Genomic DNA, 144,179 nt, shown 5'->3' on the forward strand with positions numbered 1-144,179 from the left:
ATTCATGGAAAATTTTCAGTAAATCTTGATTCATAAGTGTTCCATTTGTATGTTTTGGTTATCCTTGTGAAATAAACAACAATATGTGTCAATTACAACACAGCAGGTACTGTGGTTATAATTTTACTCTCCCTACTTCTTTGACTACATCACAGGTTTTCAGTGGCCAATCAACCACCAAATAAATAGGAGTAGATTCAACTTACTTACCTGACATTGTCATACTTTGCAAAGTAATTTGAACCATCATGACCTTTCTCTGGTTAACTGCAAAATGAGAGCATTTCTTAATCAACAAGATACCGCTAATGACCCCTTATATCTAACAACACTAAGAGCTCCCAAGGGCACAGACTTGAAAAGTCCACAAGACACAAACCTGGCATCTTTTTGTTCCTTCAAATTTCCATCAGCTAGTGGGAGATTATCTATCTTCTGGTGCTTGTGATCCATTTCCAGCGATGTTTCTCCTCAGTTGTCAATGCCTGCCATGAAGTTCTCTGCAGGAATAATGAGATAAGGGTCCAAAGGACATTGAGGTACCCACTTCCACGACTGGTTTTCCCTAATTATATTTCAGCTAATTTGATTATCTCTGCCTCTAGAATATAGGATTTTGACGTAGTAAACAAAAATTGATTGCAGAATTGGGAATGTCACTTTTCCACAATGATTTTTTTTTCTATCAGTGTGCCTGAGAAGATGCGTTCAAATACTCTATCAGAGCTATGAGTGAGCATCTTGTAAATAATTGGTTTAATTGCTAAAGAAGGGGAGGAAATAACAAGGAGCCTGCCCTTCTTGAGAGCCTGTGTACAATGCTTGCCTCACCAATCGTCTCATATGAAGTTAGTGGTTGAAAAACATTTAAAATTTTCATTATGAGAGCCCAAATACAGAGAAATATTTCCAAGTTGTTTATTTTTTTCAATCCCCCATCAAAAAATACTTGATACAAAGCTCACCATGATATTGCTTGAAATAATCTCACCTCAGCTTCTCACTCTTTTGAGTCCATTTTTTTTTTTTTTGCAAGGGGTGAGAACCTTCTGAAGCATCCACACAAGTCTTTTTCTTAATGTGGGATAGTCCTTATAAACCTCTTTCTTTTCTCAACTTCCCGACATCAGTAGGAATTGTAGTGGTGCTACAGCAGAGAATGATTTTGCCCCCAAGAGATTTGGTTGCAGTCCTATTAGGTTTTCACCCCTCATCTCCCTTGATGAGTTTCCTAATTCTCCTCTCTTCTCACCACACAAAACATGAATACTCATTCATATCATTAGGATAGTGATAAGGTGACATTAATTCCCAATATGAAAATATGATTCCAAGAACTTTTTCTCATTTGTTTCTGTGCTTTGTTTTTCTAAGGGATGCAGGTGGGACCATAGGCAATGCTGAGCCTACATTCTCAAGAGCAGGGATGTGGGATGCAGACAGGAAATTCACAAGCTTATAAGCAGGGTTTGCAGGCCAGGACTTAAATGGGATTGGCTTTGTCCAAAAGGAGATTGGACATTGCTGGATAAAATACTGGCCCTGTGTCAATAAGCACATGCATTTCATGGGTAGTTGATATTTTAAATCCTAGAAATACAAGGAGTTCCCATTGTGGCTCAGCAGAAATGAACCCAATGAGTATCCACGAGCATGTGGGTTTGATCCCTGGCCTCCATCAGTGAAATAATGATCTGGTGTTGCCTTGAGCTATGCTGTAGGTCACAGAAACAGCTTGTATACCACATTGAGTGGCTCTGCATAGGCCTGCTGCTGCAGGTCTGATTTGACTCCTATTCTGGAACTTCCATATGTGGCAGGTCTGGCCCTAAAAAGAAAAATAAATAAAAGACCAAAAGAAAAAAAAAAACACCACCCAGATCTCTGGGATATTTAGTACTTTATGTTCTTGTCCCTTATTTCTGTCCTTAACCCCACTAAGCTCAAACACTCAATACTATATCCTGGCTCATCCATTTCCATTTCATCCAAAGAGCCTGCAGATTTTGGGTCCCTGTGCCATTTTATTTTGGGTTGGACCAAAATGCACATTTCAGTCTCTATTCCAAGTTCTCATCCTCTCAAGAATTTCCCATTACTAATAGCCTAATCTGTTGCCATTTTTGGCTAGTGTTGCCAGATAAATGCTGATTCTATGGGAAAGTTAAATTTCAGATAAATAGGGAAAGAACTTGCAGGAAAGATATATCCAAAATGTTGCATAGGACAGAGTTCAGGCTAAATGCAGGCACTGTGTACGGAAAATGAAAAATTCAAATGGAGCTGGACACTTACTATTTTTATTGCCTGGCTTTGACCACCCTGTTTTTCAGCACTTTGAATTTCAAGAGAATGCAGAAACTCCCATAATAAAATTTAGTCCAGAAATAAAGCAGCCATGATATCAGTATGAAGACAACAACTTTACATATACTCAGATATATAAGAACATATTTGAATTTTCTATTTTTCTTTTTTTTTATTTTCCCACTGACAGCAAGGGGGTCAGGTTATCCTTACATGTATACATTACAATTACAGTTTTTCCCCCACCCTTTCTTCTGTTGCAACATGAGTATCTAGACAAAGTTCTCAATGCTACTCAGCAGGATCTCCTTGTAAATCTATTCTAAGTTGTGTCTGATAAGCCCAAGCTCCCGATCCCTCCCACTCCCTCCCTTCCCATCAGGCAGCCACAAGTCTTTTCTCCAAGTCCATGATTTTCTTTTCTGAGGAGATGTTCATTTGTGCTGGATATTAGATTCCAGTTATAAGTGATATCATATGGTATTTGTCTTTGTCTTTCTGGCTCATTTCACTCAGTAGGAGAGTCTCTAGTTCCATCCATGTTGCTGCAAATGGCATTATGTCATTCCTTTTTATGGCTGAGTAGTATTCCATTGTGTATATATACCACCTCTTCTGAATCCAATCATCTGTCGATGGACATTTGGGTTGTTTCCACATCCCGGCTATTGTGAATAGTGCTGCAATGAATATGCGGATGCACGTGTCTCTTTTAAGTGGAGTTTTATCCGGATAGATGCCCAAGAGTGGGACTGCGGGGTCATATGGAAGGTCTATGTATAGATTTCTAAGGTATCTCCGAACTGTTCTCCATAGTGGCTGTACTAGTTGACATTCCCACCAAAAGTGCAGGAGGGTTCCTTTTTCTCCACAGCCCCTCCAGAACTTGTTATTTGTGGATTTATTAATGATGGCCCTTCTGACTGGTGTGAGGTGGTATCTCATGGTAGTTTTGATTTGCATTTCTCTTATGATCAGCGATGTTGAGCATTTTTTCATGTGTTTGTTGGCCATCTGTATATCTTCTTTGGAGAAATGTCTATTCAGGTCTTTTGCCCATTTTTCCATTGATTGAATGGTTTTTTTGCTGTTGGGGTGTATAAGTTGCTTATATATTCTAGAGATTAAGCCCTTGTGAGTTGCATCATTTGAAACTATTTTCTCCCATTCCTAAAGTTGTCTTTTTGTTTTCTTTTGGGTTTCCTTTGCTGTGCAAAAGCTTTTCAGTTTGATGAGGTCCCATGGGTTTATTTTTACTCTAGATTCTATTGCTTTGTGAGACTGACCTGAGAAAATATTCATAATGTTGATGTCAGAGAGTGTTTTGCCTATGTTTTCTTCTAGGAGTTTGATGGTGTCCTGTTGTATATTTAAGTCTTTCAGCCATTTTGAGTTTAGAAGGAATACTCCTAAAGACATTCTATGATGCCACCATCACCCTCATTCCAAAACCAGACAGAGATACCACCAAAAAAGAAAACTATCGCCCAATATCATTGATGAATATAGATGCAAAAATTCTCAACAAAATCTTAGCCAACCGAATCCAACAACATAACAAAAAAATTATACACCATGACCACGTTGAGTTCATCCCAGGTTCACAAGGATGGTCCAACATACACAAATCCATCAGCATCATACACCACATTAACAAAAAAAAAGTCAAAAATCATATGATCATCTCAATAGACAGAAAAAGCATTTGACAAAGTCCAACATCCATTCATGATTAAGACCCTCGCCAAAGTGGGTATAGAGGGAACATTCCTGAACATAACCAAAGCCATTTATGAGAAACCCACAGCAAATATAATACTCAATGGGGAAAAGCTGAAAGCCTTCTCACTCAAATCTGGAATAAGACAGGGATGCCCACGCTCACCACTGCTCTTCAACATAGTTTTGGAAGTCCTGGCCACAGCAATTAGACAAACAAAAGAAATAAAAGGCATCCATATAGGAAGAGAAGAGATCAAACTGTCACTGGATGCAGATGACATGATACTATACCTAGAAAACCCTAAGGACTCAACCCCAAAACTACTTCAACTGATGAATAAATTCAGCAAAGTAGCAGGATATAAGATGAACATTCAGAAGTCAGTTGCATTTCTGTATACCAGCAATGAAACATTAGAAAATGAATACAAAAATACGATACCTTTTAAAATTGTACCTCACAAAATCAAATACCTCGGAATACACCTGACCAAGGAGGTAACGGACCTATATGCCGAGAACTATAAAACTTTAATCAAAGAAGTCAAAGAAGATGTAAAGAAATGGAAAGATATTCCATGTTCCTGGATTGGGAAAATCAACATTGTAAAAATGGCCATACTACCCAAAGCAATCTACAGATTCAATGCAATCCCTATCAAATGACCCATGACATTTTTCACAGAACTAGAACAAACAATCCAAACATTTATATGGAACAACAAAAGACCCAGAATCGCCAAAGCAATCCTGAGAAACAAAAACCAAGCAGGAGGTATAACTCTCCCAGACTTCAAGAGATACTACAAAGCCACAGTCATCTAAACAGTGTGGTACTGGTATCAAAACAGACAGACAGACCAATGGAACAGAATAGAGAACCCGGAAATAAACCCTGACACCTATGGTCAATTAAGCTTTGACAAGGGAGGCAAGAACATAAAATGGGAAAAAGAAAGTCTCTTCAGCAAGCATTGCTGGGAAACCTGGACAGCTGCATGCAAAGCAATGAAACTAGAACACACCCTCACACCATGCACAGAAATATTTTTCTTTTTTAAAGTTAAACTTTTATTTTTCTATACAATGATTTTTATTTTTTCCATGAGAGGTGGTTTATAGTGTTCTGTCAATTTTCTATATTTAACATTTTAATTATTTCCATCATACTTGATTTAAAATGCTTTGTCATGTTCTGTTGTACAGGAAAGTAGTTCAGTCATATGGATATATGTATTCTTTTTCTCACATTATCCTCCATCATTTTCCATCACAAATGAAAGATGTAGTTCCATGTGCATGTTTTAATTGTCAACCAGAATAAAAAGAAAAAAATAAATGAATATGGATTGCATTCAATTTTACTTGCACAAAATATCTCTGAAATGATTTTAATGAAACACATAACACTGATTTCCAGTGGGAAAGAAGACTGAGTAGACAGGGGAAAGAGGTGGGAGGAGGACTCAACACTGCATGTTCTATTTTGCACAAGTGGATTGTGATCCATGAAAAGGTATGCTTTGTTTAAAATGTTAAATTAAAATCATTAAGAGGTAAAACTTTAAATATATAATAACAATGAAGTAATATGGTAAACAATTAATAGTGATTCCTGTTCTTGGACATCTGGGCTGCCCAACTGCTCTTTTGATAAACTGGGTCTTAGCAGCACAAATAAACATTAGTAAGGCTGGTCGTGCTGGATGTTGGTTGGCACACATGGACTGTTTCTTTAGGAATGATGAACATACACCAATCAAAAATGGTGGATCTGCTGAGAGAAGCCAAATTTTAAACATTCTGTTCCATGTGGCCATTAATACTCAAGTGTTTATCAGAGGATAAATGGTGAATTTTGTTCAGAAAGTCTAACCTCTGTTGAAGTAAGTAAGTCAAGTGTCAGGAAGGAAGCAGAGAGGGTTGAGAGACAAAAACTAGGTTGATGGATAAAGAACTGAAAGGGAACATCCAGACAAACCTTGGTGCCATGACTCTGAAAACCAACACATAACATTGCCTAAAGAGGCACTCAACAATTGTCTGGCCACTGCATAAGGTGGAAGAAACATCTGGTTCTTGCCTACCTGCAGAGGCCAGCATGGAGTGGCACCACACCCCCAACCAGGCTCACCTGCGCTCGGCTCCTCCCCCACTGCAGAATGACTTGAGGCCCACAATCTACTGTTGAGAGTCAAACTTGGGCTCCTTTACTTGGATCCTGAGCATCTGCTGCAGCAAGTCACTTTCTGGGTCCTGGTCTTGACTTTTCACATTGAGGCTACCAGCCAGTGGTGATCCAGGCCCAAGCCTGTGGGAATGGCTTCAAAAAAAGGAGGCAAGCCTACAAACTAGCAAATTGTGCCCAGAGACCCTGCCAACCCACAACCCTGGGTTTCACATGTAACACTTCACTATGGACATGTAGTTGGCCTGAAGGAGAGGAAGGAAGGAGCATTGAACCCCAGGGACATCTCACCATGGGAGTTTGCAGGCCTTTAGAAACCTGAGCCTGCCCTCAGGAGGACAGATGCTTGGAGGTGGATAAAGAGGGCTTGTTCTGTTTGGGGATGAATTATGGCAGCAGGCAGGTGGGTAGTTTCTAAAAGGGAGGCAAGCCTTTTGGAAAGTGTGTGTATTGAGTGTCCTGTTGTTGGCACCAGGGGGGTCATGAGGAAAGCCTAGCCCTTAATGGAGTTCCTTAGGCATCTGAAGCTTGCCTCACCAGATCTCTCTAAGGGATTTGAACTGGAGCATACTGTATCTAATGGGAGCATGGAATGAGATGGTATAGTCAGAAAATGATTCAGTGCCAGGGGGTTGTCTATGGTCACATGCTGTCCTCTCTGACCTGGGCAGGATGTTACTCTCACTGCCACTGACCAGAACTTTTCCACTCCAGCCAGCCCAGAACCCACTTCTCAGATCAGGGAACTGTGGCCTTGGATTCCACAAGGGATGGGCAACCATGTGACTTCAACCAAGATACGAATCACGTTACTGAGTTGTTCTGCATTGTTTTCACTTTTGTGGAAATATATTTCTTCAGACATTCCTCATCCTGTCTGGTATCTCACGGCAGATGCTCAGCCCTGACTTTGAGATGAAGAGTGTGTTCATATTTCATGACACTGCTTCAATGGCATGGACCACATGCAGAATGTTGTTGGTTCAGGTGGAATATCTATGAAGACTGATTCCTTTGTAAAGGGGGGGAGAGCAGTGTAGCTCAGAAGCAGGAAGATGATCTCTGCTACTATGAAACCTCCAAGGACACCTGCCAAGATTAATTAGGTACATCATGGTGTATACCTCCTCCTGAATGGACAGTTTTCTCACAGTGGCACCTGACTCCTGCCTGATTCTGTTTGTCTTCAATTTCCATTATTGGGAGCTGGAAGGGGAAGGACCACAGGCAGCCTGTACTCTCATGACCCATGTAACATGACCTGCCCTGGGCCTGTGCTAATCATATGGAGCCAAAACCTGGATGAGAAATGAAAAAAAAAAAATGCAGGGGACACACACCTACTCCTCAGACTTCTCTCCGAGGAACAGGACTGAGTGATTTGTGATGGAATGGCAAAACCTCAGTCACATTAAGTCTCCAATCTTGGTGGTTCTGAGATGTGGGTGCATGCTTGTTGGGGGTGTTCTGTGTTTGTCTAAGGTTTCTCTGTGCACAGCTATTTTCTCAGTATTTCAGATTTGTTTTGTGAGGTCAGGAAATAAAGAACAGATGTATGCTGAGTATTGAGAAAGGTAGTGTTGAGGAGGAAGTGATGAGCTCAGATATTATACTCTGCCTGTCCATCACAGGCATTAAGGTGCCTGGAACATACCTTGGAGAAGTCCCCTACCTGCAAGTGACCTTGCTGAGGGGCATTGCTCATTGAAGATGGCCTCTCAGGCCCAGGACGTGGGGACAGCCTGTGAGGGTGAGGTGCCAGGAAGCTCCTCAGGGAGGCTCTCCAATCACTGCTGCTGATCTGAGCACTTCTTAGTAGGCAGGGCCAGGGAACTTGGTGTGGGGGATCATGGTCACCAGGGAAGTCATTCTCAACCGGAAGTCAGACCATGAAAATCCCTCCAAGGCATCTGCACAACACACAGGTCCCTCTGTCCAAATGCCCTCTCCCACTGAGGTGTACACTCTGAGTCCAAAGAGAGCTTCCATCCAAGTTGGCCATTCTCTTCCTCCATTCCCCCCTTTCCTTTCTCTCCACAGCATCTCCACTGCTGGGCACAGATGTGTTCATGGACCCTGAGGCCTTGCTGTCCTATCCTCCACTCACTTCTGGATCCCAACACCAGCCAGCTTGGGAGCAGTATCTGCCACTACCCATGATCCCATTACTCCTGCCTGGCAGCACCCTATTGCAGCCAGCTCACCCCAGGACACCTCAGGTGACTCGTGCTGACCATGACCCCATTGCCCCAGGGATTGGCAACATCACTGTCCCAGTCTGGTCAGGAGGGAGGTCAGCATCGCCCCACCAGACTCAGGCCTTTGGGTGTCCTCAGGCCCCATTCAGTAGGAATGTTTACAGGGGCCTCAGGGGGAGTGCTTTTTGTCCTGAACCCCTTTGCATAGCAACCCCTGTAGGGGGGAGGGTTATTCCCAGCATGGCTATTGCAGCAGCTCAGGCTGGCAAGGGAGGGTTGGCCCCAGGCCTTCCTCCTCAAGCTGCACCACCAGCTGCCAAGATGGCCTTCATCCTATCTTCAGGGAGCTCTGGGCCATGGCCAAATGGCATATCCAGGGCAGGCAACCTGCTTGACTCACAGCACAGGGGCCCTCAGGAGGACTCCTGTAACCATAAGAGTGTCTATCAGAACTTCTGATGCTGGCACCACTTCAAGTCCCTGGCCCACAGCCACCTTACCCAGAGCCCTGACACAGAAGCTCTTTCATGCTTCCTCATGTAAGTGAACTCTCAGGCACTCATTAGTTCATCTGGAGCCTTCACATATAGAGGAACTTGGCATGGACTCCCTGCTTAGGTTTCCAGGGATCCTTCAACCTAGAAAGAAGGAGGAGGGTTGACAGCAGTGCCCATGCTATGAGGAGGCACGTTTGCACTCAGATGTATAACACACCCAATCCATGACATCCTTTCCATGCCTTAGCTCAGCTACCACCACCATGCGAGACCAGTTGTCTTACTTTCTGCAGTTCCATGGTAACATTTCATGCAGAAGAGCAGTCCAAGAGGCTCCTGTTCTGATGTGAGGAGCCAAGGTTTGAATGGGACCATCTTATGTGGTGCTTCCTCTTTCAACACAGACCTGGGTATGTGGCAGCCAGTGGGTAACTCTTCAGAGGAGGCTTAGGAAATTCAGACTCAGGACAGAGCTTTCTGCATGCCTGGTCTTATTCTGAAGAATTCCAGTCAGGACAGGGATGTGGTAGAGCTCTCCTAAGGGCAAGGCCCTTTCCTACTAGATCTGTGAGCCTGGCAGGAACTTCCCTCCTAGACCTGAGGTCCCTCAGCAAAGGGGGACTAAGACATCTAGTTCAGAGGACTGGGCAGAAGAATCCTTGGGCTTATTGGACCTGTTATCAGGTAGCTTTACACCAGCCCTCCCTCACTGATGATGTGGAATTTTATATGAGAGGGCAGCCCCCCTAGCCAGTGTCCCAGCTATAGCCAAGGAGAGGATGATCATTCTCTGTTGAGTGTGAGGTGGTGGCAGCAGTCACCAGGAAGGCTTGTCTTTGCTCTCCAGACACCATCCTCTTGACCTCTTGAGCCTGGGTTAGGCTGTGTTGGGGCACGTGGAGGATTTGGGTCTGGGTGGGGTCAGGCAGCTGGGGGCTGGGCTGTAGCAGGAGACTGACCCTGAGGGCTTGCAGCCCAGTGCTTCACTCTTTAGCCCAGCTGAAGTCCACCATGACGCTGGAGGAGGCAATGTGGTGAGCCATGCAGGAAGGGCAGCACATAAGCAACTTTGAGAGGATGGCCTTTTATTTGATGGTGGCAAAGTGAGTCACTGTCCTGGGACATGGGGCACATGGTGGGGAAGGGGGTGGTTGATGGGGTGACCCAGGGGAAGGATCTATGGTGGTCACAATCAGAGAGGATGCAAGAGGAGTCCAATACCTGATACCTATTGTTCCCTGAATCCCCAAATCCTATTGCCCTCCAGAATCTCCTCTGCCACCTGGAGAGCTTGGCTCTTTCATCCTACCTCTCCCAGGAGCTCTGCCATCCCCTGATGCTGACCTGCACCTGCCTTGATATGAAGGCCTCAGGATGGTCTTGGGAACCCTGGCAGCCCAGGAGGTGGTCACCTGCAGGCACAGCAGCTGTGCAGGGGTGTGGCCTCCATCAGGCAGCCTGGCACCTATTCATGCTGGGTGCCTGGCAGTCACTGACCTAGCATGTGGTATGCCTCTCATCAGTGGTGGCTGGAATGGGCAACTGGGCATCCATGGGGAAGCCCATGGGTCTCTGGCCCTCCCTGTGATTTCTGCATGTGAATCCCCTAGTTTCAAAACAAAACCAGGGGGGAAATCTCAGAGGCAACGATGGCTCTTCTCTAAGTTTAGTATGCCCTCTCCAGCCTATGCTGGGCCCTGTATCACGTGTGCTTTCTTGGATTCTCACTCCCAGCCCCAGGTTCTGGATTTGGGCAAGGGTGCTGTGGGGACATATGCCTACCATGCCACTGGCCATCTCCAAGTTTGGGTCAGACAAGGTCTGGGGGTGCATGAGCAGGGGCCCCCACAGGCCACCCTGTGTCCACCAATCTGTTTCAACTCAGTGACCTGGATCTCTGCTGGGCAATTCCCTCCAGGGCTGATGAGGCAGGAGATTTCCCAGATCTCTTACCTTCCCCAGAGTGGCTCCCTGCTGGGACAGCACCTCATAGGGCCCTGACAGCCCCAAGGACACTCTCTCCTCACCCCCTCAGTCCTGCTGCCCTGGGTGGGCTCCAGAGCCCAGGCCCTTTTCTCACTGTGGCCTGTCCCTCAACATCCCCATGGTTCATGAAATTTGAGGCAGAGGATGAGATCCACATTCGGAACTTGTAGTAGTTAAAGGAGTTGCAGGGCATGCCTCCTCCAGCTCCACCAATGCTGGCTCCTCAGGAACCCATATCCCACAAACTGAGCACTCGGCCAGTTAACCACCTTCCCACTGGAGGTCAAGGCAAAAGTACTAGAGGCCTAGGGATGGCCACTGTCCCCAGGTTGGTACTTTTCCCTCAAGGGGGCATTGGTCTTTCAATAAGAACAGCCCCTGAGGGGGTCTCAGTGGCCCTTTCTCCCTCTCGGGTATGGACATTGTCCATTTTGAATCTCATCACCCTCCTCCCTGTCTTAGTGGCCCCTGTGAAATATGCCTAACAAATATGTGACTTTTAGATGCTCCCCCCCTTTTCTCTGGCCTCCCACCAAGCATGAGGCTCTGCCTGTTCCTGATCCCACTCACACCAATGTCCATGGCCCCCCAAAACTGTGCTCCCCTATGCCTGCTCAGGGTCCACTTCCCTATCTCCTACTCTGCCTCAGCCTCTGCTCCAATGAAATATTCCCTAGGGTTCAGTCAACCCACCCAAAGCAAAACAGATCCTGGCAGCCCTTGGAGATGAGAGCCCCCAAGTAGATCCCCCATGAGGCTAGGAGAGAGTATGAGGACATCATGGAGGCACTGGTGGGTCCTGTCCCTCAGCCACAGGGGACTTAGATGTGGAATGTGGAGAAGAGGGAAATTACCTATCACAGGATGTGAACGGCACCTTCCCAGACCCAGATCTCCTTAGCTGCATTGACAAGAAGTGTTCCCAGAAGGACTTCATCACCAAGGTGTGCTGGGCCCATAGTCTGGGTCTATAGGATTCCAGGGAGAGGTCCTCTTGGCACCCAAGTTCTTGCTTTGGCCCAGGACAATGGGATTTATGCTCTGTTCCTTGATCCTGAGATCTGCGTGTGATCCTGGGTGTCTGAGTGTACCTATGTGGATAGGATGTGTATATGTGGACGTATATGTTTGTAAATGTTTGTGTTTCTGTTTGCATGCCTTTGTTTTTGTGCATATGTGTTTGTGCTTTACTGCACATGTCTTTGTATGTGGAACTGTTTCTGAGTGTGTGTGTGTTTATGTGAGTGTAGACAATTCCCATGACAGTTTGAAAGCTCCCCCATTGTGCAGGGGACTCTGGATCAGTCTCTGCTTTTCATTTTTCCCCCACATGTCTTCCTGCCTCCCAGGTCCCTCCTGCCAAGGATGCTCACAGCTTCTTCCTTCTGTCCCAGGTGGAGGCGAACATTCACCCCCGATTCCTGGCAGAATTGCTTTCCCCAGAACCAGAGCTGGATCTCTCGGCCCTGGCTGAGGAGCTGGAGCAGGAGGAAGGACTCTCCCCTGAAGAAATGGCCGGGGGAGGGAGCGACACTCAGGGAGACTGGGGCGGGGGGGGGGAACCCAGGTGACCCAGGAAATCCAGGAGGCAAGGACCCAGGTCAGCCAGGACAGGGGAGGGACCCAGAGCAGGAGGCCCTGAAGGCTCTGCCCCTCCCTCCCCTGACTGAGAGGCCCTGCACCAGGGAGGCTGCCCAGGTGGGTGCAGGGCAGGATGAATGGAAGGGGAGGAGGGGAGCCGGGGAGGGGGCAGGGACCCTTCTGGGGGGAAGGTCCAGGAGGAAGGCAGGAGTGCCACAGGGTCTGTATCGGGATGTGAGTCCCATCTCACCTCCCCCTGCCCATAACCCCCGGCTCTCCCTGGAGGGTGCAGAGCGGTCACTGTCCACCTCCCTCCCGCCAGCTGGTGCAGAAACGAGCCCTGGCCTCGAAGGAGGAGGACAGGGTGCTGGCAACCCCCAATCACAGGGTACCCCTCATGGATTCAGGACTTTCTGCAACTGCTGCCAGCCAAGATGTCAAGCTGAATGAGCAAGGCCCACAGCCCGGGGCCAGAGATGAAAGCTGTACACCCCAGATGGATTTCCACGGCCATCTAAGGCACCGCCAGACAGACAGGGGCCTGTTCAGGCACAAAGGCCCTGTGCCCTCTCCAGGACATCAGGAGTCCCCTCAGTCTGGAACTGCAGTCATTTCAATGCCAGGACACAAAGTGCTCAGGCCCTTCATCAGGACCCAGGGCCAAAAAGGTTCTCAGGGAGTCCTCTCCACCTAGCAGAGCCCAGGGCCGGGTCAAGGGTTCAGTGAGGATGAGGAGGAGCTCCCCAGCCTGGCCTTCCTCTTGGGCCTTCACCACAGCCTGCTGCCCTGGGGGTGGCCACAGAGCCCTGTCCCTGCCTCGGGTCTTGTCTGCCCTGGGGGGCTGGGGGCGTGGCAAGCTTCCCAGGCCCCCTTTCCCCAGAGAATGGGCCTCAGCCCAGGCCCCACGGCAGCTGCCAAGTCTAGGAAGCGGGCTCTGTGTGGAGGCCCGGCCTCTGCTGAGAAGCTGCCCAGGCCTAGGGCTGACCTGTGAGGCTCTGGGAGGCCCACCCTGGCTCTGGGGCTGGTTGGCTCTTCAGAGCCCCAAACGAGCAGGTGTGACCCATCTGTCACAGGGAGGAGGAGGAAGTGGCACTGCAGCCAGGAGGGAACAGTGGGCCAGCCTTCCAGGGCCAGCCCAACAGGGCAGCCCCCATGGAAGCCTTGGGCTCCTCCAGGTCCCAGCAACCATCCTGGCTGACATAGGGGTGGGGAGGAAGGACAGAATGACCAGGGCCAGGAGGGGGGTGGGGTTGGGTGGGGTTAGGTGGTGGGGACTTGGGTCTGGGTGTGTGTGGGTGGGCACAGTAGCTCCTTTGCCATAGGGTATGTAAAATATGGATAAAATAGTTTTGTTGTGAAATACACTTGGTCCACTGTCGTCCTGCATGTGTCTGTGTCCTCAGAGAGGGGTCCTCAGAGGACAGAGAGGGGACCCCAGAGGAACGAAGCATGTGTGAGATCCCAGGCAGTCTGGATCCACAGGTGAATCACTAAGTCTTTCCACCACAGAGACAAGGATGCCCAGGCAGCTCCTGGGAGTACACAGCTCTCACTATCCCCAGGGACAGCCTCACCATCCCTGTCTCTCAAGCCTGCTGGGCCAGGGGGGCTTCTGGGGCATCTGTTCCGTTCTCTGCATCCCTGAACACTCTGGGGATGGAGAGCTGCTTTGGTACCATTCAGCCCTCTGGACACTCACCAGTTCTGAGAATGGAGGCTGGAGACAGCCCTTACCTTTAGGGAGTTTCTCTCTGCCTCTCTGAAGTGGCCAGATGACAGGCTGAGGTGATCCTCCACTCATCCAGGGTGTCCTGTGAGGGTGGCCTGGCCAGAGAGGAAAAGGCTTGGCTATAGGGACGGACTTTCTGCTTCACTGCCTTGTGGGTGGGGGGGCATCCTATCATCTCAGTGGTATTATTGCAATGTGCCAATTGGTGGAGGCAGCTGCCTCTTAGTCCCAATGAGGACAAAACGAAGGGGGAAGGAGTGACTGGAATTTCATGGCCACTTAATGGCTGGGGTGGAGTCTTACATCATGTGGAGCTCAGTGGTCCCAACCTCACCAGCCCACTGGCATCCACCCCCAGGTAGCTTTTGATACAAGAAGACTTAGGACTTTAAATGACCAGTGATAATTTTCTGATTGTGGGGAAGAGGGTTAAATATCTAGGCTTGTCCCTGGGAACTTCTATATGCCACAAATGGCAGCCAAAAAAAAAAAAAAAAAAAAAAAAAAAAAAGATAAAACAACACTCCCAAGCCACCAAAAAGTCTAGGATTAATGCTAAAGTGCAGGCACACTGGAAGTGAGGAATTCACTCATGTTCTTCAATCCATGAAAAAATGAAATAGCAGGAGTTCCTGTCATGGCTCAGCTGTAAGGATCCTGACTAGGATCTATGGGGACATGGGTATGAGACCTGGCATCACTTACTGGGTTAATGTTCTGGCATTGCTGTCAGCTGTGGTGTAGGTATGAGACATGCCTCAGATCCTGTATTGCTGTGGCTGTGCCATAGACTGGCAGCTGCAGCTCCAATTTGACCCCTAGCCTGGAATAATCCATAGAGCCAATGCACCCCAATCAAAAGGGAAAAGAAAAGAACGCAATAGAACTTGAAGACATGAAGGTTGTAGAGACCATAACCAAATAATAATTTAGGCTCAGCAAATGAAGAATCTGATTGGTATCCATGAGTAAGTATGTTCAATCCCTGGCCTTGTTCAGTGGGTTAAAGAATCCTGCATTGCCATGAGCTGTGGTGTAGGTTTTAAATATGGCTTGGATCTGGCATTGTTGTGGCTGTAGCATAGGCCAGCAGTGGCAGCTCTGATTCGACCCCTAGTCTGGGAACTTCCATATGCTGCAGGTGGGGCCCTACAATGACAATCAAAGAATCCATCCATCCGTCCATCCATGCATCCATCCATCCAATAAGGAAACAGTGGTTTAATGGATGCCGCAGTCACAGAATCACAGAAATGGCCACCATCCCTAGGATGGGTAAAGGAGGTTCCCAATTTCAGGGGCTGGATAGGTGCAGCTTGTGTGAGACAGAGCCAGAAGCTGGACACTCTTTGTCTATGATAAACACCAAGGGAATTTTATCCACTGATACCAGGCAAAGGTTCATCTCCAAACTCCTCAAGGGGGAGTCAAAGCATTGGCTGAAGGAACCCATTTGACTTAGACTTTGGGCCACCTGGTCTGGGTACTCCCTTTCCAATGCCATGTTTTTCCAAGAACAAGGCAAAGAGTCACCTTTGTCCAAGTCACAGACAGCATAACGAAAGAGTCCAGCTATTAAAATTGTGCAGCCAAATTGCTTTGTTTGAAGGGCATTTTTGAGTGGTAGGTATGGAGCAGTATGATCTAGGGAGGATTCAGGCCATCAGGCTCACAGGTGACCTCTTGCTACATCAGTAACCAGGGTAGCTTCCCAGGCACTGCCATCCTTCCTCAGGTGGCAAGGATACAAAGGGTTTTTTTGTGTGTGTTTTTGCCATTTCTTGGGCTGTTCCCATGGCATATGGAGGTTCTCAGACTAGGGGTCTAATCGGAGCTGTAGCTGCCAGCCTACAACAGAGCCACAGCAACATGGGAGCCAAGCCACATCTTTGACCTATACCACAGCTCATGGCAACAATGTATCATTAACCCACTTAGCAAGGGCAGGGATTGAACCTGCAACCTCATGGTTCCTAGTCGGATTCAATAACCACTGCACCATGATGGGAACTCCAATACAAAGGGTTTAAAAGGGGGAGCAGAGCACAGAACCATCAGCTATGGTCTCCTGACCTCCTCTGCCTGAGGGGGAGGAGCTTCCTGATTTCAAAGAAGCTATTGCTAGCACACCAGTTGGAGGAGTTCTTGGTCACCAACATTTTACTACTCAGCAGCATACAGGAGATATCAAGGATGGTCCATGGTAGGAGCTGAGTCCTGTGTTAGGGGCAACTTGCTTATTTTCAAGAGGTGCTTCTTAGTCAGTTGGGTTTAGGATGCCCTTTCTTTCAGGAAGTGCTTTGGATGATGTTTGAAAAAGAAAGACTGGCAACCACATAGGTTGGTTGGAAGCAAGAGGGAGTGATGAAAATATTGCTTGCTGAAGAAGAGAGAGGGCAGATCTGACTTGCTCAAGATCACTTCCCTGTAGCTGGAAGATTGGCCTTCCTCAGGACTTCATGGTCACTGCCAATAGCCAGGGATTGTGGTGGTCAGAGCTGGGGAGTGCTAGCTAGTGCCTTCGCCATTGGCCTACTGAGCCTGGTGGTTGCACCCACAACTCCAGACCTGCCCTGTGTAGCAGGAGAGAGGCTGGAGCTTAACCCACTGTGAGTTCTCATCCTGCAACCAGGGACTGGACCTGGGTCCTGCATGTCAGCCTTCTGTTTGTAGCCAGTGCCCACTTGGGACCACAGCTTCTCTACTCATGCCATATAAAGCACCAGAGTGCTAGATCTGGGCCCCTCTCCTGAACCCTGGCTCCGTACTTGCAAGCTGATCCAGAAAACAATGTGCAGGGGTGTCTGTGAACTGGCCCTGTTAGACACATCTTCAGAAGCCTGGCATTTATATGTTCAGGTAATTCCCTTATGGTTACAGTATAAGGGAAAAGAGCAGAGAACTACTCTGTAACATTCACTTTTGAAATGTTAATGCCAGTGACATTTGAAGAACGTATATAATAACGAAATGCATAGTCACTGCATTTCACTCCACTGTGTCCAAAGCATATGATGTCCATTGTATAACAACACAAATGAGAAGAAAGTAAGCCTCCAGATATGTGGACATTGAGATGCACCCTTTGAAAGAATCCATGCTCAAAGAGGATTCTCAAGGATAACTTTGAAGGTATACAGAATTGAAGGCAAAGGAACATGCAGTACATAAGAAGTCATAGAATCCAGACAAACTGCTGTTACGAGGGAAACAAATGTCAATAAATGCTTATAGAATTGAAAAGATAAAAGGTCTCCAATCAACAACCTACTTTTTCACACAAGGAATTAAGAAAAAGAAATCATAAAATAAAACAAATGCATGCACAAAGAAGGTAATAACAATACACTACATTCAGATGGAATGTATCCGGGGAATACTAGCTTGGTTTAATATGCAAAATCAGCATCTTTATATTCTGTATTAATACATTAATGAGGAAAACCTGCATGGTCACAATGGCTTAAGCAGAAAAAGCATTTGACAAAGTTCAACACCCATTCATGTCAGAAACTCTCATAAAACTGGGAAGAGAAGGACACTACTCGAACCCAGTAAAGAACATCTAGACAAAAATCTACACCAAGCCTCATATGTGATGGTGAAAGAATGAAAGTTTTTCCTCCTAAATTCAAAACAGGTCAGAAAGTTCTTTTTCATTTGTCCTTTTCTACTTAGTAACTGGTAGGTACTAGCCAGGGCAGCACTGCAAGAAAAAGAAATAAAGACATATATATATTAGAAAGGAGGAAATATAACTCTCCATGCTAATAGATAGCATGACTACCTCCACAGAAATGCCCACCAAATCTCTACGACACACTTAATAGATGGAGGTTACTTTATCAAAGACTCAGTATATAAGATCAACACAAAAACATTCAACATATGTGTATATACAAAAAAGACCTTGGAACCAAACTAAAAATACAATGCAATTCACAAGATTTGTAAAAAACCTTGAAGCATTTGGTTACATAGTTCATTCTATGACTGCACCCATGGCATGTGGATGTTCCCAGGCAAGGGGGTAAAACTGGGGCTATGTCTACCAGCCTATATCACAGCCACAGCAACTCCAAGTCCAAGCTGCATGGGCAAACAACACTGCTGCTAGTGGCAACACTGGACCCTTAACCCACTCAGCCAGGTCAGGAATTAAACATGCACCGTCATGGACACTATTTCACATTCTTCACAAACTGAGCCACAATGGGAAATCCAGGTATAAATATTTGTGATAGAGGATCTGTATGATAAATCTAAACAAGACCTACAAAAATGGGGAAATGTAGTATATTCATGGATGGGAAGACAACATAGAAAACTGTCAAGTTCCAACAGAAGTTTTTTTTGGTCAACATGGATGAACATATTCTGAAATGTATAAAGAAAAGATAAAGGAGCCAGAACATCAAAAATAATTTTGAGAACACACCTTAGAGTTGGAGGATATTAGGCTTCTGAGAATGCTCTATGTAAGACATTTGGGCATTGGTGGAGGAATAGATGCAGACAGAGTTCAGTGTACAGAGAGAGAATACAGAAACAGATCCATAGCAATACAACAACCTGGGATGTTCTAATACAGAAGTTCAAGAGCAGTATAATGGAATAGGGATAGTGTTTTTATCAGATACTAAAATTAACTCATAATGGAACTTAAGTGCAAATATAGGAATTGTATAAATACAAACTATGGAATATTTACCAAAAAAAAAATATTGGAGAAAATCTCTGGGCTTGGTAAAGAGTTCTTCCATATGACAAGAAAAAACATTACCCCAAAAGGAAAGGAAAGAACAGAAAATTGGACTTCATCAAGAGGAAATAAAGGCCCTTCAAAAAATACATGCACCCCAATGTTCACTGAAGCACCATTTACAATAGCCAAGACAAAGGAGCAAGCTAAATGGCCACTGACAGAGGAATAGATAAAAAAGATATGGCACATATATACAGGAAAACACTACACTATCATACAAGAGAATGAAATAATGAACATTGCAACAGCAAGGATGGACCTAGAAATTATCATCCTAAGTGAAGTTAGTCGGACAGTGAAAGACAAACACTATATGATATCACTTTTATGTGGAATCTAAAGAGATGACACAAATGAACTTATTTGTGGAACAGAAACAGACTCCCAGAATTGGAAAAACTTATGGTTACCAAAGGAGACAAGTCAGGGGGAGGATGGACTGGGGGTTTGGGACTGGCTTATGCATATACACTGAGGTATATGGAATGACTGGCCAACAGGAATCTTCTGTATAACCCAGGGAACTCTAGCCAACATTTGGTGATAGTCAATATGGTAATAGAATCTGAGAGAGAATAGATGTGTGTATATGTATGACTGAATCACTTTGTTACACAGCAGAAAATATCACAATATTTTAAGTCACTGTACTTCAATCAAACTGAAGATAACTAAATGAATTCTGCTTGAATAGGCAACATCAGCAACATCAAAATGTGTTCTTCCACATGACAGTCAAAACATTACCCCAGAAAAAAGAACAGACAAATGGACCTCATCAAATTTAAACATTTTCCTAGGTGAATAGAAGCTACAGGTTTGGAGAAACTACCTGCCAACCACACATTTGACACAAGTCTGGTATCTCGAGGGAATAAGGTACTGCCAAAACATAACCATAAATGTAGGGCCAATTCCACTAGAAAATGGGCAAATATTAGGAGGAGATATTTCAATAATCACATTACAGCAGGTACTGAAGCCTGGGATGGGTTCAATGCAGGGCTTCCTAGGATCATGCTGGCTGCATGAGAGCTCTGTGTCAGTCAGGTGGCAGGAAGGATTTCTACAACACTGCTTCAAGGAACTAACCAGGGCCTGAGTCAGCTAAGCAGAAAAGGAGACATCAGGCTCCAAGGGCTGGAGGTATGTGGACAGGCCGGCTGGGGCCCTTGCACAGAATGGAGCAGTTCATGCAGGGTTAGGGACCAGGAAGGTGGGTGGTGAGTTGTGCCCCTTCAGGCTGGGGAGAGCGGGGCCATGGGTGTGCTTAAAGAGGGTGCTGGGAACCGAATCTAGGAGCAGAGGTCTGAGGACTGCAAGCCTGGACCTCAGCTCACAGCCTGGCACTGGAGCTCCTCTCTCGGCTTCCCCCTCAGTCTCCTGGACCCCCTGCCTTCGAGAGCCTTATATGCCACAGGCTGGAAGCCCCTGCCTCATGGCCTTGGGTCATGGGCTCCAATCCAGCTCAAGTGCCCTGCACTCTGGAAACGACCCTCCCTCCCTCACCATGGGGAGTCAGTCCTCCCTCCTCCCAACCCCAGGGGTGATGTTTCTTTACTTTAGGAAAGACCCTTCATCCCTTGCACTGTAGACACTGGCCAAAAGGGGCTGAACTCTATCCCCCGAAATTCATATGTTGAAGTCTTCTCCCCCAGTACCTCAGCACATGACTTTAGGTGGAGCAGAGTTTTCTTTGTCTTCTTGTTGTTTACATTTGTTTGTTTGTATAGGGCTGCAGGGGCGGCATATAGAAGGTCCCAGGCTTGGCATCCGATCGATCGATCGGAGCTTCAGCTGCCGGCCTACACCACAGCCACAGCAACGCCACATCCAAGCCGTGTCTGTGACCTACACCACAGCTCACGGCAACATTGGATCCTCCCCTTCCTGAGCGAGGCCAGGGATTGACCCTGAACACTCATGGTGACTATTGGGGTTCATTTCCAGTGCACCACAACAGGAAGCCCTGGAGCAGAGTTTGTAAAGAAAGAGCTGACATGAGGTCACTAAGGTGGCCCCCAAGACAATATGACAGGTGCCCCTATAGAAAGGGCAAATTTAGGCCCAAAAACACACAGAGGGAGCTGATGTGAGGTCACAGGGAAGAGATGGCCATCTGGAAGCCAAGGAGAGAGGCCTCAGGGCAAACCAAGCTTGTTCATACCTGGATCTCAGAAGGCTGGGCTCCAAAAGGGTGAGTTGGTAAATTCTTGTTATTTAAGCCCCATTGCCCGTGGGATTTGTGACGGCAGCTGGAGCTGACCGATACTCTCTCTCCAAAGGCCTGTGCACTCCCATGGCAGGGTGGAGTCTCAATGGAAGACACCCTCTCTGTCCCCAGCTGGGCTCCACCAGCGTCCCCACCCCTGCCTTCCTGCTGGGACAGTCTCCCTCTCATGTCCTCTCTCCTTGTCCAGGGAGTCAGAAGGAGGACCCCAACAGAAGAAGTAAGGACAGAGGACAGGAGGGGCTGTAGGGCCCCAAGGCAGGAGCAGGAGGAGTCTTTCGTTTGTTTATGTGAGACTGCAGGCTTGGTTTGTGGGGCGGCCACTGTTGGACAGGAATGCCCAGATGGCATTGGAAAGCCATGGCAAACTGATGGAGCTGGTGGGGGAGGGGCGGCAGGTTCCAGAGAGGAGACTGGACTCTGAGGCAGAGATAGGAGCACAGGGAGCTTGGTGGATCTGCACCAAGCCTGCTGCAGGACCTTGAGCATGAAGAGTGGCAGGGGCCAGGGCTCTGGAGGCACAAAGGATGTTCCAGTCCCAGGTGAGCCAGCAGCCTTCGGAGACTGGTATGGAACCTGGGTATGAGGAGGAAGGGCCATGGGCTTAGGGAGAGGCATGAACCTCTGGACCTCATCAATCCCATGGAAGATGTAGCTGATATTGGTGAATATGCTGGTTTAGGTGGGATGTCAGCAGTCCAAGTCCCAGCAGGCTAGGCCCACCAGAACCCCCAAACAAATGAGATCACAGATGAGCCCCCCCACCCAGACAGAATCACTCTAGGAAGGACAGGGGACTTACTGTGATCAATGGATCTATGTCAGAGGAGTCTCTGCCATCCATGGCCACTCAGGTGAAGGTCCAAACATAGGCATCCCAGAGTAGACCAGCCCATTTAATCCAAGTAGGCAGGCACTAGTGCCATGTTTTAGGAAGCTCCTGACTGACCCTCAGGACAACCACAGGTTTCAATCTATCCGCATATGGGCCCCTGTGCCTGGCGAAGCCCTGGATGTCCAGAACAAGGCACTGTCCAAGGCCGAGAAGGGACCGCTGTACCAGCAGGGCCCAAGAGAGCTGGTCTGGGAGTGGAGCCTGGCCAGCTAAGGCCCCCGCAGACCTCGGCTCTTGCAAGACCCTGGGCTGCACCAGCACACCCCTAATCTGGACCCTCTTCATATCTCATTCCTTTAGACATCTGGTTTTCTCTCAATTTCTTGGTAGAGCCTTTTCAGAAGATGCCCATACCCAGGCCTGGTGGAGGCAGCTGGTATTGCTCAGGGAGTTGATGGGGGTTAGAAAGAAACCTGCTGGGACTTAGAAGAGTGAATACTGGAGTTCCCATCATGGCGCAGTGGTTAACAAATCCAACTAGGAACCATGAGGTTGCGGGTTCGGTTGCTGCCCTTGCTTAGTGGGTTAACGATCCGGCATTGCTGTGGGCTGTGGTGTAGGTTGCAGATGCAGCTCAGATCCTGTGTTGCTGTGGCTCTGGCGTTGGCCGGTGCCTATAGCTCTGATTTGACCCCTAGCCTGGGAGCCTCCATATGCCATGGGAGTGGCCCAAGAAATAGTAAAAAGACCAAAAAAAAAAAAAAAAAAAAAAAAAGAGTGAATACTCTTGGGGTAGGGACATCTGGTTGGAAATCTCCTCGTGTCATCAGCCAAAGGGAGGGTCTGGTCCTTGTGGCTGGGGTAGAAGGGCAGGGGACATTGCCAGTTTCCAGTGCACCACAACAGGGAGTCATGGAATAGAGTTTATGAAGAAAGAGTCAAAGGAGAGTGATATCAAGATACAGGAAGCACAGAGCACCCCAACAAGTTGAACCCACACAGGCCCACAGCAAGACATGTTATAATAAAAATGGCCAAGGTTAACCACAAAGAGAGGATTTGAAAGGCAGCAGGAGAAAAGCAAATCATTCATTATAAGAGAACCCCAATAAGACTATCTGCTGATTTCTCTACAAAAACACTTTAGGCCAGAAAGGAGTAGTGAGATACATTTAAAGCACTGAAAGGAAAAAAATCTGCCATCTACAATACTCTATCCAGCAAGAATATCATTTAAAATAGAAGGGGAAATGAAGAATTTCTCCAACAAGCAAAAGCTGATAGAGTACAGCAATACAAAACCCATTCTAAAAGAAATACTGAAAGGGCTTCTCCAATTTAAAAAAAAAAAATGAAGAACTAGGATGGAGGAAACCACAATTGGAAAGCAGTGACTTAAAGAAGCCAGTATACATATCTAAACATGAAGATTAAAAAAAAAAAAAAAAAAACGAAAAGACATCCAAATCATACAATGAGGGCAAGGAAAGTAAGAAAAATAGATTCTTTTTCTTATTTCAATGATGTGTTTGTTCTATATGACTATAAGGCTAAAGGGAGCAGATATAGTAAGGGTTTAACATACTTTAAAAAACAGGGCAAGTACAAATCAAAACCAAACACTACATTCACAAAAACTGAAAAGAAAAGTACTCAAGCATAAAATAAATGGAAACCATCCAACCAAAGGAAAAGAAAAGAAGATAGAATCATAGAATCAACTGGAAAACAAGGCTTAAAATGGCAATAAATAAACTTCTATCAATAACCTCATGAAATGTCAATGGACTGAATGCTCCAATCAAAAGACACAGAGTGGCAGATTGGGTACAAAAGCAAAAACCTTCAATCTGCTGCCTACAAGAAACTCACCCGAGGGCAAAGTACACAAATAGATTGTAAGGGAGGGGATGTGAAAAGATATTTCATGACAATGGACAAGACAGGAAATCAAGAGTAGCACTATCATATTCTACAAAATCGCCTTTAAAACGAAGGCCATCAAGAAAGACAATGAAGGACACTATTTAACGGTTAAGGGATCCATTCAAAAAGAGGATATTATACACTTATACCTGAAATCTAATGTAGGGCATAAATGAACCTTTCCACAGAAAAGGAAATCATGGACTTGGAGAACAGACTGTGGTTGACAAGGGGAGGGGGAGGGGAAGGAGTGTGTTGGATGGGGAGCTTGGGGTTAATACATGCAAACTATTGCCTTTGGAATGGATTAGCAATGAGATCCTGCTGTGTAGCATGGGGACTAAATCCACTTATGATGGAGCATTATGATGTGAGGAAATAGAATGGGTACATGTATGTGTAACTGGGTCACTATGCTGTACATCAGGATAAAAATTGTATTGGGGAAATAATAATTAAAAAAAGAAGATGTGATATATGTGCACAATGGAATACTACTCAGCCAGAAAAAAAGAGAAAAATAATGCCAATTGCAGAAACACAGATGGAACTAGAGACTCTCATTCTGAGTGAAGTAAGTCAGAAAGAGAACAACAAATACTGTATGACATAACTTATATGTGGAATCTAATGTAAAGCACAAATGAACCTTTCCACAGAAAAGAAATTCATGGACTTGGAGAATGGACTTGTGGTTGCCTAGGGGGATGGGGAGGGAGTGGGATGTACTGGGAGTCTGGGGTTAATAGATGCAAACTATTGCCTTTGGAATGGACATGCAATGAGACCCTGTTGTATAGCACTGGGAACTATATTTAGTCACTTAAAGGAGCATGATGGAACATAATGTGAGAGAAAGAATGTGTGTGTGTGTGTGTGTGTGTGTGTGTGTGTGTGTGTGTGTGTGTGTGTATGAGAGCAATGACTGGGCCACTTTGCTGTACAGTAGAAAATTGACAGAACACTGTAAGCAAACCAGAATGGAAAAAAAATAATAACCATAAAAAATAAAATTAAAAAGAAAAAAAAGAAGAGGATATTACACTCATCAATATATATGCCCCTAATATAGGAGTACCCTGGTACCTCCAACAAATACTAACAGACATAAAAGGAGAATTTGATGGAAATAAAATCATAGTAGCAAACTATAACACCCCACTCACATCAATGGACAGATCCTCTAGACAGAAAATCGATAAAGCCACAGAGATCCTAAAGGAATAGATCCAATAGAAAAGTTAGACTTCATTGACATTCTCAGGGCATTACATCAAAAAAATATCAGAATACACTTTCTTCTCAAGGGCATATGGAACATTCTCAAGAATTGATCACATTCTGGGGCACAAAGCTGACCTCAACAAATTTAAGAGTATAGAAATTATTTCAAGGATTTTCTCTGACCACAAGTGCATGAAACTAGAAATAAACCACAGGGAAAGAAGTCTACTACATGGAGACTAAACAACATGCTACTAATACAACAATGAGGCAATGAAGAAATCAAGAATGAAATTAAAAAATACCTTGAGACAAATGATAAAAAGACACAAGCAGTCAAAATTTATGAGAGGCCACAAAAGCAGTGCTCAGAGGGAAGTTCAGAGCACTACAGGCCTTCCTCAAAAAAGAAGAACAATATCAAATGGACAACTTAACCCACCACCTAAATGAATTAGAAAAAGAAGGACAAGAAAAACTTAAAGTCACCAGAAGGAAGGACATCATAAAGATCAAAGAGGAAATCAATAAAATAGATTTTCAAAAATTAATAAAAAAATCAATCAAATCAAGAGCTGCTTCTTTGAAAAGGTAAACAAAATGGACAAACCTCTGGCTACAGTGACCAAGAAGAGGAGGGAAAAATAAGAAATGAAAAAGGAGAATGCACAAAGGATACTACAGAAATACAAAAAAACATGAGAAAATACTATCAACAATTATATGACAATGAATTTGACAACCTAGAAGAAATGGACACCTTCCTAGAGACTTACAGCCTGCCAAAACTGAATCAAGAAGAGAGACCAACTGAACAGACCGATCACTTGAAATGAAATTGAATATGTCCTAATAACACTCCCTACAAATAAAATCCAGGACCAGATGGCTTCACAGGAGAATTCTACCAAACATATAAAGAGAAACATATACCCAACCTCCTTAAACTTTTCCAAAAGGTTGAAGAAGGAACACTCCCAAAGGCATTCTATGACACCATCATCACCCTCATTTGAAAACCAAAATGCCACCAAAAAAGAAAACTATTGGCCAATATCTTCGATGAATACATATGAAAAATTTATCAACAAAATTGCAGGCAACCGAATCCAGCAACATATCAAAAAGATCCTACACCACAACCAAGTGGCATTCATCCCAGGTGCACATGGATGGTTCAACATAGGCAAATCAATCAACGGCATACACCACATTAACAAAAGAAAAGTCAAAAGCCACATGATCATCTCAATAGATGCAGAAAAAGCATCTGACAAATCCAACATCCATTCATGATCAAAACTCTCACCAAAGTGGGTCTAGAGGGAACATTCCTTAACATAATCAAAGCCATTTATAACAAACCCACAGAAAATATAATACTCAATGGAGAAAGGCTGAAAGCCTTCCCACAAAAATCTGGAGCAGGACAGGGATGCCCACTCTCATCCCCAATTGTTATTCAGCATAGTATTGGAAGTCCTAGTCACAGCAATCAGACAAACAGAAGAAATAAAAGGCATCCAAATAGGAAGAGAAGAGGTAAAATTGTCACTCTATGAAGATGACATGATACTCTAGATAGAAAACCCCAAGAACTCAACCCAAAAACTATTTGAACTGCTCAACAAATTTAGCAAAGTAGCAGGATATAAGATTAACATTCAGAAATCAGTCACATTTCCATATACTAACAATGAAATATTAGAAAAGGAATACAAAAATGCAATTCCCTTTAAAATCACACCCCCCAAAAAATCAATTACCTGGGTATACACCTGACCCAGGAGGTAAAAGACATATATGCCAAGAAATATAAAACATTAATCAAGGAAATTAATGAAGATGTAAAGAAATGGAAATATATTCCATGCTCCTGGATGGGAAAAATTAATATTGTAAAAATGGCCATACTACCCAAAGAAATCTACCAATCCAATGCAATCCCTATCCAATTACCCATGTAATTTTTCACAAAACTAGAACAAACAATACAAAAATTTATATGGAACCACAAAAGACTCAGAATTGCCAAAGCAATTCTGAAGAACAAAAAACAAGCAGGAGGCATAAGTCTCCCAGACTTCAGGCAGTATTACAAAGCCACAGTCATCAAGACAGTGTGGGTCTGGTACCAAAACAGACAGACCAATGGAACAGAACAGAGAATGCAGAAATCAACACAGAAACCTATGGTCAATTAATCTTTGACAAAGTTGGCAAGAACATACAATGGGAAAAAGAGAGCCTTTTCAGCAAAAATTCCTGGGAAACCCGGAAAGCTACATGCAAATCAGAATACACCATCACACCATGCACCAAAAGAAATTCAAAATGGCTGAAAGATGTAAATATAAGACAAGACACTATCAAACTCCTGGAAGAGAACATAGGCAACACATTCTCTGACATCAACCTTACAAATGTTTTCTCAGGTCAGTCTCCCAAAGCAATGGAAATAAATACAAAATAAACCCATGGGACCTAATCTAACTGACAAGCTTCTGCACAGCAAAGGAAACAAGAAGGAAAACAAAAAAGACAACTTCCACAATGGGAGAAAAGAGTTTCAAATGATGCAACGGGCAAGGACTTCATCTCTAGGATATACAAGCAACTTATACAACCCAACAGCAAAAAAGCCAACCACCCAATGGAAAAATGGGCAAAAGACCTGAAGACACATTTCTCCAAGGAAGACATGCAGATGGCCAACAAGCACAGGAAACAATGCTCAATGTCCCTGATTATTAGAGAAATGCAAATCAAAATTACCATGAGATACCACCTCACACCAGTCAGAATGGCCATCATTATCAGTCCACAAATAACAAGTGCTGGAGGGGGTGTGGAGAAAAGGGAACCCTCCTGCCCTTTTGGTGGGAATGGAAGCTGGTACAGCCACTATAGAGAACTGTATAGAGGTCCCTTAGAAATCTATACATAGAACTACCCTATCACCCAGCAATCCCACTCTTAGGAATCTTTCCGGGCAAAACTCTCCTTAAAAAAGACACATGGGAGTTCCTGTCGTGGCGCAGTGGTTAACGAATCTGACTAGGAATCATGGGGTTGCGGGTTCGGTCCCTGCCCTTGCTCAGTGGGTTAACGATCCGGCATTGCCGTGAGCTGTGGTGTAGGTTGCAGATGCGGCTCGGATCCCACGTTGCTGTGGCTCTGGCGTAGGCCGGTGGCTACAGCTCTGATTCGACCCCTGGTCTGGGAACCTCCATATGCCGTGGGAGCGGCCCAAGAAATAGCAACAACAACAACAACAACAACAACAACAACAACAACAACAACAACAACAACAAGACACATGCACCCACATGTTCATTACAGCACTATTCACAATAGCCAACATGTGGAAACAACCCAAATGTCCACTGATAGATGATTGTATTAGGAAAATGTATATATACACAGCGGAATCCTACTCAGCCACAAAAGAGAACAAAATAATGTCATTTGCAGCAACATGGATGGAACTAGAAACTCTCCTCCTGAGTGACATATGTCACAATGAGAAAGGCAAATACCATATGATATCACTTACATCTGGAATATAGTGTATGGTACAAAGGAAACTTTCCACAGAAAGGAAAATCATGGACTTGCAGAATAGACTTGTGGTTGCCAAGGGTGAGGGTGAGGGAGTGGGGTGGATTGGGAGCTTGGGATTAATAGATACAGACTATTGCCTTTGGAATGGATTAGCAAAAGAGATCCTGCTGTGTAGCACTGGGAACTATGTCTGGTCACTTATGACAGAGAATGATAATGAGAGAAAGAAGAATGTATACATGTATGTGTAACTGGGCCACCATGCAGTATAGTGTAAAATTGACAGAAGACTGTAAACCAGGTATACTGGAAAAACACAAAAATCATTATACAAAAGAAATATTTACAAATAAAATAAAATAAAATAAAATAAAAACTTTTTCTGAGAAAAAAAAAAAACAGAAAGGAAATCTTTTGGTTACCAAATGAGACAGGTTGGGAGGTGATAGCAATGGGGCTTTGGGATAAAAATGTTGTAAAATTAGGTTGTGATGATGTTTGTACAACTATAAATAACAACTCAATAACAACTCAATGAATTAAAATATAAAATAATAAAAATGTTTTAAAAAATATGACAAGGCAGAGTCTCATTATGCCTGTAAACACAATTCATTGTACTTACTTTTAGTGGTGATAGATAATGAATGGGGTAGTCTGAGCCACTAGGCATCCACTTGTACTAGGAGAAGCAGTAATTGCACCATCCAAGGATGTGATGTTGGCACTGCTAAAAATAAATAAATAAATTAAATAACTGAGTAAATCTGAAGATCTAATTGAGTTTATTAAAAGACTCATGAATCAGGGAGCATACTACCTGGCAAACAGAGAGCTACTCCAAGGGGTCACACAATATGAAAGCCTTTTATAGTAAGAAGGGTGGGACAAGGGAAAAATGTCATCAATAGGAAAAAAAGAAAAAGAAAGAAAAGTTCACTGGAGGAAAGTAAAAGTTCAGGTGATGTTGGCTTCTTACTGGCTGCATTGTAGCATTGTTTTAATCGGAAGGGTTGGTTTTTGGATAAGAAGGAAGTCTTGCTTCCTCCTGCTGGGATAGAAACCAATTGAACTTCCTGTTTGGGAGTCCAAGGTTCCTAGCTTCCTGTTGGGGTCAGTAACTGACTTTCTTCTCTTAGGATAATTGATCATGAAGGGTAAGGTGTGAGAGCTCCCTCTGCAGGCGTTCTCAACTCCACATTTATTTAAGGTTCCCTATATTAATGTTCTCAGCTCTCCTTGATCTTCAAAGATCAAGATCTTTCTCTGAAAGAGTCACTGATCAAGAGTCAGGTTTTCCAAATTCAGTAGTCCTCACCTCTCAGTTCCAGGAAGCCTCTGTCCCAGGTAGATGGGAAAGTGCACAGACCAGAAACCACTTGAGGCCACATTTGAGTAACATGTAAGGACAGTAGGGAGAACTGTCAGGCATTTCATAAGCATCACAGATCATCTCAAAGTGCTGTCACCTTTATAACTTTTCCAGGCCTCTGTCAGAACGGGATCCAACGTCTTGGTCAAAAGCATCCTAGCTATCATTATAAACACTGACAATTCCTCCCTCTGACAACTAGCATGCTCTGGAAAGGGCACAGAGCTCTGCTTGAGGACATCTCCAACACTGACTAGGTCATCATGGGTAGAAACAGCATAACTAGCTTAAAAATCCCTTCTCATTTGTAAGTGTAACTCATCAAAACACAAGATTTGATTGGGATTGGTTTAGGGATATCTTTAATCAGGACACAGTGTCACAAAATGGGATATTATTACCTCATCATCTTGGTGCTTTTCTTGTTGAAATAAAAGTAGTAGTGTAGCAGAACTGAGAGCACTACAATGGTTGAAACATAGATGATGTGGTGAAAGCAGAAGCATCTCATAGGAAGTTAATCAAACCTGCAGGTAAACACTGAGTCAATTCACAGTAGAAGACTGGACAGTGTGTGGAGTTTGCCAAGGCTTCCACTAACTTTTCAGGTCTGGCTGTAACTTCAAGACATCTGAGATAGACATGAGCAACAGAATCAAGTTACATGCTACAACAGGCAGTAGGGTTATGTTTACTACATGCTTCCATAACTCCCAGGGCCTAGTTATCCATTTCATACACAAATCAAGTAAAAAGTTTTGAATAGTTGAGTAACCCTAAGGCAGGTAGCTCTTGTAGCAGTAGTTTTCACTTTATAAAAGCCTGCTCATGTTTATCTTCCCAAGGATAGGGTTATGGTACTAAAACTTCAGTAAGTTCATAAAATTTGGCACCCAGAGTCTACAATAACCAGCTAAACCTAGAAATCCACAATGCTGTCACTTAGTTGTGAGCAGGCAGGTTGGAGGAGGGGGTTCAGGGAGTTCCAAGGATCTCTCAGGCATCCATCCACCGTACACCCACTCCTGGGACCTGAGAGGGCCTCATGGCCACACACGGGTTCCCATGAAGCTGCAGCAGGCAGATGAAGACATGGAGGGCAGAGTGGAAGACTGCATGCACCCTGCCTTCTTCTTCCCATCAGCTGGGACTCGCTCCAGGGCTTCCGGTTTCAGGCTGTCTTCACCCTTAAGACTGAGGTGCAGTCTTTCCCTTTATGTCACAATGTCTCCAGTAGAGAAACTCCCCTTGGTCACACAGACATCATGCCCAGAGGAGCCCAGGGGAGAGACATGGGGGCAGGGCCAGCTGCATTGGACAGGCAGGCTCACATCCTGCAGGCCACTCTTCTCAGGCTGCTGGTGTGGGAGCCCATGTCTTCAGGCTCAGAATCCATGAAGGGCCCTCGACCTCTTAACATTCACCTTTTCTGCTTTCACGCTTTCCCTGGTGCCCACCTCCTGGGAGACAACACCTGTGCAGCACCCTTCCCTCTGACTTGCTTCTGATGGTGGAACCTGCCCCTTCAGGCTAAGTTCAGCCTCACCTGCACTCCCTCCTCCTCCTCTCCTGGTGGCTCTGAAGGGAGAGGAGCTCCCACCCTGCCCTGCAGAAAGGCCTGCCAGCCTGGCGGTCACCAGGGAGGTGCTGGTTTCCTGGGGCCAAGAGGCCTGGGGCCAGAAGACCCAGCTCAGCTGTGCCCCAAGTCCTCACCCTTGGAGAACCCAGAAGCAGGAAGTGTGTGCCTCTTTAAATCCTAGGATTGGGGGTCTTTTGTTACAAAGCAACAGGGTAATAGGTATAACTGGTTCTTTGCACCCAGAAGAATCTTACTTAGTACCTCAAGTAGGAGTACCTCTGCAGGAGTATTTAAAATTCTCAAATACTCATTCCTTCAGATGACAACACTGAAGGGACTCTGGGATCATTTCTAATGTCAAAATAAGTAAGTGCTGAAGTATCCCTTGAAAAGATGCTACCTAGTGTTACATATCCTCTTTTTCTTTCATCTATGTGGGAAAAGTCAATATCACAATTATGTAATATTAGGAAATGTCTACTTCCTGTATAATAGCTATATTAAATGTACATGTGCATCCATGTATAACTGAAAATGATTTTTAACATGTAAATCATATTTTACAAAAAAAAAAAAAGGAATTCCCCTTGTGACTCAGTGGGTTAAGAACCTGACTAGTATCCATGAGGATGGGGGTTTGATCCCTGGCCTTCCTCAATGGGTTAAGGATTCAGTGTTGTTGGGAGCTGTGGCATAGGTCAAAAATGTGGCTGGAATCCCACATTACTGTGGTTGTGGCATAGGACGGCAGCTGCAGTTCCAATTTGACCCATAGCCAGGGCCCAGAGAACTTCCATATGCTGCACACGCAGCCCTAAAAAAGAAAGAAAAAAAAGACCTGTTGTTAGCATTTGAGAGAAAATTTTGTAGTTTTTAATTTGATTATCAATGATACATTTCTGTAACAATATGTGAAACTAGAATGCCTGAATTTTAGATAACCAAACAAATTAGAGTTTTTGGAAGATGATGTGGGAATTTTAAATTTACCTTGCATGAGAGATTCTGTCTACTTGGCATAGATTCCCTTTCTCAGGACAGATGCCTGTTCTTGCCTCAAGTCAGAATATTTGCTTGCCTTTTACATCCTTTCCTCTATACTCACTGTTTCCCTTCTCAGATTATTCACATTTGTATCTTTTAGTGGCACAGTTCTGAATTCAACTGTAAAGTGCCTTGAGTTTGTCTAAGGAAACTAAAATTTAGCAAATAATAAAAGTAATACTGTCTAGTAAAATTTTTTGCCTAAACATTTAGTGTGAAAATGCAATAAAACAGAAGTCTTTAATGTTCAGAAAGGCCAGTCATTGTCTTTCAAAATATGATTGAAAATTTTCGTGCTTAATGAATCCCAATGTGGGAAGTAATTAATAGAAATGCTGAATCTAGTAAAGTAACAAAAATGGGTCTGTAGCAATTATCTTCACACCAGACCAAAATGGGGGTATCATAAGAGAACAGTTAATAACTCTCTAATGTGATTAATTTGAAATGCTGCATTTTCCAAAAGATACATTAGAGCCTGTGTTATAGAAAAAGAAAGAACATCTGTAAAAGTTATAAATGAAAATGGTAAAATAAAATAGTACAGTTCTGCAGATGCCTAACAAATGCTTCTGACACTGGATTCTTGGGACAAGGAGAACAAACTGAGAAGCCCAGGAAGGCAGGTCTCTGGTGTTTAAAAAATCCATGCTGGAGATGTGCATCACATATGAGAATTTATTTAAACCATCTCTGTGCTTTTCAAAGTCACTAAATCCTCATAATAAATAACTGTTGAGATTATTATGTTCAAGGCACAGCACCGGGCTTCACCTTCTTGAGTTGGTGTCGACTGTTGCCCTCAAATTTGTCTGATGTCTGTGACTCTCAATTATTCTGCTATATTTAAAATGTCTGATACTGACTGTCTCTCTACTCAGCATTTACTTGTTGTGTAGCTTTCTGTGCTTGTCTGGGGTCTGACTGTGGGCTAGCTCCACTCTGGTTGGTGATTAGCCATTCTTTATTTGGGGCATTCAACCTCAAGGCTGGGTATCAATGTAAATGAACCAAGAGGAATTTAAGGAGCTGCAAAGGCAGTAATACTATTATCCTTTCAGGGGGTTACGTGGTAGATAAAGTGAAGCGCACACACACTAACCATCACATTATGTGGAAAGTCTGTGGTCAGCAGAGTAAAGCCCCTCCTAAAAGATGTCTGTGTCCTAATTTCTGGAAACTGAATGTTACCTTGTGTTGAAGATGGAATTAAATTACAGATCTTGAGATGGACATTATCTGGTGACCCCAACAAAATCATAGGGGCCTTTAAGAGTGGGCAGTGGAGACAGAAGGAAAGGCAGTGGGGAATCTGACTATGGAAGAGATGTCAAGGTGCTATTACATGAGAAAGACTCTGGCTTTGAAGACAGAGGAAAAGGTCACAAGCCTGTGAATGCCAGCAATCTTTAGAAACTGAAAGGCCAAGGAAAGAGATTCTCCTGTAGTGCCTCCAGAAGGAACACCTCTGCGAACATCTTGATTTATCCCAGTGGGACCTGAGTTGAACTTTTAACTCACAGGACCATAAGATAATAAATGTATGTCATCCTAGGCCAGTACATTTTTAGTTATTTTTATATCAGACATAGAAAATAATACAATGCCCCATATTATGGGCAAAAAGTCCATAGAAGGGAGAAATATTCAGGAATATGAGAATAAAGGTAGTTGATTTGCTGTCTAAGCTAAACATAATCTGAAACTTCTAATCCAAGTATGTTCACCTTCAATTTCTTAAATCAAAATTTTCTTAGTACAATCCAAACATTTATATGGAACCACAAAAGACCCAGAATCGCCAAAGCAATCCTGAGAAACAAAAACCAAGCAGGAGGCATAACTCTCCCAGACTTCAAGAAATACTACAAAGCCACAGTCATCAAAACAGTGTGGTACTGGTATCAAAACAGACACACAGACCAATGGAACAGAATAGAGAACCCGGAAATAAACCCTGACACCTATGGTCAATTAAGCTTTGACAAGGGAGGCAAGAACATAAAATGGGAAAAAGAAAGTCTATTCAGCAAGCATTGCTGGGAAACCTGGACAGCTGCATGCAAAGCAATGAAACTAGAACACACCCACACACCCTGCACAAAAATAAACTCCAAATTGCTGAAAGACTTAAATATACAACAGGACACCATCAAACTCCTAGAAGAAAACATAGGCAAAACACTCTCTGACATCAACATCATGAATATTTTCTCAGGTCAGTCTCACAAAGCAATAGAAATTAGAGCGAAAATAAACCCATGGGACCTCATCAAACTGAAAAGCTTTTGCACAGCAAAGGAAACCCAAAAGAAAACAAAAAGAAAACTTTCAGAATGGGAGAAAATAGTTTGAAATGACGCAACTGACAAGGGCTTAATCTCTAGAATATATAAGCAACTTATACACCCCAACAGCAAAAAAGCCAATCAATCAATGGAAAAATGGGCAAAAGACCTGAATAGACATTTCTCCAAAGAAGATATACAGATGGCCAACAAACACGAAAAAATGCTCAACATCACTGATTATAAGAGAAATGCAAATCAAAACTACCATGAGATACCACCTCACACCAGTCAGAAGGGCCATCATTAATAAATCCACAAATAACAAGTGCTGGAGGGGCTGTGGAGAAAAGGGAACCCTCCTGCACAGCTGGTGGGAATGTAAACTGGTACAGACACTATGGAGAACAGTTTGGAGATACCTTAGAAATCTATACATAGAACTTCCATATGACCCCGCAATCCCACTCTTGGGCATCTATCCAGACAAAGCTCTACTTAAAAGAGACACATGCACCCGCATGTTCATTGCAGCACTATTCACAATAGCCAGGACATGGAAACAACCCAAATGTCCATCGACAGATGATTGGATTCGGAAGAGGTAGTATATATACACAATGGAATACTACTCAGCCATAAAAAAGAATGACATAATGCCATTTGCAGCAACATGGATGGAACTAGAGACTCTCATACTGAGTGAAATGAGCCAGAAAGACAAAGACAAATAGCATATGATATCACTTATAACTGGAATCTAATATCCAGCACAAATGAACATCTCCTCAGAAAAGAAAATCATGGACTTGGAGAAAAGACTTGTGGCTGCCTGATGGGAGGGGGAGGGAGTGGGAGGGATCGGGAGCTTGGGCTTATCAGACACAACCTAGAATAGATTTACAAGGAGATCCTGCTGAATAGCATTGAGAACTATGTCTAGATACTCATGTCGCAACAGAAGAAAGGGTGAGGGAAAAAACTGTAACTGCAATGTATACATCTAAGGATAACCTGACCCCCTTGCTGTACAGTGGGAAAATAATAAAAAAAAATTTTCTTAGTAATTCAAAATTTAATCACAAAGTTAGTGTATAGCTCAGAAAAAGGACTCAGTCATGTGAAGCACTGACAAGTTAATTGTCCTCTGGAATTCTACTGTCATCCTCCTCCTGAATTTGATTTACTTGCTTCAGAGAAATCGTATTACTAATTTAAGGCTGCCTCACAGGCATTGCCAGAGATGCCACCTTACTTAAATTTGTGGAAATTTATTTGGTCATCCTAACTGAAAATCAGTCAAGAACCTAGTCAGAGAGTCCAAAACCAAAGCCGAGGTGTGGGAAATCTGATTAAGTGTATTACAAACTGCCTAAAAACAGACTGAGCCCAGTGGCAGTTCTGGTGTATATAAGCATACACTCCAAGTTAGAGATAAATATAGTTTCACTGTTTTTCATTTGACCTTCAGAGATGAACACTGGACTCAACTACCCAACACTACCCTGACATTTCCTGTGGAACTTGGAACTCTGCTAACTCAATTCATCATTATTTCCCCTGGGTCCACATATAATGTAGTATCCATCATAAACCAGTTCTGGAACTAATACATCTATTCAGAAGAACATCAAGAACCACATCTTACCATGTGCGCAGTGACATACTTACTGGTTCAACAGATGGGCTCCTACAGCTGCCTCATGACTTAATTGATACCTATTGTATGGGGCCGGAAATCATACAGTCAAATTTCAAAAGCCAAGTTCAATTTTTGTATGTGAATTATGTGGAATTTTTTAAATGCTGCTGAATACAAAGAAAAGAACAAAATTAATTATCTATATAAATGTAGACCTGGGTATGCTATTTTTACACACTGCAGTTTTTTACCACTTTATAAAACTCTGATGTCTCTCATACACTTTCTTACCTTATAAATTAATGAATAATAAATTAATGAGTAAATGACTTACATACTCTACGGAATTATATAGTCCTTGAAGGCAGAGGCCATTTTTGGCCCCCCCGAAATCTGAAATAGTGTATTCACTTAGATACTTGGTGAGTAGCTTCTATGCACAAATGCTTCACTGGAGATAAGAAAGCCCTGCAGAAAAATTTATTGTCACACCCATCCAGCTGCACAGACCCAGGGGTTATTACAGAATATAAATTACTATCACAGTCATAATATTACTCATGATTTTTAATGTGTGTCCTATCAGTCCTACTAGTATATATTCTATATAAAGGTCAGTAATAGAGCATTTAGATTTTTTCCTCTACCATAGCATGTAATGTGGCACAGCTTTACCCATTCATATTATTTCTACAGAATGAATGAATAACATTAAGAAACAGCTATGTGTACACTAAAAAAGGGGTCACCTCTTCAGACTGAGTCTTTTTAGTTGTTTGATGATTGTTTTAAGCCTGGTTCTTAGAGTGGTGATAGGCTTTGGTCATAGATGAGAAGATTCTTTTCAAGAAGAAAGATTTCTTTCCCAGAAGCACAGTTGGAAAGCACTGGGGCATGGTAAGACTACTGGTTTAGAGAAACATCACATGCAGAACTAATGTATCATAGAGTCAATGCTCTACAAACTTTCAGCCAGCTGTTAATAGGCCAGTTTAAAGAGTCTGAAGAAACACTATTTGAGAACAGAAGTGATAGAAGAATCCACCTAATCCACCCCATTTGGGTTTTTTGGGGGGATGTTTTTAGTTTTTTTGTTTTTGTCTGCACCTGCAGCATGCGGAAATTCCCAGGCCAGGGACCTAATCTGAGCCACAGCAGTGACAATGCTGCATCTTTAACCACTAGGCCACCAGGGAACTGCTCAGCCCATTCATTTTGGAGAAGAGGAAACGAGAACAGAAGAGTTAGAAAGTGTCAATTCCCAACTGCTAGTTAACTTGAAAGCCAGGAGTAACCCAGGTTAAAGATATGAAATTAATGAACTGGTTTCAGGAGAGAGTGAGAAAAGGCTGTGAAAGTGAGAAAGTGTGTCTTTAATTCATTTGACTAGAAATGCTCCACTTCCATGTTTAGTAAAACTCACTTTGTTGGCCCTAGGATGGTTTATCAAACAACCCACCTCCTACATCTACCTCCTAGGTGTTTACTGTCTCCTTTCTACCTTTCAACATGAACTTCCTATTTGTGTGCTCACGCCACCAGCCTTTCTACTTGACAGTTAAATCCTTTCTTCTCTTTTCAGTTTTTAGCCCTTTCTATAAAGGTAAGGAAATTAAGGCAATTGAATTAAATTAAATACTTCAAACTTCATGCTTCCACTATGTGAGAATATAAAATAATAGACCAAAGTTACTGGTTCTTTCTTTTAATAGGAGTTAAATGTAAAAATGAAAAGAGCAGGTGATGCTAAATTCCTTACTTAGACATGCACTTGGAAAACACCATCCAAACAGCGACCTTCTAATGGAATTGAAATGTCCCTAGTAAGTTTCTATTTTTTTCCCCACACAGGCCAGTTTAGCTGGTCAGAGGGTGGGGAAATGATGGATATGGGCATAGACAAGGTAGATTGGATTTGGATGGCGACAACCTTAAATGGGATTTAGGTGGAAAGTGTGTACAGGCAAGATGGGAGGAAGACAAGTAAAGGCAGCTCTTCAGGTAAGATGGTGTTAGTCCATCTAGTTCCATTTGAACCAGATCCAAGGAGAGTTGGAGCTGGGACTTTTCATCACCAGGGAGAGTTCCTAGTGGATTGGTGACTGTGGAAAGATGTGAAGAAAATGTTGTGTTTTCATCTCTGCAAGTGTCACAGGTGTTCTGTTATGACAAGTCCCACTGCCTAAGGGAAGATGGATTACCACCCATTTCAAATCCAAGATTTAACACTTGGTAGGAGAATTCAACCTCCTTGTAAACTTCAAATAGATGAATAATTTCTTCAACTCTGTTTCACAAGTTCTAGGGTGCTGGACAATTTGTGCACCTGGTCTCCCAATCTGTTAAATAGGCCTATATGGTCTCCTTGTAAGAACTGAGGGATGTTATCTGTGTTAAAATACCACTGGGGTTGTGATGTCACAAGATCCTCGCACCCCTAACTTCTCAGTGGGGTTAGTAGTTTTATAGCTCCTCAGGCCCACATCCTTCCCAGTTCTGCTTTAGTTCATGCTGTCATACTGATTCCTCCAGCTCTGTTTTTCTTTCTCAAGATTGCTTCAGCTATTTGGAGTCTTTTGTGTTTCCATACAAATTTTAAAAATACACTGCTGGTGGGAATGTAAATTGGTACAGCCACTCTGGAGAACAGTATGGAATTTCATTAAAAAGCTAAACATGGAGCTATCTAAACATGGATCCTACAATCCCATTCCTGGGTATATGTCTGGAGAAAAACATAATTCAAAAAGATACATGCAGCCCATTGTTCATAGTAGTACTATGTACAATAGCCAAGATATGGAAACAACCTAAATGTCCATCAGCAGAGGAATGGAGGAATGGATAAAGCTGATGTAACATATATAAATATATTTATATGTATATATATAATAAACAAGCATATAGACACACAAAATATAATATGATCAACCATTAAAAAAACAAAATAATGCCATTTGCAGCAACTTGGATGGACGTGAGATTATCATAATAAATGAAGTAAGCCAGAAAAAGACAAATATCATATGATAGCACTTACATGTGGAATCTAAAAAAAGATACAAATGAACTTATATACAAAATATAAACAGACCCACAGACATAGAAAACAAACTTATGAGTGCCAGAGGGGAAAGAGGTGGGGAGGGAGGAATAAAGAGTTTAAAATTAACAGATAGACAATAATATATATAAAATAGATAACTAACAGAACCTACTGTACAGCAAAATACCCAATATTTTGTAACACCCTATAAGGGAAGAGAATGTGAAAAATAAGTGCGTGTGTGTGTTTGTGTGTCTGTGTGTGTGTGTATACATATGATAAATATATATATATCAACCACTTTGCTGTATGCCTGAAACTAATACAACATTATAAATCAATTAGACTTCAATAAAAAACTTAGCCATTGATATTGTAAGAAAAACAAAAGAAAAAAACTCCCCCAAATCTATAGAACAGAGCAAAGATAGTTCTAAGAGGTAAATTTATAGCAATACAAACTTACTTCAGGAAACAAGAAAAATCTCAAATAAACAAATGTAAACCAAAAGAACTATAAAAATAAGGACAAAATCCAAAGTTACTAGAAGGGAAAAATTCATAAAGAACAGAGCAGAAATAAATAAAATAGATATTAAAAACAAGAGAAAAGATCAATGAAACTAAGAGCTGGTTCTTTTTGAAAAGATAAATAAAATTGATAAACCCTTGTCCAGACTCATCAAGAAAAAGAGAGATGGTCCAAATCAATAAAATCAGAAATTAAAAAAGGAGTAGTTACAACTAATACCAATGAAATGTAAAGGATCACAAGATTACTACAAACAACACTGCACCAATAAAATGGACAACCTAGAAGAACTTGACAAGGTTCCTAGAAGTATACAATCTCCAAAAACTCAATCAGGAAGTAATATAAAATATGAGTAGATGATTATAATTAATAAAACTGAATCAGCAATTAAAAAAACTCCCAACAAACAAAAGCCCACTACCAGATGGCTTCATAAATGTATTCTACCAAATATTTAGAGAAGAGTTAACACCTTTCCTTCTCAGCCTACTCCAAATAGAGAGAGAGAGAGAGAGAGAGGAAGGAATGTTTCTGAATGCATTTCTGGAGGCCAGCATTACCTTGGTACCAAAACCAAATATATCATGGAAAAAGGAAAATTACAGGCCAATATCACTGATGGATATATACAAATTGAACAGTGTGATGCACAACATTAACAAATTGCACAATAACAGCCACATGATCAGCTCAAAAGATGTAGAAAAAGTTTTTGACAAAATTCAATATCCACTTCTGATAATACCTCTTCAAAAAGTGCGTATAGAGGGAACATGCCCCAACATAATAAAGGCCACATATGACAAGGGCACAGATAACATCATACTCAATGGTGAAAAGCTGGAAGCATCTCCTCTGACTAAGATCAAGAACTAGATAAGGATGAACACTCTTGCCACTTTTATTCAACATAATACTGTAAGTTCTAGCCACAGCAATAACACAAGAAGAAGAAATAAAAGGAGTCCAAATTAGAAAAGAAAAAGTAAAACTGTCACTGTGAGCAAATGACATAATACTATACATACAAAAATCCTAAAGATGCCACCAAAAAACTACTAGAGTTTATCAACAAATTTGGTAAGGTTTCAAGACATAAAATTAATATGCATAAATCTGTTACATTTCCATATATTAACAATGAACTACCAGAAAGAGAAATTAAGGAAACAATCTCTTTATAACCACATTAAAAAGAATAAAATACCTAGGAATGAACCTAGATAAGGAGGTAAGAGACCTGCACTCAGAAAACTGACACTAATGAAAGAAACCGAAAACAACACAAAACAGATGGAAAGATACATATTGTTCATGGATTGGAAGACTTAATATTGCTAAAATAAACATACAACCCAACACTACCTACAGATCCAATGCAATCCCTATCAAAAGGATGAAAAGGGCATTTTTCATAGAACTAGGACAAATGATTTTAAAAATATTGAAGAGTTTGGAAATATAAAAGACCTGAATAGCCAAAACAATCTTGAGAAAGAAGAACAGAGCTGGAGGAATCAGGCTCCCTGATTTCAGACTATACTGGAAAGCTACACTTATCAAAACAACAAGGTACTGGCACAAAAACAGACACATAGGTCAATGAAACATAATAGAGAGCTCATGGAATATATATGATGGAGAAAAGACAGTAGAAATAAGTAGTGCTGGTGAAACTGGTTAACTACATGAAAAAGGACGAAATTAAAACATTTTCTCAAACAATAGGTTAAAGGATCCAGCATTGCTGCAGATGTGGCTTGGATTCAATCTTACTGCAGGCACAGCCAAAATAATAATAATAATAATAAAATAAAGAAAAAGAAAAAAAGATCAAAACGTTCAAAAACAAACTGCATAAAAAGCCTAAATGCAAGATGAGAAATCATAGAACATCTAGAAGGAAACATAGAAAGAACACACTTTGATATAAATTGTAACACTAAGGGCACAAAAACAAAAATAAATGGGCCTAATTAAACTTAAAAGTTTTTGCACAGCAAAGGGAACCACTGACAGAATGAAAAGACAACCTACTGAATGGGAGAAAATATTTGCAAATGGTATGAATGATGGAGGGTTAATATTCAAAAATATATAAACATCTCACAGAACTGAATATAAAAAAAGAATCTGATTAAAAATAGGCAAAAGACACGAAGAGACACCTTTCCAAAGAAGACAACAGACGGCCAATAGGCCCATGGAAAAGTGCTCAACATTGCTGACCATCAGAGAACTGGAAATCAAAACTACAGTGAGATATCCCCTCGTACCTCTCAGAGTGACTGTCATCAAAAAGACCAAAATTGGAAGTTCCCATAATGGGTCAGTGGTAATGAACCTGACTAGTATCCATCATGATGTGGATTCAATCCCTGGCCTTGCTCAGTGGGTTAAGGATCCATTGTTGCTGTGAGTTATGATGTAGGTCACAGACGTGACTTGGATCCCATGTTGCTGTGGCTGTGGTGTGGGCTGGCAGCTATAGCTCTGATTCGACCCCTAGCCTGGAACTTCCATACGCCATGGGTGCAGCCTTAAAAAGATGAAAAAATAAATAAATAGAAAGAAAAAAGAAAATCAAAAGGACCAAAAATGACAAATGTTGGTGAGGATATGGAGAAAAGGGAACCCTTGTCTACTGTTGATGGGAATGTAAATTGGTGCATATACTGTGGAAAACAGTATGGAGGTTTCTCAAAAACAAAAAAACAACAATTTTTCTACTAAACTATAAACTATAGTTTATAAAACTATAGTTTTTAACTATATATGATCTAGCAATCCCACTCCTGTGTGTATATCCATACAAAATGAAAACATCAATTTGAAAGGATACATGCACCCCATGTTAAGAGCAACATTATTTACAACAGCCAAGATATGGAAGAAACCTAAGTATCCTCTAACAGATGGATGGATAAAGAAGATGTTGTGTGGATATATACAATGGAATACTACTCAGCTATGAAAAAGAATGAAATTTTGCTATTTGTAAGAATATAGATGGCCCTGGAGGGAATTATGGTTAGTGAAATAAGTTAGACAAAGACAAATGTTATCACTTCTATGTGGAATCCCTAAAATAAAACAAACAAGTGAATATATCAAAAAAGAAAGTGACTCACAGGTATAGACAGCAAGTGGTTACCAGAAGGGGAAGGGGCAAGATAGGTAAGTGGTACAAAGTACAATGTATAAAATAAATAAGCTACAAGGATGTAATGTACAGCATGGAGAATATAGCCAATATTTTATAACAAGTGAAGTATAATCTATAAAAATTTTGAATCATCTTCTTGAATGATTGAAACTAATACTGTAAATAATAGTAATATATATTTAAATATTAAATATTAAAGAAATATACAATAACATACATATACAAATTGAAAATAAGCATGTGAAACATGTTAATATCAGGTGTCATTAGGAAAGTGCAGATTAAAACAACAGTAAAATGATAAATGTGTCACTACACATCTATTAGAACAACCAAAATCCAGAATGCGTATACCACCAAGTGCTGGCAAAGATGTGGAGGAACAGGAACTCTCATTCACTGCTAGTGGGAATGCAAAATGGTACAACTACTTGGGTAGGCAGTTTGACAGTTTCTTACAAAACTAAACATAATCTTATTATATGATCCAGCAATCACACTCCTTGGTATTTACACAGATGAGTTGAAATTTTACATTCACATAAAAACCTTCACATAGATGGTTATAGCAGTTTTACTAATAATTGCCAAAACTTAGAATCAACCAAGATATAAACTAGTACATCCAGACAATTAAATATTAGCATATTATTAAGTGAAAGACACCTGCCTGCAAAGGCCACATATTGTATGATTCCAACTATGCAACATTCTGGAAGAGACAAAACTGTGGAGCTAATACAAAGAGCATGGTTACCAGGGCTGGGGGGAGGAAGGAAGGACTAGGCAGAGAACAGAGGATTTTTAGGGAAATAAACATTTTAGCCCTGGCACCAGGCATTGCTGTCCCTGAGCAGAGTTGCTCCCCCAATCCTATCCTAATAAGCTTTACCAACAAGAAAGCTGAGATTCAGAGCAGTTCAAGCAACTGCAAATCATTGGTACCAAGTAAAAGCTGCTGTCATTCAAGAGGAGCTCCTCTTGGGGACCCCTGCCCACCTCCCTGCCACGGATGTATACCCCACTACTCGTGTTATTCAGGATACTTATTGCTACTTCTTACAGCTACTTCTGCACTAGCCATGGCTCCACCAACCTGCAAACAAGGCTAGGGACATGCTGGCATTTTGCATTTTAACTTCTCTATATCACTCTCCAAGGTTAAAAGACAATAAAGACCTGTTTGAGAGATTTCTACTTCAAAGCACATCTAACGAAAAAGAAATATGCACAAAATATCAGTAAATTGCATTTATTAGGTGTTTATTATGGGCCAGGTACTGGAATTGACATCTTAACCACATCATCTTGTTTTACCTTAAAAACTGTTTAAAATAGGTATAATTTTTGTTTTACAGATCCCAAAACAGTCTCACAAAAATTAAAACCTGCCCAGTGACTGAAGGCACATAAGAGGCAGAGAGCCAGGATCCAGACCTTGCGCTGCCTCCACATCACATTGTCTTGCTCATGATAATGGGATTCCACTCTGTGCACTCACTTACACTCACACATTACACACATGCATTTATACACCCACACACAACTCACACATTTACAATCATACACACTCACAACTCACCCTCGCCTTTACACATGCATGTACATTCACACTCTCACACACTCACGTAAATGAACTTATTTAATCAAAAGGTAACCTAATACTGAAACAATGAGATCAGCTGAGAATTGATCTCTCACAGACATCACCATTATTGAAAGGGCAGGTTGAAAGCAAAGTAAAGATTTTAGGGGTGAATTGCATAAATAACTGGGGGTAAATGAAACTTTCTGGAATAAGGCACTTACAATGTTGATGAAAATGATCTACAAAAGTATTAATGAATAAACATGAATGTGCCTATTGTTTTGAGCTGCACACAATCTTGTAATAGAAAAAATTAAAATTATATAGATACTCTATTTTAAAAGAAAACCTTATGTGACACAGGCTTATTTTAGAGCTCAAAACCAAACTGTCATTTCAATGTCAAAAATGGAGCTAATATTTCTGCATCTCCATACCCCACTCTTCCATCTATTGTTCCTGTCATCTCATGGCAACTGAACTGACTTTCCTGGAGGTGGTTCTGAAGAGCTTGATGCAAGGCACCACATCTGGAGGGTGGTCGTTGACACCTTCATCTCTCTGCTTGCTCCTCTCTACTTTTTTCTTGTTCTTCCTTCTGCAAATTTTCTAACACTTTTCCTGCCCTTTGCATAGTTTGCATAAAAGCATTTCCAGCAGTGATTTCACTGCAGTGACCCTCCCTGGCTGCCATACTGTGGTGCCCAGTATGGGCTATGCTGGCCACTCAGGGGTTTCTGTGAAGCATCCCATGAGGTGGGGGCTTCCAGAGACGACAATGGGCAAACACCCTCAGCTGAATTCAGCAGGCTGCATCTCTGAAATTCATCATTCTCCAGCCCTGGAACTATCCTTACTGATAGTGACCTGGGTACACAAATGAGTTCAAAAAGGATATTGTATTGAAGTCATCCATGCTGCACCCTCATTCAGATTCTCCTTTGTATTAAAGCTGCAGCTACAAAATGCATTTGGGTTTTGCTTTTCTTCAGTTCCTATTTTTTCAGTGTTCATCTGAAGCCTTTGCACTTAAAAATTTGCTGAATTCAACACAGTCAAAACAGAACTCTTGACCAGGAAGATGCTATGACTAGATTGAATTTATATACCTCTCTTCAACTCACCCAAAATTTGGAGAAAAGATTTCCTCACATCTTCCTGGTCATTAGCTTACCCATCTGGGCCAATGGAGTTTTTCCTCCAAATGGCAGAGCCAAGTGGTAGTATATCCAGCACCCTGCCCAGGTTGTATTACATCTGAATGGTGTACAGCAATCCCTACGGTTATATGTGAGACTCAACTAGAAAATTACCAGCATGTAGCCAATAGGAGCTCCCTTCCACATGAATTTCACAAAGTAATAATAATAATTTTTATTCTCTAATATCACCTAGAAGCAATCTCCCCAATTATTCCATCAGGTCTTCTGCTTCAGCTTTTATTTTTTGTTATTCCAAAGCTAGATCCAAAGTTCATGCATTGCATGTGAGTTGCTATGTGTCTCAAGACCCTTTGAGCTATCAAGCCTCATTGAAATGTCTCAACATCAAAGCTGTGAAGAAACCAGGCCACTGCTTTTGTAGAATGTTCCATTTTCTGGATTTTGCTGATTATTTCCTCATGGTGTCATTTGACTGCTCTTTCTCCTTGTATTTCCTGTTTACCAGAAGTTGTATTTAAATAGGGTAGCCATATAATTTATCATGCAAACTGGAATAGCTTTGAGAGCAAAAAGAACCCCTATTAATAACTGTACCTGGGTAACAGGCAGAAAACAGGGTGTGTGCAAACAGGTGAATGGTGACTCTTGGTCTGAAGGGGTGAGCTCTTCAGGCAAGGAACCTCCCAGGTGATAATGTCCTCTTCACATTGTCACACTGCTCCATTTCATGAATTGGTTAAGTAGTGATCATGTATCCTTCGCTGCTTGGTTTTGGTTTTACCATTTGCAATGAATAAGAAATTTGTGGAGTGATTATTTTGTGGGGTTCCTAGGGAATATCTTGTTCTCCATCAGCTTTCATCCAAATCTTTTGAACCCACTGGTGATTGTCATCAAGTCTATTATTTCCTTGGGGATTGCAAAATAGTTGTTTTCTCAATCTATCATTTATCCTCCATTTATTAGAGCTTGCATTTTTCATAAGGGAGATCTTTTCCCCATTATTCAGGGTAAACTACAATCCTTCCTGTAAAGACAGGGTACATTTTTTTCCCTTTAATTTACAATGTTCAGAATGAGTACTTGGGGCAACAGTCACCTCCAAAGAGGAGAAAATATTCTCTCTTTTAAGTGTTATAATTGCCCAAAGATGTTTTATTTATTCAGTATTTTATCATAATTTATAATAATTATTCATTTTATGGTAAGTAAATTTTTAATATGATCATAAATTTAGGTATATCAGAGTTTGAAAATTTAGGAAATGACTAAAGCAGTGCAGTCAGTTTAAAAAAGAAAACAGGTATATTTGGAACATATTCTTGACCTTTGATCCTGAAATAATGAAAGACAAACATAATATCTACACACCAAATGCCTCTTGTTTTGAGAGGAGCAGAGCAGTTGGCTCACTCATTACAGTTTTCTGTGTGTTTTATTTTCTTTATGTTATGTGACAGTATATAATCCAAGTATTCTGAGAAAGCAGAGGACTAAGTAGGCAAGAGTGTCAATAAATTCACATTCTGATATGGCAGAACTTGAAGTTAATGGCTTATAGAGTTAGTAATTTTGTCTTTTGCTTCTGTCCAGTTGAAGAAATAGTTACTGAAGTCCTGCAGTGCAGCAGATATCACCCTTCTTGCTGATACATACTTGAATATATATATATATCTCACATATATTGAGTATACATATAATTATATACATATTTAAGTTAAACATATATATCTCACATATATTGAGTATATATATAAGTATACACATATATAACTTATATATATACATCACATATACTGAGTATGCATATAATTATATGCACATATTAATTTATGAAGGTCTGTGCTTAGTTGGAAAATCAGGTATCTTTAAAGTTTAAGATTTTTTTTAACATTTCTCAAAAACATAATCATCATGATCAGTTATAAATATGCAGTAAAGTTTCTAATTATATACTGCTTAACTTGCTGATTAAAAAGTGAATAAGGGAGACTTTGTGAAATCAGGTCCTTGTAACAGAAAAATCAGGATTAAAAACTATAACAGAGAAATTATGGGGAAATGAGATATGAAGCTAGTAGAGGCTTTGGCATGTTGGCTGCCCAGATCCAGTGGGTCCCAGAATTAAGACATCTGTCCAGCATGAGTCAGGACATGGCCATTCTGGTTGCTTCCAGTCGGTGGCACAAGAAGACAGACTACACCCATGTGTTTGCAGAAACCTTCACTGTTGTCCAGAGGTTCAAAATAGCAAGTCCTCTTTTTAGTTGATGCTAAGGAGGACCTGGGGTTGGAAAAGCACTTGGAATCCACCACCAAACACGAAGCTGCCTCATTGTTAATAGGAAAAGTTGAAAATGTTCACACGGAAATGTAATATCTTAATGATACTAATCAAATTTAGATTTAAACCAGCAGCATTTTAAGAGGTGTTTAATTAATTTCAGTGAGGACATGATTGCTAGTGATAGAAATTAACGACAGACTCCACGGGACTATTAACCATTCCAATTTAAATTTTGGCAAAAAAAAAAAAAAAAGGTTTCAAAGCTGGAATTCCCTTGACAGCATGCAAACCCATCTCTGATTTAGAGCTTAAAACTAACTTCTGCAGGGAATGAAAATCTGAGAGAAAAGAAAAACTGCGGTGAACAGAAAGCCAGAGAAGAGGGCATGTCTGTCCTCCCATCAGAGTCATCTCCCCTTCTGTCAGCTGCCAGGTCTTTTTGTTTGTTTGGGTGGGTGGGTGGTTTAAAAATCTTACAAAACAAATGACTACCTGGGAAGGATTTCTAGGCTCCACAGAGGAAGAGAGGTTAGAGGTAACCATGTCTTTTTTAAAGTTTTTAAAAATATTATAACTATTTCTTAAAAATTGAAGAACAGTTAATTTACCATGTTGTATTAGTTTTAGGTACACAGCAAAGTGATCCAGTTATATTTATACATTCTTTTTCAGATTCTTTTCCTTTATGGGATATTACAGGATGTTGAATATAGTTCCCTATGCTATATGGTCCGTCCTTGTTTTATCTATTTTATATGCAGTAGTGTGCATCTGTTAATCTCAAACTCCTAATTTATCCCTCCCCTTTTAAAACTTTAAAAATATGTTTTTGAGGGCAATATTTTTGTTTGCTTCTTGACAGCTTTCTTCATCTCAGTTTCTTCTTCTCACTGAAAAGGCAAATGACATTTGTGTTCTTTCATTTCAGAGGATGTCCCTAGAAAGGGCTGGGACAAGCATTTTCAGTTTTGGATTTTCTATCCTATAAGCTTCACTGGGTCTCAGTCCACAGAGTAAAGTCTCGCCCTCTGTTAATTAGTCCATCCACTCAATAAGTGTGCACAGTTCACACCAGATTTGACATTTCACCCACAGTCTTCTTAACTAGGAGATTTTCCACTCAGTCTTTCACCCTTTTCAGAAATTAATGGTGGTTTCTTTTTAGACTCGTGTCAGATGAGATTAGCACTTGCCTAAGCCCAGTGTCTCTTTCCCTGTTTCACAGATATTACTGTCCTGACTAAACACAGCATAACTCTGGGGAACAGCAGCACCAAACCCTTTGTATGGACCACCAGAATATGGACCATGCGAGGCACAGCATTTGCTCTCAGTCTGCAGCCATGCCTCATGTGGTTAACAGGTCACCTGGCTGGCCAGGCGTGCAGCTCCCCTGGCTGTAGGCTACTCCTGTCCATTCTTGCAAGCACACATGAAAGACAAGACAGTAGGGGTCTTGGTGCTTATGCTTCCCCAGGAGCAGATTTCATCACTTCCTGTTTAAGAGTGAGGCCTCTGGGGCTTTCTTTCTGAGCAGATGTGCTCAGAATCTGGGGATGAATGGCTCTGTAAAACTAGGCTAAGGATCATCCCCAAGCAGGATGGTATCATCCTGGGAGCCCTGAATGAGAGCAGGAGAGAAGAAAGCTTACATTGTCTCTTCTGCCGTTTGTTGGGGGCTGAGAGCTGCATACAGCAGGACCCAGCTTCTCAAGATGGAATGTATTATGTTACAGGAACCTGGGGACCATCTTCCCATAAAGGTGTAAGGACATTAGGAAACTGCACCTTGTGGGTGGGAAACCCAGTCATGGGAAGTAGACAGAGACAGGCACAGGTTGTTGGGGGTGGGGAGATCTGAGGAAAACTACAGGAACCAGTCACACTGCCTGAACGATTATGGAGTAAAAAAGCCCCTCTGGCTGCAAAAGAAGACCCATACAGCATGGGCAGCAATGCCTCTGAGCCTTTCCCAGAATCCAGCAGCAGTGGTGAGTGACCCACGTGCTACAGACCCACCTGCCACTTAAGGTTGGGTTTATACCTACCATAGTGGTAACTAAGTATGATTCAGGGAAATGGAGGGCCATGTCCTTGGTCAAAGGTCAATTAGTGGTCAAGGTATGACTGAAATGCATGCCCATCTTGTTAGCCCCAGAACAGCAGAGTGTAGTGGTGACTACGGCAGGTCTCTGCCTGTGCAGACTCCCTCACATTTTAAATCCCTTTATAAAGCAGCATCCAGCCTGAGAGGCTGCTAAGAGGAGGAAAGACTCTTGGAACACTGCTGTGATTAGTCTCCATCTCTTGGCCAGGTCTAGAAGTACAGATACCACAGCAGATGGGGACACACTGGGAAGACGTGCGTTTTGAGCAGTCAGCTGGTCTGCTTAGACCTCTGCATCATCACTTCTTCTGGAAGTGCTCTTGGAAATCCATACATCTGCTGTTCCTTTCCACAGAGACCTTCCTCATGCAGGGGTCCAGAGTGGAGGCCTGAGTACATCAGCCTCTCAGACATGAACAGCATTTCAAAAGCACCCTCTCCCCTCCTTTTACATTCACTGCTTCACTTTGACTTGCCTAAGGAACTATAAGCAATATTTTGTTTTGATACAAAGAAATTGCTAAGTCACTAGGACATACTCATTGTCCTGATTCAAAGGTGCAAGCAATCACACAAGTTTAAACTCACTTCAAACCAAATCAACATTATGTTTCTACTTTTTAATTATTGGTATATACTTTGTTACAGAGCTGTGGGGGTAAATGTTCCTAGAGCTGAAGCTTTGAGCTTTGCATATTTTCCCCCATTAAAGACCAAAATTAAAGCTTGTCTAAAAGACAGTTATTTCTGCTTTGGGCATTCTATCAGCTGTCTCTTAGGGTCTTAAATAAGATGGCCTGTCCCACAGGGACCCAGTTGGTAGGAAATATGGGGGTTCATGATGCTAACAATGGAGCAGGGTGTGCAGAGAGTGTATGAAGGTGTTTCTCACAGTCACTGATAATTTTGTTGAATAAAAGCATTTGTACTACCTGAGCCCCAGACTTAAAGACAATAACAGACAGCACAGGACAACCACTGCCAGCACTCTCCCCTCTGCACTTAAATTTCTCAAGGCCCATCTGCTCACCCCCAGCCAGCAGTCTCTCCTGACCTTACCATTAGCATCTTGCTGTGAGGTTCTTTTTTTTTCTGCCATAACTTTCACTTCACACTCCACAACAAGAAATGGCTTCCCTCTGCCTTCTCCATTGGGTCTGACCCCCAACCCAAGGGTGAACTCATATATCCATCATCCTTTTCAGCATGTCATATGTTGGACCTGGCTCCAGGGTCATTTGGACTGAAATGCCATTAATTGAGTTCTTTTACCAGGCCCTGCAGTGAAACTCAGATGATAAGGTAAAATCTCAGCTGCTGGGAGAGCCTGGCATTCAAATCTGTTAATGACAACTCAGCCTGGAAGGGCTCACACAAAGGGCTGACAGGGACTGATCCACAAGTAGGGCCTGGAGCTTACAAAATCATAGGGATCACCTTTAGGAAAAATATTATAGAATGATGACTCCAACATTCTAGCCAAGCTTTAGAAGGGAGTTGTGCAGATGAGGCCTGGGCCCAAAAGCTCAGGTTGAAAGACACCTACTTCCAGGTGTGTTTCTGGTGGGGGGGACTGTAATGCAGTGTCAATCCCATGCACCACCATCCTTGCACTTTTGCTCAAAAAAGTTTGATCCACACCATGGAGAGTTCTCAAAAAATTAAGAATAGAACTACCACATGATGCAGGTATCCCACTTTTGGGTATTTATTCAAATACTACAAAAATACTAATCTGAGAAGATATCCTCATGTTCTTTGAGTCATTATTTACAGGAGCCAAGATATGGAAGCAAACTAAGTGCCCATCAACAATGAATGGATAAAAAATGATGTGGTGTATATACTTAGTGGAATGTTATTTAGCCACATAAAAAGATGAAATCTCCCCACTTGTGACAAGATGGACGTAGCTTGAGGGGATAGTGCTAAGTTATTTAAGTCAGATGGAGAAAAACAAATACTGTATGCATTCACTTGTATGTGGCATGTAAAAACTAATAAACAAACAGAAACAAACTAAATGAACAAACCAAACAAAAACAAATAAGAAGACACAGAGAATGGAGTAGTGGTTACCAGGAGGGAAGAGTGGAGGGGCTGGGAAAGAGGTGAAGGGGATCAATGTATGATGATGACAAAAACTAAACTTGGTGGTGAGCATGCTATGTTATACACAGAAGTAGAAATACAATGTACACATTAAGTGTATAATGTTATAAGTGTTATAAATCAGTGTAACCACAAGAAAATTGAAGAAGGACTTTGATTCAGTAGGTTCTATCTGGAATCCCCTCTTCCTTACCTAAATTCTACCAACTTGACCTGGTCTCATTTGTCTCAATTTCTCCATAAAGACATTCTATTTTTTTATTTTCTTTCTAGGAGAGGAAAATTTTTCTTAAAGATTTTGTTATAGTTAATGCTTTAGTTTATTGGTTTGTGGTTGTTTTTTTTTTAGTTTCTCTTTTTAAAAAGATTATTGGAGTATAGTTGACTTATAATGTTAGTTTCAGGTATAAAAAAGTGAATCAGTTATACATATATTCATTCTTTCTCAGATTCTTTTCCCATATAGTGTTGGAGGCTTGCCAGATATGCATGTATAGAGGCCATAGTGAATCAAAGAAACTAGATGGTTCTTGAAGAATGATGCTAATCTAGGCTTGCAAAATATCTGACTTTCCCAGACCCCTGGGGGAAAGGGAGTGAGACAGGAAATGTACATCATATGAGTGGCTGCTTGAAAGCCAATTTCCAAATACTCCAGATGTCATCGATGGAAATCCATTGACATTCTTGTTCTCATGACCAGGACCCTAAGGGAGTTGGAGGAAAGGGCATAATAGCCTTAAGCATAAACAGTATAATCTTCCTCTGGAGGGTTAATCATTTATAGCATCTATAAATACAAAGGGTCTGTACCTTGCATATCTGTAGCCTTGATCAGTAACATTGTAAATGACATAATGTGATTTTGTATGTACAAGAAAGTAGAAATTAGCAAATAAAAATCATGACTTGGCTCAGAGGGTTGCTATTGCCTCTCACAGGTGGTGGCCCCCTGATCCCCACTCTATTTCTTTGTCTCTTCTTTCTTAAATCTGTGGCACCACTGGCTTTGGGACCTGGGTTGACAAGCAAGTCTTGTCAATATAGGTTATTATAGAATATTGAGTAGATTTCCCTGTGCTATACAGCATGTCCTTGTTGATTATCTATTTTATACATAGCAGTAGGTATATGCTAATCCCAAACTCCTAATTTCTCCTCCTACCCCTACATTTCCCCTTTGGTAACTGTAAATTTGATTTTGAAATCTGTGAGTCTGTTCCTGTTTTGTAAATAAGTTCTTTTGTATCATTTTTATTAGATTCCACATATAGGTGATGTCATATGATATTTCTCTTTCTCTGTCTGACTTACTTCACTTTGTATGATAATCTCTAGGTCCATCCATGTTGCTGCAAATGGCATTGTTTCATGCTTTTTTTCCCCATAAAGTCATTCCTGATTGCATTGTGGTTTTCACTTAATCATGTTCAGTGTCTTGTTGTACTGCTTTGGTGACCCTCATTCTGGCATCTCATAGCATCTTTCAGTTGTTTCAGGTTAGATTTATATTGGCAAATAAACAGTAAGTCCCAAGAGGGCAGGGCTTTGTTTTATGGCACAGATAACTGTAGTGTCTGGCACAGTGTAGAATATATGATGGATGTTTATGACTTGCTTGAGTCACAAGTGGAAGGAATGACTGAACTTGATAATTCCACATTTTGAAATGAATGTTTAGTAGCACCAAGGGGCATGTTTTTTATGGTGCATCCCATATAACCAGATAATTCACCTCTGACTATAAATTGGTATCCTCCTCAAATTCATCTTTCAAGGCACTTAAAATCTCTGAAATTACATCCTTACTCTCTTGTCATTACATATATTCTTCCTGGGTCATCTCAATTCCTCTGATGATGGTAAATTTTCTTATGTGTAAGGACTTACAAATGTGTGTTTCTGGCCCAGAATTTTCACCCTGAGCTCCCAATGTACATATCTAACTTCACCATCATCTCTCTGTGTTCCTGTAGAACTTGTACAAATCACATCCACAATTAAATACAGGAGGGTACATGTGGGAAAGACAAAAAACAAAATACATTTAAAATCATTTTCATGTCTATGTCCCTGTACTAGACAAGGCTCTCCTTGAAGGAAGAAATGAGTCTTGTTCATCTTTAAATGCTCAGCATACAACATAAGCTGAAACAAAGTAGGAATTTAATAAATCTGAATGAATAAATAATGTACAAAAATATGAGCTGGTTCCTGCTGTAAATGACTAAAAATCAACATGGTATGTAGAATGTTTACAGAACATTCTCACTGGGCCATAGTTCTACACAATCCCTTCACAGGCGTCTCTGGATGGGTGCTTGCCATCTCCCTCCCACCATGCTTGCCATCTCCCTCCCACCATGCATACTCCATACACACAGGTGCAGTTATCAGAATGAGGGCTCACCTTGCTACCTGGTGTGGTGGGAGGAGACAAACCTGAACTTGGTCTGCACCCTGATGTGCTCCCCCACTGAAGAGCTGGGTCCTCTCAGTGCACCCCCATCTGCCTCACATGTGACTTCTTCTGCCCTCTACTTTTCTCTCCTTTTCTAAATGAAAAAGCCATCATTTCTGACACCAAGAATGGAAAAGAAGATGCTTTCGAAGAAGGAACTTAAAAAATGAACTAGGGACAAACCTACATTTAACCAACTGGCATATTTTTCAATTTAATTTGGCTTTATGGGTAAAGACATTGGTTTTAAAATTTAAATACTAAGAAATCAGGAAATAGGTGTATTTGGAGGGTGCACTGATGGGGCAGATTGATAGGAAAGGTTTAACAGGAAATATTTTATCAAAACAATGACTCATCCTGTATTCCTAGGTCCTCAAATTGTAATAGTTTCTTCTAAATCCACATTAAATGTTGACAACTGCTATGGGAATGTGCTTCAAATTCCATCCTGATATTCTAATTTTCTCACTTTCAATCATTTATTTGTCTTCAGTTACTTTGTTTTGTTTTTTGGTTTTGGTCCCTGCACTGACAAAGAAGACAGGAATGTTCACACTATTTTATCAAAAGCTGGGTGGGGGGCACGGCTCTTCTGACCATTAGAAATGCAACCAGGTGATGGAGGCCAGCACAGGAAGATGGGCTCCTTGACCAAATGGTCAAGGTTGATTTCCACTGGATGGCCAAGAAGGCCACTGAGAACCTAGGGTGCAGTGCATAGGGAGTAGGGGGCAAGGATGCTGACTGGTAGGAGACCCAGTGAGCAGCAGGAGAATGGGGGGAGGGAGCCAGAAGCACTGCAGTGTGAGGGTGGGAGGGATATGGGGCAATCCCTGAGAGTTGGAGCTCAGCAGCCTTTGTTGTGCAGCCTGTTGGTGGGGAGGGTCATGGTAAGGGGCGGGGCGTGCAGCCAAGGGCAGGCTCCTGTGCTGCAGAGACAGCTGAACCTCACAAGTCTCCCCAAAGTGCTAGGTCTAGGTGGGTTCCAGACTTATTCTATAAAAAGTGGGATCTCTTCTGTCTATTAACATTCATACTCTCACTTCTCCAATTGTTCCTGACTGTGTCTGTTACACTTACATTAAATAGATGACTACACTAAGTGGCTTCATTACAGTAATTCTCCTTCTGATCTTTGGCCTCAACTCTTCATCATCTTGTTAAGTTTGTTTCTTCTAGAATACAACAAACAAGTATCCAAATGATAATACAGTGGGGATATCAACAAGTCAACACCTGACCATGTTGAAATAAGCCAACAGAGCATTCCATGGGGCCACACCTCCCTCTTGAGGAAGGCCCTGAGAGCAGGCAGAAGGAATCCAGAGCCCTGAAACACCCATGTTCAGCAGGAAGCAGCCAGAGTCATTGACGCCACTTTTCCCTTATAATCTGGGTTCCCAGATGCCATAGATGGAAACAGTAGTTAGATATCAGCAGGGTGTTCAAAGGGGCCAAAGACTTGGTGCTCAAAAGAAAGAAGGAGGAATGTTGACTTCAAGTCCCCTTCAAAAAGATCACACTCAAAACCTCTGGCCAAGACAAGAATTTTCAGATCCTTATCATTGCCCCACAGGTGGCATTGTAATGCCCCACCCTGACCTTACAAAGGTATGTGGCTCACTCCTCATCTTATTGTTGAGGCAATAAGAACACAGGAACTTCCCTATAACCTGTCCCACATGCAAATATGGTATCTTTCCTGAAACCAATCAGAAGATCAAATATGCCCCATGAGAGACCAATCAATACTCAGCCCTTACACTTGTGGTGGGCCAGGGTGGGATGAATCACTGGGCTGGGGTGGGAGAAGCAGGCCCCCACTCAGGTCCCTAGCATGGGGATACAAGGAAAACCCACCTGTGAATCAGGGTCATTCCCTACTGGCCCAGTAGCCCCCACTCTCGCTCTGAGTGTACTTGTGATTTAATAAACTTGCTGTAATGTTCCACCATTTCATTGCTGAGGAAACAAAGCAAGCCTAACATTCTGGTGTCCTGCCTGTTAAAGGAGAGAGCTCTAAACCACAGAGCATTTCCATTGATCCAAGCATGAAAAAGACCCATCTGTCCTGGAGGAGAACTTCCCAAAGAGAAGCTCTTGGCACAGTGGCTGTGAGGACCTGGAAAGATTCACCTGGTCCACGGGCCCCAGGGGTAATACCCAGCTCCAGCCACCCTCCCTGTGGGCTTCTCCTCCCCACCTCACTTTAGAGCCTAGCAGGCTTGCCTCTGCTCCCCACAAGGTACAAGAGGGAGGTGAAGAGGGTCAAAGAGCCAGGGACAAATGAAGATAAATGAGTGTTTGAAAGTGGGAAAGTCCCCCCTGGGTGTGGGGGTGGGGTGAAAGAGGCAACCCATCCCCAAGGATGATAGCAGAGAGGGTAGGCCTTTCTTCTGGGTCACCTCCCTTTCAAAGGATTCATTCTGCATTTCCAGACCTTGTCCCCTCTCTCTCCAATCCTCCAGCCCATAACCTCCTTGGCTCTGAATCTATTTTAACTCTATATACAAGTATATTTAAATATTTTTAAGGGGACAGGTGAGAAGAGAAGGGGTCCTGAGAGGCCTGAAATGGAAACTGCAGCAGGGCTCTGACCTGGCTCTCTCCTCTACATCTTATTCTTAGCTCCTCAACTTGAACTCCCAGGGCAAGTGAACAATCCTTACTGTTCCTATTGAGTTAGATGCTATTTGGCAGGGTAAAGTTTGTCCTTTTTGGAATGTACAATCTCTATCATACTTAAATGTTTAAAGAATTGATTTTAATGGTAGAGTCTGTGAAGCAACCCACAGGAAGTGAGGAACCTGGGCCTGGCTGCCTGTAGGCACCATAATATGGAGTCAGAACCCTGGACCCAGTTCCCGAGCTCTGCATAGACTGCTCACATGATTTAATCTCTTAGCCAAGTCCCTTATTCCCTAGAATAATAATAGCATTGTGTAGCTCAGGCTACTTCAAAGAGTTCAATGAAAAGGCACATTTCCCATGTTCACCATGGAATTTACTACATATCAGGATTTGTAGTGTTAGCTCTTCCACTGTTCCCTCCAACCACAAGGCTTTCTGTGGAGCCTTGTTTGATGGCCTGACAAAGATGGATCACCCTTTCTAAGAATCCTTTGAGAGCAGGAATTCTCAAACATCCACACTCCTTAGACTCTTCTGGAATCCATGCACCTGGTCCCACACTTTTACCATCTGAAAAATGAATGAAACTGTTTCCAACTTAAAAGGTGTCAGCCTGCTTCCAGAACACTGAGATGTGATTAGAAGGAAATCCTTGCTGCAACTCTGAGAGCCTGGCCATCACCCTGGCCATCTGCCCCATCAGCTTGCCCATGCTTCAGAGCAGAGCACTGCCTGCTTCAGCTTGTCCAAAGGGAGGGGAAGCCCTGACACTTTTTGGTTGGTCACTTTGGTTGTTCTTGTTCATCTGGTGGGAACGTTGCATTAACACATCCAAAGATCTGTGAGAGGATAAGCCAGCTGGACTCTCTGCTGTCATTGGTTGTTTCCTCCTAGGCTTGTCTGAGTCCTTCCTAGGGTCACAGAGACAGAGCATAGCAATGGGTCACCTCCCCAGGGATCTGCTCCTCTGGATGCCCACATGAGGCCCTTCTGCTGCCCCAAGGGCATGCTTAATCTTGGCTGTCACCTTCATTGTATTCACATGTTGGGAGATTAGCAGGTGCTGACTGGGAGATTATGGGTGCTCACGTCAGCAGGTCTGCTGTCAACCCTAGTGAAGTGGCCTAGTGACCCTTCTCATCCAGTGCCACTGGACTGGGGAGACATGTTTACTAAACTTGGAAAATCGGGCAGCATACTCATGTTCATTCAACTGATCTGAAAATAAATTTTAGGATTAATTTTAGGTCTTCGATTTGCTTCAGTGGTCATGAAAGGATGAAAATGCAGCTTAACCCTCCCAGAACCCAGGAAGTTAATAAAAAGCTCTAAATGCCCTCGAATTTCGGACCCTGTTTCCTATAGGTAAAAGACCATACTTCTTGCTGTTTTAGGGCTTGCTTTCTGTTCTGTACAAAACTAAGCGGAGGAAAAAAGAAAAAAAAAAAAAAAAAAAAAGAGAAAATAGGCACCTGAGTACGTGCCTCTAGGCATGAAACTCCTTGAAACTGCTTGAGATAACAGGAAAAAGGGTCCCTAACTGATTGTTTGGCTTCTGTAAAGCTGCTTGCATAAGATGAAAGGAGGGGAAGTTAATCGCTAAACCGACCCCAGTAAGATCGGCTGTGCCATAAAATGTTGAAAATCCTGGTAAACATACCTTGGCGACACTATGTCTCCCCCTCCCAGGAACAAGCCCAAACACGTAACTCCAGAACAAATTAAAACTAATTGGTCCACGAAGCACGGGTTCGCAAATGATTGGTTTGTGATATTTTGAAATGATTGGTTTGTGAAGCGCGGGCTTTGCTGTGAACCCCAGGCTTTGTTGTGAATCCCATAAAAACTATCATGACTCCACACTCGGGGCCGCAGTCCTCTACCCCTGCGTGGTGTACGACTGTGGGCCCCAGTGCGCTTGGAATAAAAATCCTCTTGCTGTTTGCATCAAGACCGCTTCTCGTGAGTGATTTGGGGAGTCGCCTCTTCCAAGAGAGGGATTTTCTTTCCCCTGGCCTTTCAGTCAGTGACCATTACTAAAACATTTTTCAATTTAGAATATAAACATCAATGTGGGCCTAATTAATTGCTTATTTCTGAAAGATTACAGATTTTACGCATCATCTACAGATGGCCATCCTTTGCTACCCCCAGGGGTTACTTCTTGAAATGTTTCATGCCTGGCAAAACCCAGGCTGCTGGCACAATGGATCATAAAACATAGCATGTCAGAGAAAAATAATAAAAATAGCATCAAGGATATTTTTATGAAAAGCAAATCATATTTCCAGAGATGGCAATTTCCAAAAGAAAACCGATTTTTCAGGAATAAAAACTGACCCTGAAAGGATGAAAATGCAACCTGACCCTCCCAGAACCCAGGAAGTTAATAATAAGCTCTAAATGCCCTCGAATTCCAGACCCTGTTCCCTATAGGTAAAAGATCATACTTTTTGCTGTTTTAGGGCTTGCTTTCTGTTCTGTACAAAATTATGTGGAAGGGGAAAAACAGGCCCCTGAGTATGTGCCTCTATGCATGAAACTTCTTGAAACTGCTTGAGATAACAGGGAAAGGGGTTCCTAACTGCTTGTTTGGCTTCTGTAAAGCTGCTTGCATAAGATAAAAAGAGGAGAAGTTAATCGCCTAACCGACCCCAGTAAGATCGGTTGCGCCACAAAATGTTGAAAATCCTGATAAATATATCTTGGCGACAATATGTCTCCCCCGCCCAGGGACAGGCACAAACACGTAACTCCAGAACAACTTAAAATTAATTGGTCCACAAAGCGCGGGCTCTCGAAGTTTTGAATTGACTGGTTTGTGATATTTTAAAATTATTAGTTTGTAAAAGCGCGGGCTTTCTTGTGAACCCCATAAAAGCTGTCCCGACTCCACACTCACCGCTGCAGTCCTCTCCCCCTGCGTGGCGTACGACTGTGGGCCCCAGCGCGCTTGGAATAAAAATCCTCTTGCTGTTTGCATCAAGACTGCTTCTCGTGAGTGATTTGGGGTGTCGCCTCTTCCGAGTCCGGACGAGGGGGATTTTCACTCGACTGGCCTTTTCAACCCCAGTAAATAACATTTCTCCTGAAACATATCTGAGGTATTCTGATTGAGGCTGATTGTCCTTGTCCTTGCCAACTGTATATGAAATATACCACATTTGATTCAGCCATTGTTGGACTGAAATGTAATATCTTTAGAATTTTCTTGATCCCCTGTTAAAGAGTTAAAGTCTTGTCAAAATGATTGTGTAACTGGCCTTTAAAAAGAGGATCAAATGAATAAGAACATCTTTTTTTCCAGGCTTGCTTTCTATCTGTGTATTCCAGGGCTAGCGTTTAAACAGGCAGTTTTCTTCCTTCCTCCCTTCTTATCCCCCCTCCCTGCTGGCTTTCCCTTTCTTTTCTTTCCTTTTCTTCTCAGTGCTTCTCGACACAGTTCAGACACTGCTGTTCACTGATGTTTCTTTGGCCACTTGGTGGACATGACATGTGGCTGCCTCAGCTCCCAAGACCTTCCTGAGACTCAGTGGGGATTCTTCTTAGTGGGGCTCCCTGCTGCCAGGGCCTTCCCTTAAACACTGTATGCACAGCCTGCTGGGCCATGGTCATACACTGATGGCAAATGCACCTCAGAGTCAGAATCAACTGCTTTAGATTTGGGGTTTTATTCAGTAAACTTAAAAGGCATGTTGATTATAAAACAACAGGAATCTTTATCATCAACAGGCTTAAACAGTCCTCTTATGATCTCATTTCTTTGCACTTAATAAGTGCACCTACATGGACTACCTCTCCCATCAGGAGGTCTGTTTTCCAATAAACCCCACAGCTTCCCAGGCTTTCTATGGCCTAGAGTTCCTTAGGACCTGCACATACTCTTGCTGCTGAAGTCATGACCCTGTCCAAATGTAAAAGAAAGCTTGAGATGAGGAACTGGAAGACAGCCTTCAGTTGACTATTAATTTTTTTTAATGTGTGCATTAGCTTCTCTCTCAAAAACAGAAAATTTTCCACAACATTCATAAGTCAAATATACAAATGTTTTCATGCCTGCCTGTTATCCTTCTTTGATACCAGTAGCATGTGTGTTGATGGTTCAGGAAGTTGATTCATTGGCTGGGATCTTCACTTAATAAACAAAGGCAATCATTTTCCGTCTATACCCAAGCATCTCCCTTTGCACAAAGTAGTGTTGAGCCCCAAGTACACACTCTTGTTCCACACTTCACTCCTTATTTCACTCCCATCGGCTGCCTTTCTGCCCCTCCCACAGCACAGCAGGCCTGGATTACAACCTGTTCTCTTGGTAGGAAAACAGTGATAACAGAAGAAAGAGGGGGGTTGTGGGGTGACTTGGGGCCAATGCTTGAGGGAAACTGGGGACCAGGGTGGCATGAGGTCAAGTGAGTCCTGTGATCATGGAAATGTTGACAGTAGATTGGAAGAAGAAAAGGGTAAATTCAACATCAATCTCCAGTTATTTAGAGCTTTTACACATTTAAAAAGATTGTGCTTTATGACTCCCCAAAGTCCTCTTAGAAATTCAAATTAAAGCTGAAGATACAAAAGCAATTGCATTGCTGGCAGATGGTCTTCTCAGGCAGTGGAAGCAGTGATGGTCACATTTTCAGTTTGGCCGGAGTTTGATTGTTCTTGAAGTTTGGTATGCCTTGGCTGGTTTCCATATGTGTCTGTCAAGCTATATTCCTGTTTTTTCCTGCCACTAACTCCAATGCAGGAGTTAGGAGGATGCTGAGAACTGAGAATTTCTGCAGTACGGAGCAAGGACGAAGGACACAATATAAAGAAAAGGATTTATATTTCTAAAGCCAATTGTGAAGACTTTCAGGAAGGCAGAGGGCCCCCTCAAGTGCACAGCCAAATTCCCACAGCCTCATTTTCACTGCCTTTGTTTTCATTTCTCCCTTCTGCTTGTAGTTGTATTGCTGAATCATTCCATAACTCCAGATTCCCTTCTTAGCTCTTTCTCAGGAAGCATTCATCTCTTGTTACTTGTCATGGCTTATGCTGTTGTTCGTTGTTGGGAACTTACTATTCTGTACAAGTCTAGATAAACACAGGTACTCAAATTTCCTGGCAAAACAGAGATGCCTTTCACATGTACTTGCCTAGGGCAATCACGGCATAAAGCCACCACTTAGGTCAACTGATTTATTCCATGGCCTTTGCATGGGTCAACGTGGAAAGTACTTTTTAAATCCAGTTGAGAAAGCATTCTTCTCCATTTACAATGATGAAGGCTGTGTATTAAAATGACAGGCTGCAATTTTCTTTCATGTGAAGTAAAAGACATCATTGCTTGCTAATATTCTTTGATGTAATACTGGCAATGTGGACATTAAATATAATCAGTTAAGGAAGTAATTATCTCCTGTCAGCAAATCAGCCTCAGTTTTAGGACACTACAGACTTTTGAAACAAGTGATTTCACTCTTAGGATTATCTGCTAATCAGGACTAAATTATCTGCTAATTATCTGCTAAACAGGACTAAAATGCAAGTATAGCCAGCTCATGTAGCAGAGAACCACAGGTTCTGCATCCTGAGTCCTAAAATCTGCCTGTCCATGGAGAAAAGGAGAGGCCAGTTGAAAGGTCACATGGGATGCTTTACCCTCTGCAGATCTGGGCTTACAAGCCCTCAGTGCCTCCATTGGGCCCTGGCCCCGTCCCATCCAATCTACCCCCAACCTGCTGCTCTCTTGCTTTTGTGATTCCTTGCAGCTTTCAGAGTCCAGTTCAACAGCCCTAGTTTAGGAAGCCAGGCATCTCCTTCACTGTCCTTTAACCCTCTCTATCTCTTACCCACTTCACAGACTAGGCCCCTGAGTTCCAAGCTGCTGCTCTAGCCCCTGCAGGAGCATCTCCATACAGCCCCCACAGACCACATGCCTGACCCCCACTTAGTGCTTCTCCCCATGGCCCTCAGGACCAGCACAAATCCCCAGAGCCCCTCACACTGCAGGAGCAGTTCAACTGTGCCCACAAGCAGACATGCATTTCTGACTGGAGCAGGCAGGTCCCACACTGCATCTGGTTCCCAGTGAGCCTACTGATTGCTTAATAGACAAACCTAACACATAGAAAATGATGCCTCAGGTCCATGTTTTAATATTTGTAGGAAACAAGGCTGAACTGCTTGGTTCCTACAGGCCCTACCAGCAGGTGAAGTGCTGTGGGCATACTGGGATCAACCCTATCATCTGTTATGGGGTGCAGGTGGGGATCAGGGAACTCCACAGAAAGAAGGAATTATGCCACTTGGGGAGGAAATCCCCAAGTCAGCTGAAAGCACAAAAATGCCTCCCTCTGAAAATCAGACTTGATTATTTTCCACAGAAGATAAATAAATTCACTTCATGAGATGTGATTGAATTTGTTGGTGGCCCTATCAGAGGCTTGGCCATGTGGCCTTCCTAGCAGCTCCTCCTGGGGCCCAGGGCATGTCCAGAACCTGCCCCAAGGGGGAAGCCAAGGAGTTCCATGTCTGCACTTCTAGCCTAAGAATTGACAGGGAAGGTGCTTCAGGAGAGGTGAGCTGGAATTACTCACTCTTGACCCTCTGTTTCAACATTAAATCCTGACAGACCAGCAGAGAGAGAGAGGACAGACTGGCTCTGGAACCAGCATCTGACCATCCACTGACATCCCTTCTGGTGACTCTATAAGCAAATGCCCAAAGTTTACTTGAACCTGACTATGTAGTGTGGGGTCTGAGAGCTCAGAATAGTTGAAGAACCCTGCCGGTCACTGAGGACACAGGGAGCCTCCCCCTCCCTGCAGCCATCTTCACCCTGTGATCTTAAAAGCTACCCATGGCCCAAAGTCTTGTGCTTGCCTTTTATCCATTCCAGGTCACTTTCTTGGAATGCTTTCCTGTAACTGACCAACTATAACTTTCACATCAATAATTCCTAAACTATACTACCCATTGCTCTCTGTGGCCCAGAACACCTGCATCTGCCTCCAGGATTCTAGTGAATGAGTGAGCTCCATCCCATCAAAGTCGACCCTCTTCCACAAAAGTCTTTCCTTTCCTCAAAAAAGGACTCCCTTTTCTCTTGCCTGGTGGAAGCATGGCCTGCTATTTATCCTCCTCTTTCTGGCTTCTGGCTTCTCCTGTCCATAACCATTGGGGGAGCACTCCTCACATCTACAACACCCCTCACAACTCACCCCCTTCTCTTCACTGGACTGAAGCTGGGTTTTGGGCCCAAGTGCCTTTCCTACATCTCAGAACTGCTACTAGATTAATCATTTTAAGACACTGTCTTCATTTAACATTGTTTTCTGGTTAAAGGGGAAAAAATAAAAAGCCAGCAGGGAATGGCCCAGAAACTGCAGTTCAAGCTGCTTAGGCTGGACTCACAGTCACTGATGCCTGCACTAAAATCACCTTTTTGGCCCTTCCTCTCACTTCACCACTCACCTCCTTTCAGGCCAAGCTGGCCCATCTAGAATTTCAGGAAGTACCTATTTCTGTCCCCAGATCCTCACTCAAATAAACCATTTTCCTAGAAGGTCTGCTCAGCTAGTTCTCCCCTCCTCTGAGTTCATATCCTGGGCCCTGTCTCCATGGTCTCCAGTCTGGGTCTGGTGAAGGTGATGGGCTGGGGCCTTCCTCCTCTGGGAGGAGGATGCACCCTCTTTGCACTTAACCCACCGCTCTTAGCTCTCTGCCCTGCTGCTGGGAGCCTGGGGCAGAGAGAGCACTGATAATGTCTGTCCCAACTTGAGATCTCTGCACAAACTGCACACTTTACCACCTTTATGTGATTTGCCCACTTGTAATTTTGTCTTACGCCAATGGTATTTGATCTTAATGGGACAATGTTTTGATTGTAAACAACTTCAAGTTCTTTTGGGAAATGGTAAAAGTATGAACATATTTTCTGTCATCCACTTATTTTCTATCCTCTTAGATATCATGTTACATATATGGTAGGTAGTAGACAAATATTTTTCAGAAGATAGTAATATTTTGAACACAAGAAATAAGTTACTACTAATTTCTAATTTCCAAGTTCAATAGTTTTTTTTTTTTGGTTTGTTTTTGTTTATATTTTTATTTTTTTAGGGCCACATCTGTGGCATATGGAAGTTCCCACGCTAGGGGATGAATCAGAGCTGCAGCTGCTGGCATACACCACAGTCACAGCAATGCCAGATCCTTAATCCACTGAGCAAGACCAGGGATCAGGATCAAACCCACATCCTCATGGACACTATGTCGAGTTCTTAACCCTCCACATTGGGAACTCCTCCAAATTCAGTGTTTAAAAAAATTTTTTTAATAACACCAGCTAAATTGACCAGTGGTCAATCAAGGAACATTGAAATTCTGGAGGAGAATAGTGCCCTCTCACTAAATGAATATCCTATCAGTCTAGGTGAAATAGGAAAGCTGACTTTTTTCATACAGCCAGTCAAGCTATTTTAAATGTGAACAATGGCTTTTTCAGAAGTTTCAAGTTGCTTTAATAAAGTTTTAAGATAACAATATCATAATTAATGGTTAGTGAAACACAAGTTAGTGAGATCAAAAATTTAACAAGGAAGCATGTTTGAAACTATATGTTTTCTCCAAATATTACTACCTATTGAGGTACAATTTATTGATCTCTTTGAGATTCTTTGTATTCATTTCTCCTGGCTACATAACACCCTGCAAAAAGGGCACAGTGATGTTGGCCTTTCAAAGAAGAAATTGAATTTGAGAAAGGTCGAATAACTTCTTACTAAGATTAGTTCTTATATGCTCTCTATATGGATCAGGTTGGCATAAATCCCACAGAAATTTAATTTTAAATTTATGCTCACATGAGGTACTAGGTCCATCTAACAAGATACATACAAGTTCTATATGAGGAAAGCTAAAAAATTCTGATAGGTGAAAGCAAAGAACTAAATAAATGGAGAGATATTCCATGTTCATGAATAAGGAGATTCAATATCATCAAGATATCAGTGCTTCCCAAATCGATCTATAGATTCCATGTAATCCCAACCAAAATTCCAGCAAGTTATTTTGTGCTTATTGACAACCTGATTCTACAGTTTATATAGAGAAGCAAAAGACCCAACACAGTATTGAAGAAGAACAATCTGGGGAACTGACACTGCCTGACTCCAAGACTTACAGTAAAACTACAGTAATTAAGACAGTGTGTATTGGTGAAATAATCAACAAATCAATCAATGGAAGAGAATACAGGCTCAGAAATTGACACAGAAGTAAAGGCAGCACAATGGAGCAAAAATATTCTTTTACATAAATGGTAATTAAAATACCTGGAAATTCATAGGCAAACAAAGAAACCTAGACAGAGATCTTATATCCTTCACAAAAAATAACTCAAAATGGATGACAGATCTAAACGTAAAATGCAAAAATATAGAATTTCTAGAAGACAACATAGGAAAGAACCTTGGTGACTTTCAGTCTGAGGATGGTGTTTAGGTACAACACCAAAGACATGATCCATGAAGGAAATAATTGATAGGCTGGAGTGCATTAAAACAAAAACATATGCTTTATGAAAGACAATGTAAAGAGAATGAGAAGACAAGCTGCAGACTGTGAGGAAATATTCACAAAACATATCTGATAAAGGACTTTTTCCAAGATCTACAAAGAACACTTAAATCTCAACAATAATAAATCAAACAACATAATTTTAAAATAGGCAAAAAAACTGAACAGAGAACTCAACAGGGATGATATTCAGCATATGAAAACATGTTCAATATCATATGCCATTAGGAAAACGGAAATTAAAACAACAAGGATATGATAAGTGCGTCACTACACATCAATTAGAATGGCCAGGAGTTCCTGTTGTGGCTCAGGGAAAATGAACCCAACTAGTATCCATGAGGATGCGGGTTTGATCCCTGGCCTTGCTCAGTGGGTTAAGGATCCAGCATTGCCATGGGCTGTGGTGTAGGCTGCACATGCAGCTCAGATGCCGCATTGCTGTGGCTGTGGTGTAGGCTGGCAGCTGTAGCTCCGATTTGACCCCTAGCCAGGGTATTTCCATATGCTTCAGGTGTGGCCCTCAAAAGACAAAACAAAAACAAACAAACAAACAAAAAGAATGGCCAAAATCTGGAACACTGACAACTCCAAATGCTGACAAGGATGTGAAGCAGCAGAAACCTCATTCACTGCTGGTGGGAAAGTACAGTGGTACAGCTACTTTGGAAGGTAGTGCAACAGTTTCTTTTAAAACTAAACATTAGCTTAGGTTATGCACCAATCACACTCTTTGGTATATACCCAAATGAGTGAAACACTTGTGTCCACACAAGGATCTGCACACAGCAGCTTTATTCACAATTGCCAAAACATGGAAGCAACAAAGACGCCCTTAAGTAGGTGATGGATAAATGAACTACAGAACATTCAGACAAAGGAATATTCCTCAACACTAAAAAGAAATGAGCTCTCAAGCCATGAAAAGGCACAGAGGACCCTCAAATTAATACTAAGTGAAAGAAGTCAAATCTGAAAAGACTACATGGCTGTGGCAAGTTGACTTGAATGGACCCAAGGGTGCCAAGGGTGTTATGAAATATATGGTATATTTATTGATTTTTTAAAAAAATCTTGGAGCTCCCACTGTGGTGCAATGGAATCAGCAGCATCTTGGGAGTGCTGGAACTCATATTTCATCACAAGCACAGTGGGTTAAGATCTGACATTGCTGCAGCTGTGGTTTAGTTTGTGGCTGTGGCTCAGATCTGATCCCTGGCCTGAGAGCTCCATTTGCTGCAGGATGGCCAAAAAAAGAAATCTAAAATTCGGAACTTGGAAGTACACTGAACCTGTAACAGCGGGATCTGAGCCAGCATTGGAAAGAACACAAAGGTGGTCAGATTACCTGGTTTCTCACTGTACTGCTTGCTACCCAGGTGGCTTCTCAGGCCACCGGGCATCTCCAAACCTCCCTCCACTGACCATGTAGTGGCATGAAATGACCCCAGCCTTGCCTTCCACATAGGATTGCTATGACTATCATATGAAATACTAGATAAAAGCCTATGAAATGATTCATACATTTTTGAAAAGATTTTATTCTAAAGTCAAATTATTGGACTAATGGAGAAAAACAGGGAGTCATATTTATTTTTGATAAATTACTTCACAACAATTTCCTCCATGATTTCCATATTCGTTAATTTTTTCCTTTCCTTTTTAGGGCCACTCCTGAGGCATATGGAATTTCCCAGGCTAAGGGTCAAATTGGTGCTGCAGCTGCCAGCCTACACCACAGTCACAGCAATGCCAGATCCAAGCTATGACTGTGACCTACACCACAGCCTGTGACAACACCAGATCCTTAACCCACTGAGTGAGGCCAAGGATCAAACCTTCATCCTCATGGATACTAGTCAGGGTTATTAACCAGCTGAGCCACAAAGGGAGCTCCACTAATTCTTTAAAATCTTATTCACTTAATATGATTTGAAAATTCCTACTTACTTATAAACACAAGAATACAATAAAGTAGAAATCAAAATCGAAAATTTCTAAAAAACTGTTCAAATAGTCATATTTTTCAGTTTGGTGGCTTTTTTGTTTTTGCTATATCCAAAACCAAAGAAACTCAGAAAAGAGCCAAACCCATGTAGAAAATGATTGTAGCTTGACAAAAAATAAGCTGGCCCATGATGAACAGCAAATAGGCAAAGATCTTCTGTCATCTGGACAAGGCTAGCTGGGCATCAGTTCTGCTCCTCTGCCTGTGCCCCAGTAAATCTGGAATTAGAAGGCAACTGACACCTCAAATATTGAGGCTTGGGTGCTGTTTCTGCAGGTGCTCCTTGGTGCCAGAAAGATGTGTGAGGTACATGGTGGAAAGGGCCACTCTATGTGCACCTATGATTCTTTTTATATATATATATATATATATATATATATTATTTTCCCACTGTACAGCAAGGGGGTCAGGTTATCCTTAATGTATACATTACAATTACATTTTCCCCCACCCTTTCTTCTGTTGCAACATGAGTATCTAGACAAAGTTCTCAATGCTACTCAGCAGGATCTCCTTGTAAATCTATTCTAAGTTGTGTCTGATAAGCCCAAGCTCCTGATCCCTCCCACTACCTCCCCTTCCCATCAGGAAGCCACAAGTCTCTTCTCCAAGTCCATGATTTTCTTTTCTGAGGAGATGTTCATTTGTGCTGGATATTAGATTCCAGTTATAAGTGATATCATATGGTATTTGTCTTTGTCTTTCTGGCTCATTTCACTCAGTATGAGAGTCTCTAGTTCCATCCATGTTGCTGCAAATGGCATTATGTCATTCTTGTTTATGGCTGAGTAGTATTCCATTGTGTATATATACTACCTCTTCCGAATCCAATCATCTGTCGATGGACATTTGGGTTGTTTCCATGTCCTGGCTATTGTGAATAGTGCTGCAATGAACATGCGGGTGCACATGTCTCTTTTAAGGAGAGTTTTGTCAGGATAGATGCCCAAGAGTGGGATTGCGGGGTCATATGGAAGGTCTATGTATAGATTTCTAAGGTATCTCCAAACTGTTCTCCATAGTGGCTGTACCAGTTTCCATTCCAACAGTGCAGGAGGGTTCCTTTTTCTCCACAGCCCCTCCAGCACTTGTTATTTGTGGATTTATTAATGATGGCCATTCTGACTGGTGTGAGGTGGTATCTCATGGTAGTTTTGATTTGCATTTCTCTTATGATCAGCGATGTTGAGCATTTTTTCATGTGCTCATCGGCCATCTGTATATCTTCTTTGGAGAAATGTCTATTCAGGTCTTTTGCCCATTTTTCCATTGATTGATTGGCTTTTTTGCTGTTGGGGTGTATAAGTTGCTTATATATTCTAGAGATAAAGCCCTTGTCAGTTGCTTCATTTGAAACTATTTTCTCCCATTCCGAAAGTTGTCTTTTTGTTTTCTTTGGGGTTTCCTTTGCTGTGCAAAAGCTTTACAGGTTGATGAGGTCCCATGGGTTTATTTTTGCTCTAGTTTCTATTGCTTTCGGAGACTCACCTGAGAAAATATTCATGAGGTTGATGTCAGAGAATGTTTTGCCTATGTTTTCTTCTAGGAGTTTGATGGTGTCCTGTCATATATTGAAGGCTTTCAGCCATTCTGAGTTTATTTTTGTGCATGGTGTGAGGGTGTGTTCTAGTTTCATTGCTTTGCATGCAGCTGTCCAGGTTTCCCAGCAATGCTTGCTGAATAGACTTTCTTTTTCTCATTTTATGTTCTTGCCTCCCTTGTCAAAGCTTAATTGACCATAGGTGTCAGGGTTTATTTCCGGATTCTCTATTCTGTTCCATTGGTCTGTCTGTCTGTTTTGATACCAGTACCACACTGTTTTGATGACTGTGGCTTTGTAGTATTTCTTGAAGTCTGGGAAAGTTATGCCTCCTGCTTGGTTTTTGTTTCTCAGGATTGCTTTGGCGATTCTGGGTCTTCTCTTGTTCCACATAAATGTTTGGATTGTTTGTTCTAGTTCTGTGAAAACTGTCATGGGTCATTTGATAGGGATTGCATTGAATCTGTAGATTGCTTTGGGTAGTATGGCCATTTTTACAATGTTGATTTTCCCAATCCAGGAACATGGAATATCTTTCCATTTCTTTACATCTTCTTTGATTGCTTTGATTAAAGTTTTATAGTTCTCAGCACATAGGTCCTTTACCTCCTTGGTCAGGTGTATTCCAAGTTATTTGATTTTGTGAGGTGCAATTTTAAAAGGAATCGTATTTTTGTACTCCTTTTCTAATATTTCATTGCTGGTATACAGAAATGCCACTGACTTCTGAATGTTAATCTTATATCCTGCTACTTTGCTGAATTTATTCATCAGTTCAAGGAGTTTTGGGGTTGAGTCCTTAGGGGTTTCTATGGATAGTATCATGTCATCTGCATCCAGTGACAGTTTGATCTCTTCTCTTCCTATATGGATGCCTTTTATTTCTTTTGTTTGTCTAATTGCTATAGCTAGGACTTCCAAAACTATGTTGAAGAGCAGTGGTGAGAGTGGGCATCCCTGTCTTGTTCCAGATTTGAGTGAGAAGGCTTTTAGTTTTTCCCCATTGAGGATTATATTTGCTGTGGGTTTCTCATAAATGGCTTTGGTTATGTTCAGGAATGTTCCCTCTATACCCACTTTGGCGAGGGACTTTATCATGAATGGATGTTGGACTTTGTCAAATGCTTTTTCTGTGACTATTGAGATGATCATATGATTTTTGACTTTTTTTTTGTTAATGTGGTGTATGATGCTGATTGATTTGCGTATGTTGAACCATCCTTGTGAACCTGGGATGAACCCAACCTGGTCACGGTGTATAATTTTTTTGGTATGTTCTTGGATTCGGTTGGCTAAGATTTTGTTGAGAATTTTTTTTTTTTTGTCTTTTGTCTTGTTGTTGTTGTTGTTGCTATTTCTTGGACCGCACCCGCGGCATATGGAGGTTCCCAGGCTAGGGGTCTAATCGGAGCTGTAGCCACCGGCCTACGCCAGAGCCACAGCAACTCGGGATCCGAGCCACGTCTGCAGCCTACACCACAGCTCACTGGCAACGCCGGATCGTTAACCCACTGAGCAAGGGCAGGGATCGTACCCGCAACCTCATGGTTCCTAGTCGGATTCGTTAACCACTGCGCCACGATGGGAACTCCTGTTGAGAATTTTTGCATCTGTATTCATCAATTATATTGGCCAATAGTTTTCTTTTTTGGTGGTATCTCTGTCTGGTTTTGGAATGAGGGTGATGGTGGCATCATAGAATGTCTTTGGGAGTATCCCTTCTTCTTCAAACTTTTGAAAGAGTTTAAGGAGGATGGGCACCAATTCCTCTTTATATGTTTGATAAAATTCACCTGTGAAGCCATCTGGTCCTGGACTTTTATTTGTAGGGAGTGATTTTATGACCTCTTCAATTTCATTTCTAGTGATCGGTCTGTTCAGTTGGTCTGTTTCTGCTTGATTCAGTTTTGGCAAGCTGTAAGATTCTAGAAAATTGTCCATTTCTTCCAGATTGTCAAACTTGTTGCCATACAGTTGTTCATAGTATTCTCTTATGGTTTGTTGTATTTCTGCTGTATCCGTTGTGATTTCTCCTTTGTCATTTATAATTTTGGTTGTTTGGGTTCTTTCTCTCCTCTTTTTAGTGAGTCTGGCCAGGGGTTTGTCAATTTTGTTCACCTTTTCAAAGAACCAGCTCTTGGTTTTATTAATTTTCTCTATTGTTTTTTGAATCTCTACTTTATTGATTTCTTCTTTGATCTTTATAATTTCCTTCCTTCTGCTGACTTTAGGACTTTTTTGTTCTTCTTTTTCTAATTCGTTTAGGTGGAGGGTTAAGTTGTCAATTTGGGATCTTTCTTCTTTTTTTGAGAAAGGCCTGGATTGCTATAAATTTCCCTCTGAGCACCGCTTTCGCAGCATCCCATATATTTTGAGAGGTTGTGTCTTCATTATCATTTGTTTCAAGGTAGTTTTTAATGGCCTTCTTGATTTCCTCATTGAACCATTGGTTTTTTAGTAGCATGGTGTTTAGTCTCCATGTAGTAGGTTTTTTCTCTTTCCTTTTCCCATGGTTGATTTCTAATTTCATGGCATTGTGGTCAAAGAAGATACTTGAGATAATTTCTATGCTTCTAAATTTATTGAGATTAGCTTTGTGTCCCAATATGTGGTCGATTCTTGAGAATGTTCCATGAGCATTTGAGAAGAATGTGTATTCTGCTTTTTTTGGATGTAGTGTCCTGAAGATATCAGTTAAGTCTAACTTTTCTACTGTTTCCTTTAGGATCTCTGTTGCTTTATTGGTTTTCTGTCTAGAGGATCTGTCCATTGATGTGAGGGGGGTATTCAAGTCTCCTACTATGATTGTATTCCCATCAATATCTCCCTTTATGTCTGTTAATATTTGTTGTATGTATCTGGGTGCTCCTATATTTGACGCATATATGTTGACGATAGTAACATCCTCTCCTTGGATGGATCCCTTAATCATTAAGTAGTGTCCTTCTTTGTCTTTATGTCTTTTGTTTTAAAGACTATTTTGTCTGATATGAGCGTTGCGACTCCCGCTTTTCTGTCTTGTCTATTGGCGTGAAATATTTTTCCCCACCCTTTCACTTTCAATCTATATGTATCTTTTGTCCTAAGGTGAGTTTCTTGTAGGCAGCATATTGAAAGTTTTTGCCTTTTTATCCACTCAGCCACTCTGTGTCTTTTGATTGGGGCATTCAGTCCATTGACATTTAAGGTGATAATTGATAGATGATTATTTATTTCCATTTGAACCTCATGTTCCAGTTGATTCTATGGTTCTCCATTCTTCCTTTCTTTTCTTTTTTTTTTCTTTTTTGGTTGGATGGTCTCCTGTTATTATTTGCTTGAGTGTTTTTTTTTTAAATTTTTTGCAAATGCAATATTTGGTTTCGGCTTGTGGTTGCCCTGTTTTTTAAGTATACTAACCCCTTCCCATAATTGTGTGTTTTAGCCTGATGGTCCTGTAAGTTCAAACACTTCATTACTATGTTAAAATTAAGAAGAGCAACATACAAACAAATTTACTTCCTAACATCCCTTGCCCACATTTTTATGGTTTTGATGACTCTTTTTTATTTTTTTCTTTTTAATTTTATTTTGTTTGAAGCATGTTCATGATTAAATCTGTATGCTGGCTTATTTGAGTGCCTGCTCTCTGATTGCGGTTTCCTCACTCCTAGTTCTTCCTCTTCTTCTTTTTTTTCCTTTTCTTTTTTCTTCCCGTTCTTTCCTTTCTTTTTGGTTTAGAGAAGCCCTTTCAATATTTCCTTTAACCTGGGTTTTGTGTTGCTGTATTCTTTAAGTTTTTGTTTGTTGGGAAAAATTTTTATTTCCCCTTCTGTTTTAAATGATATTCTTGCTGGATAGAGTATTCTAGGTTGCATATTTTTTCCTTTGAGCACTTTAAATATCTCTTGCCATTCCCTCCTGGCCTGTAGTGTTTCTGTAGAGAAATCAGCTGATATTCTTATGTCCTTGTAGATAACATTCTGTTTTTCTCTTGCTGCCTTTAGGATCCTCTCTTTATCACTAACTTTTGCCATTTTTATTATGATGTGTCTTGGTGTGGGTCTGTTTGGGTTCAGTTTGTTTGGGGCCCTCTATGTGCACCTATGATTCTGAAAGCAGACTGGGAGTTTAAAAAATGCATATGATTTTATCTCCCATTGTCTGTTCAAACAATAGAATAAACATTGTTCCATGCAGAAGCAGATAAAATAAGCAGGGAACGAATCTTCTCATCACTGTCCACTCCAGTGCCCAGTGCCTAGCTCCTTCAATGCTGAAGGTGCTCCATGAACATCAGTGGCGACGGAGAAGGAGAAGAAGGAGAAGAAAGAGAAGGAGAAGAAGGAGAAGAAGAAGGAGAAGAAGATTCCAACAACAGTAATGGAAACATCAAATGCAGAAATAACAACAACAATAACCCTGGGTAGCAGCGGCTGTGTAAAACTGTCACCTTGGCCAGAATTCCTTCCATGGATGTTTCTGGGCAGAGTGGGCTACCAGAGTCCTATCTGTGCATGATTTGCAGGTGGAGCGCAGCACTTTGGTTTTCACTCTTGGAAAGTTGGAGCAGGGGCTTCTGCAGCTCACACTAGTGCTGATGATGTGCTGCTCGCCTTGGTGTGCCATGGCTCCCCCTCCCTTCGATCCTCCCTCCTCTCCATCTCCAGGGCCAGGTGGCTGTTCAGCTCCTTGGCGAAGGGGACTAGCTTTTCCCTATTTCATCAAGGCTGGAGGCAGTGAGACGGACCTGGGTTTGAGCCTAGCCTTGTGGGTTTGACTTGTGCTCATGGGTTCCAGCTCCCTCACTTTATATCCATCTTTACTTCCTGACTGTTTGCCCTGCAGACTTCAAGCTCCAGCATAAGACACAAAGACAGCCTTGCAGACTGTGTAGCCTGCTTCCACAATTGCGTGAGACCAACTCTCTGTAACAAACCTCTTATTAAATACATGTTCCTTCTATTGGTTTTACTTCTCTGAGGGCACCATGACAGATACAAGGGCTTTCTATGTGCATGACGATGCCACAAGCCAACTGCTAACAACTCATGCAGTCTACACAGTGATGCTATCAGGTGGGTATGGACAGGCACAGAGGATAAGAAACTTACCCAAGATGATGCAGCTACTAAGTGGCTAATAAGATGCCCATGTTATATTGTTCATTAGAAAAATGCAAACTCCCAAGCAAATGATGCATAAAATGATTCAACTTTTTAAAAACAAAACAAAAATAATAAAAGATACATATGCGTACATGGAAAAAGTTTGAGAAATATGGAGCAACCACTTAACGTGATTATTGCTGAAGGGTCAAATTCTGAAGCCTTTTATTTTCATAGCTCTTTACTATTTGAAAGTTTACAATAAGCAGTTATAATTATACTTGCTGGACTTTATCCCAAGGAAATAAAGGATATGCACAAAAATTTGGCTACGAGGTTATATACTATGCTATTCTTTGCTATAGCAAGAATCGGGGAAGAAACATAAATGTCCAACAATAAAGGATTGAGCAAACAAATTATGGCATATTATTACAATAATGTTCTAGAATAAGATTTAATGGCAGGTAAATAGATTATACTATTTTAAGTGAAAAAAGTAGGTTACAACCTAAATATCCCCATGGGGTTGCTTTCCTCATTGTGTCCTAGGCTCTTGTTTTGTGGAAAATAACTTTCCTACCAATTGCTTTTCATCCGTTATTCACAGACGTATAGAACTGGCATCCCTATTCCCACATCGGTCATAAGAAACCAGGTTTAGGGACAGTTAAATAGCCACTTTCCTGTTTAATTCTTGGACGACATCTTTTGTTTCTTTATAAAATCTGGCGTTTGTTTTTTCTACTGACTTTCATTCATGGTAACCAGATGCCTTGTGTTATCTGGTGATTTTTGTTTTTAAGCTTTTATCTGATGTACGGGAGTCCCTAGTATCTAAACTGAAGTTGCTTTCTTTCAGAGATAATGTAGATCTTCTTAGAAAGCTGGGGCTGAATTTTAAGAACACCCCAGTTCCTTTGAGGTTCCCAGCCTGACACTAGCGTCTCTCCTTCAGCTGTCTTACCTTGTGGCAAACTTCCTTAGTGTCTCTCGAACCTGGGGCTGCTAGCATTATCTGCCAATTGACCGAGGAGTTTGTTTAACATGCATTGCTTTTGTTTTGCCACACTGCATGTTTGCCTGAGGGCTTTCTCTTGCTTTGTGAGCAATGCTTTAAGAGCCATACTTATTATATAGGTATAAACTACTTCTCATAGATTATCTGGGATCTAGTTGTATTAAGACAGGAGGAGCATGTCATCTGGGAGAAGAAGCAGTGAGACAACTGTTTTCTATTGCACCCAAGTGAATCCATTATTCATTCATATATTCTTTCATTCACTCACTTACTCAAACATTCATTTATTCAGTATGTATTTGCTGAACACCTATTGAATGCCGGGCCCTATGCTAGAGCTTTCTACTAGAGCTGAAAGTAAATTTCTGAGCTTAATAGTTTACGTGAATGTCTGTATATCTTTTCAGTAGTTAGAACCACCACCTTTTTCTTAAGACCTATGTGAAACATTCTGAGTGACAGAGAAATAAGAAGCATTGGTTACTGAAGTTTAGGGTATGTAAGAAGATCATTTAAGTAAGAATCTTAATAATAATCAGAATAATTTTAGAAAAAAATATGACAGCTCCTGTCCAGTAGCAGCTTGTTAATAATTAAGATGCTTATAAGTACTTGGATCTTCTTTGAAGAAAATCAGCTGATAAATACAAAACACCAACCTCATTTTAGTTTGTACTTTGTGCCAGTCATGCTCAAGTTAGAAAAGGAAATCCCATGTATATTTCACAGGCATAATTCATAGGTAATCCATTCACTCAAGAAGCTTTTCAGGGGCACAACGTGTTCCAGAACAACCAATAATCTCTGCCCTTAGGGATTCCACACTCTAGGAGTTCCTGTCATGGCTCAGTGGTTAACGAACCCAACTAGTATCCACGAGGATGTGGGTTCGATCCCTGGCTGTGCTCCGTGGGTTAAAGGATCTGGCATTGCCGTAACCTGTAGTGTAGGTCATACAGGTGTGGCTTGGATCTGGCGTTACTGTGGCTGTGGCACAGGCTGGCAACTACACCTCCAATTTGACCTCTAGCCTGGGAACCTCCATGTGCTGCAAGTGCAGCCCTAAAAAGACCAAAAAAAAAAAAATCCACACTCCAGCATGAAAGGCAAACAAGAAGATAAACGATTAGAATACAGTGTGATACCATACATGACCTTTTGAGATGGAGTTTACTTGAGTGGGGATAGAGAGGACACCCAGTGGTAAACAGACCTGCTGATAAACTCAGTGCTGGTTAGCTCAGGAAAAGATGACCTCTCTGCTCCTCTTACCTCTTCTGTTGCTCTTCCTGATAGTTTTGCTTTATTTTAGCGTCATTTTCCATTGTTTCTTTTATCCTTTCCTCTAATTGCTTCTTCCCCAAAATACAAGTGTCTGTGAGACAGACTTTATGAGCATGTTCTAATTTCTGCTGCAGATCCGAAATCCTAAATGAAAAAAAAAAATTTACAAATAAAACGTTTAAGTGTGACCTATTTTTCCAATTGGGGAAATACCATATAAACAGCAAACAATAATGCTAACATAAAAATCTCATCTAGGAGTTCCTGCTGTGGCTCAGCAGGTTAAGAATCCAACTAGTATCCATGAGGATGCCAGTTCGATCCCTGGCCTCACTCAGTGGGTTAAAAGCTCTGGCATTGCAGCAAGCTGTGGTGTAGGTCAAAGACACGGCTTGGATCCTGAGTTGCTGTGGCTGTGGTATAGGCCAGCAGCTGCAGCTCCAACATGACCCCTAGCCTGGGAAATTACATGTGCCACAGATATGGTCCTAAAAAGACAAAAAAATAATAAGAAGAACAAGAAAAAGTAGAAGAAAAAATATCATCTAAAGCAAAGAATGTGACTAGATTTTTTTTTTTTTTTTTTTTTTTTTTTTGGCAGCGCCCATGGCATATGGACATCCCTGGGCCACCGACCAGCTGTAGCTGTGACCTATGCTACAGCTGTGGCAACACCAGCTCGTTTAACCCACTGTAGCATGCTGGAGATCAAATCTGTGTCTCCACAGCGACCTGAGCTGCTGCAGTTGGATTCTTTTTCGTTGTTTTGTTTTGTTTTTTGACAGGGGTCAAATTGGAGCTGCAGCTGCTGGCCTATGCCATAGCTACAGTAACTCTGGATCTGAGCTGTGTCTGCAGTGTACTTGCAACTCAAGGCAATGCCAGATCCATAACCCAGTGAGCAGGGCCGGAGATGGAACCCGAATCCTCATGGATACTAGTCAGTTTAATATCGCTGAGCCACAATGGGAATTCCTGCAGTCGGATTCTTATCCCACTGCAATACAGTGGGAACTTCTTGACTAGATAGATTTTAATTTTAAAATTAAATTACTTAATTTTTGCAATATATAATACATTCACATAGCTTAGTGTGTGTATAAGCTAAGCTACATAATGAAATGTCTCTTTCCTGTATCAAGTCTTCTTCCCAGTTTTCCACCATCAAATAGGTAATCACTGGTATTAGCTTCTTGTGCACCCTTCTAGAGATTTATTCATGCATATATAAACAAATACTGCTACAGAGTTCTCCAGCATACACACATTTTTTACACAAATGATGGCATATTATGTATACTTTTGCAACTTGTTTTTAAAAAAATATATTTGGTGATTTTTTATATTACACATAAAATATATAGAATTGTCTTCTCTTACAGCTGCACTGAAGGATATACTATAACTTCTTTAACTAAAACTCTACTGATGGACATGTAGGTTGATTCCAATCTTTGGGTAATATAAACAATACTATTACAAACCATGTCTTTAGAACAACTTATGAGATGTGACTTTGCTAGGACAAAGGTCATTATTTATTTAATAATAATGTCAAGCTGTCTCCACAGGTTTTAGACCAATTCACACGTCTTACAGGGACGTGTGAGAGTGGCTATTTTCTCCACAATAGGACTAGGATCGTGAATAATATCTCAGAACAAAACAGAAGAGTCTCTTACAGACCAAGTGCCTACTGGCATAATGCACAGTGCCAGCAGTGCCGTCTTCACTGCTCTGTTAAAACTAAAAATAAGGGAGTTCCCATCGTGGTGCAGTGGTTAAGGAATCCCACTAGGAACCATGAGGTTGCGGGTTCGATCCCTGGCCTTGCTCAGTGGGTTAAGGATCCGGCGTTGCTGTGAGCTGTGGTGTGGGTTGCAGACATGGCTTGGATCCCACGTTGCTGTGCCTGTGGCGTAGGCCAGCGGCTGCAGCTCCGATTCGACCCCTAGCCTGGGAACCTCCACATGCCTCAGGTGCAGCTCCAGAAAAGGCAAAAGGACAAAAAAAAAAAAACAAACAAAAAAAACAATTAAAAAAAACCCTAAAAATAAGATTTATGAATCTTAAAAAGAGATAGTTTTATTTTAGAATTTATGTGTTAAACCAAAAGTGTCAGAGTTCCCGTTGCAGCTCAGCAGGAATGAGTCTGACTAGGATCCACGAGGATGCAGCTTTGATCCTTGGCCTCGCTCAGTGGGTGAAGGATCCAGCTTTGCCATGAGCTGTGGTGTAGGTCACACATGTGGCTTGGATCTGGCATTGCTGTGACTGTGGTGTAGGCCGGCAGCTACAGCTCCTGTTTGACCCCTAGCTTGGGAACCTCCATATGCTGCGGGTGTGGCCCTAAAAAGACAAAAAAGAAAGGAAAAAAAGACTAAAGGTGTCATTAAACTTTTTTTATTAGCTCTCCCTTTAATTTGTTTACATAGTTTTATAAACCCTTGTGTCACCTAACATTGTGACTAGTATGCAGTATGTGCTCAGTAAATACTTCTCAGATGTATAGTTTGCAGCAAAATAGTTGTTCTCCCTCTACTGTATTCAGGACACAACACCACATTCTTTACAATGGTCTGGCACCACATTCCCCACGAATGCTCAGTGGATGCCAGTGAAGAGCAGTCCTTTTCTAAGAGAAGGGCCGCCTGCATCAGCCGTAGGTCCCTGCAGAGCCTGCTCACTACAGGAGTGGCCAAGATGCAGTGATTCGAGGGCAAGGGCAAGGGTGGCCAGTTAGCTGAGGCTCAAGTTCCTTCAAGCTGCCCCCTTTAGTTCTGCTGAGGGCAAATGCTTCCTTAAAGATGCTCAGTTCTAATTGCACAGGTCAAAGTATTGCCCCGTTGGCTTCTCTGTCAAGGGCAAATGAAAAACTTTTGAACCCACCATCCAGTTTAGGAAAGAGAATCTTTCAAAGTTCCCTGACGGTCAGCAGGTTAAGGATTTGGTATTGTCACAGCTGTGCCTCAGGTTGCTGCTGTGGCGTGGGTTCAATCCCTGGTCTGGAAACTTCCATATGCCACAGGCACAGCAAAAAAAAAAAAAAAAAAAAAAAAAAAAAGGAAAAGAAGGAAAGAAAGACAATGTTTCCAGGATAAAGGCTACTCTACTCTGTGGCCCTCTTTGACCATCGCTCCCGTTCCCTCCTCACCTGAGAAAACGAGCATCTCTAAATTTATATTAATCATTTTTGTGCTTTTTCTTACAATAAGATCTATCTTCATATGACACGGTTGTTATTTTGTATTATTCTGACCCTCGATATCAGTAAAATCATACTGTGTTTATGGTGACTAGGTTTTTTATTTAACGCTGCACTGGAGTACAGCCAGCACCTAGGGTTCATGCATTTTCATCGTCATGTGCTGTTCTGCATAAATACGCAATTTATCTACTCCACCTCATGGGAGCAGATATTTGGACTGGTTACAATTTTCTGCTATTTGGAACAATGTGACTATGAAAATGACAGCATTTCTGTTTTCTGATGCATATGTGCAGTATAATAGCTCCCTCAGTGTTCACACCTAGCAGTAGAAGTGCTGTGTTGTGTAGTATATATATACATATGTATACATATATACACACACACACACACACACACACACGCCAAATTGCTTTCTGAAGTGTTTACCCTAATTTACTCTTCCAACTGCAGTCAGAATATGTGTTCCTGTTGCACAAAATCCAGCTCCAATATTTAGTACTATCTAAATTTAAAAATTTTGGGAGTTCCCATTGTGGCTCAGCAGTGACAAACCCGACTAGCATCCGTGAGGATGAGGCTTTGATCTCCCCGGGCCTCGTACAATGCGTCAAGGTTCTGGCAATGCCGTGAGCTGTGGTGTAGGCGGCAGACATGGCTCAGATTCTACGTGGTTGTGGCATAGGTCGCTGGCAGCTCCAGCTCTGATTCGACCCCCAGGCTGAGAACTTCCATATGCCGCAGATGTGGGACTAAAAGGACAAAAAAAAAAAAAATTTAAATGTCACCAGTCTTTATTAACTTTACCAATTTCCTTTTGTAAGTGGAGGAATGACACACATACAGTCAAGTACACACATCTTACCTGTCAATGAAGCCAACAAAGTTTTACTTAGATAACCAACTTCTCCAGACTAAGAGAACGAGTACTTTCAGCACCACGGAAGCTTCCCTCATGTTCCCATTGATTTTATTTTATTATTATTATTTTTTATTTTTGGCCACACCTGAAGCATGCAGAAGTTCCTAGGCCAGATACTGAACTTGAGCCACAGCAGCAACAACAGAGAACCCTGAACCACTAGGCCTCCACGGAACTCCTCCTCCTCCATGTAACACCCTCATAAAGACACCCACTTGCTTATCACCATAGGTTAGTTTTGTTTATTCTTGAGCCTCAGATAAACGAAAATACATAGTATGAACTCTTCTTTGCTGGCTTCTTTATTTAAAACCGTAATTAGGAGTTCCCGTTGTGGCTCAGCAGAAGCAAATCTGACTAGTATTCATGAGGACAGAGGTTCGATCCCTGGCCTCACTCAGTGGGTTAAGGATCCAGCATTGCTGTGAGCTGTGGTATAGGTCACAGAGGCAGCTCGGATCTGCTATTGCTATGGCTCTGGCATAGGCTGGCGGCTACAGCTCCGACTCGACCCCTAGCCTGGGAACCTCCATATGCTGCAGGTGCAGCCTTAAAAGGCACACACACACACACACACACAGCTATAGTACCTACATCGAGCTCCATATTCCCTGTGTGACAAAGGTACCAAGTTGTAACATCTTGACATGTATTGGAATAAACAACTCCAAAACTGTTTTTAACAGCAGCTGTAGCTCTAATTTGTCCCCTAGCCTGGGAACCTCCATATGCCACAGGTGTGGCCCTAAAAAAGACAAAAAAAAAACCCAAAAACAAACAAAAAAACAAAAAACAAAGCAAAAAAATAAATCCATAATTATTATTTTAAATTTTATATTTAATTTTTATTTTATGTTATATTTGATTTACAATATTGTGTTAGTTTCAGGTATTAAGCAAAGTGATTCAGTCATATATGTATATATATACATATTTCCATTCTTTTTTAAAATGGAATTATTTTAATTTTTTATTATTTTTATTTATTTATTTATTTTATTTTTTGTCTTTCTGTCTTTTCTAGGGCCCCACCCATGGCATGAGATCCAAGGCTAGGGGTCTAATTGGAGCTGCAGCCACCAGCCTACACCACAGCCACACCAACACCACAGCCACAGCAATGCCATATCTGAGCTGCATCTGGGACTTAGACCACAGCTCATGGTAACGCCGGATCCTTAATTCACTGAGTGAGGTCAGGAATTGAACCCATGTCCTCATGGTTCCTAGTCGGACTGGTTAACCACTGTGCCATGACGGGAACTCCACATATTTCCATTCTTATTCAGATTCTTTTCCTATACAAGTTATTTTAGAATATCGAACGGAGTTCCCTGTGCTATACAGTAGGTCTTTGTTGATTATCTCTTACACATAACAGTGCAGACATGTTAACCCTAAACTTCTAAATTTATCCCCCCTGCCCTTCTCCACTTTGGTAACCATAGGTTTGTTTTTGAAGTCTTTTTTTTTTTTTTTTTTTTTGCCTTTTTGCCATTTCTTGGGCTGCTCTCGTGGCACATGGAGGTTCCCAGACTAGGGGGTCAATTGGAGCCATAGCCATTGGGATCTAATGGTTCTTAGTCAGATTTGTTAACTGCTAAGCCATGACGGGGACTCCTGTTTTCGAAATCTTTGAGTCTGTTTCTGTTTTGTAAGTAAGTTCGCTTGTATCACTTTTTTTAATATTCCACATATAATTGATATCATATGGTATTTGTCTTTCTTTTTCTGTCTTACTTAGTATGATAATCTCTAGGTCCATTGATGTTGCTGCAAATAGCATTATTTTATTCTTTTTTATGACCGAGTAATATTCCATTGTATAAATGTACCACATCTTTATCCATTTCTCGGTCGATGGACCTCAGTCGATGGACATTTAAGTTGCTTCTATGTCTTGGCTACTGTCAACAGTGTTGCCATGAACAAAGAATGCATGTATCTTTTCAAATTACAGTTTTATGCAGATATATGCCCAGGAGTGGGATTGCTGGACGTTATGGTAGTCCATTTTCAGGATTTTTTTTTGTCTTTTTAGGGCTGCACCCATGGCATATGGAAGTTCCCAGGCTAGGGGTCCCATCAGAGCTGTAGCCATTGGTGTATGCCAGAGCCACAGCAATGTGGGATCTGTGCTGAGTCTGCGACCTACACCATGGCTCACAGCAACGCCAGATTCTTAACACACTGAGTGAGGCCAGGGATTGAACCCTTGTCCTCATGGATGCTAGTCAGGTTTGTTAACAACTGAACCATGAAGGGAACTCGTATTTTTAGTTTTTTAAGGAAGCTCCATATTGTTCTTCATAGTGGTTGTACTGATTTACATTCCCACCAACAGTGAAGGAGGGTTCCCTTTTTTTCCCACACTCTCTCCAGCATATACTGTTTGTAGACATTTTGATGGTGGCCATTCTGACTTGTGTGAGATGATATCCTCATTTTAATTTTGATTTGCATTTCTCTAATAATTAGGGATATTGAGCATCTTTTCATGTTTTTTTTTTTTGTGCTGGCTTCTTTAGCTCAAAATCAGGTTTTTGCACTTAAGCCAGATTGCTATCATCTAATTTTAATGTTTGTTTTATCTTTACATAATGCGATGAAATAATTTTTATGTAATATTTGACTCTCAGGCAAACCCGCAGATCAAAATGTGCAAGTGTTACATACTACTGCCACCTGGTGTTAGGCAGCCTAAAATGCAGGGGCAGGGAGTTCCCCGGTTGCTCAGCTGGTTAAGGATACTGCCTTGTCACTGCTGTGGTACAGGCTCGATCCCTGGCCCAGGAACTTCCACATGCCACAGGTGTGGCCCCAAAACGCATTCAGGAACTATATTTCAAATGGTTCATTTCACAACATCCATCCCTCCAAAAGTTATGAAATAAAAATAAGTCAATCCAAATGAGAGAATAAGCCCTTTACAATTTGAAACTCATTTGGCCTCAGTGAGCTCTTTAAGTTTATACTATAGCTTTAATGAAACTTACCTTTTTGAGTTAATGTAGTCTTAAAAAACACACCAGATTTACTGGAGCTCTTGGAGCAGGTGGCGTCAAAAGAGAGGAAAGTGTGGGAGGGTAAAAAAACAAAAACTAAACCCCTGGAATGCTATCAAGTTTGCACTGTACCTATTTCTTAAAATCCTTAGGGAAATGGTATTTCGGTCACAGTATCCCAGATGTGCTGTTTATTGAATAATCACCTTTTCCTCTGCTGCAGCAATGTTAGATTTCTCCCGAGCCAGCTCTTCCTTGAGGCTGCTCAGTGATTTACCGCTCTGAGCCTGTGTAAGGACTTCCAGCTCCATTTCTTTGATTGTCTGCTGACAGTGCTTCCACTCAGCTGTGAGTGAAGAGCACATTTTTGCGCTGTCCAATAACTTCTGCTGGGCGTGCTTTAGTTCAGTTTTGATCTAGAGATGGGGCATAGATAAAAGTGACAAAAACAAGCACAGGATGAAGGTGAACGTGAGCCAGAATAAGCAGCTTGCGAAGGAGTGGAGTCCCCCAAGAGCTGACAAATACCAGCGTCACGTGGCTGCCTACCTCTCTACAGCTGCTCTGGGCTGGTAAGGTTTGCCAAGGTCTAGCTATAGCCAGACAGTGGCTGGACGAAGGAATTTTCCTATGAGTTGCTATACGTGCACAGTCTAAATGGTTTCTATCCTCTTTTTTTCCCCAGTCTACTTCAAGCTGGCTTTCATTCCTACTTCCTGACACTGTTTTTGCCAAAGGCACGACTGACCTCCCCAAGGCCAGAATTTAAGTCCAGTGGACACCTGATCTGTGAGCAGCAGTCACGCCTTCCATCTCCAAAAGTTCTCCCCTTGGAGCCTGTGACGTCATCCCCTCCCGGTTACTAACCTCTGCTGTCACTTCTTGGTTTCTTGGGGAGACTATTCCAGAGCACCAGCTCTAACACTACTATTGGACTGTCAGATGCCTTCCCTTCTAATCTGCTCTCCACACTGCAACCACAGTGTTCCTTTAAAAACACACATGGCACTACCTCACCCCCTGCTCCTTAGATCTCTGAGTGGCTTTGCCATCACTCAGGGAACGTATCCCAGCAGCGTGCCTGGCTTTGAAGGATCTGGCCTTTGTGAGATTAAAATTATCTTGTCATTCCTCTTGCTTCCACGGGTCTCCTGTCATGCTGGTTCCTATTTAAGAGTTTACAACGAGTAGAGGCCAAAACAAAGAAATCAAAGAGAAGAAGAGACTGAGTGTTGGGGCTTTGGCACACTGAGTTGGTTCAGGACTGTGAAAATTAAACTTATTGTACATGGAACGGGGACACAGGCTTCATATATATTATCCACTTGCCCCACAGACCAAGAAAGCTAAAGGTCTCTGAGACCTGTGGTCATTGGTCTCTTAGACACAGTGCCCAGCATTTTGGCAGTGCTGGTAATGACGAAATGAAACAACACTGGGGCAAACACTGCCACGGCCAATGATGTGTGCATCTAGGATGGCTTCTTCAGCTTCAGGTTGGGACGTTTAAGGACCAGGAAGAGATTTCAGTACAGTGTCTCAGCGTTGGTGGTGGCAGAACTGCTCTCGGCCTCAAGCTCTGCAAGCCTATAGCACTCTTCTTTATATTCTGAACCAGAAACATGCAAGATGCCCATAAATCATAAAAAAATACATAAATTGTAATATTTTCTCACAGTGGAATACTCTACTGCTAAAAAAAAAAGAACAAACAATGGTCACACATCACAACATGGATGAAGCTTCCAAACAAAGTAGGTTGTTTTTGTTTTTTTGGGTTTTTTTTTGTCTTTTGTCTTTTTAGGGCCACACCCACAGCATATGGAGGTTCCCAGGCTAGGGGTCTAATTGGAGCTATAGCTGCTGGCCTAGGCCAGCACAGCAACTCGGGATCTGAGCCACGTCTGCGACCTACACCACAGCTCACGGCAACGCTGGATCCTTAACCTACTGAGCAAAGCCAGGGATTGAACCCGCAACCTCAATGTTCCTAGTTGGATTCAGTTCCGCTTCACCAAGATGGGAACTCCCAAATTAGATTGTTCAGAAGATCGCTTCTTGGCCTTTTGGCTAAGATCAAGTGTAGATTGTTCAGAAGACAGAAGGTGTGTATTTTGATTATATTTGTAAAATATTCAAAAACAGGCAAAACTGAACTATGCTGTGTGGGATTCATACATAGGTGATGAAACTATAAAGTAAAGCAAGAGAGTAATTACTTAAATGAGTGGTTCCTGCTAAGATGGAAGGAGATGGGATTTTGATGGGAAAGAGATCTGCAGGGGTTGGTGGTACCCAGGCCATGCGTGATTTCTTTCCCTAGTGGTGGTTACATGGGTAATCACTGTACAACAATTCCTTGAACCATAAATTTATGTTTTATGTACTTTCTGAATGCTTCACAATAAATGGTTTAAAAGCCACAAAGTAGGATTCGTGTTTCTTAACCAGTCTTATAAGTGCGCCTAACATTAGCCAGAGACCCAGAGTTTGATCATCTCTGAGTGGATTTTAAAAAGTCAGCTCCCAGTGTGCAAAGATGAGGTTCCAAAATAGCCCCCAATTGGAGTTCCCGTTGTGGCTCAGTAGTAACGAACCCGACTAGTGTCCACGAGGATGGGGATTCCATCCCTGGCCTTGCTCAGTGGGTTAAGGATCCAGTGTTGTTGTGAGTTGCCGTGTAAGTCACAGACGCGGCTTAGATCTGGCATTGCTGTGGCTGTGGCGTTAGGCCAGCAGCTGTAGCTCCGATTTGATCCCGAGCCTGGGAAGTTCCCTATGCTGCAGGTAAGGCCCTTAAAAAAAATTTCCCAAATTGAGGAGAAGATTAATATGGAAAGATAACTCTATAGGAAAGAGAGCAACAGACCTGGGTTTAAATTCTGACTCCACAAAAGCTAACAAGCTCTGCCAGCTTGAACTGTTATGTCACCCAGAAGATGATGGCCCTTCAGGGCTGAGTGGTTCATAAAAGGTGAAGAGGACACACTGCCACTCTAAGGCAGTTGGTGATGGCACCTGACTCTGCCGAGGCGCCTGGCCTAGGGGGTCAGTCCAAACACTGATGTTACTTTCCTGAAACGGCCAATGGTTTACCTCACCACCAAGTAGAGTCACAACAGAACAAAACATATCTTCTCCTTTTATCAAGTTATCATTTACCCACCCCTTAAGGACTTGTTCGTTAATTCAACAAATGTTTATATGGTGCCAACCACATATAAGATATCATGATCTGCTGCCATCCTGGTCACTGTACCTTGATGAAGATCAGGTATTGCCAGAGGATGCTCAGAGTGGACAGTTAAAGTGATCTAAGAAAGGTGTTCAAAGGGAAAGGTAAAAGCCTGTCCTAAAAGGAGATGTGAGAAAGATTTGGAATTTCATTTAAAACTGCAAAGGCTCGGACCTCCCGCTGTGGCACAGGGGGTTGGGATCTCTCGTTGTCTCTGCAGCAGCTCAGGTCACTGCTGCAGCTTGGATTTGATCCTTGACCCAGGAACTACCTTCCCCCCCCGCCCCCCAAAAAATCTACAAAGACTTGAGGGAATATGTTCAATATTCAAAAAATCATGAAGGGTGAGCAGAGGGAAAAAGTTTATCCGAAGAATCCAGGAATGCTGCAACTGCCTAGAAGGGCTTCCCTTAGAGTTTGAGATAAATGACTATTTGTTTTTCTCTATATCGCCCCTATTAGACTGTGAGCTCGTAAAATGTAGAGACCTTTCTTAATCCATTTTTATGTCACTTCTTGAATAAGGTCATTGATCCTGCTATACCAGGGGTGGCAAACTTTACCTCTAAAGGGCCAGATAGTAAATACTGTAGCCTTTGTGGGCCATATGGTCTCTGCTGCGGTGCAAAAGCAGCATCAACAAGATGTAAACAAACAGGTATGGCTGTGTGTCGATAAAACTTTATTTACAAAAATAGGAGTTCCTATTGTGGCTCAGCAGGTTAAGAACCCAGCATTGTTTCTGTGAGGATGTGGGTTCGATCCCTGGCCTCTCTCAGAGGGTTAAGGATCCAGCACTGCCACAAGCTTCCAAGGAGGTTGAAGATGTGGCTTAGATCTGGTGCTGCTGTGGCTGTGGCACAGGCCTACAGCTGCAGTTCCAATTTGATTGTCTAGCAAGCGTGGCCATTAAAAAAAAAAAAAAATAGAAGGCAGGATTTGACCCATAGGCCAAAGTTTGCTGATTGTATCTGTTTTGTTTAAACTCTCAGTATTGAGGAGATTGTCTGCCTAGTATAGGACTGATAAGTATTTGTTGAGTTAAATTCCAGAACCTTAGAGCAGGGTTTATAAAAACTAGGTTCCTAATATATGTTTACAGAATTGAACCACATTAAAAGAAAGTACAATTCCACATGGTGTTTCAGTTGGAACATTCACGTGGTTTGTAAACTTGTGCCACAGCAGCCACCCGAGTCGCAGCAGTGACAAAACTGGATCCTTAACCTGATGAACCACAAAGAAACTCTTACATAGATTATTTTAAAATAAGCATGTTTAGGGGATGTTTCCCTAACTTGTTGATGCTCTGATGCTCTCCTGCCAGGAAGAGCAGCTTTGCTCTCTCAGGCTTTGTACCTTGGCGCAGTTGATATTTCATCTGCCAATAACAATGAATGCATCTAAGACGGATGAATCTTTCCAGAGCGAGAATGAGGGCAATACTCCCATATATCTGGCTCAGGTCACTGAAATTTAGTTAAGTGCTGAAAGTTCTTGGTAATGATTTCAAATTACTGAATAACTTCAAAACTTTTTACATTTGGAGTTCCCATTGTGGCTCAGTGGTTAACGAACCTGACTAGCATCCATGAGGACATGGGTTTGATCCCTGGCCTCGCTCAGTGGGTTAAGGATCCGGCGTAGCTGTGAGCTGTGGTGTAGGTCACAGATGCAGCTTGGATCTAGCGTTGCTGTGGCTGTGGTGTAGGCCGGCGGCTACAGCTCCGAGTGGACCCCTAGCCTGGGAACCTCCATACGCCACAGGTGGGGCCCTAAAAAGACAAAAAAAAAACTTTTTACATTTATAGGTTGACAGCACACGCCTCCATGTGGGAGCAAATCACTGAGCTGTGATTTCTCGACTTGGCAGAGGGAGAAATTAAAGGAGGGACCCACCAGATGTCTCACACTCTCTACTCATTTTGGGGACTCTAATGAATGATCTGACTGAGGAATTTTGAGTCTTTTATCCCTGGCTCAAATAAGGCATCTCAGGAAAGGGCATGCCCACTGGCTTACCTTAAGGCTTTCTCCCTGCAGTAAGCTGTTGTGCTGCTTTAAGTCCAAGTTCTTTCCTCGCTCATAGGGAATCTCTTTTTCTGTTGAGCTACACAGAACCTGGAGCCCGTGCAAATCCTGGTGAAGTTGTTTGTTGTAGTTCCTCTTGCTTGCGGCTGGGGCTTTGTTTTGTCTCCAGATGATCGATACTAAAGCAAACATTTTACAAGCGACACATGGGCACTTTGAAAGAATGTTGACAAAACATGCGTTCCGGCTGCAAGAGAGTGATTATTCCCATGCACATTTTTTGGAGTTAGCTTAGTTACAACCAATCCCTCTTTCACCTTTACGGCAGGTTGTACATGTTTATGGTGTTATATATATTTTCTCTCCTGTTACAGTGGAGAGAGAATACTGAAGACATTATGTGAACAGCAGCAGTTGAGCACAGAAAATTAACTTTCTTGTTTTTCATATCAGTGACGTATGGACAGTTTTAGAGTAATATGGGCTTTAAGCAGAGTGTTCAAAGAGTCAATATGTGAAGAAGTGGAATGTAAATGTGTACCTGGCATGTGTGTGTGTGTCTGTGTGGGGGTGTGGGGGGGTTTTGGGTGAGTGTGGGTGTGGGTGGTGTCTGTAGGCAAAGGTAAAGGGACTGTTTAGCCAGTGATATTAAATTCCCAGCCTCCCTCATCACTTTCCCTTCCCTACCTGAGGATTCCTTAGTGACTTAGCAGCACAATTTCCTGCCAAGTCTCTCCAGCGCAATGAAGCTACCAGGACCCAAGAAGGAGTTAGATTTTCTAAAAGGTAGGCATACACAGGTGTGCTGAGTAGATAAAGCATTCAACCTTATCCACTTCAACAGACGAGACACTTTGAGTTTCCTGAGTCCTGGTCCAGGTGCTTCCTGTCCATGACTTTCTCAAAAGCCCCCGTCATTACTCTAATTTATCTTGCTTACAACAGAACTGCCACAGAGAATTCCCCGAGCCCTGCTAGCCCTTCAATTCCTATCTTGGTTTTGTCAGACAGGCCATCTAAACCCAATGTGAAAGTGTCTAAGATCCCTACAGAAAATTCTTGAATGTAATTTTGTTACACTTCTTAAGAGCCCTAGCTTTGGAATTAGATACATCTGGGTTTCTGTTCTGAATCTGTCACTTACTTAATTGGGTGATCTTGGAAAAATTACCTCACCTTTCTGTGTTTCATTTTTCTCATCTTAAAATGGAAATAATAATGATAACTACTGGATAGAGTAAAGGGTACGTAAGATAAGCCATGTAAGCACTGAGCACGATGCCTAAAAATACATAGTAAGCATATTCCAAAATATTACCATCACTGCTGAGCCTCTCTGACTCTCCCTCCTTTGTCTGCTTCCATTTGAGGACAAGACTCCTCCTCGGGTCTGGAAAGTCTTGATCAACTCTCTAGCTTCTTCTTTAACCGTTATAGAGAAACTTTTTAACTGTGAATAAGCACAAGTCTATACAGCCATTTCACACACCCAAACAGATCTACAGAGAAGCCCCCATTTATACCAATGAGACAAAGGTACAGAAGTTTTTAGCCTGTTTCGAAGGTGAGAAAAGTCAGAATGGTAGTTCTTTCTGCCTACATTTTCCAATGAAGTCACTTTGCCAGTGTAGAAATGTAAATTACTTTTCAAGAAAAGCAACTATTAAAGAAGCTACCAGTTCACCAGTCAAGCTGTCAATGCAAAGAGTCTCTGTTTTTTTCCTACCGTGTAAACTACTTCCCTCATGGAAGTTACCGCAGAGGTGTGAAGACATACAGGCTACTAGGAACCAGATCAGAGCACAAAGCAGAGTACACAGGATCCTTTTTGGGCCATTTATCAGGTTTATTAAGGCAGTCATCCTGAGTCTCAGTTTACTCAACTGCAAATTTCAGGCATAAGAGCAAGTAATAGATAACATAATTTCCATCTTAAGGACTCTTTTTTTTTTTTTTGTCTTTTTGCCATTTCTTGGGCTGCTCCCACAGCATATGGAGGTTCCCAGGCTAGGGGTCGAATCAGAGCTGTACCACCAGCCACAGCCACAGCCACAGCAAAGCGGGATCCTTAACCCACTGAACAAGGCCAGGGATCAAACCCGCAACCTCATGGTTCCCAGTCAGATTCGTTAACCACTGAGCTACGATGGGAACTCCTTAAGAATTCTTCAATAATTAAAATGAAAGAAGTTATTATCTTAAATTTATAGGCTTAAAAACTAACTTAATATTTAAAATATTATTGTGATAAAAGACAAATTTAATATGAACCAAGTGCATATAGTGGCCCCACGTTCATATACTGACATGATTTTGCTCCTATTGCAGAAAGAGTAAGAGACCTGCTGACTTTGGATATTCTCGTCAGGTCAACATGGGTGCAACAGGCTGTCACACTCTGTGATCATCGACCGTCATGCAGATTTTGACTTGTGTTTCTTAGCTCTCTCCTGGTAAACGCACTGTGCATCTTAGCATGTTCAGGTGATATTAATTACTATAGAAGACCAAATAACTGACATTCTGATTTTACTGAAGAGTCTTGAATGTGTGGTTTAATGTAGATGTATTCCCAAGACTATTCTAGGGGGCTAGTAAATCAAAGCTTTGGAGCCTGCGAGCCTAAGGGCCAGACCCCCAAAAAGTTCACCAAGAAAATCTATGACAGACACACTGGGAGGGCTCTTGGGAGGCAGCTTGTCAGCCTCCTTAGAAAATTATCCTGACATGAGAACTGCCTTCCTTCCTGCCTGCCTTCCTTTCTTTCTGTTTCTTTTTTTGTTTCTTTTTTTTTTCTTAAGTTTTATCAGGTGTTTTGTTTGTTTGTTTCTGGCTGTGCTCATGGTATGTAGAGATTCCTGGGCCAGTGATCAAACCCGGAGCCACAGCAGTACCAATGCCGAATCCAAGAGAAACCAGAGACTCCAAGAACTACATGCTTTCTCTGCATTTCTCAGTAAATGGAATGCAGATGACAAAGCAGTTAAAAAGATCAGGCTGTAAATGAGACAGACCCAGGTTCCACCAACAAAGCATTAACTAGACCAATTACTTTAACCTCTCCGAAGCCTCAGTTTCCTCATCTATAAAGTGGCAATATTCCTGCCTCACTGTATTGCTTCATAGCCACAGGGTATTTAGTATAGTGCCTAGAGCATAGCGAACATTCAATAATGTTATGCAAAATGCTAACCTACATTTCAAACAGATAACGTTAAGATAATTAACGGTAATTCAAACTTGTTTCAAGAATAGTGGGAAAGTACTATCTAGAATTCAGCTATTGAAGCCTCACCTGGAATACTGCTGAACAGCAGAAATTAAGCCTGCAAAGGCCATCGGCAGCCACACATCATGTGACAAAATACTTATGAGTACTAAAGCTTACATACTTACTCATGAGAGATTTTTTCAGAGTTCTTTTCTATGTGTTGCCATTTATAAGCATTCTTTAAAGCCTGCTATCTGCTCTCAGCCTGCAGTCACCCACCTTGGCACGTTATGAGATTAAAAGACACGGTACACAGGGATAGCAGCCAAGTACCAGTGCTGTGTTCTGACAACAGAGGTGAGGACGAAAAACCATGCACACCAGAACCAGGAAATGGAACCACCTACAGCCATCACTACATCAAAGAGCCCTACGCACAGAAAGAGGTTCTGAAATCACCACTTCAGAGCACACAGCATAAAAAAAAAATCTGTCTAAAACGTGTTTTCTTCCTTGCTTGGTTAAAGAAGCAGATGAAATAGTGTTTAAGTGTTTCGGGAAACGAGAATTTCAAGATGCAAGTCTGTCATTTCCCCATGAAAGCCCACATCTACCTTGTTTAACTGCCGTTTTAAGTACCTTAAAACAGGGCCTGGCACATCATAGATATGTAGTTAATACGGGCTACATAAGTGAGTAAGAATAATGTACCTTTCTTTCAATAATTCAAAGTCATTACTATGGAACAAAGTTACTGGCTATGTGGCTATGTGGTATATATATATACTTGTCCTTTCACAGAATGGCTCTTCTCTCGATTTCCCATAGAATTTTTATATATTTCATCATTTTCACCTTCCCACCCCGAGGACTCTTCAATGATTCTTCAAATAATGGGAAGAGGTAAATCAGATAAAATTAATCAATTAACCAGGGCATTACTTCTCATACTCTGAATTTTATTATTCTAAAAGCACAGTGATCATTTTACTCTCATAAGCAAAGATTTTATCATTTTTGTGATTGGTGTTCAGCCTCTGCCCAAGTCTCCTACAGTGGCCCACTGTTCAATAAAGGGATTGTCTGAGAGACACAAAATTAACCTCTTTTTGAATATTTGCTGTCCTACTTCCTTTTGGTCTTCTGAATAAATCCACTGACTCCTTAGTCAAATGTATCTGAATCTTCTTTCAGGTATATATTTTCCTTATTTATTATTACTGGCCTAGTTTTCATACTCTGTGCAACCTCTCTTCAGATATGTTTGATTTCTTTTACTAACACCTTCCTTGCTTTCTAAACATATACCTGAAGCACTTCTCGAAGATATATTATCAGTCTTTTGAGGTTGGTTTCCTTACCAGTACAAAGCCTCCTGCTGTGGGTCTCAAAATATTTCCTAGAAAGGGGTGCCTAGGGAAATCTTAACCTGTACAAGAGGGAACCTGCAAAATTGAGGTAAAAGAACTGAGGTGTGGATGGCAGTCTCTCCCTTTATTTCTCCTGCAAGCAGATTTCTAGTATTTAAAGCAATTCCAAGTAGGGGGCCTCTTCCCCATCAAAACAAAGCATGCTGTACCTGCAGGCCAGGTTCCGGGAATAGAAAACATTCCCTATCCCACCTGCCCAAGAGAGACGCTGACAATCAGTCAGCATCCTTTTCGGCTGAGCCTGATGGAGCCTAGGAACACTTTATAAATAAGAAAGCACACCAACCACTGGGCTTAGCTGAGATTGTGGTTGCTATTTTACTACCATTCAGGCCCTGGTTATGAAATTGCTCAACAAATATATCATTTTAGTCATGGTATAAAATAAAGCTTCTATCCACAGCTGGTTAGAGGAGATGGAGCCACCTACCAGGGCACTTTCATCATTGGAGCTACCTCTAAAGCTCTGAAAAGGAAGGAGGCTCTGAATCACAGGGCTCAGCTCTTCCCTAAGTCCCACAACTTCCTTAGGCTTCAAGGTCAACTGCTCTCCTTCCCCTTTCACGTCTCGGTTCTGCTGCAAGTCCTTCTCTTCCTGTCCCCCTCCTGGAAAAGCGCCCTCCTTTGCGGCCTCCTCTGGACTTTCCTTCTGCTTACTTTCTCCTAATTCGGCACTTGGCACAAATATAATACAAAACTCTCAAAATGCTTATTGTAGTCATAGAATATGCAAGAAAAAAATACCCGTAAAGCAAGTACAGGAAGCAAGATTTTCAACTTGAATTCTACAGCAGAAGAGCCGTTATCGTTTTCTTAGAAATAAACTTTAAAAACAAATGAGTCATGCCACATTCACGGAGATGATCCAGCATTTTGATCTACAGGTGTAGGCAGACAACCAGTGTGAGGGAGTTTTCCATTTTTCCAACTTTTAGTATGGCCTTGGGCAGACACAGCTTACAAAGATTTTCCAAAAAATCACTCAATAAGCAGCCGGGTGCCTCTTCGGCAGGCACGAGGGCTACAATAGGACATAATCCCTGCCCATAAAGAGCTTACAATATTGTGAGATATAAGGATAAGTTAACAAGTGATGTATATTAAACTAGGCATAAGTCCCAGGAGGCCTGATGGATGAGTAGGCACAAGGGAGGCAGTGTAAAGGCAGGGTGTGTGTATACTTGCTCGTGTGTGTGTATGTTGCAGGAGAAGGTGCTGGATGACTTAACAAGATGGGAAAAGCCCAGAGGCAAAAGGGAAGAGTGTGCCTTAGAAAAGTTGTTTGGAATCTGTGTGGCTGGAAAACCACAGACTGAGAGATAATGGCAGTGATCCATGTGCTTAACAACAGGACGAGAGCAGCGTGGTGGGGATGGAAAGGAGGAATGGATGCGAGAGAGATTCACAAGGCTCTGTGAATAAGATTTGTCATTTATGGGATGGGGCAGGTGAGGGAGAAAAAGGAATAATGAACAACACCTGGGTTTCTGACCAGGGCAAGGGGGCGGTGGCTCAAGAAGGCCTGGAGAGCTCCTGCGAAACTTGAAACCACTTTTTTTTTTTTTGTCTTTTTAGGGCTGCACTTGCGGCATATGGGGGTTCCCAGGCTAGGGGTTGATCTGGAGCTATAGCCACTTGCCTACACCACAGCCCAGCAACCTCAGATCCGAGCCTCATCTGTGACCTACATGACAGCTCATGGCAACACCTGATCCTTAACCCACTGAGTGAGGCCAAGGATGGAACCTGCATCCTCGTGGATGCTAGTCAGATTTGTTTCCACTGAGCCATGACAGGAACTCCTAAAACAACTTTTTAAGAGAGTATAAAATTCAGGGGCCCCAAACCCACAAAACAATCTCTTCTATTTTAGAGCATTTACAAAGATAAAAGTTTGGCTACACCTGGGCCATATTGTCTCAGTTCACTGATGATGTATCCTTTGGTATGCTATATAAGCAAAAATTGGCATCTATTGTTTCCTTTTTTTTTTTTTTTTTGGTCTTTTTTGTCTTTTTTTAGGGCCACACCCACGGCATATGGAGATTCCCAGGCCAGGGGTCAAACCGGAGCTGTAGCCACTGGTCTACAGCAGAGCCAAAGCAATGCCAGATCCGAGCTGAGTCTGCGACCTAAACCACAGCTCACGGCAACGCTGGACCCTTAACCCAGTGAGCGAGGCCAGGGATAGAACACGCAACCTCGTGGTTCTTAGATTTGTTAACCACTGAGCCACAAAGGGAACTCTCTATTGTTCCCTTTTGATACCTAGTCAGGCAAAATTTGATTACATCAATTAGTATTTGTGCCACAACAGAGTAATGCATTGGTCTAAGTCTCAAAAGTTTCTGTGAAAGATACATTTGGTGGAAAAGTAGAAAATACAAGAGTTGGGGGCAAGATTGACAACAACAGTAAGAAAAGAGAGAAAGAAAAAACACATTCTCTAAATAATGATCAGATGCAATGTTAAATAAAAGCCTCTGTGTATAGTCTTAATTATGTAAAAAACACACACATGTATACCGAAAAAAGGTAAGAAAGAAAAATCAGGAAGATTACTGTCTCTGCCCGGTAGGAATCATGGGTTTTGATAATCTTGTATTTTAAAACCAGGAAAGCATACAGGTACGTTTAACAGCAGGATCGAAAGTTTAAAAATGTAATTACGTATCAAAAAACAAAATCTTTGGGGAATGCTCATGACTAATTTACATATGGGCATCATTTGAAAATGAATGTCAAATTCTTATAATAATCACGCCAAATAAAATGTACCCTACCCCCTCCCCCGAATAATTAATGTAACGGGATTTTCTCTCAATTTACCAGAGTTCTTTTCTCTCTTCCTTTGGGTTTTGAATCTCTACTTCCAAAACCAGAACTTTAGACACAAGATCTTTAGAGATATTCTCACTTGGAATTAAATTAGCATCTGCAGTTTTTCTCCCTAAAGTAATACAATTTAATTGTTCAAATTCTTGTGAAAGCTTCAAGACCTGCAATGTTAAGTGAAAAGACAAATATTCTATTTTGCATACGCTTATGCATGACTGTGAAAAAAGTGTATTGATTCCATTAAATGCTTAAAAAATTATTGGCCTAAGTAATAGAAACTGACATCCAAACCTAAGTCTTATTCCAGTTTAGTTTAACAATTTGCAGTTGTTACACATACACTCTAATCCATTTTTACCACAGGCATAATGGTGCATAAGTCCATTTTTTTTTTAAAGAAGCTATTTTTGGTCTCTGGGATTGGCTTCTCAAGACCTATTAAAGATTTTGTTCTCTGTTTATAAGTAAAAAAGATGTGATACACTATTACAGCTTTTATACCATTATCATATATTTTTGTTCTCAAGTTTTGAGTGTAACTCATTAATTCATATGGTGCTACAAGAAAGAAAACATTAGAAAGAACATTAGATCAACATTACAGAGAACATATTTCTTCCAGTCTGCTCCTATTTGTCTGGAAACGCTTGAGCATGCAAAGGCTCCCAGATTATTGTAGTGATTCTAAAACCTTAGTGGATGTGAGCATCTCCTTGGAGTTTAAAAAGGCAGTCTCGGAGTTCCCATCGTGGCTCAGTGGAAATGAATCTGATTAATATCCATGAGGACGCAGGTTCCATCTCTGGCCTCACTCAGTGGGTTCAGGATCCACTGCTGCCATGAGCTGTGATGTAGGTTACAGATGCGGCTGGGATCCTTCGTTGCAGTGGCTGTGGTGTAGGCCGGCAGCTACAGCTCCAATTCGACCCCTAGCCTGGGAACCTCCACATGTCGTGAGTATGGCCCTAAAAAGCAAAAAAAAAAAAAAAAAAAAAAGGCAGTCTCGCATTGCCACCCCATTCCTGAGATTCAGAATCAGTGGTCTGGGCTGGAAAATGGGAATTTGTACTTTAAGTAAGTCTGACAGGTCATTCTGAGGCAAACGGATACTTTAGGAGTCACTGCTCTCCTATGTGGTTTGGCAAAACATTTGTGGAGGATTTTGTTGTTTTGTTTTGTTCTTCGACAGACTCCCTTCCTTGAAGACTCTTCTTTGTATCTTTACATAAAATGAAAGAACACCTACGAAAGCAGTAAAAAGGGTGGATGGGGCACTATACCTAGACCGGGAGATGAATTGCCCTGATGTGGTCCTGCACGTCACACGTGGCATTAAAACTTAAGTCCAGGCATTTTCACTGCTGTGTTCAAGCCTTTGCTCCTTCCTGTCGCCTTATCAACATCAAGAGAATGATCAAGGAAGGGAATTTTCATCCAGGAGTTGGTGATAACCTAAAAGGTAGGACTCTAGAAATTACACACCTGGAAACCTCTCCATTTAGTGCTGGATTGACCCTGGTCAGGCAGCACCATGTTTATATTAGGGAATGGATTGGGGCTGGGACATTTAAATATTTTCCTAATTCTAAGTATGAGCCTAATTTTCAGCATATTTGGAAAGATGCTTTGATTCTAAATTTTGAACGTGAAGACATTTAAGTAAACTTTTGTTTTTGCTTTTTTGTTGTTGGTGGTGGTCTTTTTAGGGTTGCATCCTCAGCATATGGAAGTTCCCAGGCTAGGGGTCAAATTGGAGCTGTAGCTGCCAGCCTACACTGCATCCACAGCAACGCAAGATCCGAGCTGCATCTGTGACCTACATCACAGCTCAAGGCAATGCTGGATCCTTAACCCACTGAGTGAGGCCAGGGATCAAACCAACATCCTCATGGATACTAACCACATTCATTACTAATGAGCCAGGACAGGAACTAAGTCCACCTTTTTTTTTTTTTTTTTCTTTTTAGGGCCACACCCTTGGCATATAGGGAGCTTTCCAGGCTAGGGGTCTAATCAGAGCTGCAGCTGTTGGCCTACATCAGAGCCACAGCAACCCAGGATCCGAGCTGCATCTGTGATCTACACCACAGCTCAGGGCAATGCTGGATTCTTAACCCACTGAGGGAGGGCAGAGATCGAACATGCAACCTCATGGTTCCTACTCGGATTCAATAACCACTGAGCCATGACAGGAACTCCAAGTCCACCTTTTATATCGCAACTTGTGCTCTAAAAAGTAAGCCATTGGGAAGCTTATTTAAAGCAAAAAAAATCATAGATTAATCCTACGAGTGAAATATTGGCTGAGGTATGAATGTTTATCCTGAAATACATCTTGATTTATAATCTACACTGTAAGGCAATTTATTTTATAATAATAAAGGAAACTTAGAAAAAAATAATAAAGGAAACTTCAATTTCCAATATGTCACTTAGTTTCCTTTTTATCTTCATAAAAGATATGTTATATATTGAGCACTTAAATACATAATAATTCAGTCACACCTTTGTTTCTAATTCAGAATTCTCTCTTTGTAGCAGGTCATATGCCATTAAAAAAGGGTCTCTGTCTTCTGCTTCCCCTGGAAGACTTTGAATTTCATTATAAAGGCATGTAAGTTCTGACTTTAACTTTTGCAAATCCTGATTAAGAGATGATGACAATATTTAGGAGAAAAAAATGGAAGCATATGGAAGTTCCCAGCCTAGGGGTTGAATCAGAGCTACAGCTGCCGGCCTACACCACAGTCACAGCAACGCCAGACCTAAGCCACATCTGCAACCTACACTGCATCTTGCAGCAATGCCGGATCCTTAACCCACTGAGTGAGGCCAGGGATCAAACCCGAATCCTCATGGATACTAGTTGGGTTCTTAAACCTCTGAGCCACAATGGGAACTCCAGAAGCGATGTTGGTCTGTCTTGTCAAAGATCTCCTTCCTGAAGGCATCCAGGAACTGGGCTTCATGTGCCCCAAAGGAGACCAAGCCCAGGCGCTGGATCACTCTGGACAAGATGCTCAGGCAGCAGAAAGCAACCCCTGGACTGGCCATGGCTGTGGCTGTGAATGGTCACGAGCCATTAGTATTCTTAATATCTGTCATTTATAGTTTCAAAGGCAGTTTCTAGACATCCCAACTTTATATAAAGCTTGGATAGAGAGAAGTTCTTCAGCAACTCCTGCATCAGTTATAGTACCTATTTTAAAATGCATCTTTTTAAAGTTACATCTTATAGGACAGGTGCTACATGGTATACCTTTAATCTTGTCACAACCTCATATAGTGTTATTGAAACCGCAGCCCAGAGAACTTAAGTGAACTGCCCACATTCACATAGCCAGGAAGTGGCAAAGCTGAGATCCAAACTTTCTGACTGACTTTAAACATTCTATTCTTTCCTACAGATTAGCTATCTCACTTCATAATGTATGTGCAAAGCAATGAGATCCTGCTACATGGCCCAGGGAACTCTAGCTAGTCACTTGTGATGGGACATGATGGAGGATAATGTGAGAAAAAGAACATGTATGTATATGTATGACTGGGTCACTGCTGTACAGTAGAAACTGACACAACACTGTAAGTCAACTGTAACAGGAAAAATAAAAATAAAAAATAATGTATATTCAGTGACTTCATCAACTCATTTCCTCTGGCTTGTTTGTTTGTTTGCTTGTTTTTGCTTTTTAGGGCCACACACTCGGCATATGAGGTTCCCAGGCTAGGTGTTGAGTCAGAGCTACAGCTGCTGGCCTACACCACAGCCACAGCAACACCAGATCCTTAACCCACTGAGCGATGCTGGGGATCAAACCTGCAACCTCATGGTTCCTAGTCGGATTCATTCCTGCTGTGCCACAAAGGGAATTCCATACACTAATTTTTTTCTATATCAATAAGAGAAAACACTTTAGTTAGATGTAGGTTTTTAAATCAAACTTGTGCATTGATGATATGGAATACGCAGTATTTGGTGGAGGACAGGGGCCTGAGAGTCAGGTTGCAGTGCCTTATGAAGGGAACAAGTGATAAAAAATTTACTAAAGGAGAGGAGGTGCTTGGTATTAGCAGAGAGGGAGGGGCGTGTGGATGAGGAAGGCAGCGCAAAAAGGAGAACAGGTAGGGAGTGGCCCCCCAAACCATGGGCAGGTGGCAAAAGCTGCGTCAGTGTCCGACCCTGTTTCATGGAAAAGTCCTGCAGCTCATCAGGATGGGATTTGGCATTTGCACTGGCTTTCACCTACCCTGCAAACTGGTTGTCCCCTCCTCTAAATCAGCAATCTAGACTTCCATGAACTCACCTCCAGGTCACTCTTCCACATCTCCTGAAGGACCTTTCCAAGACGGTAGGACCAGGGGTTAAAAGGAGAGACAAGTCCAGGACTCTATGACCACGACAATAATTAAACCCCTGCTCTCTAAAGGATTCTCTGTTGAGTATCGGAACTCATTATTATTAATGAGAAATAACAGTCATCTCATTATTAGTAATAGAAATACACATCCTTTAGCTACAATTTATTTCAAAATCAAAATAAACAAATAGCACGAAATCCCTAAATTACGAATGTTTAAAAGAGGAAAATAACATCCTAAATGGCAAAATACCTCACTTTCAGCTTTCAAAGAGTTTTGTCCAGTGGTAAGATCAGGTGTCAAGGGCTTTTTCCTTTCTCTCTCTTCTGACAACTCGCTTTCAAAATATTTCAATTTTTTCTTGGCTCATTTTCAGTATCTGCAAAAGTATTTTACACTATTAATTCCAGATACAATCCTCAAGTTCCCTATAAATTCTGATAATGCTTTTCTGTCTAACTCAATTGTAAAGTCATCTTGGGGAGGGACGGACCTGAGTAAACTTGGTCGTGGGACCATAGCTCTAAGACAGGCTTTTCTCTCTAAGCCTGTTTTCTCAACTGTAAGACAGAACTGATACTTGTCCTGCCTGCATTATAGCCATTCAAATAGGAGCCCAATGTGGTTTTGAAAGTATTTTGAAAGTATTTTAAGCACTTACTAAATATAAGGTATTGTTATTATCCTACCAAATTGGTGAGGAGGCAGAGAACTTCAAAAATAATACTGAGAGCAGCTACTATTTACTGAGTGCTTACCATAGGTCAGACTTCATAGTAAAGGCTTTACATGCATTATCTAATTCCATTTTCCCAGGATCCCTATAAGGTTAGAGCTATTATTTTATTCTTTTTACAGAGAACATAGTAAGGCTCAGCTAGATTAGGTAATTTGCCCAAAGCCACACAGTCAGCATTAGGATTCAGACCAAGTCTAACTTGCAACCCCTTGCTTTTACTTTTATTTCATTTTTTATTTTTATTTTATATTTTTGTCTTTTTGCCTTTTCTAGGGCTGCTCCCGTGGCATATGGATGTTCCATGGCTAGGGGTCTAATCGGAGCTGTAGCCACGGGCCTACACCAGAGCCACAGCAACGTGGGATCCGAGCCGCGTCTGTGACCTACACCACAGCTCACAGCAATGCCAGGTCCTTAACCCACTAAGCAAGGCCAGAGATCGATCCTGCAACCTCATGGTTCCCAGTCAGATTCATTAACCACTGTGCCACGATGGGACCTCCTATTTAATTTTTAAAAAATTGAGGTATAATTGATACAGAACATTGTATTAGTCTCAGGTATACAACATAGGAGTTCCCGTCGTGGTGCAGTGGTTAACGAATCCGAGTAGGAAAGGTGAGGTTTCAGGTTCGATCCCTGGCCTCGCTCAGTGGGTTAAGGATCCAGTGTTGCCATGAGCTTTGGTGTAGGTTGCAGACAAGGCTTGGATCCTGAGTTGCTGTGGCTGTGGTGTAGGCCGGCAGCTGCAGCTTCAATTAGACCCCTAGCCTGGGAACCTCCATATGCCGTGGAAGCGGCCCTAGAAAAGGCAAAAAGACAATAAATAAGTAAATAAAAACATAAAGTAGGAAACAGGTATGCAATATAATGACTCAATGTTTGTATGTTCTGCAAAATGGCCACCACAATCGCAGTTATCAGCCCTCATCACTCATAGTTGTGATTTTTCCTCTTGTAATGAGAATTTTCAGGATCCGCTCTCCGAGCTACTTTCAAAGATGCAGTGTAGTCCATTACAGTCACTGTGTTGTACGTTGCAGCCCCATGACGTGTTCATTCTACAACGACGCGTTTGTACCTTTGGTGGACTTCCTTCCCCCGTTCCACACACGTGCAAACCCCTGCCTCGAGCAACACCCATCTGTTCTCTACAGCCATGATTTTTTGTTGTTTTAGATTCTACACATACGTGAGAGCACATGGTATTTCTCTCTTTTTGTCTGGCTTATTTCATTTAGCATAATGACCTCAAAGTCCATCCATGTTGTTTCAAATGGCAAGAGGTCACTATTTGTTAATGGCCGAGTGACATCCCACTGTGTGTAACACCCTGTTTACTTTACACATTCATCCACTGATGGATCCTTGGGGTAATCCCAGGTATTGACGACTGGCAACAGTGCTTCAGTGAACATGGGGGTACACAGATCTCTTTGAATTAGTGGGGCTTTTTTTTCGTCTTTTGTCTCTTGTCTTTTTAGAGCTGCACATCTGGCACATGGAGGTTCCCAGGCTAGGGGTCAAATCAGAGCTGTAGCCGCCAGCCTACACCACAGCCACAGCAACAGGGATCCGAGCCACATCTGCGACCTACACCACAGCTCATGGCCACGCTGGATCCCTAACCCACTGAGCAAGGCCAGGGATCAAACCTGCATCCTCATGGATGCTAGTCTGACTTGTTTCTGCTGAGCCACAACGGAAACTCCGATACTACTTATTACTTCTATTCAGAATTAGTTTTCAATGGAAATTTCAATTTGAAGTTTTTAATTAAGAGATTAAAAACATTCCTTTATTTAGGCTGAAAAAGGAAAGAGTTCATTTACCAAATATTTTTATCTAATTAAATTTGCAGGAAAGTATTCCGGAGCTTTGCTTATTTTCTTGGTTCATGACCTATTGCCAGATGTGTATTAATTTAACCTACAGATTAAAGAAAATAAATTTGTTAGTAAAGTTGGTTATCAATAATTTACCTTTCTCATTTTTTTGGGGGGGGTGCACCCACGGCATATGGAAGTTCCCAGGCTAGGGGTTAAATCTGAGATATAGCTGCCAGCCTACACCACAGCAATGTAGGATCTGAGCCATGACTGCAACCTACATCACAGCTCACAGCAACACCAGATCCTTTAACCCACTAAGGGAGGCCAGGGATCGAACCACGACCTCATGGATCCTAGTCAGGTTCACTACCGCTGGGCCATGACAGGAACTCCAACCTCTCTCATGTTTAATATCAAACAGCAACACCAATTGATGAGTTGGAAAGAATGGAGAATGCTAGTGGAAAAACAGATACTAAAACCCGAGCATCCTTCTGTCCAGCAGGATGGACAAAAGACTTAAGAACCATGTTTTTATAGTTGTACAACTATACATGTAATAAAATTCACTGAGTTAAAAAAAAGAACCATGTTGACTTCTTAGCAGCAGTGCACAAGAATATAGGGAAGGATGTATTTTGCCCCCAGAGTAGCTTCTCCCTCTTCACCAGCTGCCATCTGCACTGGTGGTTGTTTCCGCACACCCACACCTGACACACTGGTGCGTTCAGCACTCAAGGCAGGAGTCTGCTCAGCCCACCCTTACACCACCTGAGACGCCCCAGTGCAGAAATGTCCCAACTCTTAAAAATGAAAACTCCCCTCATTTCTTTTGTTTACTCAGTACAAGAACGTCATGTATTTTAATGCTGTAACATTTTAAAAAATTCAGTGAATTTTATTATATTTATAGTTGTACTACCATCATCACAATCCCAATTTCCCCCCCCCTTTTTTTTTGGTTTTTAGGGCTGCACCCACGGCATATGGAAGTTCCCAGGCTAGGGGTCCCATCGGAGCTACAGCTGCCAGACTACACCACAGCCACAGCAACATGGGATCTGAGCCTAGTCTGTGACGTACACCACAGCTCACAGCAACGCCAGATCCTTAACCTACTTAGGGAGGCCAGGGATCAAATCCAAGTTCTCACGGATACTAGTTGGATTCATTTCCCCTATGCCACATGGGGAGCTCCCACTACTTAGAACATTTCCATCCCAAATCCCCAGCCCTCCCCCGCCTGCAACCTGTCCCCTTTGGTAACCATAAGTTTTTCAAAGTCTGTGTGTCTGTTTCGGTTCTGCACATAAGTTCATTTGTATCCTTTTTTTTTAGAGTCCATATATAAGTGATAGCGTATGATGTTGGTGTCTCACGGTCTGACAAACTTCACTTAGTATGATAATTTCTAGGTCCATCCATGGTGCAGCAAATGCCAACCATGACTTGAAAAGATACATGCACCCCCATGACCACTGAAGCACCATATACAACAGTCAGGACGTGGAGGCAACCTGCATGCCCATCGACAGAGGAATGGATCAAGAAGGCCTGGGACACAGACATAATGGAATGGTACTCAGCCATAAAATGCTAACACTTTTAAGAGCAAGTTTTTCAAAAGAATGTATGTTTAAAATCTACCCTAATCATACCAAATACACTCATACATTTAGATGATTCATATATTTCTTGAGGTCGATGATCAAAATTCAGAGCAGAGAAACACAGGATAGGGGCCTCAATATTGTGAGAAATGAGCAATGGGACATAGAGACCTCTGGGCACTGAAGAGAGCCTACCTCATCAGTCAGCCAGCAGCCAGCAAAGAGGAGAATGAACGAACTGCCAGGGAATTGCCTGCCTGGCACAGGGCGGCCACCAACAGCTCTGCAAAACGGCTTAACAGTTCAGAATTTTCTACTTTCAGCATTCTACTCCCTGAACGGTGGGCCCATTTTCTCTCTGAGCCAGAATGAGCCTCCCAGGCCCCGTCCGACAGAGCTACTGCCATCCACCCATGTCTCGTGTGGTGCCATCCTCTCTCACGGGCACAGTCGAATGAGGTAGCTGATGTGGGCCTTGGAGAGAGTAAGACACTCACTGCCGGGTCGTCACCTCCCCATAGAGACAGTTCACACGCTCGTCCTGGGCATGTTGTTACCCCCACGAACTGGCACATATGGCCTCTCGAAATCCTCACGAGAGTTTGTCTGGTGCAGAAAATGAGCTCTGGCTCCAGACAAAACTGGTTCAGTTCCTGACTCTGCCTCTGCCTCTGGTCTAGTCCCTTAGTTCCTTCAGATACGAAACAGAACACACCTGCTCCCCTTGGGGAGGGCTGAACAGAAGTTATACAATATTTTTGTTTGTAAAACACCTCGACCAGATGGCAGCCCAGGACAGACACTCAACATAGCGTGACGACTGTCACTCCTGACGGGAACCCAGCATTTCTTCTGTTTCAAGCATTTTCTCTGAGAACATGCCTACTAGAAGCACTGAGATGCCCTATTTAATGGTAAATCTGTCTGCATATAATGATGGATAAAGAACACCATCATGGAAGCGCCCATCATGGCTCAGTGGGATATGAACCCAGCTAATATCCATGAGGACTCAGGTTCGATCCCTGGCCTCTCTCAGTGGGTTAAGGATCTAGTGTTGCCATGAGCTGCAGTGTAGGTCGCAGATGCGGCTCAGATCTGGCATTGCTGTGGTGTAGGCCGGCAGCTGTAGTTCCGATTTGACCCCCAGCCTGGGAACCTCCATATGCTACAGGTACGGCCCTAAAAAGCAAAAAAAGAAAGAAAAAAAAAGAAAGAACACACTTGTACACTGAGAAGTCTGCTTGATTTAAGGGAGCGGCTTTCTAAATTTGTCATTTAGAAGTCACAGGACTCTGACCTCCCTTTTATTTTCAAAAGCATATTCTTATGCGGAAACAGTGCCCACAAGTGGAGGCTTCTCTGGTTGACGTGGAGGCAGAAGACCTAGAAATCTGCATCTGTGGATCAGCACAAATCCCTGAAACATGGTTTGGAAATCACAGTGGCAAAAACATAGTAGTCAGTTGAAATTTGAAATCTTTTTTCTTCTTTTTTTAGGGCCACACCCAAGTCACATAGAAGTTCCCAGGCATGGGGTCGAATTGGAGCTACAAGTGCTGGCCTACACCACAGCCACAGCAACGCCAGATTCGAGTCTTGTCTGTGACCTACACCACAGCTCACAGCAATGCCAGATCCTTTAATCCCCTGAGCAAGGCCAGGGATCGAACCCTCATCTTCGTGGATATGAGTCAGGTTCGTTACCACGGAGCCATGACGGGAACTCTCAAGATTTGAAACCTTGACTCACACGTTTGTGCATCTGCGATCTTGGTTTCCTCATCTGTAAAGAAAATTTACACCTTCTCCAAATTTCTGTCACATTAAATGAGTTAAGTCAACTCATGACCACATTACAGGCACTCAAATCTTAGTTGTTATCCTTTTACTTACTTTTTGTAGGATACAGAAAAAAAAATGTGGGACAGCAAGGCCTCTCTAAGGAGATTAAAAAGCCTCTGTCTGAGATAAAAATTTCCAGACCCTTCTCACCCCTTCCGTTCCCCTGCAGGGGCTGCAGAGTTCTCAAGCTCCTCCAGTGAGTCCTGGCCCACTCCTTCCTGCCCCTGCTAGGAAAGGTATTTGGCCCACACCTGACCCCACCCCTATAGGGACAACATAACCCCCACCCAACCAGCAGGTGTATCCTAAAACCCCTCCTTTCTCCTTCGTCCCCAGGCAATAAAAACACACTGGAACAGCGCTCCAGATCAGGTCAGCTCCCCCTGACTATCAGGAAGCTCTCCCGCTGCACTGGAAATGTCCCTTACCTCAATAACTTCTTTCTTTCTACCTCGCTATGCCAGAAAATAGCGACCCACGTGCACAGGTTATGACATAAAGTAGTTAGAGATCAGGCATAATTACATGAGGCAGCCGAGGACCTGTCTAACAGCTGAAACGTGAAAGCAACCCTAGTGCCCAAGGATAAATGAACAGGTAGCCAAGATGTGGTGAATACATACAAGGGAATGTTACCAAGCCTGAAAAGAGAAGGCAATTCTGACATATGCTACAACACAGATGAAAGGACATGAAGCAAGTCACAAAAGGACAAATAGTGTATGATTCCACTATGTGAGGCACACGGAGTCATCAAAATTGCAGAGCTAGAAAGGAGAGTGGCAGTTGCCGGGGCTGGGAGAGAAGGGCAGAATGAGCAGTTAGTGTTTAATGGGTAAGCGTTGCAGGTTTGCAAGATGAAGAGAGGATGGTGAGAATTAATAGTTGCACAATAATGTGAATTGCTTAATATCACTGAACTGTATGTTTATATAACTGTATACTTAAACATAGTTTCTGCTCTGTGTATTTTACCACAGGAAAAAAAAATTGAAAAAAATAAGTAAAACAAAGACTTTGGCAGATAAACACAACCAGAGAACTCATCACTAGTAGATCTTCACTGGAATGAATTAATCGTGTTCTTTAGGATACAGAGGATGGTACCAAATGGATCATGGATCTGTACAAAGTGGTGATGAGCTTGGAAAATGGCCAGTGAGTATATGCAAAGATGTTCCATATCATTAGCCATTTAGGAAGTGCAAATTAAAACTATATTGAGGAGTTCCCTGGTGGCCTAGAGGTTAAAGATCCAGTATTGTCAATGCTGTGGCGTGGATTTGATTCCTGGCCCGGGAACTTCTGCATGCCACAGGCACGGCCAAAAAAAAAAAAAAAAAAAAAAAAAAAAGCAAAACACTCACCAACTATACGGAGATACTCTTCATATGCTACCAGGAATGTTGGAAAGGATGTTGGAGAAACTGGAACTCTCATACACTGCTGATGGGAATGCAAAATGCTGTAGCTGCTTCTTGCAAAACAGGCTGGCAGTTCTCCAAAAGGTTAAACACAGAAATAACATATGACCCAGCAATTCCACCCATACATACACATCCAAGAAAAATGGAAATGTATTCATACACACATTTGTACACGAATGATCATAGCAGCATTATTCATTATATCCACAAAGTGGAAAACAGTCTGGCAGTTTCTTATAAAACTAAACAAGCATTTCCTCTGTGATTCAGTAATTCCACTGTTAGATATTTATCCAAGAGGAAAAAAAAACCCAGATTGGTATGTAAATACCAGTAGCAGCTTTATTCATAATAGCTCAAAATCTCCTGACAGGATGTTAACCAATAGATAGACAATTTACAGTATATCCACATACACAGGAATCTTACTCATTAATATAAAGAAGAAGTACTAACACAGACAACAACATGGATAAATCTCAAAAGCATTATTCTAAGCTAAAGCAACCAAACACGAAAGAGTATATACTAGACGACTCTATTTATTTGAAATTCTAGAAATGGTGTGGTCATAGGAAGTCATGAGGGGTATTGATGGCAAAACTGCAGGGCATTTTTTAGCCTAATGAGTATAATGCTTGCTTTCTTGATTACCGTGGTTATGGTTGCTCAAATGCATGCATTTGTCAAGACTCCTTGAACTCGCCTCTTAAAATATGTGTGTTCATATTGCACTAAATATTTCAATAAAGTTAATTTTATAAATGAAATATAATTAACTTTTAAACATTTTAAAAATGCTCAATATCCCTATAAATAAATGATTGACAATGAAAACTACAAAGAGATACTCATTCTCACCTATCATTTAGTGAAAATACAAAAGTTTAACAATACATGTAGTTGGTGCATTTTTAGGAAACTAGCTTTCTCATACATTCCTGATGGAAGGGGAAAGTGATACAATTTCTACTGAATAGTAGCTGGCAGTATGGACCAAAGTTACAGATGCATCTACACTCTAAACTCACCCTTCCACTTCTGTGACTCTATCCTTCAGAAATACCTGCAAAAACATGCAAAAGACTGGGAACCGCCCAAGTGTCCATCAACAGCGGACTGGTCAGGAGTCCCCGTTGTGGCACAGGGAAAACAAATCTGACTTGTATCCAGGAGAATTCGGGTTCGATCCCTGGCCCCACTCAGCAGGTTAAAGATCGGCCATTGTGTGAGCTGTGGTGTAGGTTGCAGGCACGGCTCAGATCCTGCATTGCTGTGGCTGTGGCGTAGGCTGCCAGCTGTAGCTCCAATTCAACCCCTAGCCTGGGAACTTCCATATGCTGCAGGCATAGCTCTAAAAAGGAAAAACAAACAAAAACCAGCAGACTGGTTAAATAAATTATAGTGCATCCACACAACAGAATGCCAGCTGCTCTAAAGACTGCGGATGATCTCTTTGCATGACCTGGAAGGATCTCTAGGAACATTTTAATTAAAGAAAAAAAAAAGGAAAACAAATACTGGAAGGATACATAGGGAACTAATAATAATAGTTGCTAAGAAGTCAGCTTCTTTAAATTAGAGCACCACTGGGTTCTTTGGGATTAATTTTGGTAAAAGGTATTGAAATCCTGCCTAGAAATTTTCTTTCCCCCACCCCATCCTTTCCCCCCACCCCACCCTTCCTTCTTTCCTTCCTGCCTTCTCTCCTTCCTATCCTCCCTTCTTTCCTTGCTGCAAAACGCATTATTTACCTGCAAAAGGGTTTGGGAAGGCAAGAAGGATGCTGGCTCCTTGGGTGGGGAACAAAGAAACCCGATGGCTATAGTTTCCTTGATACCTAAGAGGTCGGGGGTATAGGGCCCAGGGAAGGACAGTAGAAACGAGCTCTGGCGAAGGAAGTTTCTCAGCAGAAAGGGATGCCACGCATCTTAGGGGCGCGAGAGGAAAGGCAAAGCAGTCAGAGCTGAACGCCTGACTTCACTCTATCGACAACACACTGGAACTTGCTTCAGTCTTCCTTGTGTCTGACTACCTCGCTCTCTACTGCAGAGGCTGCTTATGCTGAAAAGATTAGATGCTGTACACACTGGAACCAAAACCATCTTAGTTCTCTACGATATTTTATTGCATTCACTGTGGTTCCAACGACACACTCCCTACTGCTGGTTGATTTTATAAATCAACTTCATCTTGACGACTAAAATGCCCAAATTGGTTGTATCTGTACATTTTTTTGGGGGGGGGACCCACCCAGGGGGGGACCCACCCACGGTATGCGGAAGTCCTAGGCCAGGGACTAAACACCCTTCACAGCAGTGATCTGGGCCGATACAATGACAGCTCCGGATCCTTAACCTGCTGAGCCACAGGGAAACTCCAGGATCCTTCATTTTTCTTTTCTTCTCTCTCTCTCTTTTTTTTTTTTTTTTAATTTTTGTGCCCACACTTAGAGCATATGGAAGTTCCTGGGCTAGGTGTTGAGTTAGAGATGCAGCTGCAGGCCACAGCCACAGCAACTCAGGATCGAAGACGCATCTGTGACTTATGCCACAGCTTTTTTTGCTGCAACGCTGATCCTAAACCCATTGAACAGGCCAGGGATCAAACTCACATCTTTGCAGACACTATGTCAGGTTCTTAACCAGCTGAGCCACAACAGGAACTCCTCTTTATGTTCTTTAAAGAAACAATGCGTTATATTTTTCATATTAATTGTTCCTTCTATACTCTAATTTCTTCTCCCATGCTCATTGGCAAAGCCCTAGAAAAAAGGCAGGTGATAAGAGCAGCAAACACTCAGCCTCGGTTGCTCTGGTGTACTCGGAGATGGAACACACCTAAAAATGGGAAATCAGAAAGAACTGAACTTTCTGTTCCGCACCTACCGTTTTTCTGGGAGAGTAGTTTCCAAGGTGCTTCCTCTCTGGAGATTCACAAATTTCTCCTCTAAGCCGTTCAACCTTAAATACAAAAGCATTTTCAATACAAAAGTGAGGGGCACTGCTTTGTTTTAAAAATATACACATACTACATGAATATTACACAATACCTTCTTAGTGTAAAAAATTTAAACAACATATAGGTACACAGAGTGAAAAGTGATCTTCTCCTCCACATAAACTTCCCACGATCCTGCTCCCCTTTCCAGAAGCACGACTGTTCGGAATATACACTACCTGAACTTTATCTCACATACACACATGCATGTTGGCTGATAGTTTATCTCATAGATGCATTTTATATGTATGCTTATATACATATGTTTTATATCACATATGAGAAATAAAACGCATTTGAGGTATATGAGATATATGAGACAAAACGTTTTTTATCAGTATTAGCTATATAAATTTAGAGATTTAGACAACTTCGACAGTTTTATGCTTTACGGCTGCATTTAAAAATTATGATAATATATACATAACACAAAATTTACCATTTAACCATTTTGAGGTATTCAGTTTAGTAGCACTAAGCACAGTCTCGTTATTGTGCAGCCACCACCAGCATCCATCTGTAGAATTCTTTTCAATGCAAAACTGAGACTCTACACCTATCAAACAGTAATACCTCATCCCGCCCTTCCCCATGGCCCCTAGAAACCACCGTTCTACTTCCAGAATCTAGGATTTTTGACTCCTCTAGCTGCCTCGTACACACGGAATTATATACCAGTTGTGTTTTTATGACCCAGTATTTATTTCAATTAGCATAGTGTCTTTAAGTTTCACCCATGTTGTAGCCTATGCCAGGATCTCCTTTCTTTTTAAGGCTGAACAGTACTCCGTTGCATGCATATAACACATTTCGTTCCATTTATTTGCCAACTGCTACTTGGGTTGCTTCAACCTTTTGGCTGTTGTGAAAAACAATGCTATGAACACGAGTGAATAAACACCTGTCAGAGTCCCTGCTTTCAATTCTTTTGGGTATGTATACCTAGAAGCAGAATTGCCATCACATGGTAACTATGTTTACTCTTTTAAGAAAGGACCATACTGTTTTCTTTTTTCTTCTTTTTTTTTTTTGGTCTTTTTTGCCTTTTCTAGGGCTGTACCTGTGGCACATGGAGGTTCCCAGGCTAGGGGTCTAATTGGAGGTGTAGCTGCCGGCCTACACCACAGCCACAGCAACTAGGGATCTGAGCCGCGTCTTTGACCTACACCACAGCTCATGGCAACGCTGGATCCTTAACCCACTGAGTGAGGCCAGGGATTAAACCTGCAACCTCATGGCTCCTAGTTAGATATGTTAACTACTGAGCCACAACAGGAACTCCTGCATACTGTTTTCAACAGAGGCTGTACCATTTTCCATTTTTTTTTTTTTTTTTGGCTGTGCCCATGGCATGCAGAAGTTCCAGGGCCAGAGACTGAACTCATGCCACAGCTGAAACTAGAGCCACAGAAATGACAACACTGTATCCTTAACCCACTGAGCCACGAGGCAGTTCCTTCATTTTACATTCCTAACAACCATGCACAAAGGGTTTCAATTTCTCTACATCCTCGACATTTGCTATTTTTATTGTTTCGATGATACAGCCATCTTAGTGAATAGTAACTCCTTCTTGCAACAGCATTTCCTGGGAACTTAGTGTGTCCCAGACCTTGCATTAGACGCTAGAGATGGGACTGTGAAATGAACACAACGTAAGCTGAGTGACATGTCGTATATCTAGAACCTGGAAGCACCTATGAAAAAATCAGTAAATTCCTAAGAAGAAATGGCTCAAAAACCTAACATAAGAAAGGGTTTAGTATTAATAATCTCAAGTGTATCCGATAGAGTAATAATTTCTACTTGCGGTAACTATAAACTATTATCTAAATCCTCATAAAAAGAAGAGAGCCTAAATGGACACAACGACAATGTTACTGCTCAGCCTGTGTAGTTACAATGCATAAAATATGAAAGAGAAAGGCTGACAGAATGCAGCCAGGAAAAGCATACGATCTACCTGTGATGCCACAGCCCCCAGAATCAGCCTTCACCAATGACAATGGACAATGGACATCCAGGTTGCTCTAGCTGCTGACTGTTACTCTACACACATTTAAATCAGTTCCAAGAACAAATTAGACAACTTATCTCTTCTCCAAGTACTTTTTTTTTCTGAGTCAAGTGATCGAACCCGATTTCTTAAAGCCAGAATTTCCTCATCCAGTCTCCGGTTATGTTCCTTCGCTTTCCGTAAGTCAACTGAGCCTAAAACAGAGAGATCCAACTGGATCAAGGTTTTAATTTGGGGGCACTAACTCTGAAACTAAGTTTCCTGACCTTCTTGTCAACCCTACCCTGTTTCCACCTTTGTGATTCTTTGTGAAGAAAAGCTGCCAAACTCTTTAAGTCCAGCCTGACAATGTTCTACCAGCTAATGAAATGGAACAGAATGGTTTTTCTTCTCACATCAGACTAATGAGCTGGACTTTTTTTTTTTTTTCTTTTTAGGGCCTCATCCGTGGCATGTGGAAGTTCCTGGGCTAGGGATTGAATCAGAACTGCATCTGCCAGCCACAACCACAGCCACAACAATGCCAGATCCAAACCACGTCTGTGACCTACACCACAGTTCACGGCAACGCTGGATCCCCAACCTACTGAGAGAGGCCAGGGATCGAACCCATATCCTCATGGATATTAGTTGGGTTCATAACCACTGACCACATTGGGAACACTGTGCTTGCTTTGGATTTATTTTGCTCTTATACTGGGTTTTTAAAGTAGAAGCTTAGATTATTTTGTGTCCTTTTTTGATTTCTGGAATGAGCATTATATGGCATACATTTCCTTCTTAAGCACTGGCTTACATGCATCCCACAAAAGCTGATATGTTTAGTGTTTTCATTTTCATTCAAGTCAATTCATAGAAAATATTTTGTAATATCCCTTGCAGTTTTTTCTCTGAAGGCATGGCAATTTAGAAGTATTTTATTTAACTTGCTACTTGGCAATTTGCTAAACATCCTTCCGTTATTGCTTTTTGGTTTAATTCTATTAGAACATAATTTGTATAATTTCATTTCTTCTGCAGAAATCTGTTTGATGGCAATGACCTCTTTTTGTGACTGTTCCATATGCGTGGAAAGACTATAACCCTTCTGGTGGCGTTCTCTATCAATCTCCCCATGCTGATTAGTGGTGTTACTGGGTCTTCCACATGCTTACTGATTTTGTTTACGTTCTCTATTACTGTGCAAGCAGTGCTCTCTTTTAATTGTACCCACATATTTTTTAAACAATCCTGATCATCAGTTATGAGGGATGGAGGTTCCCCCCAACACATCCCAACAATTCTCCATCACCGGCTGGGTATCCAGTTCAACTCAACTCTGATACTGTCCCTCTGGGGTTGGCATCATTCCACAGGCCAAGGGCTCAGATCCACAAGAATGTCACTTCAGACGCCAATCGCTAGGGCAGGTTGTTGTCTGTGCTTCTGACTGACTGGCTATAAACCAGAGATTCCTATGACCTCCTCCTACAGTTTGATTATTTGTTAAAGCAGCTCACAGAACTCAGAAACATTTCATTTACAAGATGAGCCAGTCTATTATAAATGAACATAACTCAGGAACAGCTAGATAGAAGAGGTGCATAGGGCAAGGCATGGGAAAGAGGTGCAGGGATTGCACACCCTCCCTGAGTGCACCCCGCTTCCCAAATCTCCATGCGTTCACCAGTCCGGGAGCTCTCTGAACCCTGTCCTTCTGGGTTTTTATATAGGCACAACTGATTAAATCACTGGTCACTGGTAATTGAACTTAATCTATAGCCTCTCTTCCCTCCTGGGAGGTGGGGTGGGGACATGGGAGGATTGGGGTTACCGATATGGAGGGGGTAGAGTTGGAACTGAAAGTTTCAACCCAGAGTTCCCTTGTGATGCAGCAGGTAAAGGATCTGGTGTTGACACTGCAGTGGCTCAGGGTCGCTGCTGTGGCAAGGTTTGATCCCTGGCCCCGGGAATTTCCACATCTGCTGCAGGTGCAGCCAAAAGAATAAAAACAAAAACAAACAAAAAAAGAAAGCTCCAACCCTCTAAGCATGCAGTTGGCTCCCCTGGCAACCAGTACTGATCCTACGGTTACCTAGGGGCTTTCCAAAAGTCCTTGTTATCATAACCAAAGCCACCCTTATTCTTATCCTTAGGAAACTGCAAGGGTTTGGGGCTTAGTGCCAAAAACAGATCAAAGACCAAATATATGCTTCTTACTGTAAATCATAATATTACAGGATAAATAAGCCTCTTTTTATAACCACTTAAAACCACTAAACATATTTTAAATTATTTTTGTAGTTACTACCACTGTAACACTCAAATTTCACTACATTTTTTACAGCTGATATCTTTACAAGGTCAATCTGGGGTCAGATAATTCACCACTTCTTCCAAGCCTATCGGCTTCGCAGTAAACAAAAACTGAGGTGTTGTTAAATGCATTACAAGGTATCTTGATCCCAGTGGCCCCAGTAAAATATGTATTGTTTGTGTTGACCCAAGGTTTTGGAGTCAGATATACATGGGTTCAAACACCAGCTCTAACACTTCATGTAGCTATTGGATAATGCATTTAACCTTATCATGACTCAGTCTGTTTACCTATGAAATGGGAATAATAATAGTCACAACTTGGAATTGTCGTTAGGGTTAGCGATAACAGTATGGCAAGTGCCTGGCAGAGTACCTGTTAGTAAGAAACAAATGGCAATAATAGTAACAGCAGTAGAAATAGTAATAGTAGGAGTAATGTTATTATTAAATTATTAAATAACATTTTCATTTTAAAACATTATATAAATATTATTGTTTAATATTTTACTATTAAATATTGCTATATCTGTTAAAATGTCTCACCATTTTCTTTCAGCTTTTTAAAAAGTTCTTTTAATTTCTCAACTTCTAGTTGAGACTCCTCAAATGCAGAATCTAAAAGAAAAAGAGAAGAAAATACTTGCATAAAGAGCAAATGGTTAGTAAAATAATCATGTTTCAAAGGGCTCTTTCTCTTTGGAACACTTTCTGGTGGCTGTCCTTGGAGTTTCTGCATAAATGTCACCTCCTCCAGGAAGCTTTTCCAGATTGCCCCCGCTTTGTCTTTTTAGGGCTGCACCCATGGCATATGGAAGTTTCTAAGCTAGAGGTCAAAGTGGATCTGGAGCTGCAGGGCTACCCCACAGCCACAGCAATGCCAGATCCGAGCCACATCTGCGACCTACACCACGGCTCACACAAGGCCGAATCCTTAACCCACTGAGCAAGGCCAGGGATGGAACCCGCATCCTCATGGATACTAGACAGGTTCATTAGGTTCGTTATCACTGAGCCACAACAGGAACTCCCCAGATTGCCCTCTTCATGTTTCTGTGCATCTCATGTTTAACCACCCCCGCCCTGACATCTGGTCACGTGACCTTTCCCAGTTTCCCTACGCAGACGCTGTGCACTTAGGGCCTGTAAACAGCAGGAACAGCTGGAAGTTTTTCATCATGGTCTACCAGTCTAGTAGAAAGAAATATTACACATTGTAAATACTTAAAATTAACTCCTATAATTAATACTATCTAGAATTTTGCCAGCAGTTGTTTGAAATATCAAAACAGCAAAATTCTAGGCAGTAGCTTTTGGTACTATTCTAGAGTTGTATGAGGGTAATAGGATGGTCCAGGGAAGGAATATGGGGCATTGGAATCTTTTGGATTTGAGTCTATAATCCAGGCTTTATAACTTTGCCTCCTGTGGTCTACTCATCACCAATGCTATGGCTGAAAGGCCTCCTGTGATAGCAAGTCGAGGAATCTTCCAGAAGTGACAGTCTAATGGGAATCTTACAAATGAGCATTCCTAATCACATAGAAAAGATATTGGAGGTAAAGGCCAGGGGAAATCAGGCACGAACGTCCAAGCATCTTCTCCCACTGGAGTCACATAGGATGTGCTTAATTTCTCCAGCAACAAATATACAATATGAAAGGTCCACCAGGAAAAGTCGTTGCAGACTTGATGCCCAAGGTGTTTACTGGGGGCTGGTTACATAGATGCCGTCTTCTGCCTGGGATGCACCGGAGTGCCAGACTCTCAGAGGGAAAGCAGGTTTTCCACATAACACATGATCTGTACAAAGAGCTCAGGCACAGAGTTACTATTATAAACTGGGGCATGGTGGGACCCTTCCCACATTCACATTCCCAGATGTCAGGCGGGGCTAACCTGGCAAGCAGGACTTTCCAAGGACAGCAGGGTCAGGGCTTCTATGTTAACTCTTTTCTGGGCAGGATGGATGTACCATGTTGTGTTTATTGATTTACCAAATGAAGGGCATTTGATTTTTTTTTTATTTTTATTTTTTATTTTCCCACTGTACAGCAAGGGGATCAAGTTATCCTTAGATGTATACATTACAATTACATTTTTTCCCACACCCTTTGTTCTGTTGCGACATGAGTATCTAGACAAAGTTCTCAATGCTATTCAGCAGGATCTCCTTGTAAATCTATTCTAAGTTGTGTCTGATAAGCCCAAGCTCCCGATCCCTCCCACTCCCTCCCCCTCCCATCAGGCAACCACAAGTCTTTTCTCCAAGTCCATGATTTTCTTTTCTGAGGAGATGTTCATTTGTGCTGGATATTAGATTCCAGTTACAAGTGATATCATATGCTATTTGTCTTTGTCTTTCTGGCTCATTTCACTCAGTATGAGATTCTCTAGTTCCATCCATGTTGCTGCAAATGGCATTATGTCATTCTTTTTTTATGGCTGAGTAGTATTCCATTGTGTATATATACCACCTCTTCCAAATCCAATCATCTCTTGATGGACATTTGGGTGGTTTCCACGTCCTGGCTATTGTGAATAGTGCTGCAATGAACATGCAGGTGCATGTGTCTCTTTTAAGGACAGTTTTCTCCAGATAGATGCCCAAGAGTGGGATTGCAGGGTCATATGGAAGTTCTATGTGTAGATTTCTAAGGTATCTCCAAACTGTTCTCCATAGTGGCTGTACCAGTTTCCATTCCCACCAACAGTGCAGGAGGGTGCCCTTTCCTCCACAGCCCCTCCAGCACTTGTTATTTGTGGATTTATTAATGATGGCCCTTCTGACTGGTGTGAGGTGGTATCTCATGGTAGTTTTGATTTGCATTTCTCTTATAATCAGTGATGTTGAGCATTTTTTCATGTGTTTGCTGTCCATCTGTATTTCTCCTTTGGAGAAATGTCTGTTCAGGTCTTTTGCCCATTTTTCCATTGATTGATTGGCTTTTTTGCTGTTGGGTTGTATAAGTTGCTTATATATTCTAGAGATTAAGCCCTTGTCAGTTGCATCATTTCAAACTATTTTCTCCCATTCTGTAGGTTGTCTTTTTGGTTTCTTTTGGGTTTCCTTTGCTGTGCAAAAGCTTGTCAGTTTGATTAGGTCCCATGGGTTTATTTTTGCTCTAATTTCTATTGCTTTGGGTGAATGACTTGAGAAAATATTCATGATGTGGATGTCAGAGAGTGTTTTGCCTATGTTTTCTTCTAGGAGTTTGATGGTGTTCTGTCGTATATTTAAGCCTTTCAGCCATTTTGAGTTTATTTTTGTGCATGGTGTGAGGGTGTGTTCTAGTTTCATTGCTTTGCATGCAGCTGTCCAGGTTTCCCAGCAATGCTTGCTGAAGAGACTTTCTTTTTCCCATTTTATGTTCTTACCTCCCTTGTCAAAGCTTAATTGACCATAGGTGTCAGGGTTTATTTCCGGGTTCTCTATTCTGTTCCATTGGTCTGTCTGTCTCTTTTGATACCAGTACCACACTGTTTTGATGACTGTAGCTTTGTCATATTTCTTGAAGTCTGGGAGAGTTATGCCTCCTACTTGGTCTTTGTTTCTCAGGATTGCTTTGGCGATTCTGGGTCTTTAATTGTTCCATATAAGTGTTTGGGCATTTGAATTGTTTCTATGCTTTGCCTCCTGTAAACATCAGCGCTCTGAACATTCACATGTGAGTTTTTAGTGGACTTGCATTTTCATTTTGCTTGGGTCACTTAGGAGCGGAATGGCTCAGTCACGTGATCATGTTACACTGAACACCCTGAGGAGCCACCAAATTGTTTTCCAAAGTGTCTTCACCATTTTACACTCCAGTCGGCAATGTTCCAATTTCTCCACATTCTTATCAGCACTTGTCACAGACTTTTTTATTACATCCACACTAGCAGGTGTAAAGTGGGATGTTACCACAGTTTCACCTGCACTCTCCGAATGACCAGTGATGTCGAGATCTTTCCTTACGCCTACTGGCCATTCACATACCTTCTCTAAAGAAATCTCTACTCGAATATTTTGTTCATTTTAAATTGGGCTGTCTTTTTAAATAATATAATCGAATATATAAGACTTCTATTCTAGATATGAGTCCCATATCGAACGTATGATTTGCAAATATTTTCTCAGCCTGGGGTTTGCCTTTTCACTTTCTTGTTGGTATCTTTTGAAGTACAGAAATTTTAAATTTTGATTAGGTACAACTTACTAGGTTTTCTCTTATCACGTTTGCTTTTGGTGTTATAGTTCACATATGATTGCCTAACCCCAGATCATCAGGATTTACTCCTATATGGTCTTCTAAGCATATTACAGATCTAACTCTTACATGTATTAGCTCTGTGGTCCATTTTAAGTTAATTTTTGTGTAGGTGTGAAGTAGGGACCTGTATAATTTTGAAACATCTTCCAGACATCATATCACACATCTCTAAATATTTCACTATGTATCTCTCAAAGGTAAAAACTCTTTTAAGCTATAAGCCTGGAGTCCCCACTGTGGTGCAACGGGATTAGCAGTGGCTCTCCAGCACCAGGATGATTCAAGAAGTAACACATAAGGCACACAGTGACACTACAGGTGCTATTTTCTTTTTTTCTTTCTTTTTTTTTTTCTTTTTTGCTTTTTAGGGCCACACCTGTGGCATATGGAGTTCCCAGGCTAGGGGTTGAATCAGAGCTGCAGCTGCTGGCCTACACCATAGCCACAGCAATGGCGGGATCCGAGCTGCACCTGCAACCTACACCACAGCTCAAGGAAATGCCGGATCCCCAACCCACTAAGCAAGACCAGGGATCAAACTCGCATCCTCATGGACCCTATTCAGATTTGTTTCCACTGCCCCACAATGGGAACTCCACATATGCTATTTTAAAAGGACTTGCTAACTCAGCTTCCCAGCAGTCCCCAGGGGTATATTCACCATGTGGACAGTTTTCAGTAAGCAGTATGGGACCCACCAGATGGACCTTGTGCTGCTGCCCAGGGTGTGCCACTGAGTTCTGCTGCATCCAGGGGTAACGAAAGGGAATGGGTGCCCCACTTTTTCCTTTCTCCTTCTGTATTGCTAGCAGCAGACTATTTCTCATCAGACTCACATAGCCAAATTCCTTTTTTTTCCTAATTGGGTTTATCAAGGTAAAATTTGCAGACAGTAAAATTCATCCTTTTAAGTGTGTAGTTTGATGAATTTTGACAAACACAGCCAGGTGTGTACCCATTAGTCCAATTTTCCACCGTTCTTATGTACAGATGAGAACAAGAATATTCACAGCAACACAATGCAGAACAGCCCCAAACTGGAAACATCATAAATGTCTATCAACAGTAGCATGGGCAAACAGAACACACCGGATGTGTTTATTCAATGAAACATGAGAGTACAAACAGCAAGAAGGAACAAACCGCTATCATGTGAATGAAATGAAACAGACGAAACAAATGAAAGAATGCATGTTGTCTGTGGTCAAAACTAAGAAATAGCCTCAAAAGTTAGGATACTCACTCCTTTGGGGAGGAGACAGTGGGTACACACAGGGAGAAGAAATTGGGCTCCCAGGGCACTAGACATTCCCTGCACAGGGTGGTGTGCACAGAGGAGTTTTGCACTTCTGGGTAGGTGTGTTATGTTACACTTCCAATACAAATTTTTAGACATCATAGAAAATGAGGTGGTATATCAGACTTCTATGCGTTTTTCTTAAAAGATTTGTTTTTCTCAGGGTGCTCAGTTCCACACTGAGTAGGATTATTATACTTCAAACCCGGTCAGAGGTGGGCCTCAGTGGGTATCAGCAGCCTCGTGTTTACCTAATTTGCGCTGCTCTTCCCCCTGGCCTTGCAGTTCCTTGGTGGCGAGCCTGCGGATCTCATCATGGGCCATCCCCAGGCTGCTTGTGGCATGTTCCAAATCTCTCTCCAAGCAGTTTTGTGGTGTTTTATCTTTTTCTAGGTCTTCATTGTGCATCTGAAATAATCCCAACAAAAAGCAAATGGACTCTTAGGCCACTGCGCTATTTCCTATAAACATCTGGAAGCCAATGAAGAGTGGCAAACAGAACATTTCACTTGTGTGCCTTTCATTTATTAGGTGAAACCACATAAAATTGGTGGTATTTTTTTGTTTTTAACCCATAAACATGTAATTTCACAAGGTTCAAAGAGATTATGGTTATATCATTTTAAAGAATAGAAATTTAGGTGCTCTCATCATGGCTCAGCAGAAACAAATCTGACGAGCATCCATGAGGACACAGCTTTGATCCCTGGGCTTGCTCAGTGGGTTAAGAATCTGGGAGTTCCCATGGTGGCACAGTGGTTAACGAATCTGATTGGGAACCATGAGGTTGCCCTTGCTCAGTGGGTTAAGGATCCGGCGTTGCCGTGAGCTATGGTGTAGGTCATAGACATGGCTCGGATCCTGCGCTGCTGTGGCTCTGGCCTAGGCTGGTGGCTACAGCTCCGGTTTGACCCCTAGCCTGTAAACCTCCATATGCCACAGGAGTGGCCCCAGAAAAGGCAAAAAGACAAAATAAATAAATAAATAAATAAATAAAAATAAAATAATTCTTAAAAAAAAAAAAGAATCTGGTGCTTTGATCCCTGGCCTTTCTCAGTGGGTTAAGAATCCGGGAGTTCCCGTGGTGGCACAGTGGTTAACAAATCTGTTCTTGGATTGGAATAATCAATATTGTTAAGATAACCACATTACCCAAGGAAATCTACAGATTCAATGCAATCCCTATCAAACTATCAATGGCATTTTTTCACAAAACTAGGGCAAATAATTTTAAAATGTGTATGGAAACATGGAAGACTCTGGATAACCAAAACAATCTTGAGAAAGAAGAACAGAGCTGGAGAGATCAGGCTCCCTGACTTCAGACTATACTACAAAGCTACAACAATTAAAAAAGTATGGTATTGGGGAGCTCCTGCTGTGGCTTAGTGGTTAGAATCTGACTAGTATCCATGAGGATATGGGTTTTGAGCCCTGGCCTCACTCAGTGGGATAAGGATCTGGCATTGCCACAAGCTGTTGTATTAGGTCATAGACACTGCTCAGATCCTGAATTGCTGTGTCTGTGGCATAGGCTGCAGCTGTAGGTCTGATTAGACCCCTAGTCTGTGAACTTCCATATGCTGTGGGTGCAGCCCTAAAAAGACAAAAACAAAAACAAAAAACTCCAGTATGGTATTGGCACTAAAAAAGACACATAGATCAAAGGAAGAGGTTAGAAAGCCCAGAAATAAACCCACATACTTATGGTCAATTAACCTATGACATAGGAGGCAAGAATATACAATGGAGAAAAGACAGTCTCTTCAATAAGTGGTGCTGTGAAAACTGATCAGCTACATGTAAAAGAAGGAAATTAGGACATTATCTAAAACCATACAGAAAAATTAACTCAAAATGGATTAAATACTGAATAACATAAAACTCCTAGAGGAAAACATAGGCAGAACACTCTGACATAAATCACAGCAATATTTTTTTGGATCCATTTTCTAGAGTAATGGAAACAAAAGCAAAAATAAACCAATGAGACCTAATTAAACTTAAAAGCATTTGCACAGCAAAGGAAATCATAAACAAAATGAAGACACAACCTGCACAATAGGAGAAAATGTTTGCAAAGTATGTGACTGGCAAGGGATTCATTTCCAAAATATGCAAACAACTCATATAGAATTCACTATCAAAAAACCAAACATCCTAATCAAAAAAAAAATGGGTAGAAGACTTAAAAAGACATTTCTTGAAAGAAGGCATACAGATGGCCAACAGGCACATGAAAAGAATGTTCAATATCACTAGTTATTAAAGAAATGCAAGTCAAAACTACCATGAGATACCACCTCACACCAGTTACAACTGCCATCATCAAAAAGTCTACAAATAATAAGCACTGGAGAGGATGTGGAGAAAAGGGAACCCTCCTCCACTGTTGGTGGGAATGTAACTTGGTACAGCCACCATGGAGAATAGCATGGAGTTTCCTTAAAAAAAACTAAAAATAAAAATACCATATGATCAAGTAACCCCACTCCTTCTGGGCATATACCTGGAGAAAACCATATTTGAAAAGATACATGTACCCTAACATTCATAGCAGCACTATTTATGACAGCCAAGATATGGAAGCAACCTAAGTGTCCTTTGACAGAGGAATGTAAAGACAATGTGTTATATACAATGGAATATTACTCAGCTATAAAAAGAATGAAATATTTTGCCATTTGCAGCAACATGGATGGACGTAAAGATTATTACACTAAGTGAAGTCAGACAGAAAGACAAATAGCATATGATACCACTTATATGTGGAATATAAAGAATGATATAAATGAGCTTATTTACACAACAAAAATAGACTCGGACATAGAAAACAGACATAATTCTCAAAGGAGAAAGAGGGGAGGGATAAATTAGGAGGTTTGGATTAGCAGGAACACACTACTATGTATAAAATAGATAACCAACCAGTACCTACTGTACAGCATAGGGATCTATATTCAATATCTTTTAATAGCTTGTAATGGAAAAGCATCTGAAAAAGAACATGTATATACCTGAAACACCCTGCTGTACACTTGAAACTAACACATTATAAATGAACTACTTTAATTTTTAAAAAAGGTATTAAGTAATTTCAGAGATGTGTACTAAGTTGTCTCAGTGTTAGTTAACCTACCCGTTTAATACTTTATTCAGTAACCTAAGGCACTATTTTAAAAAATATTTCTTTTTTGGTTGCCCCAAGGCACATGGAGTTTCTGGGCCAGGGATCAGATCCAAGCCACAGTTGCAACCTAGCCTCAGCTGTGGCAATGCTGAATTCTTTAACCCACTGTGTTGGGCTGTGATCAAATCTGCATCCTGGAGCTGCAGAGACACCGTGAGTCCCATTGTGCCACCATGGGAACTCCTAAAAAATCTTTTTTTAACCGTCCATACTCAAATTATAATATAAAATTCAACAGGGAATTTTTAAAATAAATATCTTTTGAATCTTACAAATTATACTTGACAAAATATATGTCTGTTATTACAAACACAATTATTAAAACAGTATAGAAAATATTTGATATATTAGATACAAAATAGATGAGTATGTATGTTTGCATTTATTTTATTTATATATATACATATATATATATGTATATATATATATATATATATATCTCACAAAAATCTATAATAAAAGTTTCTAACATGATTATTGGCACCGATGTAGGATTAAGTATGCTTTTTCAATTTTAATATTTACTTATATTTCAAAAATGTCCTATAATGCATGTTAATTTTTATAGAAGACAAAAATAGGAATCTTTTGTAAGCTTCTGCCACAAATCATCAGGATCACCTCAAAAGTTCATCATAAATAATCATGTGTTTCCTCTCCTTTATCCTCTTACTTCCTGAGGTGTATATTTCTTTTTATGTTTCCTACAAGTGAGTGGTATTAGCCCTATAATTAAATGTGAATTTTGATCTCTATTTATTTAAATGACTTCACAAGGAGTCCTGTGGCTCTGAGCATCCAGGGAAAAGAAACTGCCAGCAGGGGCCCCATGAGGATGATAGGGACTCCAGGATGTAGCCTTCCTGCAGGCTGAACTCTATGGAATGTTGCTTTTGCACAAGAGGTTATTTCAGTCAAAGCAAAACAAAAATTACAATTTAACATAGAGGAAGCAAAACGATGTATTAATGAACCTCAGTTCTTCACTAATCAGTCACTTTTTCAGATAGCTCTTCCTGAAAACATTCTTTCACAACTGTGATGCATTTTGTCCAAAGCAATCTTTACTATTCATAGTCATATTCAATGCAGTAACATCCAATGGCTTTAAAATTGGGGCAAGTATTATGATTTGGTGTGCGGAGAAAACAAATCTGACAGGCTATTCTGTAATTTGGGATCAATACACATTAGAATATTATTCCACTAGATTTAAGTCAAATTAATGGCACTGTCAACATGTTAACCTTAGAGACCATTCAACGATGGCTAAAAGCTATTTATTAAGTGCTAATCAACTCAACCAATTAAAACTAAATATTTATCACATATGGCATGACAAATCTACTCATGCTTTTGTCAACTGAAAAATAGCTAAGACTATATAATGCCTGCAGATAGCATTGTCCTCAAAATTTGTAGCCCAAGAAAATATTGTATAAGTGGATTTTATATAGAGCAGAAACTTAGAACCATCTTTTTAAAGGAGGAGAAAGAATACTTTAGTGTTGAAGGGAGAATATTTAATTTATAACAATGCATATTAGAAATCAAACACCCAGAAAATAAAACTCACTCTTACAGTATTTCCTAAAACTTCCACCCAACTTTTGGGAGGCTTATTCAATGATTAAGTTTTGCAATAAAGCCAGCTACCCCAAAATGTTTATAAACATGTTCATATGAAACTAAAGTATTTAACCACATCTAGCAAAACTACAGTGAGATAATTGTGAAAGGAATTTCTTGTTCCACTTTAGTTAGCTGAACTTTAGTTAGTAACCTAGATGGTACCAGAGAGGCCCCTGTAATATCCTTTCTCTGGATTAGTATTTTGTTTATATATATTCTGCTCACCTTGGTTCAACCCCCTCAGGACAGGCCTGGGTCTTGTGACAGCATAGCAGAAACAGCTTTCCAAGTGCAAGGCACTGAGTAGAGGTTCAATAAATTGTTGAATAAATGTAGCATTGGAAATTAATTTTTTTAGAGATTGGCTGTCTCATTCAGCCTTCACCAACTGGGGAATATGTGAACCCTCCAGAATAACATTTTGTCCATTAGCTTTCCTACCACTCCTCTATGGAGGAGGATTTTGCTTTTGAATGAGTTTGAACAGATAAGTCTGTTCAAACAGAGAAGCAGACCTGGAATGAAGACAAGCCATCCTTTCCCACTGCAAAAACCAAAAACAAAACTAAAAACCTGGGGAAGGCTACGGCCATGCTTCCTAACTTGTTCTAAAAAATAAATCAGTACCTCAGTTTCACACATTCTCAGTGCAGTATTTAGCATGGCACAAACTATCATAAACTCAATGGAAAGACCTGGAAGAGAGCCCAGCAGATAGTAAGTGCTCAATAAATACTTGGTGAAGGAGCAAGTGGATGTTGCAGATTTATACAGCTTGATTTATGATCTCTCTTCCAAACTCATAGCAAATTTCCCTGTCCTCTCTCTTGCTTGAAAATATAAATCACTGGTGGATAGAAGTAATGAAATGGTTTGGAATTGGCTATGATGGAGCACATAGTTAATGCTGTTCAGCAAATAAAATATTGAGTGACTGCTACCTGCTTGATCAGTTCCCAGAATTGAAAAGGACACAGAGCAGAAGCAACTCATTTTAGACTCAGAAGCCTTAGATTCCAACAGGAGATCATGAGCTGGATTCCTGACCGGGGCTGATGGTGCTTCACTGACGATGAATTAGCCTCTCCCAGTTCTGCCCTCATATCCAGCCTCCCTAACTGCTTCTCCTCAGCAAGCTCACTCCTTTCCTTTGTCCCCTTCAGAAGAAAATTGAAAAATCATTATCTTGACAGCCTAGAGAAAAAATGGAAACCACTTCAATGATGAATCATTTAACATTTTAATTACTGATAATTATGGTACTGCAAAACATAGAAGATGACATTATTTAAATGTCGGAGACAAGGTTAAATTATGCTGTTGTATTCTAGCTTGTCTATAATATGTTTTGACAGAGTATAAAGATTAGAATCAGCTACCTGACTTGAGTGAGTTGCTGGATTGTCTCTTGGCCTTGTGATTAGAAGTGATGACATTCCAGTGCTGAAGGGTAGGAGGTAGGGTTAGGAAATCACTGGCCATGCAGTGAGATGACATCAGAAAAGTCAACTTTGGGCATGAACAAGTCAGACAGTGTTCTGAGTTTGAAGTGTCTGAACTGTGCAACAACTTTCCGTTTTAATCTAATACTTCCAAACTTCAATATTTATACTTAAATGACATGTAGGTGTCCCAATATGTCCTAGTTCACCAGTGGTGATTCTTTTTACTTCTACCTAAAAATCACTTGCTGTTTAAAAGTCCCATGGATTTTAAGTTTAGAAATACCTGGATCAAATCTATGTTTCTGCTATTTAAGAGAATTGGGATCCTTAGAAGGTTATTTAATCTCCTAGTGACTGAAATCCTTCCTAATAGGATTGTTGAGAAGACAGAGTGGGTGCCTCGCATATGAGAGGTGTTTGGAAATCATAGCCTTCTTCACCTATGACAAATTATGTTCAGCAAAATTTAATTTTTTGACAGTTATTCAATCTTCCTTCCCTGGAGGATGACGCATTTGGTCAAATCAAAAGAGAAAAATTGCTTGCAAAAAAAAAAAATCAATCTTGGAGTTCCTGCAGTGGTTCAGTGGTTAACAAATCTGACTAATAACCATGAGGCTGTGGGTTCAATCCCTGGCCTTGCTCAGTGGGTTAAGGATCTGGCATTGTGGTGAGCTGTGGTGTAGGTCACAGACATGGCTAGGACCCCACATTGCTGTGGCTGTGGTGTAGGCCAGCAGCTGTAGCTCTGCTTGGATCCCTAGCGGGAACCTCCATATGCCATGGGTATGGCCCTAAAAAGACAAAAGACAAAAAAAAATGAATCTAAAAATATCAGGCAGCATGACCAAATTATTAATGAGCTTTTTGACTGGGGTGATATTGGATTAAGGAGTTCTTGCTTTGGGCAAAATTACTTAAGTATTATATCATCCATATGTACAAGCATTAAGAATTCACTTTCCTTGCAACCTATGTTTCTCATCCTCAGTCTTCTTGTCTGGATCATCCAAGGACTTATTCATCTTATTTAACAAAATACCTATGATCCTGATGTTACACAAGTGACTTTACCTTAGTCCTCACCTCAGAACAAAGAATGTACCATTATTTGTATTTTCAGATAACAGCCTGGCTCAAAGGCCCTTCTTAACAGGTCACCATCACAAAATGCTTGGTGCCGTCTTCATATTTCTTGGATGTAACTGTTCAGCAGCTTTTTGTCTTGATTTTTCCAGGGTCATCTATGGTCTTTTATTTCTCGAAAAAAAATTGATTTTCCTTTCATTCTCACCCACTGAATTTGAACAGTTGCTTTCACTTGATGTCAACTACTTATCTTAAATCTATTGAATCACAGAGGTGCTTACTGCATTATTTAGACATTTCTTTAAATTAGCCCCTCTGTGGATGCTCTCAAAACAATGAAGTATCTGGACTGGTCTGTCAGACTCATGGAAATGTGCCATGTATGAGGAAAGAAATCTATGGACATCTGGGCCAATCATGTTTTTATGGTGCAACTTGACTCATTACAAAAAGAAAGTCCCACCATCCCCACTCTTGACTGTTCATGTCACTGCCACAGGTGCACATTGATGCATCAAGAAGGTGTCCCCCATGTGCTGAGTAACATGAACACACCTGCAACAAACTAAAACCCCTCTTGGATTTTGCCCTAATGCTGATTAGCATTGACAGTACACTATGCATTACTTGTTCTGGTTTGTACTGGTTTGCTTGTCCCCCTGGCTGAGAGGGCTGGAGAGCAGGCTTGGTCTCCTGTGTTTAAGCTGCACCCCTCAAATCCCACAAGTTTATGGAGCAGGGCTCAGTGCATGCCTGTGGGTGACTGAGTCATCTAACCAGAAGCAGAAGCTTCTCAAGTTTCTGACATTTTAGGAAGGGGGATTGGCAAGATGAAGAACACAGCTCTCCTCATGGACTGAGTGAAGCGGCATCTGGGAGGATGGCAGAACAGCCTTCTTCACCTCTCCTGTTGTGTGCACATTTCCACAGCTCCACACACCCCATTTCTGACGACTGGGGAGGTCTGGCTAGTTTGTGGCTGACTTAGGGTAGCTCTGGTTGCCAATCATCATCTCAGGACTCTCAGGGCAGGTAGCAGGACCATGTCCCTGTGTCCATCTGCCCCAACAGCATGGCTGCTAGTGATGGAGAAGGCACCTAGCACAGTCCCTGGGGGCCAGCAGGTGTCAAACCCCTACTTGTTCACCTGAAAGCAGGTTGAGCCTTTGGAGTTACTGGCTCAAGGTGGCTCCACCAGGAAGTCAGAGACCTGTGACTCCACCCCGGGGGAACTACCATCAGTGTGTGAACTGATGAGGATGGCCAGCAAGGAGATGGATCCATGGTGAGCAGGTGGCTCTTTCTCCTTTCTCAGAGTGCAGTGGTTCTTAGTGACACAAGAAGGATGAGTTACATGAGGGTGCGAGCCACTGCAGCAGCCATAGCAGTGGGCCTCAAGCTGTGTGGTCCCCAAACCCCAATTTAGGTCAACTGAATAGAGTCCAGTGGCACTGCAGTTCCCTGACATTTAAGGAAGGAAAACCCTAGGCCAGGGACTTTGGAGCCCACCCTACTCCATGCAGTCTAAAGATTCCAGCTGGCTCCTCAGGCCACTGGGGTGACCACAGAGTCAGAAGCAGCAAATGTAAACCACTGGAAAGCTGGCCTGAGGTCCAGAGGGAAAACAGCAAGACCCTGGACTGCCTCCATCTCCTTCCTGCTGTTTGGCTGGCCTCCAGGGCCCTCAGTGAATACCTCTGGCCTGTGGCCCCTGTGCCTGGGCAGCCCCCATGCAGGTGTCTGCTCTCCAGAGGGTGCCAGGGAAGTGATGCACCTGAGTCTGGGGGTCTCTCCTCCCACTGCAGTGGAAAACTCACCTTCCAATCACCCAGACCCAAGTTAAACCTCAAACCCCAAGTAACAGCAGCATCAGCCACTCCCAGCCCTCATTTATCACTTCTCATCTGTCTTCACAGTTTCCTGAGGAGGAAAAATTAATAATTTTCTCCAGAAATTCTAAAATATTACAGTCATGATTTTCATCAAAACACAGTTTCAAAAGAAAAAGAATTTTCAGGCTTCTTAGAAATGAACCCCATACACCTAAGTTCCAACTCCCTATTGTCACAAAATTTCAAAAGGATAGTTTTCCTTTGTGTCAGTCTTTGAAATTTCCTGTTTCCCTCCCAGTGTTTTTCTGAATTTGGATTTCTTTATTCACAGAGATGATTCACCTTTGCTTTCTAATTTCCTCCAAAACAATGCTACTGCAGAGCCCCAGGTACTGAGCACAGAACTGCAAGCAGGTGCACGACTTTTGGTGTTCCTTTGTTCCTTTGTCCATGTCCCCACCTGTGATGTCCCCTAGGTGTGCCCAGCCATGCAGGCCTGAGTGGGGCATAGAGTGAGAGGCAGGGTTAGGAGCACCATGGGGCCATGCAGGGAGAAGTAACTGGGAGGGGAAGGGGGAACAGGACAGAGGGAGAGGAGGAGGGTCTGAAGAGGGGACTCTGGTTCACACCTCTGGGGCCCTAGGACTGGCCTGGGGTGGTGCCACCTGCCTTGGCCTCTCTGCCTGCCCTGGGGGTGGCCAGACATGCCTGGTTAGAGGTACTCGGGAAGCCCAATCAGAGACAGAATGGAGGTGGCCTGACAGGGAGACACAGGGCCACATGCTTCCCGGCCAGACCTGCACTTCCTGCAGGCGCAGGGCAGGCTGGGCACATGTGTCCCAGCACGGCCAAGGTCCCGTGTCCCTGTGCCAAGCTGTACCCCAATAAAAGTGTTGCAGAAGGCCACATCTGCATCTCAGACCCGCATCTTGCCATCCAAACCTTCAGCAAGGCAACAGGAACTGCACTAGTGACACCAGGTCTGCACCCCACACTCCCATGCCAGCATTTCCCTCTAACCTACGATGGCACTTATCTTCCCTTCTCGCTTCCCATGATGCCTCCCCCAGATACAGCAGACCACTAAACCCAGCAACCTATGGAAAAAATTGAACTTGGGAACAACGATTTTCAGTCACTAAGTGGATCCAAGTCCAGTGATTGCTAACAAGATGAAAGTATTCCTAAACACACAATTTTGATACATGGCTTTAAGTCTATTTTCTTTCTAATGCATTTTAAAGGTTAATCAGAAAAATTGTCCATTAACTCCTAGCAGTAAGAATCTGGTCCAGCCTGGCCCAGGAAGATGCAGGTCTCAGTTCAAAGCCAGAAAACGCCCTTAGTGAATCCAAGCCTGCTGGAACCAACCATTTGCAGGAGAGAAAAGATAAAAATTAAACTTAAGGAGTAGAACCTAACAAGAAAGAAACAATTCTGTTGATTGAGGATGGTCTGTTCTAAGGTATGCTCTTACCTTAAGAAGGTAATTGGAAGCAGCATCAGTCTTTAATTGACTGAATACCTACTTTTATGTGCTGGCCCCTCCAGTAAGTAACAGGTAGGGTAGCCTCTTTGCTGGGAAGAATTTCACAGTCTAAGGCACAAAAATAATTCCATACCAACCTGAGAATAAATTGTATGAAAAATAAGTATGCTATCTGGGGGCTCTTAAGAAAGGCTAAAAAAACATGAAACTCAGGTAAATACATGTAATACATACATTCTATACATATAATATTATACAGGTATCATATATAAACATATTGATAAGTATATGCACACATTTACAATTGCATATATAATCACAATTACATATAATATCGCCATTTTATAAACAGTCTTGAGGTAAAATACACAAGAGGGCACAGCCAGACACACTGCAGTTTGAAAATCTGAGTGCGGGTCTGTCTGTTTCTTAGAGTTGCACTCTTTTCACTGGACTTATCAAAGCTGGAACTAAACTTGTGGCAGTTATAACTAGTCTTAGGGGAAAGGGGTCATTGGGGGAAAGGACTGCCTGCAAACCCAGCACTGGGTGAGTTTTCTATTCTGGCTGGATACAGAGTCCAGCTCTCTCCCACAAGCATCTCCTTACTGACTAACGCCTGACATTTCCTTAACAAAGAAAAAATGCTTTCGCTCTGCCAGGAGACAAAGGCTTATTTAAGGTAATGCATCAATGTTAGTGAGTTCAAGTTAGTCAAACTGGAGATCCTGCCTCTGCTGGATTTTAATTGGGTTAGTGCTGGTCAGGGTGAGAGCAGGAGGGGGTGTTGTGAGAGATGAGAAGGGGAGGCAGGTGAAGTGGTGAGGGCCCCACCTGAAGAGGAAATGTAAAAAGGTCTTAAAAGGCATGCCTCAGGAAGTTGAGGCTTCTTTGGAGTCCTAGCTATTGGGACAAGCAGGTGGAAGCTCAGCAGGGCATGCTGGCTGCCTGATGTCACTGGTCTCCCAGTCAAGCCCCTTTAAGGAGCTAGTGATTTTGTTAGACAGGCAGTCCCACTGTAAAAGCAAGCACTAGGCTCTAGCATGAAAACTAGGAGCCTGTTTTCTATATTTACACAACACAGAACTCACAGAGCAGCCCAGCTTTCTTACCCTGTGAGAGCACAATGTGGCATTTTTTCCCATCAGGATTGTGATCAAAATCAAAGATAAGCTATTATTTTCATCTTATGGAGAGATCCTATCCTAAGGCTTCTGAACATTTTTTTCCCCCAAATGTCTCTGTTGGCTGACCTGATCCCATTTTATATTGGTAGCTACCATGGAGGACATCTTTCCTTGTTCTCCAGCAAAAGAAAGGTCATCCTCATCTGACATTTGTGGGTGCAGGAGCAAGCAGAAGCCCCATTCTTTATTCTTGGGCTCAGGGAAACAGCAACCCCCCAAAAAAAAAGAAAAAGAAAAAGAAAAAAGGCCATCCTTGCTACTGTAGCAGCTAAGCACCTCCATGGAAGAAGCTGTGCCCAGGCAATAGGAGACACAATAGTAGATGTAGGTTTGCTTCCCTGGCAGCCATAGTAAGCTGAAACTCCAGACCCCTTCCCTGCAAATATTCTGGAAATCTTCTTTAACAGATGAGTTGATGGGACAGGGAGATTCAATACCTTACCTATAGATGGAAAGCTGATGAGCATTTTGTTTATCAGAAGTGCTCTTTGAAACTAGAGGTGGAAAAGTAAAATTTGTGGATGAGTTATCGTGAAAACAGAATCATCACTCTGTCATATCGCTTGTACTGTTCTTGGAACTAATTCTCTGTGAATCCTCTGTAAAGGCTCCTCCAGCTCTAACTTGGTTTCCAAACAGACTCTCCCCCTGCCACCCACCCTCTGCCTGCAGAAGGTGCTCCCAAAACACTAGAGAAACAAGCAAAAGTACAACAGACTCCAGAGTAAATAGTGAGTAATGCTCTCATCTAGAACACTTCTCAAAGCCAGTTTTCTGTCCTTTCCAAAAATAACTCCCATGGACATCAGTGCAGATGCCTCCTCATGCCATGTTATGAAGCCTTGGAAGCCATGTAACCACCATATATGGGTTCTCCACATGTTCAGGAGTTGGTGGGGGCTCCCTCTCTGCACCTCATGAGCTGTCTGTGCCACACTGCAACTCACTGTCTAGGGAGTCAGACCAGCATCCCATTTCTCTCTAATGACCCATCCTTTTGTGCAGTTGATTAAAAAAGAGATGTACGGTCTCCTGTGTGAAGAGGAGTCTCTTGTGTCTGCACACCTGAGACTATTAAAGCCAGTCATGAAGAGCTGATCAAAACGCCAGTTCTCTGTCCTTGTGCCAATAATCTACTTCTTCCTATAGGATCAAACTGATACAAATGGATGATTCTAACAAAATCCAGATGCTGATTTTGAAATATTCTTCCTTAGCAGGTTGAAGCTGTCAGATGTTTAACATCCATTTTTCTACTCAAACCTAAACAACCAACAGAAAATCATCTTCCCTTTTCTCTGAAAACCTCCAGTCACTGATCCTAACTGGCAACCAGATGATGATTTATTACATAAATAGCCCCACATAACTTTTCAAAAACAGACAACTATCTCTCAAACAAGTAGCCAATTTCTTCTGATAAGAAACAATGGTCCAGGCTAGGAATTCAAACTTAAATTCACCTTTACTATTTTATGTTTTGGTATATTTAAAAATTACAGGAATAATTTTTTTTTCTTTAAAAATCTTTTTTACTGGTTTCCAAGATACTTATTGATACTTTGTACTCTGCATTTCTTTTGTACCTCACAAATTTCTCCTCTCCATTTTGTCAAGGCACCATGTTGTTTTGTTCAGGTTTTTTTGTTTTTTTTGTTTTTTTGTTTTGTTTTGTTTTTGTTTTTTGCTTAAAGACAAAAGCTAGCAAACAAAAAGCACACAGAGACATCCCACACTAGGCCAAGGGGACGTCAGAAGAAATATCACAGAATCATGTTTGTTTTGTCTCATGATGGAAAACTATGGAACTTTAAGAAAGAGAATGTGTTTTTAAGGACTTTCAACTTCTACACTAGAAAAATGTAAGAGTTTGTTTTAAAGAGACATACATGAATATCTTAAGCCAAATAGGAAATCCTAGGTTCATGAGACAGACAACCACATACTCCCTGGGGCCCTCTATAAGCAGGGCTGCCCAACTCTGGGGACCCCTAGACTAAAGGGGCGGGCAGCACCCTGTCCCCATGTACCCATTATGTCACCTGGCATGTGGAGACAGCCACTTTGCCTACTGACCTGAGCTGGCCAGAGTCCTAGTAGTGTTCATCTCATTTCCTCACAGAAGAATCAACTGGCAGTGGACACAAAGGCCAGCCCTATGGAGGTTTGATGGTCAATCCAGGTAAGAGCTGGTGAAGGTCAGCATCAGGACCCAGGGGGCCAGACTTGCAGTTCATTATCCCAGAACCAAGTAGAGGAGACAAAGGTGGTCCCCAACTAGGAGCCAAGTGCTCACAAGAGGCAAGGACACAGAGGGTGTGCCATCCACCCAAAGGCTTAAACTGGACCTATGATTCTGAGGTTGTCCTGCCAAGAACAGGCAGTTCAGTGCCATCTCAGGGGCAGACAACCTGTAGAGATGCTTATCACACAGGCACCAGGGCTGGTCTGGAGAGGCACCAGAGCAGGCGGATTGGCCCCAGAGTGGCTGGAGAACAAGCAGAAATCACAGACTTGAGTGCAGAGCACTGCAGCCTGAGCCTGATCCACTTTCCAGGGCTCTGGGGGGCACATAAGAACCCTCCCCTGTGACTCCACAGAGCACCTGACCTGGGCAATGCCTGCAGCCTGAGTGAGGCAGGTGGGACCCAGACCCCATTGTAGGTGGGGTGGGAACTCCTGCCCAGAAACAGGGAGAAGATCAATAAACATGCTGTTCCTCATTCATGGCCCACCAGAGCCAGACATTACCTAAGGAGGGTCACAGTTCCTCCTCATACTCCCCCAGCAGCCACAGGGAGGGGAGGGGGGCTCCAGGTGCTACACAATAGCCACCAAAAGCTGACAGCTCTGCAAGCCCCAGTGCTCAGTGGTTAAGTCCCAGGGCATAGGGAAGTGTTACCTGGAGTGGGGTCTGACCATGACCCCTGTGAACTATTCAGAGTCTGGAATGCAGGGTCAGTAAGACTTCAGTCACACCTGAGCCATGAACAATGGCAGAAAGCAGAGCTAATGAAGGTGGATCCTGGGCCAAAAGGGCAGACAGATGCCTGACCATGCAGTGGCTGAACCACTTTTGTGGGATATAGATAGCACTCAGAGGTGACACGAAAGGAGGGGTGAGCCCAAGGTGGGGAAGAGATGTCCAAGCCTGGAAGAGTCTAGGATGTGTCAGCAGCTAGGCAGGGCATTTCAGTATAACTTTCTTGTATCTGACACCCATACCACTGTCCCCAGTGGCCTTGAGCTATAACAATTGAGTATAATATATAATAGTTGAGTATAATAATATCCTTATGAGACTGAAATGATTTTTAATTCTTATTTTTCTTTGCAGTTCCTCTTCCAGTTGCCCCCAGACATCCCTTTATAAGAAGAGAGTTTTGTAGCTTGTTTTGTGGCACAGTGGAAGCGAATCTGACTAGTATCCATGAGGACACAGGTTTGATCCCTGGCCTCGCTCAGTGAGTTAAGGATCCAGTGTTGTCATGAGCTGTGGTGTAGGTCGCAGATGTGGCTCAGAGCTGGTGTTGTTGTGGCTGTGGCACAGGCTGGTGGCTACAGCTCCAATTTGACCCCTAGCCTGGGAACTTCCATATGGCTTGGGTGTGGCTCTAAAAAGCAGAAAAAAAAAAGGGAAGAGAGCTTTTCCCAATGTGACCAGTCTAGAAGACTCCAGTCACTGACCAGCAACTTCCTTTTATATCCTAGGCTCCTTTATGCACATCAAAGGCACACCTGCTTCTGTGGGAAAGGCAGGGACAGAGGTGGCTGGGATTCCTCTTGAGATCAACTTTCTTCTTCTCCCACTGGCCTAAGTACTTGGACACAGCAGAGCCTTGGAGAAGCCTTACAATGTATGGAGTCTGGGTTAGCTTCCCACCACCTTCCAGGAAGGGCTTCCTCACTCTCAGCCTGCTGAACAGTGGGAGGGGGCTCTGCCAGGCTGTGGATGCAGCAGCTGTGCACCTGGAGCATGGAGCACCTGGGGAGATACCACCTGATCAGGAGGAGAACAGTCAGAGGCTGGTGTGTAAGGAGGGGGAGGGGGAAGGGAAAGAGGAGGTGGGTTTCTGCGGGTAAGGGCAGAGGAACAGAAAGAAGGAAGGGCAGAACCAGGTAGAAGGAGTTTCTCCTAAGGTGACTTCCCAGGGACAAAGACTCCTTGATGACACCAAAGAATGAAAACCTTCAATTGCCCCCTCCCCACCCCTGAAACCCCAAACAAATAAAACCCAACTCTTTGGCCCATTCCAGAAACTCAGTTGAACTGAATATGAAATTGCCATTTTTTGTAGGTCAAAAAATTGTCAAATATGAGTGAATCCATGCAGTTCAGCCTGAGGCAGTGCCACCTCCAAGGTCTGGACAAGCGACTCTCTCACCACAGGAATCTTCCTCTCTGGGAAGATCCCTCTCAGGGAAACATCAGTCTTGTGACATTGCTCAGACCATCTGCCCAGTCTAAATGGCTCATCTTTTTTGCTTCCTGTCCGTTCTGAGCTGGTGGTCAAGCTGCAGTGATTAACAGGGAGCCTTCCAAGCTCCCCCCCTGCCCAGGGCTCCTGACTTCCTGAGTGATTTCAGAGCCCTTTCTTCCAGATGTCAAGAATTTTGTACTCACTACACTTATGTTGTAAAGTTGATTCATGCCCTCTCTAGGGTCTTCTGTAGTTGCTGGAAATGAGCCCTTTGATCTTGAGGCCTGTAGGCAGATGCTCAAGCTACGCTGTGGTGCTTCTTGGCCACAGCATCTTTATGCTGCTGGTTATTCTTTGCATCACTTTAGAACTGATCCCCTGTTCAGCGCCCCCTACAGACCAGGCTATTCTGCAGATAGATCATTGGGAGACTCATGGCACAGGACACGACTGTCTACCGTCCTCCCTATCCCAGGCCCAACATTACAAATGGGGTTTTCTGAGTTGCTGGATCCTGAGGAACTTGCTGCCTTCTGGGGACTTCCTGGGGATGGGGGGTGGGTGTTGAGAGGAGTGTGGAAACTCCCCCTCCTCAGGAGGATCTTAAAAGCCTCCCTGAGCTTCAGAGTAATAAAAACACCAAATAAGGAAGCTGAAGGCCTGGAGAAATGAAATACTGGAAGGATGGATGTGATTTTAACGCTTGCTAAGAATACAACTAACACACTTCAAACTGCACTTGTGAGACTCAGCTATTTGCATAACCATGTATGGCCACAGAGATAAAGTATATTTTCCTACTTTGTAATCTTTTCCCTTTTTATTATTTTTCCTACTCTGTCTTCAAACATTCCTTTACTTGCTGCATCATAAACTATGTGGGTTCTATGTTTTCTCTTTTGCCCAAGTTTTTCCTTTGCAAATGTTAAGTAAACATTTTCTGCCAGAGGTTATTAGATTGATCCAGTTACCTCACTAGTTGGGAATAGTGTTCAATTCAAGGAGTCCTGAGGTTCCTCTAAGAAATCTATGGATTTAGGCATCACTCACACCTCTTCATTTTAAAAAGCAGAGTAGAGCCAGTAACACAGAGCAGAAGCTTGAGATAGGATGCCTTCCTCTGCTGAGGACTGCAGGGGCCAGCAGGTGACCTCAACCTACTGTAATCATGTGCTTCAAGTAACACAAGAAACCAGTTCCACTCCCTTCCCAATATTTGTAACCTCACTGAAACAATTGGGAGAATAACTAAAATCATACCATCCCATTCATTATTGCCTTTAGTTATGAAAAAGCCCACATTCATGGAAAGCCTTTCAGCCAAAGGGAAATTAAGCCATGAAATGATGGATATAAATGAGGGCTTTCTGGGATTTTTTTTTACCTTTGCTATTCTTTCTAAAATACCTCCTGAGAGTATTTTTCTATGTTTTTATCGATATAAATTACATACAAGAAATTCACTGCTTTACAGCATAGACTTTGGTGGTTTTAGGATATTCTGGAGATTGTTCCACTTCCACCACTCTCGAGTGGTAGCACATTTCCACCAGCCCCAGAGAAACTTGGAGCCCAGCTGCATGCACTCCAATTCCCCTCCCCCCACCCTGGGCAGTTGGTTTCAATCCAGTGTTTTCAGGGATGTGTGTCTGCTTTGGCTGACGTGTGGCACTCTGAGTGGGCACTTAGTGGAGTTAGAAGAACTGGGTCCTGGTTCCAGCAATGTTTCTGCTACCTATGTGAAGTCAGGTGGGTCTCCTGTCTGTCCTCCATCTCCCTATCTGCCCATTGGGGATCACAGTAACAGTTGAGTAGGCTGTACTGAGAGCCAGATGAGGAAGTTCATGCCAAAGCCCCTCCTGGCACACTATAGATGCTTCTCATCCTTTCAAGAGTGATATATGTAGAGGAAGGATCAAGATGGTGGAGGAGCACTACATCACACTCACCTTCTCCCACAAACACATAAAAAAAAATCTGCATGTGGAACCATTTGCAAAGAACATCTACTGAATGCATCAGAAGATCTTAAACCTCCAAAACAGGCAAGAAACCCTTCCCATAACTGGGTAGAACAAAAGAAAAACAAAAGAGAGAGAGAGAGAGAAAAGAAATCAGGACAGAACTAGCACTCCTGAGAGGGAGCTGTGAAAGAGGAAAGAATCCATACACTGGGAAGCCACCTAACCAACAGAGATATCAGCTGAGACAGAAGGACCTGAAAGTTGCTGAGAAAAATGAAGCTGCTGGGCTGAGGAGGGCAAAGCGGAGAGCCACACAGATCATATGCACCACTGCCCTGGACAACCGAGCCTGAGACACTTGGGCAGTGGCTGGGCACTGAGACTCAGCCTCTGGAGGTTGAGAGAGAGGACTAGGGTTGTCTGTATGAAGACAGCCTGAGGGGCTGCAGAGTGGTGTGCCATGGGCTGGGGAGTGGAACACCACAGCCGAGGGAACTAGGAGGAGGTCTGGGCCCACAGGAGAAGCAAGGCTCCATTGTTGAGGAGAGCAAGAAGAGGAGGGTGGATGGCCAGGGAAATCTCTTTCACTGCACACACTCAGACTCTCAGAGTCTGGAGTGCCTCTGGCATAGGTTACAGGTATCAAGGTGCCACTTGCTTGGGGTACAGGCAACCAGGTGCCCCTTGTGTGGTCTATGGGTGTCCAGGCACCCCTTGTTTGGGTTATGGGCAGTGGGACGTTAAGCCTGACACAGCACCTCTTGTGTGATCTACAGGCAGGGACAAACCACAGCAGTCATCTCAGACACAGAGAGGGGCATGGTCCACCACCACTAGGGGTCTGTTAACAGGTACCACCTGCAGTCACAGTCACCTCAGAGGTCAGCAAAGAGGGCAAAGGAACCAAGTACCACCTGTTGTTGCTCTCACTCCCCTGGGAACACACCTGCCCTGCTGCTGCCACTGCCAAATGCTCTGGGTGCTGCCTACACATGCCTGATCACTGTCACTTCCCAGGGCCTGGCAACTAGGAGCAGCCTGTGCCACCTTCCTGTGGGTCCTTGCCACTGTCAAGGGCCCAGAAACCAGGCACTGGCTACTAGCCCTGCCCATTGCCTCCATCTCCCTGGAAGTGCACACAGCACCCTGAAAATAAAAAGGAAGCCCTAAGAAAATACCCAGGGGTGCTCACACATATAAAGAGCCTTCCAAGATTATAGCAGTTAGTTTCCCTAAATTCAAAGAATAAGAAAAATATAAGCAAAATGAAGAATCTCAGGAACCACTCCCCATTAAAAGAACAGAATTCACATCAAGGAGCAAACAATGAAACAGACCTCTGTATTCTAATAGACACTGAGTTCAAAAAGGAAACAGCGAAAATACTGAAGGAATTAAGAGTGAATATGAGGGAATTAAGAGTGGATAGGAACAGTACTCCAGATTACGTTAGAAAGGAACTAGAAAATATGAGGAGCCAAAAAAATTAGAAAATTAATTCACAGAGACACAAACTGGGTTAAAGGCTATGAAGAGCAGAATGAATAATACAGAGGAATGAATTAGTGACTTGGAAGATAGAATAAGGTAAATTGCACAATCAGGACAGCTGACAGAAAACCAAATGCAAATTGTTACCAAAGGCAGAATATCCTCCTAGTTTAAGGCCGACTGATATCTCACTGTATGATATACTACACTTTCCTTACCCATTCATCTCCCAATGGACTCTTGCATTCATCCCTTTGCTGTTGAGCATAATGCTGCAGTGAACAAAGGAGTGCAGATACCTCTTTGAGATACAGACTTTAATTCTTTTGGATAAATAACTAGAAGTGGGATTGTTGGATAATAGAGCAGTTCTATTTTCATTTCTCTAGTAAGTAATCATTTCTTTCTCCAATTGTCAATATTTATGGGCTTCATGGACCATGACAGAGATAAGCCTGCTATGTTGTACTTCTCAAGTAGACTGGGTTGGATAGAGTCCCCTCAAAATTCACATCCACATGGAACCAGTCAACGGGACCTTATTTGGAAAAGAGAATTGGCATATAGAATTAAATTAAGATGAGGTCATATTGGATTGGGGTGAGCCCAAAATCCCATAAACTGGTGCCTTATAGGAAGGCCATGGGAAGACAAAGACAGATTGGAGTGATGTAGCCACCAGTCAAGGGCTTCCAGGAAACTGCAGAAGATGGAAAACAAAGCAAGAGCCTTGCCGGGGCCTCAGAGCCGCATGGCCCTGTCCACACTTGGATTTCAGAGTTCCAGCCTCCCACAACTGGAGAGAATACATTTCTGTGGCTTTATACCACCCAGTGGGATGTTCTTTATTATGGCAGGTGTGAGAAAGATGGACCAATATTTTCCTCACACTGTGGAGGCTGAATGTATCAAACCAGGTGAGAATCAGGAGGCTTTAAGGCTGGGTGATGCAGTTGCATGGACACTGCAGCAGGAGGCACTTGGCCACACACTGGACCCTCATCTGGATGGTGATATGTGTTCCTGAAACTTCAGGCAAAGCTCCCTGACTCTCCCAAGTGCCTCTTGGGTGCCAAGCAGAACCAGTGTTGACCCTAAAAATACAGAAGATGCAGCCTGGCCCAGAGTATGTACAGGTGGGGGTCTCAGCCTGTTGTATCCTCATCTCCTAGATAGCTCTTGGCACAAACTGTGGGTTCCTGTGAAGCCTGATCACAGAAAAGAATATATCACTACTCGGAACAGCTACATCAAAAGTCATCTTTGGAGGAATCCCTCCAACAAAGAAAAGGATACTAATAGTTTTATTATTATCTACAGGGTTTTGGGTGATGTGTTAAATACAGGGCACTTGGCTTGTTGTTTAACCCCAACAATAAGCTTATTAGGTAGAAATGTGTCCCCCATTTACAGATGAGAAAATTTAAGGTCAAATTAAGTAACTTGCTCAGGCTTAAAGGTTGTAGGAGGTGGAGCCAGAATTTGAATAAACATCTATCACTTTTTCTCTTAAGTCATGTGACACTGCATGGTTTCCTTCTTTCTTTTCCAAGGAAAATATGGGAGAAAAATCGTGTTGGAAAACATTCATTGTACAGCTCATACTTG

At 42.2% G+C, this 144,179-nt stretch overlaps 1 protein-coding gene and 1 pseudogene across 1 annotated transcript; one reads left to right on the forward strand and one right to left on the reverse strand.

Moving 5' to 3' along the window:
* Nucleotides 1-5,119: 5,119 nt before the first annotated feature.
* LOC110258096 (coiled-coil domain-containing protein 30-like) lies at nt 5,120-102,886 on the reverse strand. Its single transcript, XM_085018425.1, is given in 13 exon segments — nt 5,120-9,053; nt 14,214-14,303; nt 29,378-29,479; nt 30,526-30,651; nt 78,266-78,415; nt 85,614-85,828; nt 90,670-90,824; nt 95,325-95,334; nt 95,750-95,993; nt 98,149-98,318; nt 100,663-100,800; nt 102,769-102,861; nt 102,863-102,886. Coding segments are annotated over 10 exon segments (1,209 nt in total). The 3' UTR covers nt 5,120-9,053; nt 14,214-14,303; nt 29,378-29,479; nt 30,526-30,641.
* LOC146404634 (NUT family member 2D-like) lies at nt 11,625-13,470 on the forward strand (annotated as a pseudogene).
* Nucleotides 102,887-144,179: the final 41,293 nt, after the last annotated feature.

The sequence above is a fragment of the Sus scrofa genome, chromosome 3, assembly GCF_054392235.1.
Source record: "Sus scrofa isolate SSC_HxYL_T2T_F1_AM1 chromosome 3, Sscrofa_HxYL_maternal_Yorkshire_Landrace_v2.0, whole genome shotgun sequence".
Lineage (NCBI taxonomy): Eukaryota > Metazoa > Chordata > Mammalia > Artiodactyla > Suidae > Sus > Sus scrofa.